Source organism: Sturnira hondurensis, unplaced genomic scaffold (assembly GCF_014824575.4).
Source record: "Sturnira hondurensis isolate 20B ecotype Veracruz unplaced genomic scaffold, ASM1482457v3 Scaffold0000648, whole genome shotgun sequence".
Lineage (NCBI taxonomy): Eukaryota > Metazoa > Chordata > Mammalia > Chiroptera > Phyllostomidae > Sturnira > Sturnira hondurensis.
In genome coordinates, this window is record NW_028073279.1 from 7,178,201 (window position 1) to 7,286,425 (window position 108,225).

At 37.7% G+C, this 108,225-nt stretch overlaps 1 protein-coding gene, 1 long non-coding RNA gene and 1 pseudogene across 2 annotated transcripts; 1 reads left to right on the forward strand and 2 right to left on the reverse strand.

Moving 5' to 3' along the window:
- Window positions 1-8,085: 8,085 nt before the first annotated feature.
- Window positions 8,086-74,768, reverse strand: IL23R (interleukin 23 receptor). The gene is made up of 11 exons (XM_037044273.1): window positions 74,700-74,768; window positions 73,505-73,607; window positions 71,225-71,521; window positions 63,372-63,495; window positions 50,589-50,749; window positions 45,146-45,291; window positions 39,073-39,229; window positions 20,437-20,526; window positions 16,886-16,991; window positions 12,396-12,486; window positions 8,086-9,027 (listed from the first exon to the last, which is right to left on the reverse strand). The coding sequence occupies exons 2-11, from the start codon at window positions 73,572-73,574 to the stop codon at window positions 8,386-8,388; spliced, it is 1,884 nt and encodes a 627-aa protein (XP_036900168.1). The 5' UTR covers window positions 73,575-73,607; window positions 74,700-74,768; the 3' UTR covers window positions 8,086-8,385.
- An 8,634-nt stretch (window positions 74,769-83,402) lies between these two features.
- Window positions 83,403-84,465, reverse strand: LOC118985601 (galactose mutarotase-like; annotated as a pseudogene).
- Window positions 84,466-88,573: 4,108 nt separating this feature from the next.
- LOC118985607 (uncharacterized) lies at window positions 88,574-101,180 on the forward strand. The gene is made up of 4 exons (XR_005066151.1): window positions 88,574-88,623; window positions 96,850-97,073; window positions 98,231-98,298; window positions 101,068-101,180. It is a non-coding gene; the product is annotated as an uncharacterized LOC118985607 (long non-coding RNA).
- The last annotated feature ends 7,045 nt before the right edge of the window (window positions 101,181-108,225 follow it).

Here is a 108,225-nt window from a genome sequence, read left to right on the forward strand (position 1 = left end):
ATGACATCCAGGTATGAAAAGCAGCAAGGTTTTTCTCTACCAGAGAGAGATGGCTAGAGGTGCAGAGAGCCTCTTAAAGAGCCAATGCACAAAATTTTCTTTGCAGCCATGTACCCTGAGCTCTGGTAGAGGGAGGGGAGAGTGGACTAAAGACACTTGAGGAGAGTTTGGGGCTGGTGGCTCTGGGGAGCAAACTGAAAGAACAGCTACCCTGTGCTGAGTCATTCCCCAAACTACATGAGCCATCTCTCTCAGGCAGAGAGCTCCTCTCCAAGTGGCATCAGCCTGAGGGGAAGCAATAGCCCTGCCCACAGGAATTTCTCTCCCCCACCCTGTGGAGCTTAAGCAAAGCTGCTGATTACAGCTTGATCAGTTTAACAGCTAAGGTAGAAATTACAACGAAGCTGCCAAAATGGGAAGACAAAGACCCCAAATGAAAGAACAAGAGAATTCCCCAGAAGAAGAATGAGATGAAATGTAAGCAAGCAATTTATCTTATAGAGTTTAGAGTAATGAGTATAAAGGTTCTGAACAGCATGAAAAAGACATAGAAACCATAGAAAAGAACCAGAAAGAAATAAAGAATACAATAATTAAAATAAAGAATATACTGGAAGGAATAAACAGTAGGTTAGATAAGCAGAGAATTGAATCAATGATTTGGAAGATGAGGTAGAAAAAAAGCCACCCAGGCAGAGCAGCAAAAAGAAAAAAAAATTTAAATGAAGAAAGCTCAAGAAATATTTTGGACAACATGGAGCATGACAGCATCCGCATCATGGGAATACCAGAAGGAGAAGAGAGTGAACAAGGGATCTAGAAACTGTGTGAAGAAATAATGACCAAAAACTTTCCTAATCTGGTGAAGGAAAAAGACACACAAGTCCAGGAAGCTCAGAGAATCCCAAACAAGTTGGGCCAAAAGAGACGTACACTGAGACACATCATAATTAAAATGACAGGCTTAAAGACAAGGAGAAAATCCTAGAAGCCACAAGAGAAAAGCAGGCAGTTACCTACAAGAGAGCACCAATTAGACTGTCATCTGATTACTCAACAGAGACATTTCAGGCCAGAAAAGAGTGGTATGAAGTGTTCAAGGTTATAAAAAGCAAGGACTTACAACCAAAGTTACTTAGCTCAGTAGGGCTATCATTTAAAATCAAAGGAAAAATAAGGAGCTTCCTAGTCTAAAAAAAGCTAAAGGCTTTTGTTTGCACCAAACCAATACTGCAACAGATGTTAAAGGGCTTGCTTTAAGAAGAAGGAGAAAAAGAGATAGAAAAAAATAGAGGAAAATAGTCTAACAATAAAATAGCACTACATACACATATATCAATCATCACCTTAAATGTAAATGGCTTAAAGCACCAACCAAAAGACATAAGGTAGCTGAATGGATGAGAAAACAAGACCCTTATAAATCCTGCCTCCAAAAGACCCATCTCAAAGCCCTGGCTGGTGTAGCTCAGTGAATTGAGCGCAGGCCTGCGAACCAGAGGATTGTGGTTCGATTCCCAGTCAGGGCACATGCCTGGGTTGCAGGCCGACTCCCAGCAGGGGACACACGAAAGGCAACCATACATTCATGTTTCTCTCCCTCTCTCCTTCCCCTCTAAAGATAAGTAAATAAATAAAATTTAAAAAAAAAGACCCATCTCAGATAGAAAGATACAGACAGACTAAAAGTATAGTGATGGAAAAATATTTCATGCATATGAAAAGGAAAAAATAAGCTGGGTTAGCAGTACTTGTATCTGAAAAAATAGACTTTAAAACCAAGGCCATACATAGTAAGAGACAATGAAGGACATACATAATGATAGAGGGAACAATCCAACAAGAGGATATAATCCTAGTAAATAGTTATGCAGCCAACATAGGAGCACCTAAATATGTGAAGCAAATCTTGACAGACATCATAGGAAAGAGTGACAGAAATACAGGCATAGCTGGGAATTTTAACATGCCATTGAATTCAATGGATAGATCTGCCAGACAGAAAACCAACAAGAAGACAGAGGCCTTAAATGACACACTAGATCAGATGAATTTAATTGATATCTTCAGAGCATTTCACCCCAGAGCAATAGAATATATACATACTTTTCAAGTGCACCTATTAAGACACAAAACCAATCTCAATAAATTTAAGAAGATTGAAATCATATCAAGCATCTTCTCAGGCCACAATGCTATGAAACTAGAAATCACAAGAACACTGAAAGACACACAGACTTGGAAGTTGAATAACACATTATTAAACAATAAATGGGTCAACAAAGAGATTAAAGAAGAAATCAAAAGATACCTTGAAACAAATGAAAATGATGACACAAAAGTCCAAAATCTGTGGGATCCTGGGAAAATAATCCTAAAACGAAATTCATAGCATTATAGGCTTATCTCAGAACAAGAAAAAGCTCAAGTAAATACTCTAACTTTACACTTAAAGGAACTTAAAAAAGAACAATAAACAAAGCCCAAAGTGAGTAGAAGGAAGAAAATAATAAAAATCAGAGCAGAAATAAATGAAATAGAATCTAAAAGAAATACAAAACATCAATGAATTCAAGAGCTTGTTCTTTGAAAAGATAAACAAGATTGACAAACTTTAACCAGACTCAACAAGAAAAAAAAAGAGAAAGGACCCAAATAGATAAAATCAGAAAGGAAAGAGGAGAAATAACAACTGAGACCAAAGAAATACAAAGGATTGTAAGAAAATGTTATGAACGACTATATGCCAACAAACTGGACAGCCCTGACAAGATGGATAAATTCCTAGAAACATACAATATTCCAAAACTAAATAAGGAAGAAACAAAGAATATAAATAGACATATTACACCTAGTGAAATTGAAGCAGTAATTTTGAAAAACTCCCAACAAACAAAAGCCCTGGACTGGATGGCCTCATGAGTGAATTTTACCAAACATTCTGAGAAAAACTAACACCTCTCCTTCTCAAACTATTTCATAAAATTCAAGAGGAGGGAAGGCTCCCAAACTTATTTTATGAGGCTAGCAGTATCCTAATTCCAAAGCCAGATAAAGACACTACAAAGAAAGAAAATTATAGGCCTATATTCCTGCTGAACATAGATGCTAAAACCCTCAACAAAATATTAACAAACCTAGTACAGCAATGCATCAAGAAGATCATACACCATGATCAAGTGGGATTTATTCCAGGAATACAAGGTTGGTATAACATTTGCAAATCAATAAGTGTGATTCACCACATAAAAAAAGAAAGATAAAAACCACATGATCTTATCAATAGATTCAGAAAAAGCACTTGATAAAATCCAGCACCAATTTATGATGAAAGCTTACAGCAAAATGTGAATAGACAGAACATACCTAAACATAATAATGGTCATATGTGACAGACCCACTGCCAGCATCATACTCAATGGGCAAAAACTACAAGTATTTCCTTTAAGATTGGGAATAAGACTTTTCACCTCTCTTATTCAACATAGTAGTGGAAGTCCTAGCCACAGCAATCAGATAAGAAGAAGAAATAAAAGGCATTCAAATTGGAAAGGAAATAGTAAAACTGTCTTTGTTTTCAGATGACATGATACTGTACACAGAGAACCCCAAAGAGTCCACCAAGAAACTAGAACTGCTAAATGAATTTAGCAAAGTAGCAGGATACAAACTTAATATCCAGATATCAGTTGCATTTTTATATGCCAATAATGAACAAACAGAAAGGGAAATTAAGAAAACAATCCCATTTACAATTGCTCCAAAAAGAATAAAATACCAAGGAATAAACCTAACCAAGGATGTAAAAGACTTGTATGCAAAAAGTTATAAGATACTGAAGAAAGAAATTGGGGCAGATACAAATAAGTTGATGGGAAGAATTTACATCGTAAAAATGTCCATACTACTCAAGGCAATCTATAGATTCAGTGCGATTCCTGTCAAAATTCCAATGAGCTATTTCACAGAACTAGAACAAATAGTTCAAATATTTATATGGAACCACAAAAGGCCCTGCATATTGACAGTGATCCTGAGAAAGAAAAAGAAAATTGGAGGAATCATGCTACCTAATATCAAACTATACTATGAGGCCAAAGTAATAAAAACAGCCTGGTACTGACCTTAAAACAAACAGATCAATGGAACAGAACAGAGAGCCCAGAAATAAACCCATACCTTTATGATCAATTAATATTTGACAAAGGAAGTGAGCACATACAATGAGCTAAAGATAGTTTATTCAATAAATGGTGTTGGGAAAATTAGACAGATATATGCAGGAAAATGACACTAGACCACCTCCTTATACTGCACACAAGACTAAATTCAAAATGGATCAAAGACTTAAATGTAAGACCCCAAACCATAAAAATTCTAGAAGAAAACATAAGCAGCAAATCTCAGACACTGATTGTAGCAATTTTATCAGGTTTATCTCCCCTAGGCGAGGGAAACAAAAGCAAGTAAAGAAGGGGACTATATTAAACTAAAATTTTTTGCACAGCAAAGGAAATAATCAAAATAAAAAGAATGTAGAGAATGGGAGAACATATTTGCCAGCATATGTGATAAGGGATTAACACCCAAAATTTATAAACAATTTATAAAATTCAATACCAAAAAACAGCACAATTAAAAAGTGGGCAAAGGACCTGAACAGACACTTTTCCAAGGAGGACATACATATGGCAAATAGACATATGAAAAGATGCTCAATATGTCTAATCATCAGAGAAATGCAAATTAAAACCACAATGAAATAGTATCTCACAGCCACCAAATGGCTATCATCAATAAATCCAAAAGCAACAAGTACTGGAGGGGATGTGGAGAAAGGGAAACCCTTTGCACTGTTGGTGGGAATGCAGACTGGTGCAGCCATTGTGGAAAGTGATATAGAGATACCTCAAAAATTAAAAATAAATCTGCCTTTTGACCCAGCGATCCCATTGCTGGGAATATGTCTGAAGGAACCCAAAATACTAATTTGAAAGAATATAAGCACCACTATGTTCATTGCAGTATTATTTACAATCACCATGATATGGAAGCAGCCCAGGTGTCCATCAGTAGATGAGTGGACAAAACAACTGTGGTACATTTACACAATGGAATACTACTTGGCTGTAAAAAAGAAGAACATTTTACCCTTTGCAACAGCATAGATGGACCTAAAGGACATTTTGCTAAGTGAAATAAGCCATTCAGAGAAAGACACATACCATATGACTTCACTCATAGGTGGAATCTAATGAACAAACTGGGCCAACAAGAAAAATGGGGACAGACTCATAGATGGAAAGCAGGATGACAGCTAAAGAGGGTAGGTTTTGGGTGGAGATATTGTGCCAAAAGGTAAAAAGGACTCATGGACGTGGACAACAGTGTGGTGAATGCTGGGGTGAGGCAGGTATAAGGGGACTAAATGGTAATAGAAGAAAAATTTTAAAAATTTTTAAAGAAGGGCAATTACTTTGTCTCATGGATTGTGTATTTCTTCCCTGTGGGATATAAGCCACGAGGTGCATGGACTTGGCTGGTTTTGTAAACATCCATATTGTTCAGAGTGCTTAGCACATAGTATGGACATCTAGTACTTCAGTGAATACTTGAATGAAAGAGTCTTAGGAAGAAAACCTTTGCCCATTTACCAAGACTGCATTGTGATGAAGCAGTTGAAATTTTCCCAGAGTCAGGGCACTGCCAGGTACATTGCCTCTGTTACAGGCATTGCTTCCATTTTTAGTCCATTGGGACCATGATGGCTAAAGGCAAGGACAGACCTAGAAGTGTCTCCTCTGTGCTAAATAGTGATGTGGGTGTGAGGAAGACACTATAAAAAGGGAAAGCTGCCCTCTTTCCACTCCAGAGAGCAAGTTGTATAGGAGGCACTCACTGTAACAGAAGCATATGTGGAAGATCAAGTAATGCCGCAATTCTTTTTTTTTTAACCTTAATCCTCACCTGAGAATTTGTTCACTAATTTTAGAGAAAGAGAAAGAAAGAGGGAGAGAGAGATACATCAGTTTGAGAGAGAAACATTGATTAGTTGCACCCCACACTCACTCAGACCAGGGATCAAACTGCAACCTAGGTATGGTCCCTGACTGGGAATCAAATGTGCAACTTTTTTTGGTCCAAGGGATGATGCTCCAACCAACTGAGCCACCCAACCAGGGCCAATGTTGCAATTGTTTAAGCTTGACAAAAGCTTTTATGATGTGTGCAGATTACAATTATATTAAAATACACTAAGGATGTATTCTTCACTTGTTAACAGATGTCATCATGTTGGTAAACATCAAAGATTCATGTCAGTCTTCTTTTATTTCTCTCTCAAATCCTACCTGCCTTTTTGCTTCATTATACATTATTCTCCCTTTGGAGAAGAACAAATCAAAGGCATATGATCATTTAGAAATCAAGATATTTAATGTTGGTATTTCATGAGTGATTAAAATATACTTTCAGAATATGTAAAGTACAACTAATACATACATAATTTAGGAAAAATAAAATAGAACTTCACAGCAGGGGTATGTATTTACATTCTGAATAGTAACTTTCCATTTTTTGGAACAAAATGTCTAGTAAATAATGGAAAGTAAAATAAAGAGGACTGTCAATGCAAATTATAAAAAAAGAGATGACTTGTGATAAACTACTTACATGCTGAACATTAAACAGTCTTCACAGATACAGTGACCGTATAATTTATCATCCAAATGAGATGCTTCTGAGAGTGAAAGGGTGCACTGCTCGTACTTGACACTGGGACAAAAAATAGGAAAACCAGGGTGTATGGTCATCTTCCTCGTGGGGACACTTAATGACCACAAAACTGCTTTTGGCTTCCTTTTTTATCCTCATCCAAGAATGTCCTTGTTGACTTGAGAGAGAAGGGAACAGAAGGACAGAAACATCGACGTGAAAGAGAAACATTGAATGGTTGCCTCTCATACAGGCCCCACCTGAGGGCTGTTCTTGTATGCACCCCAAATGGGGGTGAGTCCTTGATTTAGACATGTGACCTTTGGTTTACAGGATGACACTTCAAACCAATGAGCCACACTGGCCAGGGCTATCTTTTATTTATTTTATTTTTATTAAATGTCTCTTTTTTATTTAAAAAAAAGTCAAAATCAAAACAAAATGGCTTGCTCCTGTGCTAAACACATGGTAGGCAACTGGTCCTTCTTTTTAATTAACTTCTTGATTTGCTATAACAAAATTAAACTATTTAATCTGAATATAAATTATTATGGACAGCTATTAGAAGAGAAAGAGAAACTCAGTGGGGAAGCTACCCTGTTTCAAATTGTTCTGATCATTAAAAAATTGTTCCCATGGATTAAAGATATTAATCAGAAAAATTAATCAGAATTTCTTAGCTTAATATGTATGTCATATTTTTAAGATCACCCACCTTTCAGTATTTACCTGGTTGGCAGGTAGAGTTTCTCTCTAGTCTCAGCCGTTATTAATTGTGACCATCACAAATGCCGTGTCAAGATGATTGATTCTGAGGCCACCTTTGGGCTCAGCAGAGAGGCCTGTGGTGACCACTTAGTGATGTCTGCAGGAGACATGGGGTGTTGAACAACGGGAGGGGTGGCGAGTATTACTCTCCCAAATTTGGACATATGTCCACTTTAACAGTAATTTTCTGACATGTATCTAGTACATAGTTAATTTTAAAAAATTATGCCTTGCTGATCCTGCATCTGCTACCTCATTAATTCTGCCATAGTGTAATTAATATACCATATATGCCACAGGAGAAAAACGCCATCACTCTTAACTTGAATGACGATAGCAATCTCATAATTAGCACACATCACTGTTTTGTACATTTCTTAGTCCATAATCAAAATAAGGAAAGATCAAATCCCTAAGAACTGAATAGAAAACAGTAGAAAAAATTATGTGGCAAACATGCTAACCAATTGCTCCTCTGTTTCTGTTCTTATTTTGTTGTTGGGGACTATTTTTTATAATCTACTTAAGAAAATGTTAGCAATAAAATGAAAATTAAAACTTAATTCTCCCCTTGCAAGCTAATATTAATGTCTTGTTTTTAAATAACTATTTCCAGTATTTACTTCACTATCATGTATTTTATATTATTTATCCTTCATACAACAGAGAGATTTGTGCTTTGTACTGAGGGAAAATGAAAAGAATATAGCTCCTTTTTTCTAAATGCAGGAGGCATTCCTAATATTCCTGCTGCTCTTGTGACCATGAAGTATGTTCTACCTTTGGATCTTAATTCTCTAATTTTAAGAATAGGGCAGAATTAAATTTAGGTCGAGGGGAAAATTCAGCTTCAGATTGCAAGGCAGCTTTCTCACGCTGACTTTGACTACACTTTTCCGAGAATTAAATCCCGTTGAAGTGGCTTTCCAAAATACTTTGTGGAAAATAAGAATTGATAGATGGCAACTCCTCATTCATGATACCCAAACAGGAGACGAATTCATCAGGCAGCAGCGTCTGTTCTGGAATAGTTTCACTGGGTGCAGCATTTTCCAAAAGCATGGTGGTTTCCCCCTCTATCGAGTTTTGAATGTCCGAGGCACTGCATTCTCCTTGATTTAAAAGGAGGCTTAATTTTTCGAGAAATAGTGTATTGTTTAGCGAATTCATACTTGAGACAGAAAGAGCAAAATTAGGATATTTTTTAAACTGAGCATTTTTCCCCAGGTCTGAGGACTCAGCAGTTGTTGGTTTGGGAGCTGAGGAAGGTGTTTCATCATCATTGCTGGGATGGTTTTCCTCAGTGAGAAAATTTGAAGTCTGGGGTTTATACCCAGTGTTGAGATCAGGAATATACACAACTGTAGTACTGGTGAGCAGTGACTTTTGCAGGCAGTCTCTCATCTCCAGGAGTCCCGTCTTCTTTTTCTTCTTGTAGTCCATAGGCTTGTGTTCTTCTGGGAGAAAGACTTCTATCTCTGTAATCACTGGATCGACATACAGAACCTCTTCGCTGGAATTATTATTCATAAATTCACTCTTTTCCTGGGAAGAAAAAATATTGTTTCATTTTACAAAAAGCATTAAATGTGTCAGCTGCATAACTGAATAAGGACTGGAATTCTAATTTCCCTCAACTTTCCTTTCTCTCTTCTTTTTCTCATATTGTTTATCTTCTCATATGATTTCCTCTGTTTTTCTGCTCGGGTTCAAATCCTTATTAAATTCTCCCATGAGGGGACTGAAGGAAAGAAATAATACAAATAATGTATGTCTCAAGCATATCTCTTGGATTAAAAATTTTAAAGGGAAAGAAGCATTTTTACATATTAACTTGCATATTATTTCAGGGCCTTTTAAAATTTGGATTTTGAAATATGTTGGAGTACTTGTTGATATTATAGAGACTTACTACAAGAGAATATGTGGTTGCTTAAATGAAAAAGAAAAGGGGAGGGGGAGAATCCTATTTTGCTTCCATTTGAGACTAAGGTTGTAAGAAGTGCCTTGAGTTGAGGTTCTGAAGGCTGCTCACAGTTCAGACATGTCTGTGATGGTCAGGAGGTTGGGTGAAGAAGATTTTCATTTGTATAAAAGCCTGATGATTATTCTAGGTAAGAAAAGGTATCAAGGCTTTCCAGCTGGTGGCTGGCTCCCACCCAGCACAATTATAAAATTACAGCTGCCTGCTGTGGACTGAATGTTTGTGTCTCTTCAAAATTCATATGTTGAGTCCTAAACCCAATATAATGGTATTAGGAAGTGGGGTGTTTGGAGATGGAGTCATCTTTGCGTGGAGTCCTCAGGAATGGGCTTAGTTTCTGGACAAGCAAAACGTGACTCCTCCCTCTGCTGTGTGAGGATGCGACAAGAAGGAAGCTGTCTGCAAGAGAGCTCTCACTAGGAACCAAACCTTCCAGCATCTTGATCTTGGACTTCCCAGCCTCCAGAAATGTGAAATACAAATATTTGCTGTTTAAACCACTCAGCCCATGGTATTCTGTTGTAGCAGCTTGAGCTAACTAGAACAAAACCTTATTTGAAGGAAACCCTAAGATTAACTTCTAATTTCAAGACCCCAGAATGTGAAGGAAGTTTGATAAAAAGGAAGACCTTGAATAAAGCAGCATGAACTGTTCAAATTTTCTTCAGGCTCAGCCTCCCTACAGAACTTAGAAGGTTTGGATGGGATGGAGAGACGTGTCTAGTAGTCCTCTTTCTCCACAGGGAATATGTTCCAACCCCCTCCACCAGTGGATGCCTGGAACCAAGATAGTGCCTATCCCTATGTAGTCATGCGCCATGAAATGTTTCAGTCAAAGGGAGAACATATATATGGTAGTAGTATCATAAGATTATAATAGAACTGAAAAGTTCCTATTACCTAGTGATACCATAACCATCACGATGCCACAGTGCAACACATCACTATTTGTGGTGATTGCTGGTGTAAACAAACCTACTGCATCGCCAGTCATGTAAAAGTATGGCACATACAATTATGGAGGACCCAAAAATGGAATTATCTTCAGAAAGGCAGGCCCTTTGTGGTAGACGCTTCCCCCCTACTAGGTGAATGTTTTAGGAACCCATCTGTAGCAGTGTACCAGCTGGCACTATGAGAGGCTGTATTCGGTTTCAGTGATTTTTTTTGAAGGCTCTTTCAATGAGTTTGCCCATTTCATGATGGGTGATTTACAAACTCACTTGTCCACACTGTGTTGAGTGTTCAACAGTTTTGACCAAAACCAGCATGACCCCTGTGCCCCACCCACTCCCTATTCACCCAATCTCCCCCTTAGCAATCTTTTTGTTTTTTGCTTTCCCAGATGAAAAAAATTCTCAAGGGGAAACTTTTGCCAATATGGAAGAGGTGAACAAAAAATGGCAGAAGCACTAAAAGGCATCAAAATCAATGAATTTTTTAGAGGGTCTCCATTCGCTTCTCAATTAAGCCTCTGGACCAGGACTTGCTCCTTGTCACATTCCATGGATTAATTTCACTCCTTATGGTATAGATCCTCTACAATTACTCACCACTGTGAATCCTTGTTTCTCAACATTTCATTCATACCTCACCATGCTCATTTCTCTGGCATTCCTAAATCTGCCTCTTTCTAAGGATCATGTCTATTCCAATAAGAAACCCCTCACTGGCTTCTCATTGTCTTCAGCAGTAGTTTGCAACTCCTTATCAGTGTTCTCAACATTGTCTTTGAGTGGAATCACTTGGGAAACCTTGGAAAATGCTGCTGTCTGGGTCTCCCCAGGCCCACCATCCCCCCTAGGTCCTAGAATGGGCCTGGGCATCAGGATTCTAATATGCAACTATATTATGTCTAGAGATTTCTTTGAAGTATGGGAAGGAGTTGACTAAAGGGCTTGCCAAAACTCCAAACAGAGGTCCTAGACTAAAAATACAGATTTTTTTTTTAAATTTGAGAGGTATTGGTTAACAGAATGAAGTTCCATAGCATTAAGACCTTTTGTGATCTCTTGCCACTCACAATTCCAGCATTTTTCCAGCTACTCTTCATATAAAGCTCTTCAATAAAGCAATACCCAACGTGGTCCTCTCACCTCTTTGCTTTTGCTCATGTTGTCCTTCCTGTTTCAAATATTCCCTGTTTCTTCAACTCCTATTCATCTTTCAGTGTTTCCTCTACATTCCTGTGATGTTTGGTCTCATTTCTGTCACTGCACTTACATCACTGCATTGCAATGCTTGGATAATGTGGCTGTCCCATTGACTGCATTTTGGGCCTCTTGTTAACCAGGCCAGAGTGCTGGAAAGTAGGAGGAGCACACATGGCAGATTCCTTCCCCTCTTTCATAATCATCAGCAGTTCCTCCTTAACTAGCAAAGTCCCATATATTCTCAGGGTCTTCCTGGCTCACCCTTCTTTTTTTTTGCTGAAGTAGAAACCTGGCCCACCCCTGGTGATATCACCTCCACAGTCCTCTCACATTTACTCTCCTGAATTCCATTGGGTCTCTGGAGTGGTGTGTCCTCCTTGGGCTCTACCTGCTTCTCTAATCTTATGTAAAATGTAACCCTCTTTTGTGTCTTTGAGGCTTAATCAATTGAGCTTTTCTGTCCTCTTCCTTTGGTCCCTTGAAGACATATACCAATTGCATGGCGCCAAGTGACCCTGGCACCTAGCCCACAATCTTCCACTTCACATTTCTTTTTTGAGTAGGATTGTTTCTTTCTTTTACCTCTTTCTTTCCCTAGCTCCTTTCTCTCACCTCATAAGTACAATTTGAAATACATATAATTTTGTGTCTATTTATTTTATATAGTTATGCTAATATGCACATACATTTATTTATCAGAATGGGAATTCTACACTATTAAACTGTACTCTTGGTCACAGCTGCCATTTATCTTTTATTTGACACTGTTTGGTTACCTGTAGCATTTTCACAACATTACTGTTTTCCATATTAGGAATGTCTTCATGAAGCCATTTTGGTATGAGCAAGAAGATTCTTCTTTTAATTCTGAAAAACAAAAATAGAATATTCAAAGAAGCATTTTACTTTAGGATTGGTTCAGGCAATCATATGAGTGGTTAGAAAATCAACTATATAAAATGGAATGCATAATAAAAATGAAACTTTCTGAAGCAGGGGCTAAGATTTCTATCTCTTACTTCAAATGGTTAAGTGGGAAGTTGACTCGGTATCTGTCAGATTTTTCTCTTCTCTCTACTGCTCTGCTTCTGTCTACTGAGCTGGAACATTTCAAACATGCACATTAGATTCAAGATAAGTGAGAGAACTACGCTGAAGGTGAAAAACTATACATATGTTAGATATGGCAAAGCATGATGAGCAGGAGACCTCATTGTGGAAAAGTTTGGAAAACTTAAGGGATATTTTGTATAACTTTCCAAGGTGACCATACCACAGAAAAATATTAAAGGAGAAAATGTTATATAATAAAGTTGTATAATTCCAGCTTCTCTAATTCTGAATTTGTTATGATTTCAAATAGGGTTTAGATGATAGTAGTGACTCCAAACATTTTTCATGTGGGACAGGGCAATTGTTTTCCAGTACTGCGGCACAGTGAGAACACCATGTTTTATTTAGGCTATGTGCTTGTTCAGGATCACTGAGGTAGGGTGATGGGAAGAAGAGCGAGAAGTTGGGTTTGACCCACTTCTTTCCCAAAGCTACCCCTTGGCACTGTCATTGCATTGAAAGCACTTTCTGCATTTACAGTAAATATTGATTTGAGCAAAGAGGTTGTATCAGGAACTTAAAAGAGACTAAACTGATCTCTGGCACATTTTTCCAAGTAAACAGTGCATCTGTGAAAATCATATCAGATGTGTTTATCTGTTCAAGCAGCGTCTCTGTGGACTTTTACTAAGTAACAACCAGAATGGCTGAAATGTACTTTGCTAGCCCAATTTTAGCTTGCACTATAGGGCCAATATAATTTCCTTACATGTATTTATGCAATGTTTTATGATTCAGCTCTTTTTGTAAATTAGAAATTACTAATTAACACTCTCTTTCTATGCCTAAAATTAGACCAAATTAGTAGGTTCATGCTGTTGTGGAAAAGTTTTTATATAGCTGCTACAGTGAGAATATATATACATTTACTTTATATATTTTTTCTTTTGGTTTCATTATTTAAAATGTTTTTCCCTTTGTTTTCCAGTCCTATATATGAAATAAGGCTTATATAAATAATGTATAGTTATAGTAAATAATAGTATCTTCATATGTATAGTAGTTATATTGGAATCATCTCTTGTTCTTTTATATTTTTTAAAAAGAATACTTATTTAAATAATTAAATTAGCAAAGAATTGTCCTATTTTCTTATTTGTCATTATCAATAGGAAGTGAATCTTTAATTATTCTTAGTAACAAATCTAATATTACTTAAAATTTCACACTAACTGAGACTTCTTTGCATAACAACACAAATATTAATATTTTACATGTATAAGTTGAAACATTAAAATATTTCAAAGAGCTTTATAATCAAGTATATTTTAATACAGCCTAAAATGAAGTTCCATATTCATTTGCCCACCTATCAAGGGTGCCAGGGATATGTTTACCAATGTGTAATTAAATACTTAAGTTCTGAGGAAAAAGTCTACATAAATTTCTAAAATCACTACTTTATTTAGAATAGCTCATTCTAAATTTTTCTACCTTACTTTGAGGTAGAAAGATTATAAACTTAAAACAAACAAAGATTATCTCATGAAGCAAGTGATGTCAAGAAAGAGAAACTATTTCTCAGTGCCAATTAGGCAAAGAACATTTATATGTATTAAAATTTGACAGTCATTGGATAGAACAGGAGGTTGCCACATAAAACAGTACACTAGAAATAGGTATTCTGGGCTTCTGACCAAGATGGAGGCATAGGTACGTATGCTTTGCTTCTTTACACAACCAAAAGAAGGATAGCAACCAATTTAAAAACAAGAACAACCAGAACTGCCAGAAAATCAAATCTGTACGAAAGACTGATAACCAAGGAGTTAAAGAAGAAACATTCATCCAGACTGGTAGGAGGGGTGGATATGGGAAGCTGAGGTAGCAAGGATGCCCTGCAAGGAAACAGCTGGGTGAGGTGGTAGCTGGCAGACTGGGCTATCCCACATTCATGTGTGATTAAGCCAGGAGGAACAACTGGGGAGTGAGACAGATTGTGCAACCCAACGTTCCAGTGTGGGAAAATAAAGTCTCAAAACCTCTGGCTATAAAAACCTATAGGGGCTGCGGCAGTGGGAGAGACTCCCAGCCTCACAGGAGAGTTCATTGGAGGGGCCCACAGGATCCTAGAATGTACACAAGCCCACCCACCCATGAATCAGCCCCTGAAAGGGGACAATTTGCTTGTGGGAAGCAAGGGAAGTGACTGAAAGTAGGGCAGGAGCCAAGCAAGTGCCACTGTGCCCCTCTGACCCCTCTGCCACATATAGTACCACAACATAGTGAAGTGAGTTGTTCCACCTTGGTGAATACCTAAGGCTCTGACCCTTACAACATAACAAGTGTGCTGAGACAAAGAAATATGACCCAAATGAAAGAACAGATCAAAGCTCTAGAAAAGAACTAAGTGACAAGGAAATAGCCAACCTATTAGATGCAGAGTTCAAAACACTGGCAATCAGTATGCTCACAGAAATTTGGAGTATGGATGCAAAATAGAGGAAGAAGAGAAGGTTATGCAAAGTGAAATAAAGCAAAACACACAGGGAACCAACAGTGATGGGAGGAAAACCAGGATTCAAATAAACAATTTGGAACAGAAGGAAGAAAGAAACACCCAACCAGAAAATGAAGAAACAAGAATTCAAAAAAAAATGAGGAGAGGCTTAGGAACCTCTGGAACAACTTTAAATGTTCCAACATCTGAATCATAGGGGTGCCAGAAGGAGAAGAAGAAAAGCAAAAAATTGAAAACTTATTCAAAAAGATAATGAAGGAGAACTTCTTTAATCTGGCAAAGGAAATAGACTTTCAGGAAGTCCAGGAAGCTCAGAGAGTCCCAAAGAAGTTGGACCCAAGAAGGAACACACCAAGGCACATCATAATTACATTAGCCAAGATTAAAGATAAGGAGAGAATCTTAAAAGCACCAAAAGAAAAGGAGACAGTTACCTACAAAAGAGTTCCCAGCTGATAAGACTATCAGATGACTTCTCAAAAGAAACCTTGCAGGCAAGAGGAGGCTGGAAAGAAGTATCTGAAGTCATAAAAAACCTTGACTTGCCACCTAGATTTCTCTATCCAGCAAAGCTATCATCTAGAATGGAAGGACAAATAAAGTGCTTCCCAGATAAGGTTAAAGGAGTTCATCATCACCAAGCCCTTATGATATAAAATATTAAAAGGATTTATCTAACAAAAAGAAAATCAAAACTATGAACAGTAAAATAACAGTAAACTCACAACTATGAACAACTGAACCTCAAAACAAAAACAAAAACAAACTGTGCAAACAACTAGAACAGCAACAGAATCACAGAAATGGAGATCACACGGAGGGTTATCAGTGGGGAGGAGGTAGGGAGAGAATGGGGGGAAAGGTACAGGGAATAAGTAGCATAAATGATAGGTAGAAAATAGACAGGGGGAGGTTAAGAATAGTATGGGAAATGGAGAAGCCAAAGAACTTATATGTATGGCCAATGAACATGAACTAAAGGAGGGGAGGAGCATTGTCCCCCCAAATGGGACAACTGTAATGGCAAAATCAATAAAATATACTTTAAAAAGAAAGATATTTGTATTCACTACATCTAGTAAAATTTAGGTAATCAAAGGCTTTATTTTTCTCAAAGTCTCATTTTCTGAATAACTAGGCATAGACCTTTACTATTTCCATATTGGGGAAAAATGATGGAAGAAGGCCAGGTAGAAGGGGCCTTGGGGTTGCATGCTAAAACACTGGCATGACTGATGTCAAAGTGATGAATTCAGAGGGTGTCCCACTTCTCTCCACACTGATTCATGGGGTCTATTTGGGTAGAATTCAAGGCAGGTTATGACTTAACCACTCTAGAGAATCCAGGCACTGAAGATAAACTTGAGGGGCACAGTGAGAAAGCTGTGTAGCGAAGAGTGCATGGGCTATGAGCTCAACCAGGTCTGGACTCCTGGTTAGTGCTTAGTGACCTCTGGCTGATCATTTAACCTCTGTAAGCTTTATGTAAATTAGACCATAGAGCTTTTCTGGCAGGGTCATTGTGAGGGTTAAATAAATGACATTTGTAAACAGTTTGACATAAGTAGGTATTTTTCCTTTCTCTGAATAAAAATGTTGATGGAGTTTTTGGTAATAACTTAATTGACTACATTTTGGTGGTACACATATATGGTCAAAAATCAGAAAACAGAAATTCTGCAAAAAACCTACCTAGTTCGGAGCGATTTGTTAAATATCACAATCAAAGAAAGAATTGACAACACAACAGCAAAGGAGACCATGCCCGATAAAAGTCCAATGTTCTGTTGCCTGTTGTCTGAGAGGAAAGAAAAAATAATTTTAGCTAAGCTTTAGTGACCACGTGATGTCAGAATCATTGTTCTCTCTACTATGCTCAAAGCAAAGATCACTGATGTCAAAGGAAAAGAGAAAGAGGGAAACAAAATTAACAAGCTATAAAGTGACTGCTCTCCAAAACTGCACGACAATTCTTTTTGTTTGAGAAAATCAGGTTGCAGGTTGCATGAATCTCATGTCAGTGGGTTTCTAGAAGTGCATCTCTAGCAAATGTGGTTAGCATTAGACATTTTTATGAGCTTGTGCACGCATATTTTATATAAAAAGTTTTAGTGATGAACCTCATTTGGCTTTTCTGACACAAGTGCAAATTCTAATTGTTTGTAATAGAGCAGGCCACAATCATGACTGAGGTTTTTCGTTTTTAGTTGTTTTTTTTTTAATCTTTGGTGTGAGACAGAAGTTATATACAACTTGTTACCATTCTTCAAAATTTATTGTTCATCAATTTTTTTCCACTGACAAAGGAGATTCACTCTACTTAGAATATATGTTATATGTTATAAAATTTTAACTTACATATCTTGCACTCATATTTTATTTGGAAAACGATGCATTGTAGGGGGGAGGGGGTGGGGGGACATGGAAGAGGATAGGATATAGGGCAGATAAATGGTAATGGAAAAATACAATAAAAATAATGTAAAAAAACAACAAATAGAACACTGTCTAAAAAATGCTAACAATCTTTGCTTACATTTTGAAATTGAATTAATCCCCTGAAATTGTTAAATAATGAATATAATGTATTCAACATGTGTTACCTCCAGGATCATCATATTTTCTTTTTAGTATACATGTAAAACCCTGTTTTCTTTTTTAAAAACATTTTATTTATTTATTTTTAGAGAGAGAGGAAAGGAGGGAGAAAGAGAAGGAGAGAAACATCAATGTGTGGTTGCCTCTCACGTGGCCCCGACGGGGGAGGGACCTGGCCTGCAATCCAGGCATGTGCCCCGACCGGGAATTGAACCGGCTACCCTTTGCTTCATAGGCCCATGCTCTATCCACTGAGCTACACCAGCCAGGCCTGTTTTCTATTTTCAAATATAGACTGTAATTGAGAAATGATTGATCACACTGGAGTTTGTTCTGAGCTGTGCTGGGTATTAACATCCATTCTATCCCCCCTCTTCCTCCCTTTGGCAAATGTTTATCATATACTTGTCATGTGGCAGACACTGTATTAGCCCTTCCCTAGTTATTTCCAAGCTGCACCTGCAATACATTTGGGGTCTCCAGAGTCTCCAGTCCCTCTCCAAAAGCCAATTGGTGGTCAGGGGTTTAGATTACTCCAAAGGCCCAGTGGATAGGAAATTAGCGTTTTTCTAGGACTAATTAATGAATTACTAAAGATTTCATGCAACCAATGGAAGGTACTGACTGCCACATACATGTGGCCACTAGCACATGGAGGAGGACAGAGAATCGCCCTGTTAACAGAGCACCGGGCAAAGGGAACCAAGGATAGGGCGGTGACCTGAGAGACCTGGGTTTGAAATGGACTCTGCCACTTACCAGCTCTGTAACCTCAGGGCGCAATTATAAACTTGCCGAAACTCAAGTTTCCTCTTCTGTGAAATAGAGATAATAACACCTGTCTAACAGAGCCGCCTTGAGTTCCTAGCCTCCACAATTCCCACAGAAATATGAAGGTGCAGGCCTGTGTAGGCATCTGTAATTAGGGATCTGTACTAAACTTAAGCACTTGGCTTCTAATTGATTCATGTGTACAGATTCAGAGTGCTCATACCTTTTTTTTATGACATTTAGTACTACTTGACCTTATTCTTCTTGTTTTATTTATTGTTTTCTCACCTCTCCCCCATCTATTAGCCCCATGAAGCAGAGGCTTTGTTCATTTTTCTCACTGCCGATTCCCATGCACCCAGAACAGCGCCTAGCACACAGTAATTGCTTAATGAATATTTGTTAAATAAATAAGCAAAAGTCCAAAGAATGGCCATATAACCTGCAAAAATTCTTATATTACTCCTGCCAGATTTCTATGCAAGGAGGTAAGTGATATGCAAATGGTCAGTAGTGAAATAGTCATGAATAAAGTTTTTCAATTTGAAATTTCTGTTTAGAGTTGTATTTGCCATTATACAACCTGATCTAATATCCTTTTATGCCTAAAATATTTAAGAATATTAATCAATGGAAGATTGAGTCATACTGACAAGTAAAATAGGATCTTGATCACATGAGAGACGTGCAAAAACTTCAGAATTTGAAAAACAGGATTTGAATTTTAGTCTATCACTTAGGGTGAACTTGGACAAGTTCCTCAACCCCTCTGAGCTTCAGGTTTCCCATCTATAAAATAGACACATAACACTTATCTCACCAGGTTGTTTTGAAGATAGAAAAAAGTTGATGTATATCACCCTGGCTGGTAGCTTAGTTGGTTAGAGCATTGTCCTGATACACCAAGGTTGTGGGTTTGATCCCCGGTCAGAGCACATACAAGAATCAACCAATAAATGCATTATTATAAGTGGAAGAAGAAATTGATCTCTCTTTCTCTAAATCAATAAACAATTTTGAAAAAGAAAAAGATGATATATATATATATATATATATATATATATACCATTGATATCTCTCTCTATATATATATATAGAGAGAGAGAGAGAAAGAGAGAGAGACATATATATATGTGAGAGAGAGAAAGAGAGAGTTATATATATAACTTCTGGTATATGGTAGACACTGAAATAATAGAAATTTTTTAGAAAGAAATTTTGGGGTCTTGAGTCCCAGCATTAATTGAAATGAAAATGTATCTGACCCAGAGCAAAAGCTGGCAAAGTCCACCTATACCACTCCTTAAATTCAATTTTAAGCAGATCTTTGTTGATTATTTCCCTATAGAAAGCATATGAAAAATCTTCTTATCAAGAAATTTATACCTGACACAGAATTTTTTCAGTGTGGAGAGTTCAAATAAATGACTAGTAAANTATACCATTGATATCTCTCTCTATATATATATAGAGAGAGAGAGAGAAAGAGAGAGAGAGAGAAGTTATATATATAACTTCTGGTATATGGTAGACACTGAAATAATAGAAATTTTTTAGAAAGAAATTTTGGGGTCTTGAGTCCCAGCACTAATTGAAATGAAAATGTATCTGACCCAGAGCAAAAGCTGGCAAAGTCCACCTATACCACTCCTTAAATTCAATTTTAAGCAGATCTTTGTTGATTATTTCCCTATAGAAAGCATATGAAAAATCTTCTTATCAAGAAATTTATACCTGACACAGAATTTTTTCAGTGTGGAGAGTTCAAGTAAATGACTAGTAAAGACTACTAGAAAATCTACTAACGAAAGTTGTATTTTCTTTCTCTTTTTTTTGCAGCTTATTTTATTTTATCAAAAGTTGTATTTTCTTACCAGAAGTAAGTTGTCCTTTAAAGATGGAAGCAATGAGAAGCCCAGAATTCTGAGTAGCATGTTGGAATGATTTCAGCATGACCAGGGGAACTTAAATAAAAAGAAAATAGCTTTAGCTTCTTATATTTTGCACTCAAGTCACCCAATTTCCTAAGAGAGTTTCTTTACTTATTTAGAGATGATTAAAATAAACCAGTAACTTTAATAGGCTTGAAAGATGGAATAAAAAGCAAAGGCTTTAGATTATGTGTCTTTTCTTCTTGTTATCTAATTGGGTAAGCCCCAAAAGAGAACACACTGGGGAAAAAAAACAATAAAAACTACTACAGGTTTATAAAACTTCAAGGTGTGCCCACTAATTTCATGAGTCTTCTAGGCAACAAATACCAAGGAGCTTTATTTCACTCACTGATGCAGACAAAATGCACAATAATTGGCCTCTCCTTGATTCCTCCCAATAAATGGTACAATATAGTTTAGGTTTTTTTAGGAGCCTCCAGCACGTGTCACTTGCTTTGCACAGTCTTTGAGATGCTATTAGTGAACCACACCTTGACACCACGTAAGCGCCATTTTGATTAAGCAGGCACTCTGAGGCTGTAACACGGGTAGAATGCCATTAATGACTTCCCCCTGCTCCTTTCCTGCTGACAGAGATGCTGGCCAGCCTGGTCTAGTCACAAGGTTGTCAGGACACGCTAATGAAAGCTTCTGACCAGGAAGGGGTAAGCAGCCGTGGCTGCCAACTCGCTTTCAGTCTGGACTCAAAAGAGTCCTGGAGCTTCCTTACCCCTCTCTTCCCTCCTGATAATTAAAAGCTGCCAGGGGTGACTTCAAGGGCACGATTCTCCCAGCTGATAAAAGACATTCCTGAAAATGGTTCCAAGCCCTGGATTCCCAAGAGTGCCTCAAGCCCTATTATGCAGTCGTTCTGATTTCAGTGTTCAAATTCTTCTCTTAAAAAAGTTACTTTGGGGGCCAGGAGGAAGTCGCAACTTGAGGTGTCCTTAGCTGCCATTGAGGTAGCACTCATCTGTTTAACAAGCCATGTAGCCCAGACAACTCTCTTTGAGAAAAATACACAGTTTCAATAAAAAGGTTCCTGTGGGTCTTTGGAAATTTTTGAAAAAGGCTGATCTGAGCGCCAAGACAAGCTCAAATGAAGAGTAGTTTTGTAAGAACAATGGGTAGGGAACTTTAGAAGATGAAAACATCAGAAAAGCCAAAAGTTCTTTCCTGTGCTTTTATGCTGGCTTCTCCACAGAGAGAAGGAAATGTGTCACTGTGGATTGTGACAAATCAGAAATCCCTTTTGGTTTCTCAGTGCTTCGCTGGCTTTTGTTTCAAGTATCTGGTTCCATCGTATTCTGAGGGTGCAAGGTTATGCCCCATGGCCTACAGCCAGGTTTATTCATCTAAATTGTATTTTATAAGCTCATGTTCATTCTCAGGGAACACACACAAGAGTCTGCATCTACATTAGTTTGAAATTTTAAGAGAAATAAGACATTAAAGTGTGACACCATTTTTAATTTGGCAAAACCATGGGTTTATAGCATATGTCACTAGGTTATTTTTTTACACTTTCGTTACTTTAAAATTAGCATTTTAATTTAAGAATATATATGGCTGTTGGCTTTTAATACAAATTAATGTAATTCTTTTGTATGAAGTACAGATGGTTATTTAGGAATGAAACTTTAGTTATTAATTTGCATTATGTAAAAGTAATTTTCATATCTGACTGGGGCTTTATTAGCCCTAATAGAGACTAAGTACGATCTTCCTTCAGGCTCTTCTGTCATCATAGTTTCAAATCAACCAGGTGTGTTAATTTAATTAGACTAAAGTCATTTAAAAGAGAAGCCTAATTGTCAGAGAGTGATTTCACAAAGAATTAGATATCCAAAGTAAAACAATTTATGAACAAGATTGTTATGGAGGAAATCAGGACAATAGCAAAATTCCTGAGCATAGGACTGATATGAAACCATATAGATGATATTCTTCATAGCATACTGCCACCAAGTGGTTAAGTCATTTCTTCTTAAACCATACTTAACATTTTTCATTATAAAAGCAGTAACTATAATAAAAGAATTTTAACAGGAAAAGTAAAAGCAATAGGGAAAGAACCATCTCTAATGCCATCCCCATAATCTACCTGCTATTGGTAATTTATGGTATTTTTATGTATTTTCACATGCAAAAGCATTCACAAACACAGAATGATGTACACACATCACTTTTGTGACTGAAAAACTGTAACAGCTATCATCATCAGTGTGTTGTCTAATGTGCTAGAAAAATCCCATGGAATGTTTATTATTTATTTAATGTCTGTAGTGTTATACTCATAATGAGAATTCTGTCCCCGGAGCAGAATATTAAATTATGCCGTTACACTCCCAGCACATACTTTCGTATACTCAGAAAGCCCAAATCATCTCGACTTAGGTAAAAACTTTTATACACCTTATACAAACTGACATTGTTTGTTAGAGTTAGTCTCATAGAAGACAATGTTTTCATAGGGAATTTAGAGTGGTTTGAAACAAAAAATGTAGTATCTTATACTTGGCCCAAACTAGAAGCATAACGTAACTACATTTTTTTTTTGGCCCACCAAACACCAGCATAATGTAATCAAATCTGCTCAGGAGGACTTGGTTTTGGCAGTAATGTATTCCACCTGTTTCTTAGGGACGATGTCAAATCAGTCTCCTCAGCCCTTCCCTTTATGCCCACCATGGGGCAGAGTGTGGTTTGTTCTTTCTAAGTGGCCATTTACTGAGTACTAATTATGTTGCAGGTAATGGACTAGACTTGACATACTTACTCTTATTTAATCCTCACAACAACTTAAACAGAGAGATAATCCTATTGTCTCTATTTTATGGATGAGGAAACAAAGATGTAAAAAGGATAAATGACTCGGCCAAAGTCACAAAGGTAGAAATCACAGAGTAAAAATTTCCATCCTGTTCTGACACATAGTTTTGTGGGTCACTGGCCCCATTAATTAACAGCCTGACTTCTGCAGCAGGGTGGCTCAGGACGCGGAAGCTCCTTCAGCCCTACAAGCAGTGTCTCCCACGCTGAGACTTAGCCAAAGCTCCTCTGGGCACTGGCCAGTGTGCTGGAGCTGCCTGGCCTTGCAGGGCCCTGAACACTACCACAGTGGGTTATGGTTGGGCTAATCCATTAGCACTGATTCTTAGCATCTTCCAGCCTAGAGTTATTTTCTGCTGAAAACTGTTTTCCTTGATTTTACAAGCAATACATACTACTTGTAGGCTGCTTAAAAGGTATAAGAGCATGGAAAAGAAAATACAATTTTATATTCATTCACAAACTGGAAACAAGTATTTTTATATTTATTAACAATCTTTTATGTATATCTGTACCCTAAATGGAGCTCATGCTCTTTACTAATGCTGTTCTATTTTTCTTTTTCATTAAATATTATATCATGAATATTTCTTCATTTTATTAAAAATTGTCATACTAACGACAATTTAATATTTCATCATGTTTGTACTGTAGTTGTTTAGTCATTCCCCTATGGAGAAAGGTACAGCTTGACACTTTCAGACACCAGCGTTAGACTCAGACAAAACTATAGTTCAAGTTCTGGCTCCACTACTTGGAGTTGTGTGGCCCTGGGTAAGTTGCTTACCCTCTCTGTGACTCAGTTTCTTCATTTGTAAAATTGGGTAATAACAGCACTTCACTCATGAGGTTTGCTGAGATAATTCATTAAAATCACTTAGTACCTGTCTTACACATATTAAAAGCTTAGTAAGTGTTAGCTATTGTTATTATTGGCCTTTCAGATTATATTCCAAATTCTTACTATTATTACTAATTTTTAGATAATTGTTATTGTACATGAACCTTCTTTCCACATCTCTGTTTATTGCCTAAGACTAGAGTTTGGTGAGTGGAATTACTGGGCCAAAATGTGTGGACATTTCTAAGGCTCCTTTATTTGCTTTTTCCTTTGCCAGTCTTCTGTCAAAGACATACTAACTATGTCTGTGTCATAATGGGTTTGACCAGAGCTGACACAAGGGAACTTCCAGATCTTTCAGAAGGTTCTAGATATTCAAGAAAGAAGAGTTATATTAAAAGAGAAAAAGGTGTGCTTTTCAAATTATTTGACCTTTTCCAATCCTATTTTTCTTTCTGTGTGTGTGGGTTGGGAGGAGGGGGTTGCCTCTCTTGCACCCCCTACTGGGGACCTGGCCCTCAATCCAGGCATGTTCCTTGAGAATTGAACCTTTGGTTCACAGGCCACCACTTAGTCCACTGAGCTAGCTACTCCAGGCAGGTCTATGTCCTGCCTTTAAAAAAATTAACATATTACATATACTTTACTTTGTCAGTAATTTTTAAAAATGTATATTTTATTATGCTATTACAGTTGTCCCATTTTTCCTCCTTTATTCCCCTTTACCCTGCACACCCACTCCCACCCACATTTCTTCTGTCCCCTTAGTTCAAGTCCATGGGTCATACATATATGTTCTTTGGCTTCTCCATTTCCTATACTACACCAGCATAATGTAAACCTCTTAACCTCTGCCTGTCTATTTTGTTCCTACCACTTATGCTTCTTATTCCCTGGACATTTTCCTCCCATTCTCCCCCCACCCCATCCTTCCTGATAACCCTCCATGTGATCTCCATTTCTGTGATTCTGTTGCTGTTCTAGTTGTTTGGTTAGTTTGTTTTTGGTTTTTTTTAGGTTTGGTTGTTGATAGTTGTGAGTTTGTTGTCATTTTACTGTCCATATTGTTGATCTTCTTTTTCTTAGATAAGTTCCTTTAACATTTCATATAATAAGGGCTTGGTGATGATGAACTCCTTTAACTTGACCTTATCTGAGAAGCACTTTATCTGCCCTTCCATTCTAAATGAAAGCTTTGCTGGATAGAGCAATCTTGGATGTAGGTCCTTGCCTTTCATGACTTGAAATACTTCTGTCCAGCCCCGTCTTGCCTGCAAGGCTCCTTCTGAGAAATCAGCTGACAGTCTTATGGGAACTCCTTTGTAGGTAACTGTCTCCTTTTCTTTTGGTGCTTTTAAGATTCTCTCCTTCATTTTAATCTTGGGTAATGTAATTATGATGTGCCTTCATGTCTTCCTCCTTGGGTCTAATGTCTTTGGGACTCTCTGAGCTTCTTGGACTTCCTGCAAGTCTATTTCCTTTGACATATTGAGGAAGTTCTCCTTCATTATTTGTTCAAATAAGCCTTTGATTTCTTGCTTTTCCTCTTCTCCTTCTGGCATCCCCATGATTCAGGTGTTGAAATGTTTGAAGATGTCTTGGAAGTTCTAAGCCTCTCCTCAATATTTTGGATTCTTGTTTCTTCATTCTGTTCTGGTTGAATGTTTCTTTCTTCCTTATTCTCTGAACCATTGATTCCCGGTTTCCTTCCCATCCCTGTTGGTTCCCTGTATGTTTTGCTTTATTTCACTTTGTGTAGCCTTCATTTGTTCCTTCATGTTGCGACCAAGCTCAATCAGTTCTGTGAACATCCTAATTACCAGTGTTTTGAAGTGTGCATCTGATACGTTGGCTATCTCTTGGTCACTAAGTTGTATTTTTTTCTGGAGCTTTGATCTGCTCTTTCATTTGGGCCATTTTTTTTTCTCCCAGTGCACTCATTATGCATATCCCAATCCTATTTTTCTTAAAACAGAAATATCTCCTTTTGGTTTCTTTCTAATCTCCCTCTTCTGATAAGCTCAGCTGTTTAAGTGTTATCTCCCCAGTCCAGTTTAGTTCTATGGTTGGAGTTCAACATTATTGGACCAAGCTTAAAGATTTCACTTGAGTTCATACCAGCAGCAAAGCAAAAGGCAATGACCAGACATATCAACAGCACTAGATGCCTGGGGCAAAGAAAAGGACCTGTCAGAACTAACTCATTACCACACCTTGAAAAACAAGTCTAACAATGAATCATTTCATGGGTTACAGTGTCATCCTTGAATCTTAAGGATAGGAGGGTATGCCTATCCTTATTCAAGAGATTAAGGATATGCCTATCCTTATTCAAGATATTCAAGAGATTATCTGTATGCCTAATTCCTAGGCTAGATGTACTTGGTACAAAGAAGGAGAAGAAAGTAAGGATTATAGGTATGGCAATCATATTGTTAAAGGAAAAAGCAAGAAGAGGAAAAGGTAAAAAAAGCAACAGCCACCCAGGAAATTTTCCAAAGTGACATAGACCATACAGAGTCGAGGGTCAGATGCAAAAGTGTAGCAAAACTTTATATGCAGGAATGAGCAACCTCCAAGTTTTACCTGGTGGTTTAAGATTCTTCAAAAGTGCAGCTTTGCTCTCAAGCATAGCATGTACCAATTGTTTTTTTGATATCAGAGAGAGAGAAAGGGAGAGAGAGAGAATCATCAGTTTGTTGTTCCACTTATTTATGCATTTGTTGGTTGATTCTTATATGTGTCCTGACTGGGAATCAAACCTGCAACATTGGCATGTGGAAAAATGTTCTAACCAACCGAGCTACCTGGCCAAGGCATGTACCTGTACTGGAGTCTGAAGAGTCTATTTACATTTGTCATGTTTTTAGTTGTCCAGCACTATGACATTCTTTTTTGTGGGCATCCTAAAATATGTAAGAGGCAGAAGGGCCTCCCACCGTGGATACTTCAAGGGTGCAGAGGCTCCCTCTCCCTGTAGCCATTAAGTAACTACAAGCAGACGACCTAAGTCCAGATCATCACATGCCCTCCTCCCACCACTTGCACAGGATACACTGCTCCAGGAAGCCACTAAGAGTCCAATATGAGTGCAACAGCTACCTCCAGCGTCTGCCAACTCTAGGACTCTGCTAGAACAGGGGTATCCAGGGCACAGGGCAGGCAGTGACACTGGCCACAGTGCCAACTGTAGGTTCTTGCCGGATTCTTCCTAGGCTGCAATTTTGGCTGTGGTTCTGGCTTCTAATGTCCCTTGGATTCTGTTTGTGACCATTTTGACAGCCTTTCCCCTGATTTCTGCCTGTCTCCCCAATAATTCTCTCTCTGCTCAAGAAAACCCAATTGGATTTCTTTTGCTTGCACCACATCACAATGAATAGTAGAAACTGCAATAGTAGGTAGTGGGTGGGTAAGTGAGAAGAAGTGGCTGAACAAATAATGATCACCCAAAGAGGTCTGTGTCCTAATGTCCAGAACGTTTCAGGAGATTACCTTACATGGTCAAAGGAATTTGAGATGGGGAGGTTATTTTAGATTATAGGGTTGGGTACAGTGAAATCACAAGGTCTTTTAGAAAGAAGAAAGGAGAGTCAGAGAAAGAGATTGAAGATGCTGTGCATCTGGCCTTAAGATGATACCACAAGCCAAGAAATGCAGGCAGCCTCTAGAACCTGGAGAAGACAATGAAACAGATTCTCTCTTAAAGCCTCCAGAAGTTACATAGCCTACTAATATCTTGTTTATAGCCCAATGATACTGATTTTGGAATTGTCACCTCCAGAATGATAAGATAATAAATTTGTACTGTTTTGAAGCTACTAAGTTTGTAATAGCTTGTTATGTGAGCAACAGGATACTAATACAGGAGATTATTACTTTCTCATGGAAAAGCATAATCTTTAGTCTCTATCAATGGATTGCAAACTTCTGAGAGACTGTGAAGTTCTTTTGAGTTTTTCTTTAATTCTACAGAACTCTGGTGGTTTATTAGAGGCAGGAACCCCCAAAAGAAGAAATAGGTGCAGAAGAAGAGTCTAAAATGATTAGTATGTTGAGGGACATTGTATATCTATTTTACCCAGTTTAGTAACCATAAATCTACAGGTTTATAAACCACTTCAATATTAATGAAAAAGAAATCCCTAATTACAAACAGCAGAATTTTTGAAAAGTATATTCTGTGTGCTACCCTCTAAATTCATTACATTTAATATCACTTATACTTAGTTGCATTGATACAACTTTTTTCTTTTAGTCACTAAAAGCCCTAAAAAATGAATAAGAATCTTTACAGGCTCATTGTTAATGCAATAACCAGCAGTTTTGTGAGAACAAAATACAGTGTGGTTTAATATCTTGCTCATACTTGCCTTCCTTTGGAGAACTGTCAAAAAGAAGAAGATGAAGAAGATGACGATTTCTCTGGGAAACTTTTCTACTGCAAGTAGCGACTCAAGCAAGTTAATTAGTCATTATGAAATATGACTGCCCTTCCCTCAGGCCTCTGACTTGTCATTAAAGAGATTACAGAGCCCACACCTTCTCTTCTTCACAAAGGGACCTGTATTACAGTGCAGAACTGACAACACTCCTGCCTCGAAGTGTCCCTTTCACCTTTTCTTCACCTTGGTAGTGGTGACTTTAAGGAATTGACTTTCACATTTTCAACACTGGTTTTCTATGCTGACAAATTATCTTTCCCTCTTGGGGGCTCTTTCTGTACTGCTTAAAGACCCCAGAAGTTTTTACTTGGTGGTCTAGAAGCTCCAACTTCAGCAGCCCTTAGTGGTTCTTAGAGCCTCAGTTGAAACCTCACATCCAGAGGCAGGGCAGGGGCCAGACAGAGGAGTACTGTGCAGTGTGATGGTTCACTGGGACAATGGTCTCCCATCCCATGTGTCTGGGGTCTCCCAGGCTTCTGAAGTGGGCTGGGATGGTGAGTGATTCAGGGAGCAGTGGGCAGGAGAAAGAGGAATCAGAGAGGTGACCAGATAGTACAAGAGATAATAGCCTGAGGTTCTCACATGCCAACTTTTCTCTGGCCCCTCCCCTCAAAACCACTAATAATACTGATTCTTCCGATCCAAGAACATGGAATATCTTTTCATTTATTTGCATCTTCTTCAATTTCTTTCATCAGTGTCTTACAGTTTTCAGTGGATAGATCTTTTACCTTGGTTAAATTAATCTTAAGTATTTTGTTGTTTTTGGTGCTATTATAAATGACATTGTTTTCTTAATTTCTCTTTCTGATAGTTCCTTGTCAGTATATAGAAGTGCAACTTATTTTTGTATATAGATTTTTTTAACCTGAAACTTTACTGAATTTGTTTTGGTTTATTTTTTAATTTGTTTATTAGTTCTAATAGTTTTTTCTTGGTGGAGACTTTAGGGTTTTTATGTGTATAAGATTATGTCATTTGCAAAAACCAGAGTTTTACTTTTTTAATCAATTTATATATTTTTAATTTCTTTTTCTTGCCTAATTGCTCTGGTTTGGATTTACAGTGCTGCATTAGTAGAAGTGGTGAGAGTGGGCATCCTTGTCTTGTGCCTGATCTTCAAGAGGAATCTTTTAGTGTTTTACGATTATGTTGTAAATGGCCTTTATTAGGTTGAGGTACATTCCTTCTATACCTAGTTTGTTGAGTACTTTTACCATGAAAGGCTGTTGAATTTTGTCAAAGGCTTTTCTGCATCTATTGACATGATCATATCACTTTTATCCTTTGTTTTGTTAATGTGGTGTATCACATTTATTGATTTGCATACGTTGAACCATTCTCACATGCCAGGGATAAACAAACCCTACTTGGTTGTGGTGTATGGTCTTTTTAATGTGCTCCTTAATTCTGTTCAGTTCTTTCTGCATATCCTGCCCACTCCCAAGATTATTGGCACTTGTCCCTCTTAAAAGGTATGTCTAACCTTTTGATACAGTGGTTCTTATACTTTATTGCAGAAGTATCACTTGACTAGAGGCTGAGGAATCTGATTTTAAACTAATTTCCAAGCATTCATAATGGGGATGGTCCACACGTCCAACTCTGGGAAGCACTGCTTTCTGGACACTTGACTGAACAGGACCAGCTGGGAAAACACGTGAATTGCCCTATGGTGCTCCTGTCTTGGCCAAGGCCACCTTGCCCTCATCTCTGACTGCCCTATCCCAAGGTTCCTGGAGCCCTGTGGTTTCATTCTCAGCACCTTAACCCAAATCTGCTTCTACATCTTGTATTCATGCCAAAGTAGAAATAATTGATAGTATCTTATGGTTCATTCTTTTATCATGTGTTTTCACTTGCATAAGAAAGACTACATTAAAATGAAGTACTGTTGGAATAGTTTTATTATTAGCTAATGTGTAGAGGAGAATTTGGCTAGGTGGCTGAGGGGTGCTGACCCAGGGCCCTCCTAGGTCTCTCGGGAAGAAAATAGCACAGCTAGTGGAGTGCAGGTGCTAGAATATCAGCCTGAGTTATGCCCTGCCTCTACTATTTTACCGTTTGTTAGCTTCGTACCATTTGGCAAAACTGCATAATCTCCCTGTGTCTCACATCTCTTTCCTCTACACAATTGGAATGATACACTCCTGCAGTGATGAGTAAGGGGCAATTTATATGTAAAATGGTTATCACACTGCCCAACACAGAGAGCATGCAATGAATGTTAGCTGCTATTATTAATTGTCCTGGAGTCACTCTGCATCCAGTCACTTAATTAAACTTTTCCTATTATACCAGCATAGAAAAATACGAGTTCCCAACCCAGAGAAATTTTTGTGTTTGTGAAAGCCTAATATTATATTCTGAGATTGATTTCTTTCTTTTTTTAATTATAAGGTTTTGTTTTCCAGTAAAGTTTAAGCACTCTGAGGAAGGAAAAGAGAATGATAAGTCATCTAACCATTGCTGTGAATGAGTTTGTTTGGTTTCTTTAAGAGATCAAGTTTTTAAAGGCCAAGGAAAGGCACTATCCAGAGGGAAAATGATACAGAAGAATAGTAGGAGCTGTACCTACTTCATGATTTGCCCTGCAGTGCCATCTGGGCATAATTGTGAAAAATCATTGGTGGGTGAGTGTATGTGTGTTTGAGAATTTTCATAACAGTTTATTTGAGCCAAGCTGACAACATATACCAAGAGCAAGATCTCAAATGCTCCTGAGAATAAGAGCCTTGCAAGTTTTTTATGCATTTAAAATTAAGAAAGGAATGTGCATGGAGGTGGGAGAAGGCCAGGCAGGGATTGGATTACAGGATAGGTAACAAGATTATGTGCTCTCTGGAGGGTTAATACCCACTTCAAGGGGTATTACATCTGATATTTCAAAGGTGTGTTAACCTGAATGCACAAGAACAACATACAGGGCTGGCTTAAAACCTTTCACTTATAAAGTTACAGGCCTGGGGAAAACACATTGTTTTGAGATGAATGAATTCAGCTATACACACATAACGGTTTCAGAGAACAAAACAGGAAATTCCTGCATAGAGGGACATTACTGTCTGGGCTGTGTTTCTTCATGAATAAATAAACCTTTATTACTGGGAAAGTTTGGCTGTGCAAAAAACCCCATATCAAACAAGTTGGTTAACTAGAAGTATTACAGAAATTATTTTATTTTTTCAATTGTGAAATAATTCAAACTTCTGTTATGAGGTTTTATTCTTACTGCTTTTATTTATATCTTTATTATAGTGCTATCTAATTTATTTTTTATTAAGCTTTTTTTACTGTCTGTCTTCTCTAGAATTAAGGGATTATTGTCTCTGCTTACTGAAGTTCCAAGTTCCTGGTGCTGGGAAAAGTCTAAATGAACATGAATGACTAAATGAATATCTCTCCATGGATACTTTTTTAAAAAGCAACTGGTATTAAAGATTTACTAATGAGTGATTTGACAATTTGCCTCAAGCATCTTAAATTTTGCTTAACTCTTGAGCCAATGACACCTAAAGACAAAAGGAGAGTTTATACACAAACCTATTCAAAGAAATTTATTGATAAGGGATAAAATGCAATAACCTAGATACTGTTAAAATAGGGAAATGATTAAATAAATTATTGTACGTCCATACATTGGAATGCAGTACAGACATTAAGTAGTTTTTAAAAATTTAACAAGGTAGATTAAGTATAAAAATCAGGATTTAAACAGTATGTATGTGACAGCATTTATCATTAACAAATATACACATAGGAAAAATTAATGTTAGATCCATTTAATTGTAAACAATAGTGATTCCTAGGTTGTATTTTATAATATACTTGCCAGCTTTTACAAATAGAAAAAAAAGAGATATATTTTCAAAAAGATTTAATCTTATCACTTTCCCTAACACTCACTGCTTCTCATTGAATGTATCTTAGAAAGGAATTTGTACCAAAAGAAGTTCATTTCCTCTTAGCTAACATGTTAAACTTGTATAGACATAAGTTTTCAGGGATGTTTAATTTTAACTGGCATTTTTGCCTTAGGTGATTTTTCCTCAGTAAACCAATACTTTAAATTTAGGCTTCTTACAAGGTAGCTGTGTGTTCCTATTCCTGCAATGTAAGGTTTAAGACCTTTACTTTTAAAGCAAATTTGTGGCCTTATGCTTAACTTACCAGTAAACTGTTCCTCCACTTTGATGTAATTGGTTAAAGAAACTGATGAGATTGCTGAGGGCTATAGAAGAAACCTGTGTTCTGGTTTAGGTGCTATTACCCACTAGCAATGTATGATTTAGAAAATCATGCCTCACTTTTCTCATTTGTAAAATGGTGCCAATTATACTACCAAATATGGCTGATGTAAAAGCCAAACAAGATTGTACAGAGTAGTACTTTCTAAGTGGCAAGTAAATGTTAGTTATTAATTTGGACAATCTTGTAAGACAATTCTGCATTTTATTTTTTTAAAGATTGTGCTTATTTATTTTTAGAGAGAGGGAAAGGGAGGAGAGAGGGAGAGAAATATTGATCAGTTGCCTCTCACATGCCCCCAACTGTGGACACCACCTGCAACCTAGGCATGTACCCTGACCGGGAATTGAACCGGTAACCTTTCAGTTCTCAGGCTGGTGGGCAATCCACTGAGCCACACCAGCCAGGGGTCTGCATTTCTTTTAAAAATAATTCAGCTATCGTCTACATGATTATAAAGGGCATCTAAAGTCCTAAGAATTTTAACAATATCAATTTTAGAGAACATTTTCAATTAAAAACTAACTTTTAAAAAAGACTTGGTATTACAAATGATTCCCTTAATAATGTGTTTCTACATCAAAATTATAACTTAACTACAGAACAACCATCATTCATAACTGCCTGAAATCTGGTTGAATGGAAGTCCTACAACTAGGGATTTAAAAAAATAAGCCATATCAAGACTGGTAGGAGGGACAGGGACATGGAATGGGCTTTTTCCATACCCACATGTGTTGGATAAAAATTTGGAGGGGTATCTCAGGGGCAGAGGTACCCCTTGAGGAGTGAGGGCTCCCAGCCTCATACCAAGCCCCTCTGTTCAGGGTTCCAGTGCCAGGAAGAGATGTCTCTATAACTTCCTGCTGTAAAAACCAGTGGTGATTGAAATTGAGGGAAATGAAGGGCTTCTAGAATCCCAGGCAGTTCCCCATAAAGGGTCTGCCCACTAACATGCTTGGACTCACTCCCTCTCAACTGCAGAGTCAGGGCAGCAGCTTGAAAGGCACCAGAGACACATGAAGAAGAACTGAATTGTCTGGCATCAGGAGGAGTAATGGGGGGGGGGGGTGGAAGGGGCAGCCTTCTTCCAGATAGAAGTGCTGGCAGAGACCACTGTTTTTTGGGGTTTTTTTATGATTTGCTCCTCTGACACAGCTGGCAGAGGGGTGCCACCTCTGAAACTCCATTAACCTGGCTCACAATGTTTCCCTGCCCTGTTAATTTCCTGAGGCATGGCCCCACCCAACTTACAAACCCACCCAAGCTGTTTCCAGTGGCTTTTTCATACAAATGGTCTATCTTAGCTCATGCTTCAGATTTTCCAAAAATGTGTCAAACAATTAGCATCTGGCCTTAGCATGCCACATACCCCTTGCTAAGTGGCCCCAGACCCAGCACTAGCAACAGTCAGCTATGGTTCACAGCTTGACCTGGCCTGGGCATCTCTAAGCCAAGCACAAGTAGCCATTTGCAGATCACTTTGTAGCTGATGCTGGGTGGCTCTGGGCAGAACACAGGCAGCAGTTGACTTTCACCTGCTCCTCCTGGGAGGCCCCCAGAGCCAGCACACCCAATAGACTACATCAAAGCACCACCCAGCCACCTCCACAAGCAACGTGGGCCCCTGAGCAGCTGACCCTCCACAAGGTTGGTGGTCATAGCCAGTCCTTGCAGCTAATTGACTTGGGTAAATCCCTCCCAGTGACATGCCAACAGCAATCAAGGCTCAACTACAAGAGGAGGACTGTACTCAGCCCACATGGGAGGCACACCTTGAGGGCCATGCTGGACTAATAAGGGAAGCGGATCCATTGGACCCTATAGGGGACACCTACTACATTAGGCCACACTGCCAAGATTCAGAGCCAAAGTAGCTCTACCTAATATATAGAAACAAACATGGGGAGGATGGCAAAATGACAAGAAAAAGAAACTTCCCAAATGAAAGAACAGATAAAAACTCCAGAAAAAGAACTAAATAAAATGAAGACTAGATGTCTACTAGATGCAGGTTCAAAACACTGGTTATAAGGATGCTCAATGACCTCAGTGAGAACCTTAACAGCATAAAAAAATGATCAATCATAAGGGAAGGATAGAAATGAAGAATAATTTACAGGAAATTAACAGTAGAGAAGGTGAAGTTAAGAATTAAATCAGTGATTTGGAATATAAGGAAGCAAAAAACACTCAATCAAAAGAGCAAAAAAAATCCAAAAAAATGAACATAGTGTAAGGAGCCTCTGGGACAACTTCAAGTGTACCAACATTTGCATAATGGGGGTGTCAGAAGAAGAGTGAGAACAAGAAATTGAAAGCCTATTTTAAAAAATGACAGAAAACTTCCCCAACTTGGTAAAGAAAACAGGCATACAAGTCCAGGAAGTGTAGGGAGTCTCAAACAAGATGACTGCAAAGAGACCTACACCAAGACACGTAATAATAAAAATGAATAAGGTTAAAAACAAAGAGAGAATCTTAAATGCAGCAAGAGAAAAGCAGTTAGTTACCTACAGGGGAGTTCCCATAAGACTGTCAGTTGATTTCTCCACAGAAACTTCTCAAGCCAGAAGGGATTGGCAAGAAATATTCAAATAATGAAAAGCAAGGACCTATAACCAAGAATACTTTACCCCACAAAAGTATATTTAGAATTGAAGGACAGATAAAGAGCTTCTGAGACAAGAAAAAGCTAAAGGACACCACAAACCAGTATTATATGAAATGTTAAGGGGTCTTCTTTCAGAATAAAAAGGGGGAAAGATCAAAATAATGAACAACTAAATGGCAGTAAATACATATTTATCAGCAATTGAATCTCAACAAACAAATAAATGAACAGGCAAAACAGAAACAGAATCATACACAGACAGAACATTTTGATGGTTGCCATATGGGAGAATGCTTAAGGGGATTGGTGAAAAAGTAAAGGAATTAAGAAATACAAATTTGTTATTACAGAATAGTCATGGGAATATAAAGTGCAGTATAGGGAATATAATTGATAATCTAATAATTATGTATGGTATCATGTGGGTGAGAGATTTATCAGGATGATCACTTAGTAAGTTATTCAATGTTTAATCACTGGGGTGTATACATGAAACTAATATAATTAATGTATATCTACTGTAATTGAAAAATAAAAAAATAATAGTGTTTTTCTCATATTTGGGCTTTAGGGGGTACCAAAAGAACTTTTAAGCCAGTCTTTGGTTCTTGGCTTTCTCTAGATGCTAACAATCACCAATATTTATAATTTACATTAAAGTGCTTGGAAAAACATCAGAAACAATTACAAGATGTTATAATACAGATAATATTAACAACAGTGTGATTATAATTAAGTTCTTCAGTTTTGAAAAGAAAAAATAAATCTAGTGTACAAGCTACCTACAGTAGGAAGACATCTTAAGGAAAATGAAGCCATTATGGAATATTACGTCAATTACAATGATTTATTTTATTGTTTGCTTCCCACTAAAGTCTATTTGATGAGTTGTGTGAGGACTTCCTGTCTAGATGGCAGTGTCAGTAGACAAGGCTTGCATCCTCCAACAACTACATCAAAATTACAAAATATAGAACAACCATCACTCAGAACTGTCAAAAATTGAGTTCAGTGGAAATCTGACAACTATGGAATTAAAGAAACCACATCCATCCAGACTGGTAGGAGGGTGGAGATGTGGAATGGGTTGATGTCACATCCATGTGCCGTGGATAAACACTGAGGAGGGATGTCTTGGGAGTGAGGAGTCCTATACCAACCCCAGGCCCCACAGCCCTGGGTTCCGGGGCCAGGAAGGTAAGTCCCCTCAACTTCTGGCTGCAAAAAACCCAGCAGGGATTGAGTTGGTGGAAGAAACTTCTGGAGATTCAATCAGTTCCTCTTAAAGAACCCCCACACAGGCTCACCTACTCAGACTCACTCCCTCTGAGCTCTAGCATCAGAGTAGCAGCTTGAAAGGCACCAGTGGCACACAGGGAGGAATTGAAGTACCTGGCATCAAGGTGAGCAGAGGCCATTGTCCTTTTGCTGAACCCTCCCACCACAGAGCTGGCAAGCTGGTGCCAGATCTGAGACTCCATCAACCTGGCTAATAGTGTTCGCCCTGCACTGGAGACCTAATGAGACTCTGTCCCCACCAATTTATGGGCCCACCCAACCTGCTTTTCCATATAAATGGCTGATCTTTGCTCCTGATTCACAACTTCCTAAGTCCTCTCAAACAAACAACAGCTGGCCTCAGTGAGCTCCAGGCCCAGAACTAGCAGCAGCCAGTCTAGATTCTCAGATTGGCCTCATCAGGTAATCTCCAAGCCCAGCACAAGTAGCAGCCATCTCAGATTGCTTTACAGTTTAGGCAGGGTGGTGACAGGCAAAACACAGCTTGGGGCCAGCCTTGCCCTGCACCACCTAGGAAATCTCAGAGCCTACACACCCAGTGGACAGCTACAGACCACACTGGAGCACCACCATCCTGCCCCTGCACAGCTGATCCCCCATTTCGGGCAAACGAAGGTGGTCATTGGTCACAGCCAGTCCTTGCAGCTGACTGGCCTGGGTAAATCCCTCCCATTGACCTGCCAAAAGCAATCAAGTTTCAACTACAAGATGAGAGGGTACTCAGCCCACATGAAGGGTGCACCTTGAGTACCCAGCTTGTGTGACAGGAGAGGTCATGCCACTGGACCCTACGGGATACCTACTACATTAGGCCACACTACCAAGACATGGAGTCAAAGCAGTTCTACCTCAAACACAAAAATAAACACGAGGAGGCTGCCAAAACAAGGAGACAAAGAAACGTGGCCCAAATGAAAGAGCAGATCAAGACTCCAGAAAAAGAGCTAAATGAAATGTAGATTAAGCAATCTATCAGATGCAGAGTTCAAAATAATTATTTAAGAAAAAGATCAAAACTGAACAGTAAAATAGCAAAAATACATATTTATGAACAACTAAATCTAAAAATCAAACTCAGCAAACAAGAAGAACAGAGACAGAATCATGGAGATGGAGAGTGTTTTGATGGATGCCCAATGGGAGGGGATTTGGGTGAGTGGGTGGAGGTGAGGGGATTAAGAAGTACAAATAGGTGTTCTGTGACTGGACAGTCACAGAATAGCCATGGAGATGCAAAGTACAGTGTAGGAAATGGAGTGGCCAAAGAATTTACAGGCATGACCAATGGATGTGACCAATGGTGGGGGATTACCTGAGGGAGTGGGGGTGCACTGGATGGAGAGGGAAAAGAGGGAAAAATCAGGACAGCTGTAATAGCATAATCAATAAACTATAATTAAAAAATAAAAACAATTGCGTGCACAGAAAATAAGCCTACTTGGCTAAGATTTCATTGAATTGGATGTGTAAATAACTGGAATATTAAACCAATAATACTAAAAGCAGAGGAATATCTTAAGGTAAACAACAGCTCATCCAGATTTTATTGAGAAAAAATTTAATAATCCCATACTTGAGTGCTTTGACTCTTTCTAATTGTTTTGTATAGTAGATTACAAGTATTTATTGATATGATTTTATTTGTTTCTCTTTTAGGAGAATATATTTATCAGAGTGACCTAAACCGTTGAATGTAACTCTCAGTACTGTTTTGTTTTGTTTTTCAAAGCAAGGTCTTAGGTTATTATATGCCTACAATCACCCAGGATGTTTGTAAGAAATGCTAGCGCTTGAGCAAACTCCCACTCCCACTACCTGAGACCTGTGAAGGAGGGATGGTGAACATGCATACCAGGTGTTTTTTTTTAAAAGACCATACTTATTTATTTTTAGAGAGAGGGGAAGGGAGAGAGAAAGGGAAGGAGAGAAACATCAATGTGGGGTTGTCTCTCATGCATCCCCCTACTGGGGACCTAGACCACAATCCAGGCATGTGCCCTGAGTGGGAATCGAACTTGTGACCCTTTCATTTGCAGGCCAGAGCTCAGTCCACTGAGCCACACCAGCAAGGGCCCAGGTGGTTTTTATTGTTTTTTATGCCCAGGAATATTTGAGAACCGTTACATAAGTTGTAGTCAGCCTAACAAAATCAAAGCAATATGACAATTTAAGTGTTACCACCTGCCCTAGAACAGTGTTGTCAATGTTGATAGAAATCAAGAAGAAAAAATATATATAATTAGAAGAAAGATAGAGGTCAAAAGGAAAGCCTAAGAGATTAAATATATAAATACACTCACCTCTTTCAGGTGTTTTGTGAAAAAAGGGTGAACTCCAGGACTGCCAGTAGTTTTTACCTGCTTCTCGACACCTCACTTGAAATACATATTCAGTGTTTGGCTCCAGATAGAATGTTGACAGTGGCGCATGTGTGAAATTGGTGTCAAATTCCTTAACCTGAGATGGATGAATAATAATAATGAAATGATACAATGTGTTTTTAAAACAATTATTTCATTTAGCAAAAATGCATGGAGCACCTGATATGTTTCAGGCACTTTTCTAGAGCCCAAGAAAACAAAAAGGAACAGGTTATTTTATGTGAACCATGGCCATAAGTAATTAAATACATGTTATTTAATATTAAAAATGGAGTACACATTGTATCAGACAACTCTCTCAAGATTTTATTATTTTTTAAAGATTTTATTTATTTATTTTCAGAGAGAGGACAAGGGAGGGAGAAGGAGAGGGAGAGAAACATCAGTGCATGATGGGCTGCCTCTTACATGCCTCCAACTGGGGACCTGGCCCCACTACCCAGGCATGTGCCCTGACTGGGAATGGAACTGGTGACCTTTTGGTTCACAGGCCAGTGCTCAAACCACTGAGCCACACCAGCCATGGCTCAAGATATTAAATTTCAAGAAAGTCAAAATATAATATATCCTTAATTTTGAGATAGCTGATTATAATGGGTTAGAAGAAACAGGGGACCTGTTAGCAGAATTTTTTTTACTTCAGTCTCTCATTTCTGCTCTCTCTCTGTTCTCTCTGCAGTGGGATATATAGATCAATAACTGTTCATGAATAATGAAATAATTTCACTTGCTAATGATGACTTTCAGAAAAAATTACTCATAAGCTAAGTTGGTAAATTGGTCCTTATTGCAGATTTATGCAAATTCTACAAAACCTATTATGTTTATGTATGTATAAGAGAGAAAATAAAACATTGAAGAAAGTTGAACTGTAAAAATCCAATGGAAGAGAAGTAAGAAAATAGCTGAGGTGTAAACTTACAAATCATTTTCTGGGTCATTGCAACCTGTTCTAAAACATAATAAAAAATGACCCCATGCTGTTTCAGATAGGAGAGAGAAACCAGGCATTTATACAGCACCTCCAGTGTGTTGTGGTAAATGGGTTTAGTGAAGAAAGCGAAGCATGATTGAAAGGAATGCATAAAATACGTCTAGAAATGCATTTATGCAGCAACTGGCAGAAAACAGTTATTACACACTCATGGAAGAGAAAGTTAAAACTAATGAGATTATTTTAAAGTAAGATATCAACCACATTTAGGGATTGTTGTTAAAAACCCATCTTAAAAAAAAGAACAATCTTAACATAAATCTTGAAAACTTGCAATACATTGAAAATATAAAACTCAGGAAAGTATCTGTATTGGGGATGTCATGCTCCCTGAAAGATACCATTCAGGGTTTCTATAAGCCATATCTCTACCCATGGCCCTTGGGATTTTCTGCTACGTAAATGCGACTGGTCACCCCTGGAGTTGCCTGGAATCCAGGAGAGATTTTACTTGTGCCAAAAGTTTGACTTTCAAATGCATTCTGCTTCATATTAGCTGATCTTAGAAGGGAATTATTATTCTCCAATATGTTTCTTGCCATTACATTTATAGATACTGTAAGTCCTCTTAAAGAAGTGCCCTGAAGTACAACCAGAATTCTAAACGAGAAAGAAGAATTTTTCAGAACTGTTAACAGTTTTTTTCTATCGCAAGGCAAACCAGGTGACTGCTTAGGGCCTTGTAACCACAAGATGACACCCCTAGATGACATTTTCAGAGCCCCAGATGAACATCGAGAGCTAGACCTGAGTGCCTGTGGGAAGGATAGGATCTCAAGTACAAGAAACAAAACTTTGTTTTTGTATAGCCCTTAATTTCTAGTTAGGCCCTCAGTTCTGAAGGTGAGGGTGTGGAAACGAAATCTCCATCAGTGTGAAGTACCTCTTGTTTTAGGGTTACATCTAAGTTTCTGGGAGCATCCTTGGGTGGAGGGAAGGAGAATCTAAAACCTGTTCAGAGTTCCGTGATCCTGACTTCCTCCCTCTCCAAAGTTGCCTGTGGCTCAGAGCAAACAGCTCCTTCTCAGTGACTCACCAGTGTCTTAACTCTTTGGGTTCCTCCCTCTTGCCCCTGGCCCTGGCCAGTTTGCACTCTTAGGCTCCGGTAATGTTTATGTAGTGTTTGGTGGAGGAGGAAAGGGGCATGATTATTGGAGAACTTAGTCATGACTACTCACATGTTCTTCCAAGTCTTCTGTCCTTTCGCCAGCATTTACACTTTTGAAATTTGAAGGCCAAGGATTTGACCCTCTGCTATCTGGGCACTGTTTTATTTGCTTTTCCAGGAAGGGAATGAATGCTTGGTTTTGTGTAAAACATAAGCTAAGAATGGTTTTTACAGTTTTTACATGGTTGGAAGGAAAAACTAAAAGAAGCCTATTTTATGGTACACAAAAATTATATAAAAGTCAAATTTTAGTGTCTAAAAACAAAATTTTACTGGAATGCAACAATGTCTACTCACTTACTGTCCTTAGCTATTTCCATGCTGCATGGCCAAGTGCAGTAGTTGAGACAGAGATCTTACAGGCTGCAGAGCCAAACTGTTTACTGTTTGGCCCCTGAATAAAAAGTTTGCCAGTGCCCTGGTCTTGTACAATTAGAAAAATGAGTAACCACTAATGCATTCACTCAAACTTACAGGGAAGATTTCCCTAAATTACCGCCTCTTCTGTTGGGACTCATAAAGGCAAATAATACTACTACTAATAGCTACTGTTTCAAAATTATGTGAACTAAACATTACAAGGATCAATGTAGGTACAAAAATGATTATGGAACAGCCTTGCCTTCCAGGGGCTCACAGTTAAAGGATGGAGAAATATGCTTGTAAACAGTTAAGTATATACAATGTGGCAAATGGTCCTGAGAGAGGATCCACAGCAGTGGGCAAGGATTGCTGCTGATGACTGTGAGCTCAATTTCTGACACACGTTTGATACGCCAGGGAGGCAGCCCAGGAAGATAATCAAGTAGGTCAATATTTTCCCCACGGTATCAGCCTGTTGGGATTGCCTGAAGGGCTGGCTGACACCTCACAGTCTACATGCAGCTTAGCTGAAAGCGGCTGAAAAGCATTCTCAATGCATTGATCTTGATTTTCAGGTACTTCTGCTGCCCTACTAAGGTGGCTGCATGGCTCCCCTGGAGATTAAGATGAAGAGTAAGAGTAGCTGCCCCAGTGTACTAGATTAACTCTGTTCCAGGCTCTGGGCTATCTTCATACAGCACTTGATCGTCCCCATGACCTTATGAGGTAGGTGCTTATCTTGTTCCTATTTTAGCTATGAGAATAATGAGGCACAGAGGAGATAAGGAGCTTGCCCAAGCTTGTACGACTAGAGAGGCAGAGCCAGGCTTTGAACTCTAGAGCCTGTGTGCTTAGTCACCAGGCCTTCCTGGTAGCCGCTTGCCATTTGAAATAAAGAACCTTCCTCTATCAGCATCTGCTGGAGGCAAAGCCAAGGTTGAAGAGCAAACCTGTAGTCCTTTGTGTCCTCCCACTGTTCTGGACTCTAACTTCCTGTCTCTCTACATGGGGGCAAAGACAACAGTTTATGCATGATCCAGACAAAATTGATGGGGTAGTGAATGTAAAGCACAAAACTTCCTTTTGGTTATTACTGACTGGGCTGAGGTCATAATAATTCACCTTTTCCTGTGTGAGTAGTTACATTTGGAAGAATCATGGTAGAAGGGATAAGGATATGGATTTTGGATCAAAATCTGTTTTTTCATTTTCCAAATATTTGGGGGGTATCCAAAGTGATGTAAGTTTGTTGAAAGGCACTTAGTTCCTAACAGTGTAAAGTTTGGAGAACCCGGCTTAAACTCCTCTGAGCCCGTTCTGTGTGGAGGTAATAGTGCCCATCACAGAAAATTGTCATGAAGGTTAAATGGGATAATAAATCCCCTTTCAGCTCCTTCATTTGCCTGCTGCTGGTTGAAGAGAAGGTTTTGAAGAGTGAGCACAAATTCACAGGTTACCCAGTCCCACAATGAATGGCCCTTGTAGCTCCACCAGGGGGAGCAGAGAACGAAAGTTTCCACCAAAAAACAGTTGGTTTCTGAAACCCTGTTCAGAGATACTGATGATATAATTCCTTTATATTTCCTAAACACTCTTACAGCAGCCTATTGCCTCCTCCTACTATGCCAAATAAGGGAGTTTTCATATTTTCAGCATTGACTTATGACTGTGACATTACGCAAGGGTCCCGAGTGTCCTATGGAGCAAGACTCTGTTAATTCAAAATTCAAGACTCAAGAATTTCATTTAGGTTGTTTTCGAATTTATCTAAATTCCACAGAGGCAAAAGACTGTCTGTGGATTTTTGTTCATTGTTTACCTCACTTGTCCCAGGTTGAAGTCTGGGGTTGCTGCGTGCAACCCAGATGCTGTAATTATCTAGTCAAGGAGTCCAGCAGGATCTCCACTTGGTTATTCACCAAATGACACAGCACATGGACTTGCACCTAAGTGTAATCTAAACGACTTTGAAGTTCACATTTCTGGTGTAAATGAGCAAAGGTAAATAAACAACTTGAGATCAGTAATTTATTTTTAAAGAGCTATGTTTAAAGGATGTTAGGAAGTCAGTATAGTTTGACCCTCATCTTCTTCACACTCTTTAAGCACCCTGTTCTAAGCAAAACTGATGCTCAGAATGATCGGGCTGAAGCAGAAGAAGGCTTTGGAGTCACGCTAATCACCAAAGATTAGCGTTAAATACATATCATTTTCACCCCTGAAAACTGGTGAATTCATACCTAAACTTATTTTGAGAGGGGATTATTTTATTTTATTTGGATGAGTGTTTAATCCACCATCTTCACCCAGAACTTTCTTTTTTTCTTTCCTTCTTTCCTTCCTCCCACCCTCCCTTCCCTTCTCTTCCCCCCTCTCTTTCTGTCTCTCTCTCTCTTTCATTTTTTCTTCTTTTCCATTCCCACTTTCTTCTTTGCCAATCACCAGCTTGTTCTCTATATCTATGGGTCTGTTTCTGTTTTGTTTTCTGTCTTTCTTTGTTTTGTATTTTTTAGAGTTCACGTATATGTAAAATCATATTATTTGTTTTTCTCTGTCTGACTTATTTCACTTAGCATAATACCCTCTAGGTCAGTCCATGTAGTCACAAATGGCAAGATTTCATTCTTTTTAATTGCTGAGTTAACATCAATATTTCATTGTATATATGCCACATCTTCTTTATCCATGTATCCATCATATATGATAAATAATTCTCAATTAAGCAAAGCCAGACAACTCCATTTCTTAATTACTTTGACTGAATGGTAGTTTATTGTAATTTTAAAATAACATTGCATTTCTTTTCAAATACCCCAAATTTGAACTTTTTTCTCAGACTAGTGTTACTCAATAGTTTAAATTAGTGAGTTTTTATTAATGTTCACAGGTGCTTTTATTAATGAGCCTATGCCACTCCAAAGACACTCAGTGACTTGCCATTGGTATCTAAGGATGATTATTTTGTTTGGATATTCACTTTTTAACCTTATGCATATCTAAGCCTGAGGCCTGTACTAGTTACAAATCTTACATTTTGAATTACATGGTTTTTTTTGTTTAAAAAAAGACATCTATAAATCTGAAGTTCTTTTTGAACAGTTTTTCTTCTTCTGGATGCCTGTTAAATTTCAGCATAGAATCCTTAAATTTTATATTCATGATCTCTGATATAAATTTCACCTTAGGACACTGAAGTACAAGGAACCAAGTAGATGGAAATCTCTTAGCTGGACATTTGTCTGTTTAGAAATTTACAAAAGGCAAGAGGACCCTTTCTGCTCAGAAAACATCTCTATGGAAGCACAGCATCATTATTAAAAGTAGAGTGGTTTGACTATCCCACAAAGAATCAGATAAAAACATGTAAATCAATAGATCATTGTAGTAAATTCACCATGGTTGTTGACTGTTGGTTGGCTATTTTTTCAATTCACTTACATGTTAAAGAACAGTGAAAGTTAGCTTACATTCCAAGTTTGGTTTGTTGTGACCTTGTATCTCATTTCACAGGAAACCTTTTCAATTGTTGATTGACTATTCCAATGAATTATGGTCTTGGGCACTGTAGTATTTATATCCTCCGCCCTGAAAATGGTGGGTGCAGAAGGTATCACTAGAAAAAAACAAAAACAAAACCCCAGCAACTTAAAACTTGCCTAGGGAAAAATGTGTAACTTTTCATCAATCTATAGACATGTTAAAATCAAAGTACTAAAAAAATTTTGTAATCTAATTAATGATTAATTTTTTTCTGGTTTTCTATTCTGTTATGTAGGAGAAAATTATGGCTGTTAAGTAAAATTTCATTTATTCAGCCCATTCTTCAGTTCTTTTAAAAGGAACTCTAACGTTCTTGTCTTTCCCCCCACCTCCCACACCCTTATAATCATAACTAATGAAATTCCAGAGCCTGGCCTTATTAACAGAGTGTAAAATAGAAATAAAGGAGGTAGCTCTTCTTTCTTGCTTCTGTTTAGGGAGAGATGACATTTTCATCTTAAATTTAGTTCAAAGATTGATTCGATAAATTATTAAGTTTAAACCTTTTACAATAATATTTTTATTTTACAGTGTTATATGGAAATTTGTATGAATCTTTACATTTATTGCTAACTTGTTTTATTCTTCATTAAAATAAACCTGTACTTGAAAGTAGATTTGAACAAAGCAAGTCTCACAATACTCTTTAAGACTTTACCAATTGTTGATTTGTTCTCTGATAATAACTTTCAAAATGGAACTGAAATTCTGGTTGGTTATCTTACTAGTACTTTTGTTTATTAGGAGTACTGGTATAACTGAAATATCTATATTTCTAAAATGTATAAATATTTACAAGTGTGTTCTGTCTGAACAGAATAGAATCATTGGCACTTTCCATTTCTCTTATATGCACACTTAGAACAATAAAAATCTATGACTTTGCTAGATGTATTATTTAACAAAGAACTCAGGAGTCTCTATGTATGTTTTTAAGGACCCTTCTTAGAGTTTAATGTCCTCTGTGAAATTTATTTTCTTTTCATATATTCTAAATTTATAAAGTACTCTTTGGGAAATTTTTTGTTTTATTATTAACTATCATCTAAAATTGTGTTCATAGGTATATAATTTATAGAGAAATACAAAAATTAAAAACTTGCTCTCTAGTAGCACAGTCTTAGAATGAAATCCTTGAGCTAAACCTAGCATAGGACGGAAATAGTAGTAGCATAATTAGTCTAATTAAAGAGCTACTGTACTGAAATTTTATCATCTGAATATCACACTTGATTTGCTTTTACTATTATAAGCTTCTTGTAAGAAGAATCAGTATTCAGAGATTTCTAGAGTCAGGGGAGTGGACCCCATCTGGGCATTCTGAGCAAGCTAACATTATGCAGGGACGTGGACCTCTTTGGGGGCTCTGGGACCAGTTGGGACCACTCAAGCACCCTCAGGGCTGCAAGTTTTTCACCTCTCCTGTCTCCCACCTCTAAGTTTGGCCTGCCACTGGTATAACAGCACAAGCATTCTTTTGCAGAAAGAAATAGTCTGGAAAAGAACCAAAATTCTCTTTAGTCCTATGAGACATGCAGGTTGTAGTAAGTCATATTTAAGATAGAGCCTTAGCACAAGGCATGTCAATGCAGTAGAGGTCTAACTTCAAGTTGGATGTTGGATGAGTTTATATTTTTTCAAATAAATGTATTATATAATATGCACTTGAACATATTGTTTGTTACAGAAGACTCAAATGTTAAATGTTTGCTATTGTTGCTTAGGTTTCAAGCATTCCTATAAGATTTTACATTTTTATTTTTTTTAATATTGTATTTATTTATTTTTAGACAGAAGGGAAAGGAGGGAAAGAGGGAGAGAAACATCAGTATGTGGTTGCCTCTCGCATGCGCCCAACTGGGGACCTAGTCCTCAACCCAAGCATGTATGCTGACTGGGAATCGAACCAGTGACTCTTTGGTTTGCAGGCTGGTGCTCAATGCACTGAGTCACACCTGCCAGGGCAAAGATTTTACATTTTGAAAAGAACTGTCAAATACAGACCCAAATGTAAAAGAGAATTTAGCATATGATAAAAGTATATAATAAAACCACAAAATAAAATATTTATAATAAAAAGTAAATGACAGACATGAAATAACTGACTGTCTATTTGGGAAATAAACTAAATTAGATCCTATGAAAGACACTCATTGGTGGTTGAACAACTATTCCCAAACCTCCTTTCCCTTTCCCACCAGAAGTAACATCTATCCTTAATTTTATGGTAATAATGCTATTCCTCTCATTTGTTACCTCATATATGTTTATGTACAAAACAATGTATTATTCAGCTTTGCCTGCTATGAAATATTTGTTTAAAAAACCAAAGATTTTTCCCCCAAATTGTCAGGTCATCATAGATACCACATTTGAAGTATCCACTTATATTAAAATAAAGAACCAGATTATAGTTCTTGGTATCTTTCCAAAGACATGTATTTATCCATAATTATTCACTGGGGGGATTAATATTCAAAATAGCAGCCAGAAGACACTGCCCTTCATGTGTTCAAATATATTTCTCTACAAGAGAAGTTTAATCATTCTGCTCACATGTCATTTTGGCACAATGTTACTGCATTATTAACTCAGCTCTGCCTTTCAACACAGCCTCTGTAACTTAATTAAAGCCCAGTCTCATAGCTGTTAGGTAGAAATTGCTCTCAGGAGAGTCTGCTGTCCTCAATTTCATAAAATGGTTCATTTATCTAGCTTGAAATATTTCATTCTTAAAGGGTCACAAGTGAAAATAGCTCATCTGTTAATATCCTGGTGGCTTTGTTGGGTAGAGCCGCCTACACCATTACATTTTGGGGATAATGAGAAAGGAGAAAGAAAGAGAAGAGGAAGAGGAGAAAGACAGGAGAAAGGAAGAGGAGGAGAAATAACAGCTCCAAACAAGAGGCTCCCTCGTTCACAGTGTGAGAAGTCAGATTTGCAGGTGGCAGCCAGATGAGATTTTCCTTTCATGGAAAGTGGGATGGTAATCGACTAGGGCAAGTCAACAAGTCTGGGATGAAATCTTGCTGTCCTTACTAGCTATGTGACCTTGAGCAAATTATTTCATCTCCTTCTTCTGTAAAATAGATACATACCATGTGTGATCATTTCCAGAATTTAATGTGATATGCTTGTTGTCTGGAACACAATTCAATGATATTAAGATCATAATAACATCACAGCGATGATAATAGTACTTCTACTAATAATTCAGTTACTAAAAATTATATTGCCAGAAAGATAGTAGCCATGATAGCCTTTAATCATCAGTAATCCATCAAGGTTAATCTGTTATAAGAAAAGGGCATATTATCTCATCCTACCTCAAAATGTAAATTTACAAAAATGTATACATCATGAGCAAGAGAAATGTAATTTCAAGAATATACACTGCAATGGAATTATTCTTCATCACCATAGTCAACAGTGTTTTTTTCAAATCCAATATTCAGAGCATCATGATAGACTTTTAGACCAATCCTGTTAGTTGAGATAGTCAAGTTTAGTCAAGACAGAAGTTGAGATACTAGTTCCAATCAGACCCTAGTGATCTTCCCAAAATACCTATGTTGTGCCCCAAAAGGAGGCGTCACATCCCCTAAATCATTAGACAGCAGGAAGGTTGTCAGACACATTGTAATGTGCATTTAAATAAAACTGAGGATAGGAGTTGAGGGTGTTGTAATTAGAAGCCCCCTAGCTCTGCAATCTCAAATTTCCGAATGCAGCTTGACCTCAGTTTGCTCATGTATACATGCATATAATCTCTTCTACAAAATAAGGCTGTTGTGAGGGTTAAATAAGATAACGTATGTAATAGCAATTAGCACTGAAGAAAGTACTGCATGAATGCTAGCTTGCTGAAATTATCCTTCGTACAGTCCCCCCTTATCTGCGGCAGATAGTTTCTGAGACCCCCAGTGGATGCCTGAAACCAGAGATAGTACTGAGCCCAATTATACTATGTGTTTTCCTGTACATACACACTTGTGATAAAGTTTAATTTATAATCCAGCACAAGAAGAGATTGATAACAATAACTAATAGTAAAGTAGAACAATAATAGTACACTATAACGAAAATTATGTGAATGTGTGCTCTCTCTCTCTCTCTTTCATACTACCTTTTTGTACTATACTCAACTTTTTACTCTAAGGAGTAAAAAGCACTTTACAGCTTCTCCTTGACACATCTGGATTGCCAGCATCATTACTTTTGCACTTTGGGGCCATCATTAAGTAAATTAAGGGACACTTGAACACAAACACGGACACCGTGACAGCAGCCAAGATGGCTACTAAATGACTAACAGGCGGGTGGCAGATTCCTAGTGGGTGGAAGTGCTGGACAGAAGGATGATTCTCAACCTGGCAGAATGTGAGAGAATGGCTCAAGATTCCATCACACTGCTCAGAATCACACACCATTTAAAACTCATTAATTGTTGATTTCTGAAATTTTTCATGTAATACTTTTGCGCCACAGTCGACCCAGCATAACTGAAATGACATAAAGTGAAACCACAGATAAGGGTAGACGAGTGCGATAAAAACAGGAATAATTGGCACTGGGATCCTCACATAGTGGGCGATTCACACCTGGTGCTCCTGGCTGAACTCTGCCTTTAGGGCTGGGATGTAGTGGTGAAAGGCCCAGTTACTTTCTGGAATTATCTTAAAGAGAAAGCCAACTATAAGCAAAACTTCAGCCAAAAGGTTGTTTATGGTGGTAGTTTATAATGGTGAAAATTAGAAAACAGTCTAAATCCCCAACAGTAAGTGACTGTTGAAGACATTTATTAAAAATACTATTGTAGATTAAAGTAAGAAATATTTATTCTTTATTGTAAGTTTAAAAGGTAAAGTCTAAAAATAGATGAAGCAAAAATTTTAATATTTGTTAAACTTGATTGATAGAGATGTCAACATAATTCTCCACAATTTTCTATGTAATTTGTAAAACTTTTCAAAATAAAAAATAAAAATATAACTTTCACAGTAGGGCACACAGAAGACTTTTTTATAATACTGTGCTTCTCACAACCTAAGACTTGTAACACTTTATTCTAATTCTTATTTCTTTCCATCTTCTCTGGTTGACGGTAAGATACTTAGGGCAACAGACACCTTGTCCATCTTATTCCCTCTAGCCCTTAGAACCATGCTTGAAGATAGAAAGTTGTCAATAAACATTTTTTAAAACACATATGCCCACATAGAAATTATAGGTACTGTTAATTCTTGTTTTCTTTGCCATGACCTACGGGAACTTTCAGGGAGGTCCTTTCAGATCTAGACTTCACTTAACCAGGTCAGCGCAAACCAGTTGCTTATTTGGAAAGACATGGTAGAATTTCTCATTCTTTACCTATATCGTCCAGGTGCACTTGCAGTTGTTTTGACTTCTCTGTGCCAAGTACATTTGCAGCTTGGACCCAAACCAAATACTTCTTGCCTCCTTGTAATGAATCAGTGGAGATGTTAATGTAACTTGATGTGAGATAGTGTTGTTCTTCTTCTGTTTCTAAACTTTAAAAGAAAAGGTTATAATTACCAATTACATTTGGCTTGAATTAATTATTCCTCATTTTTTTGATGCTACCTTTTCAGCCCACATTTAGAATTCAACATTTACTGAAAAATGGTTTACTGATTTTATTTTGAAAATTTAAAACAAGAAATTTAAGACCATCTAGGGCCACAGTGTGACTTTCATGGGCCCTAAACAACTTTGCCTTCATGGACTCCTTCCATTAAGAAAAATATGGTATAAGTGGACCCTGGATGTAGCTTGAAATAAAGGAACACCCTCTGGAAAGGAGCAGTGTGTAGGGGTTCGGTGCAAGGGCTTTGAGTTGACGTTTCCACCAGATGCAGGATAAGGACCTGAGTGGGATGAGGGGAGCTGATAGGGGGAGAGATCTGGTGGGGTATGGGATGACTAGCCTTCCAGATAGAAAAAAAAACCCCAGCACATTCTGAAACAAATAAATGAAATCACATGCCATTTTTGAGAAAGTACAACAAGTTGAGTCCTCTGGAGTGTGAAAGCATAGGAAATAAAGTGGGGCAGACCAGGTCAAAAAGGCTTCCTATAAACTTTGAAAGCAAAAAAAATGACTGGAACTGGTGGCTGGTTGGGTGAGAGAAAAGGAAGTCCTTGGCTGCAGAAGAGGATGGAGAAGTTAGAGGAGAGCGAGGGGTAGAGAGCTGTTAAATCATCGCTTCAAAGTATATTTATCTAAGGTTTTGTCATTGAATAATTGAGGATCTCTAGCCCACCAATTAAACTTGGTAAAATTTCAAGTGTTATTTATGAAGGCTAAAACTTAAAATTTTCTTAACTGACATTCATTAGCTTTGAACAAAAAGTTTGATCCTCTTTTCAAAAAATGTCTGTTCTGCCCTGGCTGGCGTAGCTCAGTGGATTGAGCACGGGCCTTCGAACCAGACGATCGAGGTTCGATTCCCAGTCAGGGCACATGCCTGGGTTGCAGGCCGGTTCCTTGCAGGCTAACTACCAGCAGGGGGCGCACAAAAGGCAACCATACATTGATGTTTCGCTCCCTCTCTCCTTCCCCTCTAAAGATAAATAAATAAATAAAATCTTTAAGAAAAAAAAATGTCTGTTCTATAATATTTTAAGGGGGTAGGGGGTGGGAGTAGTGGAGAGGAGGGTACTGGACAGCGCTTCTTCCCTCATTTTCTGGTTTCGGTAAGGAGAGACTGGCATTAAACCCCCCAGCCTCTTGTCCTGCCCCTTGCTTTCGCTTCCCTTTTTGAAAGTGAAGGTGCCTCTACTTGAGAAAAACTGGGTGTGTGCACCTCGGCCCCCCCTTCTTTCTTCTACCCACAGGAGTCAGAAGACCAGAAAGGTAGGTCACTGTTTTAGTCCACCCCTCCAATATACTGTAAGGTTTGGAGGAGCGAGTCTCCCACTTGGGGGCCCGCAGCTGTCCAGTGCTGGCTATGACCAGGGGTGACAACAACAAACCTGTTTATTCTGAGAGGATCAGGATTAGAAAGTTCACGGTTGCCGCATACCAAAACCATACACTCCATGATCAAGCTTCATCGGTAGTAAACATTACAAATTATTTAAATATTTAAATAAATGTTTTTTATATTTTGATTTTCACCAGCCGACTCTGTGGTTCCTCTCATTGTTCAGAGCTCAGGGAGATCTGCAGGGGTCAGCATCGGGCCCCCCAGACGCTTACACACCTCACCTATGATCAGTCCATTCATAACATGAATATGGTTTTACTAGACTTCACTGAGTTTCCATTTCTTGAACCCTTTGCACTGCCAACTCCTTCTATTCCCCTTTTTTGAGTTTCTCAGTCAGATTTCCTGTGTCCTGGGTTACTGCATCCGAGTTACCATTTCTAAAACTAGTCTTCTAAAATCCATTCCAAGGTGAAGGCTTCCGAATCCTCTTTTTAGCAACTGTCCCTCTTAGGTACTTAAAATTCTTAGTTCCCTTGGCTACTGGACCCTCTCCTAGCTTCTGAGTGAGAGCTCCTATATCTATTTTTCACGCCTGCTTGGTGACATCGTCCCTGCTCCAACCTTCCACCTGGGTTCCCCTCCCTCCTTCGCTTACTGCACTGAGGGTCAGCCTTTGGTGTTCGCCTTTGCCCTCAGCTCTTTCCTTCAACTCAGTCACCATCTTGGCTTCAGCTGCTACTCCATCTGCATGGCTACCACATGTCTATGCTTTCACTGTGAGCTGCATTTGAATGTCTAAGACCAGAACTATAGCAGATTTCCAACTAAATGATCTTTTTGTGACAACCAGCATTTCTTGCCAGTTACTCCATTATTGTTAACAGCATGCTGCCTGATATCCTCACTTTGCCATTTTTAATAATTTTCTCTCCGTCACCCTTAAGAGACAACCAAAGAAGGTGCAGCATTTAAAAATATATTGTTTTCTTATATTTCCTTCCTGTTTTGGTAGCTGTGGGCCATGGTCTAGTTCTATCTGTATATTCATTGTCTGTTTCGTACATTACTTGTAGATTCTTAACTTAATTGTATTGCATATTGAAAGGAACTTGATACTCTAAAACAGAAGGGATATAACCTTGGAATTTGAGCAATGGTAAAAAGACAAGTACCCTACATTCTTATATTCAATGAATAGATTCGCAAATTTGTACGTCATCTTTCTTCAGGGGTCATGTCCATCTTCTCTGCATTGTTCCAAGCAATGGCTTGATTTCTTTATCTAATACCATCAACTACTCTCTGTCCTGGGGAACCGACCCAATAGGCTTTGTGAAAAACAAACAGTTACAAAATCACTGGCCTCTCATCTCTAGGGTTCCACTTCAGGTCCTATTACTATTATGTGTCTATACAGCAGCTCCCAGATTTCTCCAGGCCCACTGTCTCCTGGCCAGGATTATAACTTGCCAGCCACTTAGATTTATTGGAATCCAGAGCGCTACGCTTGCTAAGATGCAAAACTCCAGGGAGGAAAGGAGAAACCAGCCTTGCACTACCAAATAATACATGCATGTATAAATCAAAATACTACATAAATTATATTTCTGTTTTTTAAAGTTATTGTCACTACCAGAGCAGGACAACCTCAGCAGGCAATTGAGAAATGTCTCTAAGGCTGACAGAGGCAGGAGAGTAGGTAAAGGGCATATATAGTATGAAGGTGTCAGCAGCTACTCTGTCTAGTTCACCTGAGGTTTTAACTCTCAGGGCATATTTTCCGGTGGTGCCTTTTTCCTCTCACCAGCAAGATCACCACGAGCACCATGAGAGGGCAAGAAGGACCTATCATCATGGTGTTGAAAAGCACAGGGCTTGGATTTTAGACACAGACTTCGGTTCAGATTTCAGCTCTGCCCCTTGATAAATTGTGAGACTTAAAGCCAGTTATTTAATCTCTATGTACATCTGTAAAAACAGAAATAATAACAGTGTTTTTATCATGAGTAAGTGACATTAATGAGTAAATGAAATAAGAAAGCACGGAGCAGTCATCTTCACACATAATAAGGGGGCTTATTGGAATACAATTATTATTATGAGTTAAATGGTACTTATGACATGTGAGTTTTACACATTTAAAAAAATAAAAATGAAATTTAAAAATTGCCATATTTCAACAAGTGATATTTTATAGTGCTTGTATCTGAGGTCAAATCTTGCCATTAAATTCAAGTGTTTAGATGGCCAATAAACATATGAAAAGATGTTCAATGGCACTAATCATCAGAGAAATGCAAATTAAAATCTCAATGACATAGCATTTCACACCTGTCAGAATGGCTGTCATCAATAAATCAACAAAGAAGTGATGGTGAAGATGTGAAGAAAGGGGAACCCTTTGCACTATTGGTGCAGCCACTATGGAAATCAGTATGGAGATATCTCAAAAAATTAAAAATGAATCTGTGATCCCACTACTGGGAATATATCCAAAGGAATCTAAAACACTAATATGAAAGAACATAAGCATCCCTCTGTTCATTGCAGCATTATTTACAAACTCTAAGATATGGGAGCAGCCCAAGTGTCCATCAGTAGATGAGTGGATAAAACAACTATGGGACATGAACACAATGGAATATTACTCTACTGTAAAAAAGAAAAGACAGCTTTACCCTTTGCAACAGTATGAATGGGCCTGGAGAACATTGTACTAAGTGAAATAAGCCAGTCAGAGAAAGACAAATACCATATGATTTCACTCATATGTGAAACTTAATGAACAAACTGGACTTCAAGTAAAATGGAGACAGACTCATAGATGGAGAACATATGACAACTAAAGTGGGGGAGAGATAAGAAGTAGAGGGACTGAGCAAAAAAGGAGAAAGGACTCATGAACACAGACAACAGTGAGGTGATTGCTGGGGGCAGAGGAGTATAGGGGACTAAATGGTAATGGAAAAAATACAATAAAAATCATTTAAAAAATGAGCTACAAATTAAATTTTTGTGGCATTATTCGAAAGCCAAAATAAATAAACAAATAAATTCAAATGTTTGAATAGTTGCCTTATAGTCTTTCTAAAATAAGGTGGAACATAAATAAATTAGCAGAGACTTTGTTATAAGGTGCGCTAACCTCATACTAAGAAAGATTTAAAATGTGAAAATAAGAAAATGGCAACTATGTGTAAGTAGTAAGTAGGGCATCTTTGAGTATTTTCCAGTTAGAGAAAACCACATGCATATTTTTAATTGGCTTGTGGCTAATTTTTTTACCACACATTTGAAGACTGTAAGTCACAATGAAAATGTATTCTTAAACCGACATTAACCATGGTTACTAGGTAATTTAATTTTCCTTTTAAAGCCTACTCTCATATTGACACCTAGACTACAAAGCACTATTTTAGATGAAGATTTCAGTAATAATGATGATTGACTGTATTTTAGGACTATTTTTATATAAAAGTATACAATACAAAGTTTTTGAATTTCTTATTTCTATTTCTTTTCTTTGCTTGCTAATTAATGCATGACAGATTATTTGTTAAAGACAGTCAGCATGATTTATGTACTTCTGAAGTTTTCTGTGCACCTAACTCTAGTGCTAGTTAACAGATTTTTCAATAAACACTGCCAATTTATGGTGATAGAAGTGAATAGTGTCTTTTGTTTATCTAATTGCTCATTGAACAATATTTATTTAATACTCAAACTATGTTCCAATCACTACTTAGACAAAACTCCAAGGAGGAAAAGAGAAACCAGCCATACACCACCAAGTAATAAAAGAATTTCTAAATTAAAATACTATATAAATGAGCAACAATGAATGACACAAATAAATTCCAAACATTCTGGTAGAAACAAATAAATATATGGTATGTCCTGTGGTGATATATATTCAGAAGAAAAATAAAGCAAAAAGGGGTTAGGAAGTGTCAGAAATAAAGGGTGGGGGATTTTTTTGTTTTATTTTGTTTTAAGGAGATGGGAAAGGTATATCTGAGAAGGTGACATTAGAACAGTAAATGATATAGTCTTGTGGCTCTTTTTAGGAAGAACATTCTAAGCAATATGCAAAGGCCCTGAGTCAGGACCTTGCTTGTCTGGTTCAAAGAAACAGTAAGGAGGTCAAGGAGGCTTGGTAGAGTGAGGGAGATGGAAACGGGTTAGAGAAGAGATCAGAGAGTTATGGAGAAGGGGGAGATTTAGAAGGCACTGTAAGGTCACACAGGGCATTGAAGGGCCCTGGTTTTGATCTCTGAGTGAAATGGGAAATTTTGAGCAGAGGAGTGACAGAGCTGACCTGCATCTGAAATGGATTGTACTGGTTACTTGTGAATAACTAGTGAGCTATAGGAGACCCCTAGCTAGGGCACTGGATAGGATGTTCTTGTATGAACTCAGATGAGAGGTGCTGTGGCTTGGACCAGGATTGCTGTGTAGTAAAAAGAGGTCAGATATTAAAGATAGATCCAATACATTTTGCAAAAAAGACCAAGTATGTGTGTACAGATGTCAATGTGTCAGCAGGTAAGGGAGGTTGTAGTATTTCTCATTGCTCCTATTTTCTCAGAGAAATAGGAAACAGGTCATCAATAGAGAATGAAAGATGTTGGAGATCAGAGATGAGAGAAAACATAACGAAGTAATCATTTGGCTTAGTAGGGAAGTGACTTGGCCAGTGAGACATTAGTGGGATTGCTGGCTGGCTCTCTGGGCCCAGCTGAGGTTAGTAGTCATGAGAACAAAGTAGTACCAGTCAAAAAGTTTGTGTTTGTCTCCAGCCAGAGTTAGCTTTCTGAGTACAGGTGCGGAATTGGTGAGGAAAGGGATTTAAAAATGTAAGCTGTCCATCCTGTTCTAAAAGAATTACTGGAACATAACATCAGAGTTTTAAAAATATTTGGAATCGTGTCTTAAGGACTCCTACTGGTTGTTAGGAATATCCATGTGATAAAGAAAATGTGGCCGAAAACAAGCAGATCATATGAATTGTCAGAATAAATGATTTTAGGACATCTGAAAGTATACATGGGGGGACCCCCCCAAAATTGACATTTATTTATAAAAATTTGTGTATTTATTCTTACATGTTTAAACTTCAGTCACCCTTCAAGTACTCTTGCAATACATGTATCGAGACATTTTTTTCATCCAGGGAAACAAAAAAAAGTCATTCAAGATGAGATCCAGTGAATAGGGAGAGTGGGAAATGGGGGTCATGGCATTTTTGCTCAAAAACTATTGAACACTCAGCACAGTGCGAGTAGGTGTGCTCCTAAATCACCCATCATGAAATGGGCAAACTCACTGAGTCTTAAAAAAAAATTTCACTGAAGCTGAACGCAGCCTCTCACAACAAAGCCAACTGGTACACTGATACAGATGGGTTTCTAGAACACTCACTTGGCAGGAGAAGACTGTACTACGAAAGCCCACCCCCTAGAAGATTACCCTGGTTTTTTGGTAGTCCCCCTCATAAATCATCTAAAAATAATAGCACTATTTGTTTTTCATGGCACCTGAAAATCCTACCATTAGTTACTCTAAAAAGTTTGTGAGCTTTTCATGCTCAGAGACAGTGTCTATTTTTTTAGTCTCTAGAGTTGAACATAATGCGAAGAAGACAAAAAACAATAAATAAATATTTGCTAAGTTGACTTTAATGGAATGGAATGAAGGACCACCATCATTCATTAATTTTCATTCAACAAGTATTTATGAATAGAATGCATGGTACCAGATATTACAAAAGCTTCTAAGATAAGGAAAAAACATATTTACATGAACCCATTGTAGGTATTGGGACAACAGTAGGTAGTCGCCGATTAACAGAGGCTCATTTTTTTTCTTTCACTACCTATTGATGCATAGCAAAATGTAGGCGACCATGTGAATGGCCATGCAGCTCTGCTGATGGGGTCACTATAAAGGTACTGTGGAGAAAGAAAGTTCTTTAGGTAATACAGACACAATTCCTCTACTTTATAACTTCAACCCAACACCAGAAGGAAGCCATTAGGGAAATGCCACTTTTCTGCCACTGGTAAAACAAGTGAGTGGGCTGAGATGAAATGCCTGTCAGCATATGTGATTTTACTGGAAAATAGAACCACACGGGTTGGAAGTGAAACCTTGCAAATGCTGATTTCTACCTATCTGCCAAACTGGGAAATCCACTAAGAACATAGGATCAAGAAAAGCCTTGTTAAATCTGATTCTTACTACTTCAACCACAAAATTCATTATAAGTCAGCTTTTTTTCTGGGAGGTAAGGCCTTTTTGCTAGTTAGAAAAATTGACTTTCTCTTCTCTAATTTTTTTCAACTCATGGGCGCATTTTTAATCATAAGGTAAGCAGATGTTTAGCTGTGCTTACAGAGGTCATCCTTTGAATTTGCTAGAGAACATTCCTGTTTATGCTAATCTCTCATGTCCTTTTAAAAGTATAATAAAATATCATTAATCTGGACTCCATTAATTCTGATTTTTGGTTAAGCTAATCTGATTTGGGCTGTAATTTACTTTTTTATTTCAGGAAAGACAATGAAAACAATTATTAATATGTATGACCTTTTATTATTATTCTTTGACTAGACTGTGAAGGGAAAACATAAGAAATGTCTATTTCTAGTTATCAGTTAGAATAGTCACTCAACAGATATTTATTGAGCACTTACTATATGCTAGACTCAAGTAACACAGCAGTGAACAAAACAGACAAAAATTATTGCCCAAATTGAGTCTGTATTCTAGTTTGAATGAATGAGTGAATTTACTGTTGACCTACGTACTGCAGCCAGAAAAGTAGTCTTAGTTATGAGAGCATATTTAATATCTCTTTCTAATAATCTTTCCAAGATTGCTGTTACTTAGAAAGAATGTAAATAACACTATTGTTTATAATAATATCCTATAAATGATCATTTTTTAAGTGGCTTTTCATTAAACTCCTCTCCCAAACTGGGTTTTGACGTAAGACCAAATTAAACAAGCTTAAGAGGTCTGCCTTGAATGTCACTGTAATACCTTAAAATCACCTTTTTGTTGTTAATGTCTTCAGCATTTCCTATTTGCAAACCATTTCCTATCATTTCCTTCCTTATAAGTTTTATCACAACCCCGTATGGTATTACTTATCCTCATTTCACAGGAGGCAGTGGCTCAACAAAGCTAAATAACTTTCCGAGACTGCACAGCCACCCACTGTGGAGAATGATGCTAGATGACAGTACTAAGCCCCACGGATGGTGCACTTGGGTGAGAAGCCTGGAGGTCCAGCACCTGAGGGGTAAGGCCAGTGCACAAGATCGCAGAGGAGAAAGGTAGAAAGAGCCTGGGTCCTTGGGGTGTCACTGAACTATTATGCCAACTCCATAACACCTTCAATCTTATAAATAAAGCCCATCTGTTCAAGCCACAGCATTTGGGTTTTCTGGTATTTGCATCATTAAAGTCAGCTGACCGGTAAGTCTCAAAACTGGAAATCAAATGTAAAACCCTGAAACCCTTGCTCTTCCTGAAGGAACAGTCTCAGTACTCATAACTCACTACAGGCATGCTTTACTTTGTAAAAGAGTGAAAAAGCCACATGTAAATAACTTAAACATATATGATTTTGAATGCACTAGTGGATTTTAAAAGAAATCAGTAATAAATAATCTTATCAACTATTTGGAGAATATTTTTATGACATTAAGTAGGAAATTAAGTAGTGGTTGGCACGTGCTTACTAACATATATTTTTTCAAATTGTGTTATATTTGTTCGAAATGTATAAAGCAGTTTCATTGCCAAACACCTGGAAGGCAGGTTAAGTGGGACCTGACAGGATTAACCCACACAAAGATGGTAGTGACCAACAAGATATGAACAAGTGTTGGCAAGAATGTGAAGAAACTGGAACCTTCACACGGTTCTGGTGGGAATGCGAGATGGTACAGCTGCTTTAGAAAACAGGGTGGCAGCTTCTCAACAGAGGAGTCACCATAGGACACAGCAGTTCTATTTCCAGCTATACAGCCAAGAGAAATGAAATCATATGTCTATATAAAACATTGAGTGAAAATGTTAATAGAAGTATTATGCATTATGCATAATAGCCAAAAAGTGAAAACAGTCTAAATCTCATCAGTGAAAACAGTCTAAATCTCATCAGTTAATGAGTAGATAAAGTAAGATATATCCATACAATGGAACATTATTCAGCTGTAACAAGAAATGAAGTATTGATACATGGATGAACCTTGAAAACATGACTAGTGAAAGAAGCCAATGACAAAGGACTATGTAATATATGATCCTTTTCTGTGAAGTTTCCAGACCAGGCAAATCTACAGAGAATGCCCAGGGCTGGGAGAGTTGAGAAAAGGTGAGTGATGGCCAGTAGATACAGGCTTTCTTTCCGGCATGTTGAAAATGCTCTAAAATGGATTGTGGTGAGAGTTGCACAACTCTGTGGATACACTGAAATCATGGAGTGATTTATATAATTCACATAAGGTGAAGTGTATGGTATGTTGTTGACTTATACTCAACAAAGCTGTTATATTTAAAAAATTAATCCACAAACCACGATCAGCCCAGAGATAGTGAAAGGGTCCAGGAAATAGCAAAAATCCTCAAGGCTCTAGCCTCTTTCAATCTGGCACTTTTGAGTTTTTCTGTGAGCTTGAACTGTGGGGTTTATTCCTACAACACCCTCAATTTTACACTCCTAAAGTGGATTGAGCAATGAGATTCTAGTTTTCTTATTCTCACGGTCTTTTTTTTTATCTCATGGAAACTATTTTACCTCAAAGGCAAGAGGTAGAAGTTAAATCTCAGACCCTTGTTAGAATCCTGGCTCCTTATGTGTTAGCCAAGTGACTTTGGAGAGACAATATGAGCTCACCAAGCCATCTACAAAATGGGAACAATAATAATAGTTGCCTCACAAGGCTGAGTTGAGGACTGAAGACGTAATGCGTGTGAACTACACACAGAGCACATTGCTTAGAATATTGTATATTATTCACCAGTGCAACCCATTACTAATATCCATGTTACCTTCATCCCTTTAAGACCTGACCACACCTTTGTCTAACCCCTGCTCAGAATGAAAGGTATGAGCTCCTTGCCCATGGCACACAGCTAGTAACACCTGGCTTAGTAATGTGTTCATAAAAATGTTTAGTTTTTCACCCAGAATTTATTGAATGAAAAGGTGTTACCTTTGAGGTTTCATTTAATCAAAACCATTCCATGGATCTAACAGGTGGAGAAGAGCAAATTTAGAAGGTTATTTTCAACTAGATTAGGAATAAGGCAGTCAAGCCAGCCCTCTCTGTAGCTCTGTGGCCCTGGACACATTGCCTAACCTCGCTAAGCCTTAGTAGCTTTGCTTAAGAAGATCAGATAAAACAATCTTACCTCACAGAGTTGTAGAGGGGATCAAATGAGGCAGCACATAGAAAACTTTTGGCTCAGTGCTTAACAAACAGTAAGGGTCTGATAAATTATTTTAAGATTAATAGTTTGTGAAATTATTTGAGAGAAAAAAGTCTATTTCAAATAAACTACTGAAGATATTCTTCTCAAAAATAAACAAGAAACAATAGCTAAGAGCTAGAAACAGTAAATGAGTGGATCAAAAAGCTGTGGTACATTTACGCAATGGACTACTACACAGCAGAAGGAAAGAAGGAGCTCCTATCCTTTGTGACAGCATGGATGGAACTGGAGATCATTATGCTAAGTGAAGTAAGACAGGCAGTGAAAGACAAATACCATATGATCTCTCTTATAAGCAGAATCTAATGAACAAAACAAATAAGCAAGTAAAATAGAACCAGAGACATGGAAATAAAGAACAAACAGTAACTGGGGGGCTCATCAAGAAACATGTATAAAGGATCCATGGACAAAGATAATGGGGAGGGGGAGGATTGAATGTGGGAGATGGGGGTAGCTAAGGCAGAGGAGAGTAATGTGGGGGATTGGGACAACTGTAACTGAACAACAACAAAAAGAAAACAAGAAACGTGAACAGGGTGACTTATCCTAGTGTGCCTACATTTTCAAATTCATGGTTTTATTTACATCTTTAACACTAGCAGAGGAGTCCAAACAGACTGACACATGGGGGTATAGTTTAAATGTAATTTAGAAATATTTGAACTGTGTACACTGAGGAACAGAAAGGGATTTCCATGTCAACCATTTCCTATTTTGCAGTTTCTGAATAGTAGAAACTAAACATACGTTTTTCCCAATTTAGTTTAGTATGAAGTAGTGTAACTTTTATGATCAACCATCTGTCTTTAAACATAAACGTAAGAGATTTTGGCTGCACGGTCATCTTGGCCCCTGCAGTCTGCGTATTGTTAGGACACAATAGAAGAGCATTTCTACGATGCCCTCCTCACCTCCATCTAGAAAATTACTACTTTCATTCAATTATTCCTTTCAGTTTCAAAACTGAAAGTTCTGTGTCCTGGGAACCTTCTTAATAATAATAATAATAATAATAATTATTATTATTATTATTATTATTATTACTCTAATTATTTACATGGAATTTGGCTTTTAAAGTACATATCACAGTGCCAGGTTCATAGCTTGCACTAAATTCATGAAGGCTATTTTATTAATAATGATCCCTCTAACTTAAACTTGGTGTCTATATAGGCTAAGCAACATTTATGGTTTTCCTTAGCCTTCATGAATTTAGTGCAAACTATGAACCTGGCACTGTGATATGTACTCTAAAAGCCAAATTCCATGTAAATAATTAGAGTAATCCTTTGCAATAAGTTCTATTTTGGGCTCATTTCAAAGATAAAGATAAGGCAATTTGAAGAAATTGAGTCAGTTGCCTAAACCTTAGAAGGAGAACAGCTCTGGGATCTTTCAGGAAAGGTTCTTCTGTAACTGTCAGGCTCTGTCACCATTAGGACCCTGCCCCCAGCTTCCTACCGGTGAATGAAAAGTTTAGGAAGATGGTAGAAAAACTTTCCCCCCAGAGGAAAATATTAATGGCCTGGAAAAGGTTTTGGTCACTTCAATGATCATAATTCGTGACTTGGTGATAAGCAGAATGTACATTTAATGCTCAAGGCTCATTTCTTGGATCCCAGCTGGAGGTAAAGCCCTGGCTGATCCGAGGTGGAGTTGCTCAGGTTAAAATGTTGAGAAAGGAACCTACCTCTTCACATACACCACATACTTTGTGTCTATGTAGGTGGGCTTCCCAGTATTCCAGGTACAAGTCATGTTGCCTGAATATTCATAAATGACACAGGTTACCTTGTCAGGGACATCTGGTGGATCTGCAACAAAATATACCACTTAGGAACTACCACAGAAACATAAAGTTCTTTATGTTCTAAAGTTCTGTACTTGATAAACTTTTCATTTTATTTGGGAAAACAGGTCAATCCCCATTCAGCACTTCTCTTATTCATTCCCTACCACCTCACCTTGCAACACACTGCATCACACATTGCTCTTTTCCTTTGTTTATTTTTCTATATTCTCCACTCCTTTGGGGATATTAATGTGATCAAATTCCTCCCACCAAAAAAAATCCATCCTTCTAATTTCTCTCCTCTTAACTACTACTGTGTATTTCTCCTTTTCTTAACAGCTAACCTTTAAAATAAACCATTACACTGGTCTTTCTCTTCATCTTAAACACTTAACAACGAAGATTTGGTCCCAATTCGACCGTACCACTGCTGCTGAGGTCTCTAATGACTTTCTAACTAACAAATCCCATGCCTCTGTTTGCAATTCTTATCGACCCTGGCTTCTACAGCATTTAGTGTTTTGGTTACACCGTCTTGAAATCTCTGTGCCTTTTGGCTCCTGTGAAATCACTCTCCAGAGTGTTTTTCTGTTACTCTGGCAGACTTTTTTCTCCTCTCATTCCACTTTAAAAGTTTAGTGTTCTTTGCACCATTGGTGGGAATGCAGCAGAGTAGTGTAGCCACTGTGGAAAGCAGTTTGGAGATACTTCAAAACATTAAAAATGTATCTGCCTTTTGACCCAAGTGATTCCATTTCTGGGAATATATCTGAAAGAACTCCAAACCCTAATTCAAAAGAACATAAACACTCCTATATTCATGGCAGCATTATTTGTAATAACTAAAATATGGAAGAAGCCTTGATGTCCATTAGTTGATGAGTGGATGAAACTACTATGGGACATTTATACAATGGAATACTACTTGGCCATAGAAAAGAAGAAAAGTTTACCCTTTGTGACAGTTTGGATGGACCTGGAGAACATTATGCTAAGTGAAATAAACCAGTCAGAGAAAGACAAATACCATATGATTTCACTCATATGTGGAATCTAATGAACTAACTGCACTAACAAGGGGAATGGAGACAGACTCATAGATGGAGAACAGGATGACAGCTGGTGGGGGAGGGAAGGTTAAGGGATGGAGAGATGGAAAAAAAGAAAAAGGACTCATGGACGTGGACAACAGTGTGGTGATTGCTGCAGGGAATGTCACCTAATAATAGGTCGCCTAATAATAAATTACCAAGAGCAGGGCATAAGGGGACTAAATGATAATGGAAAAATGCAATAAAGATTAAATTAAAAAATAAATAAGTAAAAGTTTATCGTTCATACCTACAACAGAATTATGATGCCTTAAAAGGAAAGGGAATTCTGACATATGCTACAACACAAAGTCAGACTCAGAAGGACAAATGCTGTATGATTTCACTTGCATGAGGTACCTAGAATAATCAGTAATAGAGATAGATAGTGGAATGGTGGTTGCCCGAGCTGGAGGTGGGAAGGAACGGGATGTTGATGTTCAGTGGATACCGAGTTTCAGTTTTGCGAGATGAGAAGAGTTGTGGAGATGGGTGGTGGCGGTGGCTGCACAACAGTGTACTTCACACCACAGAACTGTGTCTTCAGAATGGTTAAAGTGGCATGTTCTATGCTGTGTCTGTTTTACCATAGTAAACAACAAATTTGTACAAAATTTACCCTGGCTGGTATAGCTCAGTGGATTGAGCACGGGCCTGCAAAACAAAGGACCCCAGTTTGAGTTCCCAGCCAGGGCACATGCCTGGGTTGCAGGCCAATTCCCAGCAGGGGACTCACAAGAAGCAACCATACACTGATATTTCTCTCCTCCTCTCCTTCCTTTCCTCTCTAAAAATAAATAAATAAATAGATAAATAAATAAATAAATAAATAAATCTTTTAAAAACTTTAGCAATCACAGAATATTATTTCAAGGTTCTGTTTTTCTCCCTTCCCCCACCCCTTCTCAGCACTTTCTCGGAATGGCCATGTTATAGAGAACATTGTTGGTTTGTGGCTGCTAGCATTTGTCCCTTTTCAGAACTGACATCTCCCTCACTCCTCACCTCATCCCCTCTCTACCCCAAGGGCTGTCAGTCACTAGGCTCCACAGAGAAGAGTGCCCTTCACTTAGATTAATCAAATACAAATTTCTGCTGGGACTGAACACATGACTCAAGATGAGCCAATCAGCTTTCTCCAAGGGACTCTTTCAGGAGCCATTGTAAAAGAAGCACTTTCTTTCCTCCTGAAATTGCTGTCTCTTGAGTAACTGTGGGTTGCTGGTGACCATCTTGCTGTCATAGTGAAACTGTTTAAGAATGAGGCTAATGCAGGGGAAAACAAAACCCAAGAGATGGGAAAAGATCAGAGAATTCGGATGACGCTGTTTGAGTCCTTAGGGCCTCTAGAGCTGATGAAACCCCAACAGCTATGGAACGGCACTTGAAATTTTCAGTTATGTCATCTAATAATAAATTACCAAGAAAAAGATTTAAAAAAAGAAGTGCAGAAATATTGAGTGCTAATTATATACTCACTCTTCAGGTGTGGCTCTTTCAGCTTGTGCCTACCTGTGCAATCCTGCTTGGGGAACTACCCAGAGAACAAGCAGACAGCAGAATAGGGGCTCATAAAGAAAAAAAATGACAGACTTTGATGCATCTGAAGTCATACCTAAAGATTTATGTTACATCTAAATACACCCTGTACTTCACCTGCAAATGACATACCAAGAATGACTTATAAAATAAGAAATAAATATATGAAAATTTTATCTTCATTGCAGATTGAAATGATGATAGATATCATTTACATCTATCAAAACAGCAATGATTTTGAAAAATGGTAATCCCCAGTGTTGGAATGAATTCAGGAAAATCCTCTAACACATTTGTGCAAATTGCTACAGCCTTATGGAGAGCACTTTACACATCACAATCTTTAAAAGCTGGAGCAATATTTTGCAACACAGCAATTTTACATCTAGTATTGCGTCCTTAATGAAATGCTTATAGAGATACAAAATATTTGGCTAAAAATGTACCTCTTAAATTATTGTTTATAATAATGAAAACACTAGAAACAACCTTACTATCCCAAAATAAGATTAAACTTTAATATACTGCTAAAATACATCCTAGAACAATATAGAGTATAAATTAAGTATGTATTTAATTAGTTTAATAAGTAAGTCATGGCCATATGATAAAGTGAAAAAAGCAGATTATAAAATAGTATAGTATAGTGGTCTCATTTGAGAGGCGGAAAGGGGGGAGAGAGAAACTTGAAAGACATTCTAAATTATTAAAGAGGAATTTTGTTAGTGGTGAGATAATGGGATTATAGAAATTGTGGGTATTTCTTTTGGCTGGTCTAAAATTTTTTAAACTTTATACATTGACTGTAATTCAATTTTATAATTAAAATTATTTTCAAACAGTAGAAATGCACTAACACACTTTATAACATTTTGGCAAGTTGTAGCACTGAGTATAATGGGGAGAAATAGGACATGAAATAGAATAAAGAAATCTTTAAATTTTATACATGCCTTAAAGGAAGTAGCTATGGAAACAGATATTAAGTGATTCTGAATATTTATTGAGTTATGGTCCCTCAATGATTACAGTGATTTGTGCTGAAGTTATTTTTATTCTCTGGTTTCAGATTCAGGGTATCATTGATTTAGTAATCATGAAAGACAGCTGTCAATCTTTGGGATATGACAGCTGGGATATGTTATTTATTCCATAGTATTCGCTATGAAGTGAATGCTCGGGGTTGTAAATGCCTGGTGGTTAATCACCTTTGCAGAAGATCAAATAGACTATATGTACACATGCTAATAAACACAATATTTGTAACATTAGTGTGAAGCTATATAAAGATGAGAATGTGAATATGGTAATGAGGCTAAGACTAAATTGTTGTTAGATCTCATTGTCAGGTTATTCAATGTTCAGGAATAAAAACCTGCTCTATAGCCAGATACTAGCGAATACCCAGAAATATACACGGGTGAGGCTTAAGGTTTTGCTCTTTCCTGTGAAGGCCATCCCTCCCCTATTATTGGGGCACTCATTAATCAGAGGTCAGGTTTCTTATTAATTCAGAGTCTAGCCAAGGATCACTTTTTACTGAGAGCTTCTTGAAGGCAGAGTCTGTGATTCTCTCTTCTTTGAATTTCTACCATTTAACACATTTTGGGGGCATAGCAAACTCTCAGTGAAGTGGGTTTCATGAGTTGATTGGCTTGATTCACAAAATGATAATAATAAGAAGATTTAAAATGAAGAGAGATGCTATGCTTCTGGCAAAGATCACTCTTCCAAGGAGAGCACAGATCAGCCTAATTGTGCCAGTAATGATACTTAAGGATGTATGTTAAAGATGAATATTCCAGGCTTTTATTGGATAACAAGTCGGCTTTCATCAAAATAAGTAGAGATCAAAGATGATTAAAATTTAAGTCAAAGATGTTTAAACATTTAAATCAACGATTAAGTGACAATGTGATTATTCTATGTATGGTTTATTTTAATTTGGTGTTTTTAAATGCATACAGACATCTGCTTGATTTCATAATTGGTGCTATTGTGATAGAACAAACTTCCCATAATAAGCATGCATTTAATCACTGATAAAAATCTAAGAAGTGCTTAAAATTTTGACTAAAAATGAAAATTGTGATAATAATAGTTTGTGTTTCACAAAATACACATTAAAGGAAAGGCCACTTTAAATATGTATGGATAACTTTTCAGGGAAAGCAATGACTCATTGATCTTCTCTCTTTTATGACTTGTCTCCAGTTTAAAAATATACATGTAATCACTTTGTTTAAAATGGTAACAATAAATTGACATAGTGAAGCTCACAGGACGAATATCCTGTGATCAAAGTGATCCAATGAAAGCAATGTCATTTCTAGAGTACCACAAAAACCCTCAAAAATCTTTTTGTGGCCTACTTAAGTAGGAAGCTTTGTTTACTAAGAATGCAGAACCCAAGAACACAGGGGTTCTTGAATCCAGGGGTTTGAGTAAGTTTTTACCTGGCAGTTACAATCTCACACTCATAACCACAGGTCTATGTGAGAACTCACCAAGTAAATAGATGGAAAAAGTGATGCTCTTTCTAAGCAGCCATTTGCAGAAAATAAGTGCTTCTATTATGTTGTCCTAGAAGGAGAGCAAAGGCTATACCCTGACCTTAAATGTCACCCAATTTTGGGGGGGTGGGAGGGTTGCAGGGAGGCAGGGCCCCGCAGGCAACACTGGGAGAACTACTGGTAGGAATCTATCACCCAGACTGCGGCGCAGGGGAGGAGACCATGCTTCTTCTGCCTCCTTTCTTTCTCTGGGTTAAATTAAAAGCTAACCTTTTCTCATAACTGTGGAAGTTGCTTATTTGCCCTCTGAAAAATTTATATAGTATTTCAACACCACCATCGTCACTCCAAAGATAAATATAGTTAAGTAAGCATCAAGGGCTTATTTATATTTCCTGAGGATGTGGACAAGGTAAGGAGTCCTCATATATCAGATAAGACTTCTGCCTGTGGTTTCAATTCCCACAATTTAGGACAAAGTTTCATGTTTTTCTCAGTTTAAGTCATACATTTGCCAACCTTATTCTTTGACTCCAAAACTTCTACTTCCTTTTCTACTACTTACATGTCTTCCTCAGTTTACCTCCACCACCTCCCCTATTTCTTCTCTCTTCTGAAAATCTTGCAAGATCAGGTAACCAGAGTTGAGTAGGACTATGGCCTTTTTTTAAAACAAGGAAGCTTCCTGCTTTTCTGTTATTCACTATAGGGACCGAGTGGCTTGGCCCTTATCAGACAAGGTCTGGAGGTGAGGAAATAAGAACTCAGATGTGGCCCTGGCTGGTGTAGCTCAGTGGATTGAGTGTGGACCTGCGAACCACGGGATCATGGTTCGATTCCCAGTCAGGGCACATGCCTGGGTTGCAGGCCAGTTCCCAGGAGGGGACTCACGAGAGGCAACCATACATTGATACTTCTCTCCTTCCCTTCCTCTCTAAAGATAAATAAATAAAATCTTTAAAAAAAAGAACATCAAATGTGATTTGTTATAAGTATGGAGGAAAGAATGTGGCAAAGATCCATAGCCCTCTATCTTTACTGAGAATGGGTCTAGATGCTTAAGGGAATGAATATCTGGGTTAAAACAGTGCTGCACTTACTGATCTCTCCTTCATAATAGGAGAACCAAGAATTAAGTATATAATTAGCTAAATCAGCCCATGTTACTCTAATAATTTAAACATCTTTATAATACTGTGAACACAAATTGAATGTAGCAAATATTTAAAAAATAAACTTGATCATTTTATTTCTTAATAATTAAAGTAATAAACAAAATGATTCACAATTAGGGCAGTAGGGTCAGAAGCAGGGAACTATATCAGAAGCCAATGGGTGTATTTTTAAGGGTCTGGGCACATTGGCATTGTACTTTACAGTGTAAAATATACTTTAAAATAAATTATTAAAATGCTTACCACAGTCAGTACAATTTGCCTCATTTTACAGATATAGAATTGAGGCTTAGATTAGTTAGGTCACACAGCTGGTAGGGAGTACAGCAGGAGGACACAGCTAGTTTTGCAACTGTTTCTTCTCCCTAAATCTTAACCTTAAAATTTCACAGTGGTATCTGCCCCAAGGTTGATGATATTAGTTTAGAAAAATAAAAACAAAAAAATAAGCAAAAAAACAAATGAAAAGAACATTTAAAACCCGAGGTTGCTGTCTCTCAGGTATGCTGTGTCTGGCTAAGCAAGTGTTGGAAAATTGTCTGTTTGAATGCATTTGTAATATTGTAGAATTTGTAGAGTTTACATTAAAAATTTGTATTTCTGTTTTCTATGGGAAAGTCAAAAATCTAAGAATGTTGAGCCCTCACAAGTACAGGATCTGGGCCGTGGTTGTCTGCAGTAGACCAGATATGTGCCTTCCTCTGTGCACGGACCCCACCAGCTTTTGTAACTAGTATTTTTCACCCGTCTGGCCCCTGGAGACATTTAAGCTTGTAACTCCTGTATTAAACTAATATAAGAAGTAAACTGGAAGGGCAGATAAAGTGCTTCTCAGATAAGGTCAAATTCACGGAGTTCTTCATCACCAAGCCCTTATTATATGAAATGTTAAAGGGACTTATCTAAGAAAAAGAAGATAAAAAATATGAACAGTGAAAGGACAGCAAACACACAGTTATTAACAACTACACCTAAAACAAAAGCAAACTAAGAGGAGAGCTAGATCAGGAGTGGAACCATAGAAATGGAGATCACATGGAGGGTTAGCAACAGGGGAGTGGGAGGAGGAGAAGGGGGAGAAGGTACAGAGAATAAGTAGCATAGACAGTAGGTAGAAAATAGACAGGGGGGAGGGCAGGAATACTTTGGGAAATACAGAATCTAAAGAACTTGCGACATATGGACATGAATGAAAGTGGGGGAATGGTGGGGGAGGGGTGTGCAGGGTGGAGGGAAGTGAAGGGGGGAATGGGACAACTGTAATGGCATAATCAATAAAATATATTTAAAATAAAATAAAAAGAATTATTACATGGAGAGAAAAAAAGAAGTAAACTATATCAAATTGCCTCTATTTTTAGACAAGTTGGTGATTACCAGTTAATTGTTAGACCAGCTTTCATTCGGACCTTGAATGCGCCCCCAACACTTACATCCCGAAGAAATGTCTTTTCCACATATCAGTGTCTCTTGAAAATATCCGGGACATTCAGCACTGCAGTGCATAGATGCGCGTGGTTCCAGAAAGTTGTTATACTGAAGCCGAGCTGTTGTTTTATTAATCCTTGTGGTTTTAAATCTTTCTTTGATGCCATTTTTATAAAAATAAAGTTTGCTCGGTTGGCAGTTCTTAATTGCTGCTTGGCAGTATATAGAGATATTCATACCCATCTTAAAAATTGTGGCTGGTTCTACCCAGATGTGGCCAGAGCATTTTATATTTGTAATTCCTAGAAATAAGTAGATCAAAGTAATAAATTTCATGTAAAATATTAAAACAATACATTTAACAGAATAAGTTATTATGTTTAAAATTTATTTTTTCTATGAATTAAATGATTTCCATTGGGCAAAAAAGGTTTAGGACTAAGTGTATCTTTAAATCGATTAGTTTATTATCATGTATTTTTACTATGCTTCTGCTAAGGTTCAGCAGCATGATGTGAGGCTGGTGTCAGCCTTTAAGCTTCTCTGTCTAAAGAGCAAATATAATTAGCTGTCTTATTTTATAGCAGAGAACTGAGGCATTATAAGGCTACACCTTTTTGAAAGGTAAGATTAGATACAACACTTGACACTATATAATCCAAAACCCATTCTTTAGCTATCAGTCAATCTTTCATTATTTTGTAGGTAAAAGCTACTTTTACCAGAACATTCTGAGCTTAAAGAAAAAAACTATACTTTTACTTAGGGCAAAAATCTACTACTTGGTAACAACTCAAGACTCATCCTTAATTTAATAACATGGGGTTTGTTCAGAAGTTAAAATTTGCAAAACAACATATTTAATGTGTTAGAAATAAATAGGTGGATTAATTAAAGAGAAATACACTTATCTTACAATTGATTTAGTAAGTCAGTAATTTTTTGGTACATAGAAAAGATCATTAATCAGAAGGAGTCCACATGGATTACATAAGAATAAGTCATATTTCTATACATTAATTTCTCTTTTTAATAGAGTTCTTAGATTGATCAGAGGAATGTTAAACATGGTAATATATATATATATGTATATATATATGTTATTTCAAGAAAGCTATTGAAAGGGAGTAACAATATTCTAGTAGAAAACTTGGAAAAGGTAGTCTGGATGATATTAACTTTTTCATAGGATATTGAACAAAAAATATATAAAATGATTTGTAATGGACAGCTGAAAGATCTCTAATGCCATATCACTTATAGTTTTCAAGAAACCAGCAAAAGTTACTGGTGACTTAGTTCCCCTAAAGCTTAGATAGTGTTGGTCTGACTCTGGAAGTATCCAACATCTAGCTGGTATCCAATATCTATTTACAGGTTGTGTCCCAACCTGTAGAACACAGTTTTGCACTTGTCACTACTCTGAGTAACTTGCATCATCTGCAAAGTTTTTTTGAAGCATCGACTCGGAATACCATTGCCTGCAACAGAAACTCCTAAGTGCGCCCTGGCTGGTGTGGCTCAGTGGATTGAGTGGCTGCCTCAGTGGATTGCCGTCCTGCACACCAAAGGGTTGCCGGTTTGATTCCCAGTCAGGGCACACCCCTGAATTGCAGGCCAGTACTCAGTAGAGGACGCGTGAGAGGCAACCACACATTGATGCTTCTCTTCGTCTCTTTCTCCCTCCCTTCCCCTCTCTCTAAAAATAAATAAATAAAATATTTTAAAAAGAAGTGAAAAAACTACCAAATGCAAATGGCTGTCCTGTCTGAAGATCCCTTTCCTGGAGTTCTCAAAACTGCTCATGTCTGTCATAGTGGCAGATATTTGTACATTTGTATAAATTATAAGGTAGGAATAATAATGACACATAATACTACTGCACAAAGTCATGAGGAATAAAAGGCTTAGTGCAGTACCTGACACAGAATAACCATTAACAAATGATTTGTGGAATTGAATTAAATTGCAAATGTTTGATGGATTATCATAAAACGGTTACAATAGTTCAGAGATAGACCATGCCATCTCAAAGTAGTATATACTCCCTCATGGAAATGTTTTTATATTTCACATTCTGTCCGTTAGGGATACTTGAGAAAGGAACCCTGCATTAAGAGGGAGATTGGGCTTCTTTATTTGATTCTACATAATTTTTGTGTGCATATATTTTTCCCAATGTAACAACTGTTGATTCTTCAGAGATCCTAGCATAATACCTCGAAAACATTAGACGCTCTATTTCATTTGAATAAAAGATAACAGTAGGCATTCAAATACTGTACCTCCATGACACCAGTTGAAGAATATGTAAAGAGCTATTACCACATCCCATTGAATTGTGATCTGATTCATGACTGAAAGAAGGACAAAACTCCTTGTTCCCCTCTAGGAATAATATGAAAAATGTTTACATTATAATATTTTAGTAAAATAATAAACGGCATTACAATTTGTAACAGTTGTCATCTTTAATGAGAAACTTCGATTAAGAAGCAAGGAAGGAAGGGAGAAGGGGAGGAAGGAAGAAAGGAAAGAAGGAGAAAAACAGCAAAAAGTCACTGGTGTGTGAGGAGGAATAATATAGGTTGAGGAGTAAAGCAGAAGAATGGTATTTTAAACCCTTCAAAAATCGCTATGAATTACCTCAGTATGACCTTTTGACCCTTGATATAATTTCTCCTACCTAATCTGTCTCATCAGAAATATCTTTCTGCCTAATTCCTAATGATGAATTTTCCTCTGACCAGATCATGCACCTATTGAGCTCCAGAAATATCAGAATTTGATGAGTACAATTTTAGAAAAATCAGAAATTTCAGGGTCTCCAGAGAAAAGGCATTTACAATGAAGAAAGATGAAGTAAGACAATTGTGTAGTCTCACTTAATTGTGTCATCACCAGTTAAACTTACAAAAAGCTCTCTCATCTATAAAGAATATAAAACAAACACATTATACAAATTGCCATGAGTGTACAACTGGAGTTACACTACTCAGTTAATTGGTTTCTTACATTATTAATAATTCAGTTATTCAATAATCAACATTATTTACTTACTTTACATGTTTAATAAAACTTGAGCCTTCCATAGAAAAGAACAAAACAAAATTCATGTCTCATCAAATAGCATAAAGTATCCAATAACATTTTTAAAAACTAGTATTCTCATGACTTGTGAATATAGGGATCCCTTTCATAAGTTGTTAACAACAGTAGGTTTCCTCTTTATAAATAATAGGCAAAACACACCCTAAAATGTTTCTAGTCAAAAGTTAACTACTCACCAAATAGAACATACACAATAATCATTATGTAAGGTGATGTGATATCAGATAATATTATAGATTCAACTTTCATCAGTAACCACTGTATAAAATGTCACAAAAACTTATATGAGAAAATAACTTTGCCCATATAGCTTCAAAAACATACACAGCTGCTTTTAAGTATTTGGATACTTAAAAGCCTTCTCTTTACCTTTCAATCTGTTTGAAGCACAAAATTCCACTTCAGAGCCTGGCACATCATGTCTAAGTCTTCTCTCCCCACTGCCTGCCTGTCAATGATCACTTTAGATTTTCAGCTCTGAGGCAAATGGAAATGTCAGCAAAGCCCTGACCTACATTTCAGATTCTTGAAGAGGAACTCAAACTGTCCAATTCAAAATGACTGGTTCTTCTGTCACTATTTGGGAAAACCCAGATTACTGAAAGCGAACTGCTTTGTCAATACTTTTTTTTCCCTCAGCTTCATTTAAAATTACCTTTCTTGTTCAAGAAGTAGAACACATATACATGCTTGGCCAAAATCTTTGACACAAGACTATGATGCTTAGTTTAAATTTGCAGCCAATATTGATGTTAATCATAAATGCATTTCCTAAGAAAAGAAAGTTTAAATGCTACTGTTGACCATTAATCTATTTAACATTTATTTTTGAGTACTATGTGCAGGTATTGTTCTGGGCATTAAGGGTATAATGGTGATTGATTACAGATCAACTCTTTGTTGTATTGTGTACATCGATTAAACTATAGATTAGTTGCTTTGACCTATCATGCATGGTTTAGCAGGATTCTACTAACAAATAGAAAAATTTACCAAATATTTGGTTGGTTTATAGTAGGCATCTCCAGGGGGTGCCTACTCACTTATCTTTCCTTCCTGCTTCCTCTCTTTGTTATACATGGATATCTTTTCACTACTCGCACTCCTTCCTATTGTAAATGACAATTAACTTACTTGTTTTCTCTACAGCAAACTTCTTGAAGTCATAAAATCCACACTCTTTAACTTTTTATCTTTAGTACTTCACATATTAGAATACTCTGAAGGAATACTTGAAACATTCCTACACTTAGATTCATTCTAGACAATGAAGTTAGAGTTACTGTGGGTGGAAGCTGGGCGTCGATATTTTTTAAAAGTACCCCCTACAGGTGATGTAATGAGCAGGCAGAGTTGAGAGCCACTGAAATACACAAATAAGATTGTTTTTGAAGATCACATAGAAGAAATGACTATCAACTGGATTTTAATGACTGGTAACAATTTTCTAACCTGTGAAGGAGAGGGCATGGGAAAACATTTCACATACCAAGAACAAAATGTGCGAGTCATCTTGATGTGTTGTGACTGGCAAGTGTTTCTCCAGGTTGAGAGGAATAAGATTTGAGCTGGAAAACTAGGTCAATGGCAGAATGCAATGGGCTTTGTATTCCTGCTAAGTAGTTTAACCTTTATCTTGATGTCAGTCAAGAGATAGCAAAGATTGTTAAACAGAAATAGCATAATCAGATTGGATCTTAAAAATATAATTTTAATGATAGCATAGAGAATTGACTGGAGATGAAGAACACAGTTAGGAGGACCTAAAGCAAAGCAAGGCAGCAAGAACTGAAAGGAGAAAATAGATCTGAGAGCTTTGTGGAGGCAGGTTGGACAAGCAACCGTGACCAATAAGGAAATGGTGAGTTCTGAAGTGCGCAGTCAACAGCGTGTGTGGAACATTAAGAATTCAGGACAGGAAGAATGACTCTAGTGATTAGTTTTGCTGACCCAGTAGACAGTGGCATTAATTGAACACACAGAAGGAGGCATGATGATGGGGAAGTGATGAGTTTGGGTTCTGGGTATGTTGCCTGGGGGGTGCTTATCACATGCTTAGAGAGACCTATCTGATAAGCTGATGTAGGCAGTGGTAACCTTGGGAGAAAAGTTTGAGCTAGACATCTAAATCCATGATTTAGAGATGATTTCAGCATGTCAATAATATTGAACTAAGTTTAGAATATGAGGACTCAGAGAGAACACTCAGAGCAATAAGGGAAGGGAATGGGTGGCCAGAACCAGAAAATGTTGACCCAAAAGATAAAAAGAGATATAAGTAGTGTGTGGCCAGTGTTGAATAGTCAGAGATTAAATACAAGGACTAAAAGGGGGTGTTGGATTTGACAACTGTCAGTCTTCCCTGAGGACAGTTTCAGGAAAGAAATGGAGGTAGAAACGAGATGGCAGTGAATCAGAATAGAAAATAAATGAGAGGGCATTGGGTAATCTTTCAGGAACTTGGACAGTGGAGATGAGATTGATAGAGAGTTCAATGCAAATCAGGATTTATGTACTTATTTTAATGGAAGCTGGTGGTGGTTCTTAACCACCTTTTCATGTGTTTATTTGCTGTATGTATTTTTTTAGTAAACAATATATTCAAATCTTTTGCCCATTTTTATTAGTTATTTTTCTTAGTATTGCAGTTTGAAAGTGACTTATGTATTTTGAAAAACCAACCCTTTATCAGATATGTGTTCTGCAACTATTTTATCTTAGTCTGTGGCTTATTTTTTCATTTTCTTAATGATGTCTTTTGAGAGCAGGAGTTTTTGATTTAAGCTCAACTCATTAAATGTTTTAGTGATTAATATTTTTTGTACTGCAAATTTATGCTCACATTTTCATCTATATACCAATACATAATCTTGTTTTATGTGTGTGTCTGTTTAAAGACACCTTACTTAATCCATATTGTTGATTAATTGACATTAGACTTAGGGCCAACAGTACTGTCATTCATGCTTGAATGAAGCTTATCTAACATACATATTTTCTTGGTAATATACATTGCAGCCTTCTTGCACATAGGACTCCAGGACTCCATTTTAAACAGCTAAATCACCAACAAAAAGCATAAAATGTAAAAAACATGAAACTAAATTGCCTGAAAACTTACAGTACGAGAGCTGAAACAACTCTTTTGCACTCTCCAGTATACTGTAGACAGTAGGTGCAATTGAAGCGAAGAGTTGTTTTGATGACTCACAGTGCCATCCTGCCATTCTGTTGTTATTGGGCCTAATAGAGGGCTGCCTGTTCTTTTTGTGCCTTCTCTGTGTCAGCACACCCTGTCCAGGGGCTGTAACTACAGAGGAGGGTGTTAATGGCTTTTGAGGATCCTGAAGTGGCAAAGAAGAGAGTATTTAAAAAGTACAACGAGAGAGAATAAAATGCTAAAGAAAAGATACAAGAACAGTTGTATGCCGAGAGGAATACACAGCAGCCTCAGGTCCACACTTTTGTAAGCGTTAGCCCTGAGTGCCAACTCCCGGAGAGGAAAGCTTACCTGATCTGGGTCAATGACTCAGATTTTGTTTCTTGCCTGTTCCCTCTACTTTGATCTCCCACTTGTCACTCTAAACTAGATTTTGTGGTACCAGCAGGACCCTCGTTCAACAGCCTCTCCTGCTACCTCTGTGTCCTCCACACCGTATCCACTTCACCAGCACTGCCCAGTTTACTGTCTGGCCCTGCCCTACTTTTCAACATTTACAATTCTGATTAACTGCAAAAAGTACAATTTCAGTCCTATAGTGCTTATTTAAGAAAATATTACTCATTTAAGAAAACTTATTAAAAATGTTGAACTAATTTTTTAACTTCATGGCTTACTCTTGAAGTTATAATCTTTAATTATGTTAAGGACAATGTTACTTGGAAGAACACATTCTTCAAATAAGCCAGATAAATGAGGTGATGCTTTATTTTATTAATTTTCTCAACCACTGAATTAATAACCCCATTATTCGTAAAGACTTGTGTAGAGTCTAAGAAGAGAAATAAGTAACCATAAACCTTTTGACTCATCCAAAGATGGTACCTACAGCAGCTGCTTGATGCTTCTCAGCAATAAACACCTTTCCGCTCGTTCAGCTCTGTTGGAAGAACAGGTGCTACAGGCTGACTCATCACCATTTCCTGTGAGGTATGCATTAAAGGTCAATGTTGTCTTCTTTCCTAGAGTTTGTTAGAGATTAAGAACTCTAAGGTGTGGGGATGAATTCAAAACCTTCAAGGTACAACTCTAGCTTTTGAAGACTGCGTGTATACTTCCAAGGAGGTCAATTTCCAGACTCTGAACTTCTGCATGTGTTTTTTCCTAAATTCGATTTCTGTGAGAATAATCCTGGGTTCCCAGTCATCTTTCTCTCACCTCATACATAATGATATCCTTCATCCTTAATCTCAGTATTGTGCATTACCTACGCTATAAGTAACTCCAGGGTACCAAACACACAGATAAATGGAATTAATTTTAAGGAGGCCTCCTTGGATAATTAATCAAGGTGCTTTAGACTCATAAGTATTTTCTTTCCCCAACATATACATTGTTTAGAAAAGTGAAGCTTACTAAAATACTTGTGTTTCAGTCCATTTTGAGATAGTATGAATTTTAGCTAATTTGGGGATATTTGGAACCACTTGGGATAGTTTGAAACTTGGGATCAGAAGCAATACGAGGGACTTATGGTTATTCTTTTAAGTGTAAATGAGATTTTTTTGATAGACTATCACACTTTTTCTAGATACATTGAGTAAAATTCATGTGAAAATTTTACTTGATTTCTTACAGATTTTCTGTACTCTAGTCAATAAGATAGTTAAAGGCATATTTGTTCCTCTTACAGCCTAGTCCTTTCATTTATTTCATCTTATAAAATGTTCAATAAACTTATTTGACTTATGTTTAATATTTTATATGTCAGTTAAAATATGCAAGGGTGTGCATAATTTTAAAAGCTCCTTTTAAGGTTCTTAAAAAAAACATTTAGATGACTCCAATAGATAAAGCTTGACTATATATGCCAAACAAAAAAAACTGTAAAAAAATACACCAAAATGTCAATAGTAATTTCTTTGGATTATGGAATTATGGTTATTTTGTCTTCATTTTGCTTTTGTTGTAACTTTCTAGTTTTTAGGATGAGTATATGTAATAATTTAAAAACATTTAAAAATAATAAATGCATTAAATAACAAGAAAAACTTTAAAGGAAGAAATATAAAGGGAAAGTTCCTTTCTAGTCAATTCTAAAATATGATGCAACTGGAAAGAATTACTGATATGTCTACTGCTGTGCACATTTTATTTATTTAAATTTAACTATGAGTAGAGGGGGAGAGAGGGTTTTTGTTTCATTAAATTCTCCTTCATTCTTCTCCTATCCCCCTCAAAATAGACCTCGAGTCTTTTTTCTTTTATTATTTTTTAAGCATTTTCCATTTAATTATTGTTCAAGTACAGTTTTCTGTCTTTTACTCCCATCGAAGCCTACCCCCCATGCTCCCCCCCTCCCTCCCATTTCCACCCCCCTTAGTTTTTGTCCATGTGTCCTTTATACTTATTCCTGTGAATCCTTCCCCTTTTCCCCTGAAATCCTCTCCCCTCTCCCCTATGGTCACTGTCAGCCTGTTCTGTATTTCAGTGTCTTTGGGTATATTTTGCTTGCTTGCTTGTTTCGTTGTTTAGCTTCCTATTAAAGGTGAGATCATATGGTATTTGTCCTTCAACACCTGGCTTATTTCACTCAGCATAATGCTTTCCAGTTTCATCCATGCTGTTGAAAGGGTAGGAGCTCCTTCTTTCTTTTTGCTGCATAGAATTCCATTGTGTAAATGTACCATAGTTTTTTGATCCATTCATTTACTGAATGTGCACCTAGGTTGCTTCCAACTCTTGGCTATTGTAAATTGTGCTGATATGAACATTGGGGTGCATGGGTTCTTTGGGATTGGTGTTTCAGGGAGACCTTGAATCTTTAATAACTCAAAAAAGCCATATCAGGAATGTAATATGATTTTTAAAATTGAGGTATAACTGACAAAGTTGTATATATTTAAAATGTATAACATAATGATTTTGTATATACATATACATATGTGAAATTATTACCACAATACCACAATCCAACTAATTAACACAACCATCATCTCACACAGTTACCTTTACTTATTTAATAGTAAGAACACTTCAGATTTACCGTCTCAGGAAATTTCAAGTATAAAATACAATATTACTAACGATAGCCACCATGCTATACATTAGATCCTCAGAACTTGGTTCATCTTACAACTAAAATTTGTATCTTCTGCCCTGGCTGGTATAGCTCAGTGGATTGAGTATGGGCCTGCGAATCACACGATCGTGGTCTGATTCCCAGTCAGGGCACATGCTTGGGTTGCAGTCCAGTTCCCAGCAGGGGACTCACAAGAGGCAACCATACATTGATACTTCTCTCCTTCTCTTCCGCTCTAAATATAAATAAATAAAATCTTTTAATAAATAAATAAAATTTGTATCTTCTCACCAACATTTCCCCATATGCCTCACCTCCTAGCCCTACTTAGCATAATACCCCCTACATTCTTCCCTGTTATTACAAATGGCAGAATTTCCTTTTAGTGGCTGAATAATATTCCATGTGTCTGTTGACAGATACTAGCTCAGGTCCATGTGCTGACTGTTGTGACTCATGCTACAGTGGACATGGGAGTACAAATTTATCTGTGGAATACTGCTTTTGCTTCCTTTGAATATATTCCCAGAAGTGGGATTCCTGGATTATATGGTAGTTCTATTTTCAACTTTTTGAGAAACCTCCATAGAGTGGTTTTTCAGAGTGTACCAATTTACATCCCCATTAACAGTGTACAGCGTTGTTGTTTTTTTCACATCCTCACCAATACTCGCTATCTTTTGTCTTTTTGATAATAACTATCCTAACAAGTGAGAGGTGATATCCCATTGTGGTTTTGATGTGCATTTTTCCAATGACTAGTGATGTTGAGCATTCTTCCATGTACCTGTTCACCATTTGTATATCTTTTTTAGGGAAAAGATGTCTATTCAGGTTGTTTGCTCACTTTAAAATCAGATTATTTGGGTATTTTGCTTTTGAGTTATATAAGTTTCTTAGGTATTTTAGATATTAACCCCTCGTCAGATGTATGGTTTGCAAATCTCTCTCATTCCATTGGATGACTTATCATTTTGTTGATCGTTTTCTTTGCTGTGCAAAAATTTTTTACTTTGATGTAGTCCCACTTGCTTAATTTTGCTTCTGTTGCCTGTGCTTTTGGTGCCATATCTAAAAAATGATTGCCAAGACCAATGTCAAGGTGCTTTTTCCCTTTGATTTTCTCCAGGAGCTTTATAGTTCCAGGCCTCAATTTAAGTCCTTAATCCATTTTGAGTTAATTTTTGTGAGTGGTGTAAGAAAGGGGTCTAATTTCATTCTTTTGCATGTGGTTATCTAGTTTTCCCAGCACCATTTATTAAGACACTATCCGTTTCCCAGTATGACCATATACGAGTTCTTTGTGCCTTTGCCATAGATTAGTCGATTGTATAAGCCTGGGTTTATTTCTTGGCTTTATTCTGTTCCACTGGTCCATCTGTTTGTTTTTATGTTTATGCCAATACTGTATTATTTTACCTACTATAGCTTTGTGATGTAGTTTGAAATCAGCATGTGTAACACCTCCAGCTTTGTTCTTTTCTCAGCATTGTCTTGGCTACTCTGGGTTTTTGTTTTTGTTTGTTTGTTTTTTAGGTGTATGTTTCCATACAAATTTTAGGACTGATTTATTTATTTATGTGAAAATTTTGTAGGGATTGCATTAACTACATATATTGCTTTGAGTAGTATGAAAATTTAACAATACTATTCGTCCAATCTCAGAATATATAATAGATCTTTTCATTTGTTTGTGTCTTCTTCAATTTTTTTCTTTATTTTACTTCTTACTTTTCTTTTTCCCATCACATTTCTTCTTACATTTTCAGTGTACAGATCTTTCATATCCTTAGTTAAATTAATAGTAAGTATTTTATTGTTTTTGATGCTATTGTAAATGAGGCTGTTTTCTTAATTTCTCTTTCAAATAGTTTGTTAGTGTGTAGAAATTCAACTGAATTTTTTGTAGGTTGATTTTTATCTTAAAATATTACTCAATTTATTAGTTTTAATAGTTTTTTTCTGAACTCTTTAGGGTTTTCTATGTACAAGATCATGTCATCTGCAAAAAGAGACAGCTTTCCAATTTTTCACTTGGCTTTCACTTATAATTCTAATGGAAGTTCTTTTTTTTTTTTGAAGATGCAAGTTTTTTGTTTTTTTAAATTTCAACTGATACTAGTATATAAAAAACACATTTCTTTAGAAACCACCAATCTATACCTGTCACTGATAATTCAACTCTTCAGGAAAAGAGGGAGCCCCAGCCTCATCTATGTAACAACATCTGTTCCAGGTGCTATGTGCAATCCTCAGGTAGGCCCTGACCTCACACTGACACAGCTCCTGTCTCCAATGGCTTCCTTTCTTCTGTACCTCGGCTGGGCTGGGCTTCCTCAGTTAACTTCAAAGGCAGAGAATCAAAATGATAGATCCTTTCTTATACTTTAAGTCACACCACTCCTAAGGCTCAGAGACAGTTAATCAAACTCAGGCCAATGCTCTTTATAAAAAGGAAGAAAAAGAAAAGGAATGAGAAGGGAGGCTCAAAGAGGAGTGAAAAGTAGAAAAGAAAGAGGCAGGGTGGAGAGATGGAGCCCTTGGAGCATGGGGGTCTGGGTGCCATTTCTGGGCTAGAGTTAGAGCTTGGATGCTGATTGGCAGCTGGGTCCTCTGAACTACACAGAGAATAGAGCTGGTCATTAGACCTGGCCTAGAGCCAGTCATTGGGAAGGAAATCAGTATTCAGACTGGTTATCATGACAGTGGCCATTTGTAAGATTTTAAATCACTGGATCATTTTTAAAGCCTCTTAATCTTCATCTAATTTCTAAGTAGCAGACAGGCTATTGAAGGGGCTCCCAGCCTGGCCCTGGAGTGGCTCTATCTTTGCACTTCCTTAAGCCACAGAAAACTTGAACCAAGTGGTGTGGTCATACTCCTCACCAGGCCTCAGCAGTGGGGGAGTAGGGCTGATTGACTGACTGCATCAGGCCAGTTCTGGGTCTCAAGGCAGAAATTGGAGTGCTTCGGATAGGTGGGTCCACTCTTGCCCTCAGGGTGCTGTCCAGGAAGTTGCCCATGTAGAACTGAACCCCAGGCTGGGTGGTGCACACTTCCACTCCCCGCCCACTTCCAGCATTGTGGACCCGTGCACAAAACTGCTTTTCTTTAGGTCACTTCAGGCAGAAATTGTGATCGAAATCATTGATGTGGAACTCCTGCAGGTGTTTTCCAAGATCCACTGGCTTCCTCAGGTCAAATGCAGCTACTTGCATGGGAGCAACCTCTCCTATAGGAATCAGGGTTTCATCCACAGGCAAAAAAGCATCAGCTTCTATAGCGACTTCCTAATCATGGATATTCAGGGAACCTTGGCCCATCAGGTTGAAATAAGGGTGGTTGGTCAGGTTGACTGGTGTGGTCTGACTGGCTTGAGCTCGATAGTTATCCACGAGCTCTCCACCATCCAGCACGTATGTTACCCTTTTAACTCCCCAGAGTAACCTTTCTCGCCATCTGGACTGACCCATGAGAACTGGATGCCATTTGACAGAACCTGTGGGGTCCAGAGGACCTTATCAAACCCTCTGATGCCTCCATGCAGACGGCTGGGCCCGTTGTTAATGACCGGCTTATACTCCTTCGTGTCTAATGTGAATGTTTCCTTGGCAATTTAGATGGCCACCCTGCCAACCACTGCTCCAAAGTAGGGCTGCTGTTGGAGGTAGGCTTCCAACCTGGCAAAGCTGAGCACCACATCACAGGCTCTGCCCTGCCTGTCTTTGACCTCCAGGGTCATGATGGTGCAGCCTCAGGAAATGATGTCCACTCTCAGCAGATATGACTGCAGCCAGAACTTCTCCACTGTTCCTGCCCCTAGAGGTGGCTCCCCAAACACGGATCTGGTCACCAAAACCATGGGGAAAGCTCAGGGTGTGCAGCTACTCCAAGCGCTTTGAAATCCTGCCTCTGAACTGGTAGTGACTAATGGAGGTTCTAATTACAAGGGTGATTTTAGGCTTTTCAAATCAACAGATACCAGTAAGATATTCAAATTCAAAATCTATTTATGCAAACAATTTTGAATATTGAAGATCTCTTCCAGAAAGATTTAGAGTTCCAGACACTCAAATTTACACAGTTAATTATTTTTCCAATAATAAATAAATGAATTTCCTGGTAACTTTCTTAAGTCACCAGAAAATTTGCCTTGGTTTATTTTTCCTGATATCTTTACGAAGGCATGTTCTGGGCTCAGTCCTAGGACTTCCCTTTTCTATTTCTACTTTACATCTACTTTCTTGGTAAGGAGCGAGGACCTGTTTGCATGGAAGCTAATGATCTTTGATGGTTTTCATTGCCTTTGCTCATCTCAAAAAATGTCTGAGATTTAAGAGTTAATACAACTGAAAATTGGAAAAGCATAATTTAAATACTACCCTTTAATTGACCTGTGTGTTCAGGTTTTGGTTTTTGTTGATGCACACAACAGCCTACTACACATCTAGGCTATGCCATCTAGGATTGTGTAAGTGCACTTAGTGATGTTGGCCCGATGATGAAATTGCCTAATAACACATTTCTCAGAGAATATCCTCATTGTTAAGTGGTGCATGACTGTATGTATATTTTTAAATAACTGAATGAGAGTTTTTTTTCAAATTAAGATATACCATGGGATTTCCTTGTCTTTCTAGAAACATGCACTAAGAGGCACAACTCAAGTGAAAGGAAAACTATTCTTTACCATTTTGTTTTCTCCATATTTATTCTGACCTTTTGTACTTACGGGGGAATTCATTTATGCAGGAACTATTTACTGAGCATTTGCTATGTTCCAGTAACTATTTCAGCACTCAGAATAAAGGAGTAAACAAATCAGACAAAAATCTAGTCCTCATAGAGCTTACATTTTAGTGAGAGGAGAGAGTAAGTGAAACCAATAAGTAAAATAGTTTCACAAGGTGCAGAATTTGGAGAGAAATAAAGCGGAAAAGGCAGATAGAATTCAGTGTGCTGGAAATAGTTCTTGCTGGAATGTGACATTTGAGCAGAGATCAGAAAAAGAAGCCCTGGGGTGCATGAGAGGCCGAGTAGGGAAGGCACTGTGGGATAAGCAGGGAAAGGAGGGGGAAAATAGTAAGAATTAAATCAAAATAAAATAAGTTCCAAGAAAACTGCAGTGAGGGTGGTGAGCAATAGTGTAAGGCTCTGGAAGGCCTTCAGCTCTTCTGATAATTGAGTGAAGCCACTGGAGAGTTTTAAGTGGAGACCGTGCAAATGATTTGACTCCAAGGATTCTGGCCTAAACAACTAGAAAGATTGGATAAAGCAGCCATTGATTGAGATGTGACAAAACCTAAAGAGGAAAATGCTTTACTGAGGAATGGAGAAGGGACTTAGGAATTTGTGTTGAGACACTTTAAGTTTAGAATGCCTTTGAAGACAGAGATGTTGAATAGGCTGTTGATCGTATCAATCTAGAATACAGAGAAGAGATACAGGCAGGATACAAAAATTTGAGTTTCAGCTACACATAGATGAAATTTAAAGTTATAGAAACAGATGAGATTACCAAGAAAGTAGATGTAAAGTATAAATAGAAAAGGGAAGTCTTAGGACTGAGCCCAGAACATGCCTTTGTAAAAATATCAGGAAAAATAAACCGAGGCAAATTTTCTGATAACTTAAGAAAGTTACCAAGAAACTCATTTATTTATTATTGGAAAAATAGTTAACTGTGTAAATCACAAAACTAAAGAAATTTGAAGCTAAAAGTAGACTTTAACCTAAGGGATGATCAAATTCAGCCTGCTGGCCTTTTGGCAGCAAATACTCTGACCTTTAAAAAAGTAACTAACTGAGTCATACATCTGATTTTAGTTTAAAGTTTTAATTTCAGTCAAATTATGGACAGTGATTAAAATATGAACCTTTAGTGTAAAGTAAGAAGATTAGCATAAGTATGCTCAGACAAAGGAAGAATCTAGTTTTAACTCAGGGGTTAAGTGGGGGACCGCTCAATTCACAAATACTTATTGAATGTAAAACTCTTGATGGAATAATTTAAGAAATATGAAACATGAATATTAAGAAATATGAATAAGACACTGTTTTTTCTTCAGAAAGAGTGCAACAGGAATTGGAGAATAAATAAAACGTGATAAGAGCCATAGAAAGGCGGAAAGATATTATATGGAGGGTCGAGCTAAAGAAACTTAGTTTTCATTGGGAATCTCTTAGAAGGCTCCATAGAGAACAAGACATTTAAAATAGCCCCTAAAAAGGGTAGGATGGGCGGTGGACAGGTAGAAGGTAAAGGCCATGCAGTGGGAGTTTGTTTCACTCATGGGTGTTCATGTCCCAAAACCATTGTTATTGTCATCCATACTGTTTTTCTTTCATTGTTCTATCTCAAACTGAAGTAGGGTGTGCATAAATAATTATTAGTTTAAATTCATCAAGAAAATATGCACATAGCAGCACAATTTACAATAGCCAAGAGCTGGAAGCAACCTAGGTGCACATTCAGTAAATGAATGGATCAAAAAACTATGGTACATTTACACAATGGAAGTCTATGCAGCAGAAAGAAAGAAGGAGCTCCTACCCTTTGCAATATCATGGATGGAACTGGAAAGCATTATGCTGAGTGAAATAAGCCAGGCAGTGAAAGACAAATACCATATGATCTCACCTTTAATAGGAACCTAAACAACAAAACAAACAAGCAAGCAAAATATAACCAAAGAAACTGAAAAAGAGAACAGGCTGACAGGAACCAGAGGGGAGGGAATTTCAGGGGGAAAGGGGAAGGATTCACAGGAATAAGTATGAAGGACACATGGACAAAAACTAAGGGGGGTGGAAATGGGAGGGAGGTGCGGAGCACTGGGGGGGGGTGGGCTGGGATGGAAGTAAAAGATAGAAAACTGTACTTGAACAATAATTTAAAAAATAGTTTGAGATTAAAAAATAAAGAAAATATGAACATAGCCCTGGATAGTGTGTCTCAGTGGACTGAGTGCCAGCCTGAGAACTGGGGTGGGTGGGTGGGGGGGTGGGTGGTGGGTCACTGGTTCAATTCCCAGCCAGGGCACATGCCTGGGTTGCAGGCCAGGTCCCCAGTGTGGGGTGCATGAGAGGCAACGATGCTTTGATGTTTCTTTCCTTCTCTTTCTTCCTCCCATCCCTTCTGTCTAAACATAAAAAGAAGAAGTAAATTAAAAAATATGTGTATATATTTATACACCTATGTTTATAGCAGCATTATTCACAATAACCAAAAGATGGAAGCAATCTAACTAAATGACCATCATTGGATGAACCCTTATAAAAAAGTGATACATACATATGATGCACCTTCTAAAAAGAGGGAAATCCAGTCACATATTATAACATTGATAAACCCTGAGGACATTATGCTAAGTGTAATATCTGGTCACAAAAAAGACAAACTCTGTGTGATTGCACTTATATATGATATCTAAAATAGTCAAACTCATTCAAATAGAAAGTGAAATGGTACTTGCCAGGGGTAGGGAGGAAGAGAAAGAGAGGACTTGTTATCTAATGGATGTAGCATTTTAGTTTTGCAAAGGGAAATTTTCTAGAGATCTGTTGCCCAGCAATGTGCACACAGTTAATACTACTGCATCACACATTCAAAAACAGCTTATGGAAAATTTTGTTAGTTTTTTCACAATAGAAAAAGAAAAGTGATCAATTGGAAGTGACTAAATCGAACCAGAATAGCTCAGTCAAACAAAGGGAAACTTTGGGATTCAGAGAACCTAACAGTAAGAATGCAGCGGGGCCTTAGGGATAACTGCGGAAGGGATTCTAGAAACCCCCTAGGTGTCGCCCCCTGTCTCCTGACTCTACTTTCTCACCATGGATCTGCTTCCTCCGGAGTACCCAACACAGCTGATGAAAACTCCGGGTTTTACATGTAGACTTTCTGCCACAGAAAGAGAGCCTCATGTTCTCCCTCCGGGTTCAAAATATTGAGAAGAGCTCTAAGTGGTCCAGCAGGTCTCTGGAAAAACAGATGATAGGATCTTGTAAAAAGATCTTAACAAAGAGGCAGGTCTTATAAGAAGAACCTGGTAAATCCTATGGGAACCATATGATTGGGAATGGGATGGGATAGGAGGTATATCCATTAACTATTATCACTTTAATGCTGTATAACAATGTACCCCCAACTAGTGGTTGAAAACAATTGTCATTTCAGATCTGCATATTGGTGGGAGAAGCCACACTTCAGACTTTGGTGACCAGGGTGGCTGTGTTCCACACATAGGTCATCCTCCTTCTGGGAGCAGTCAGCTTGCTAGGGCACATGGGAGACCCCTGACGTTTAGGCTCAGAACCATCCTAACACATGCCATTGATGGAAGCAAGTCACAAGGCTAAACCCCAGGTCAAGGGGCAGAGACACACTTTCTGCCCACAGTGAAGCTTTAGTTAGAGTGGGATGCTGGGGATAGAATAGGGTGGGAGTAAATAATTTAATTCACCACAGGGTGGATGTGTAAAACAATTCCCAGAGGAAGACTGGATGTTGGGCAAACAAGACAATAGGTGTGTACTATAGTATTATTACATAGATACAAACACAGTAAAAGCTGAAGTAGTAGATTTTATTAATCCCCCACTGTTCACCTAGAGAGAGATGAGAAGAGAACTAGTTACCCCTTATAATGGAACAAGCTCTCTACTAGGAATTTGATAGCCATCATTTCAAAAACAAATCAATATAATTTTCCCATAAACTCTTTTAGCTATGTTTCAGGGGGAATCTTTGAGGATTCCAAGTTTGTGTCTCTTTTTTTCAATTGTTGCTGCTTTAAGACTAGGCCATACCACAAACTTTCTAATCTTTATATCTGGGAGACAAAGCCACCAGCATGGAACAATAGGAAAGAGAAATGATCTGGACCCAGGGAGACCCAAGTTTGAATTCAAACTTGGCCATATACTAGTTGAATGACTTCAGACAAGTTACAAACCCATTTTAGCATCAGTTTTCTTCCCTGAAAAATGTGGGTAAGACATATATATCCTAGGTTTTAGGGAAGGATGAAATGATAGTATGTCTATCAAATGTACATCACAGTGCCTGGCACAAGTGTTTAATAAATAAATGTTAGCTTCTTGGTTATGGGAGTAACAGATGAAATAAAGCAAAGGTCCTACCTTGAGTTCAATGCTTTGCTCCTTTCCACACTAAAAATCAAATACCATTACAAAATGAAGATAAATCCCAAATGAAATGAAGCACAAGTTTACATTGAAAAAAAAAAGAGTAAAATGCTGAAATCATTTGCACTATACTTAAAACCAAAATTTTATGGGGGAAAAAGCAGTTGTTTGTTTTCTCAACTATTTCTCTTAGTAGGATCTCTGACGACCTAATTGTGAGCATTTCCATTTTATGTTTCATTCAGTAGTGGAGCTCATGTAGTTTATTTTTAAATGCCATTAGGGTACAGTGGCTTGAACTCGGAGGAACTAACACCTTTCACTGTTCACAATCTGCAAGCATGATTCAACTACTTTGACTCAGGAGAACGATAAACCTGATAGTCAGTAGCTAACTGACTTTCTTTTTCAGGATGTTTCTTCTTGGTGCCTCATTCGTACAAAGGCAATTTATAGTATAAATTAGGTTGTCAAATTTTCTACTTTCTCATTTGACAGAGTAAATCTTGGATCATAAATTTAATCAGTTGTCTTCTTTAGACACTTTTATACTTTACACATTTCAAAAGTGGTCCTTGTTATGGTCTCATTTATATGAACCGTTATATTTTGCTGTGATTTTCTTCTTAGGTTAATACTAATGTTGTTAGTAAAAGAATGATTCAATGTTAGAGTTAAATCTTTGTTCATGGTTTACTCTAAAAACCAATAGAAAACTTTATTACATCCAGAGCACTGTAGCGTTCAATAGTAAATAACTCTCCAAGAATTTTATTGCTATCATTTATTTATTTATTTATCTACCTATCTATTTATTTATTTATTTATTTTAACCTTTATTTTTATTGTTGACACTTTACGGATGTCTCCCCTCCCCCTCACTTTGCCCCCTTCCATCCAGCTCCCAACCCCTTTCCCTCTGGCCATCACCACACTTTTGTTTCTATCTATGGGTTATGTGTAAATGTTCTGTGGCTAATCCTTTCACCTTTTTCCAAAAAGTATATTTGATTGATTATGCTATTATAGTTTTTCCAATTTTTCTGCCTTTGCTCCCTCTGTCCAGTACCTCCTTTCCTCCACAATTCCCCATCCCCCTAATTCGTGTCCATAGATCATACATATGAGTTCTTTGGCTACTCTGTTTTCTATACTACTCTTAACCTCCCCCTGTCTATTCTGTACCTACCATTTATGCTTCTTATTCCCTGTACCTTCCTCCCCCATTCTCACTCTTCCACCTCCCAGCTGGTAACCCTCCAAATGATCTCCATATCTATGATTCTGTTCCTGTTCTCCTTGTTTGCTTAGTTTTTTAGAATCAACTGTTGATAGTTGTGAATTTGTTGCCATTTTAATGTTCAGAGTTTTGATCTTCTTTTTTTTTAAATAGGTCCCTTTAATATTTCATATAATAATGACTTGGTGATGATGAACTTCTTTAGCTTTACCTAATCTGGGAAGCACTATATCTGCCCTTCCATTCTAAACAATAGCTTTGCTGGATAGAGTAATCTAGGTTGTAGGTCCTTGCTTTTCATGACTTGGAATACTTCTTTCCAGCCCCTTCTTGCCTGTAAGGTCTCTTTTGAGAAATCAGCTGACAGTCTTATGGAAACTCTTTTGAAGATAACTATCTGCTTTTCTCTTGATGCTTTTAAGATTCTCTCTTCATCTTTAATCATTGGCATTTGAATTATGATGTGTCTTGGTGTGGTCCTCTTTGTGTCCATCTCGCTTGGGATTTTCTGTGCTTCCTGGACTTGCATGTCTATTTCCTTCATCAAATTAGGGAAATTTTATTTCATTATTTTTTCAAATGAATGTTCAATTTCTTGCTCTTTCTCTTCTCCTTCTGTCACCCCTATAAATTGGATGTTGATATGTTTGGAGATGTCCCAGAGGCTCCTTACACTATCCTTGTTTTTAAAATTTTTTTTCTTCTTGCTATTCTGACCTAATGCTCATTTCTTCCTTATGTTCCAAATATTTGGTTTGAATCTTGACTTTATCCTCTTCACTGTTGGTTCCCTGTAGCTTTTGCTTTATTTCACTTTACATAGCCTTCATTTCTTTCTGTTTTTTTTTTAATGCTATTGCCATACTCAATGAGTTCTTCGAGCATCTGATACAGTGTTTAGAACTCTGTATCTGATAGGTTGGTTATCACCATTTTGCTTAGTTATTTTTCTGGGGTTTTGCTCTGTTCTTTCATTTGGGCCCTATTTCTTTGTCTTCTAAATTTGGCAGCTTCCCTGTATATGTTCCTGTGTATTAGGTAGAGTTGCTTTAACTCCCTGTCTTAGTAGGGTAGCCTATTGTAGATTATGTGGAATGGAGCTTTTAGTAATTGCCAGGGCAGGGGAATCCACTTCATCACTTTGTGGCTTTGGATGGAGGGCTCAGAGAGGAGACAGTGCTGCTGCCTGGGTTCTAGAGGATTGCCTGGCACTCACCCTGTTTCCAGTTACTTCATTTCTTTCCATATAGGACTGGTACTCTCCCAGCTGTTTCCCTGGTGTTGAATCCCAGAGCAGGTGGGTCTGCGTGAGTTCTACTTGAGTGCAGGCCCTCTAAGAAGAGTCTCCTGAAAATTTGGCAGTTTCTTCTGCTGCCCCAATCACTACTGGTTTTTACAGCCAGAAGTCATGGGGATTTATCTTCCTGGCACTGGAACCCGGGATTGTGTGGTCTGGCTTGAGGCTGGGATCCCTTGCTCCCTCCCAAATTTCATTCACCATATGTGAGTGTGGCACAACCAGTTCTGCCATGTGTTTATGGCACACACATCTCCGTGCCTCTCTGCTGGTCTCCATATCTGCCACTCCTACCTGTCTGAATAAATGTGGCTTCTTTAAATCCTTGGTTGTCAGACTTCTATACAGCTTGATTTTCTGATGGTCCTGGATGATATATGTTTGGTGGTCTAGTTGTAATTTTTTTCTATAGTCATCTGAAGAGGTAAGGCATGTTTACCTATGCCTCCATCTTGACCAGAAGTCTATTACTTCAGATTGTATCATTATTTTTTCTTTTGTGGATGGCAAAATTATAGACACTGTATATTCATTTTTAATCAAAAAATTCCAAATTAGTGCTGCAAAAGAAATTTAGTAAAGCTGAGATAACTTTTAGAATTGTCAATTTACCCCAACAAAACATATATTTCGTACATTTTTTCCTTTATAGAACACTCTGAAATCAAATTTCCTTTTCTTGAATAATTTGTTAGCATCATTAGATCATAGTACATAACTGCAAGTTATATATAGAACATTGACTTCTTACAAGATAAGTCTTTAAATATACTGCAACTTCAGCTGTTTTTTAGTTTGTCATTTTTCTGTTATGAATATGAATGACTTGTAGGTAACTGAACAATAAGAAAATATATTTTCACAATTTTATTGTGCTGTATTTGCAATCATCAGCATTTTTATTGTAATTGACAAAAATCCAACTCAAACTAGCTAAGTAAAAATTGAAAATTAATGGGAAACACGGGGCCTCTTATAGAGCTGATTGAATTTCTGTGGAGAGCAAGTGCCATCATGTATCTCAGGGGGAGAAATTTCAGACTTGGCACAACCAGAACTCACTGTCCTTTGCACCATTCATCTGTCATCTGCTTAATTTTTCTGGACTTCACGATCTCCTCCGAGCATTTTCCACTTGGAGCCCAAGATTACAACCTTCTTATTCTATTCTTCAGGAAGGAAGGAGTCTCTTTCTGGGGGAGGAAAAAGCCTCTGAGGAGAACTCTCATTGCCCTATCCTGGGGCCTGTACCTGTCCTCTAGAGCAGTCTCTTTTCCTAAAGAGAAGAAATACCTAATGGGATTGATCAAAACAAGGTTGTGTTCCCATTACTATGGGCCAAGATGTAGTGATACAGTGTAATTGACAGCCCAATCACAACTAATTGGAAGGAGGGAAGGGTAATTTCCCCAAGGAAAAGTGTAGGTGTTAGCAGATGAGTGTGGGGATAGAAGAGGTATTCTACACTAATTAAAAATAAGTAAATAAATATCCCTTTCTTAATTCACTAGCATTTGAGCATGTTAAACATATCGGTTTCAGGCTTCCCTGGGCAAGTCTGAAGGTCTGGTGGAATTCATATCCAAGGATCTCTTTACATCAAGGACTTGGCACCTCTATGAAAAGATTTTAAAGGAAGGGAATGTCATGGCATAGAAGTGTTGCTTAAGGACAATGGGCCAGGAAAAAGAAAATGATCATGAATACATTACTTCTGTCATCCTATAACTCAGACTATTTATTGGATCAGCCCCATGGATTCATGCCTGAGTCCCAAAGTGAAAAGCAGTACAATAAAAATGTGAGTAAATCTGAAAGGCTGTTTCACAATGATCTCTGTGGAATACTGAAGCACAAGAGCTCAGCCGTGTTGATGGCAATAACTTTGGTAGTGACTTGAGACCACACCCCAGTACAGACATCTGCATTCTCAATATCAAGTGCTAGAGCATTGGCAATGACACTGGTAGGCACTGGTAACTGTGGCTGTAGCACAGGAACCCTAAACAAGGCAGCTGCTTAATTGTTCATGATATTCTGGGGGAAAAAATCCCACCCAGTGGACTAGCCAATGTGGGCACCCTGTTTATTACTCACATTACAGAGGAGTGCACTGGTGGCAGTGGGTTGGTGCCAGAGGGACCACACCTCCTCCAAACTGAGGTTTGTTATAAGCAGTCCCAGACAAAGGAGGCTTGTGTCCCGTGCTTGACTCTAAACTGCATTATCTCAGTGTGTACATGCAGAAAGAAAAGGTCAAGAAGCAGTCACAGGACAAGAAGCTGCTCCCCAAATGAGATAAAGGGCAGTTACAATCCATTCCCAAAACAATACACATCCCTTCTGGCCTAGGACACTCTGGCCAACCTTCTTTATGAGGGGTGGGAGAGCCATGTATTGACCCGACAGTGGCAAGGCCTTTGGAAGACAGCAAACTTGTCACTCCTGTCATTGCATGCTCAGGAAATAATAGTAAAGCTGAGACAACTTTGTAAATTGTCATTCTACCCCAACAAAACCTATATTTTTTTAACAGGATCACATGAAGTCAGAATAGGAGAGAAGGAGTTGACTGGGCTATGCTCGGAGGTTCTTGTCCCACAGAATGTTAACTGGAGCTGCAGTCATCTGTGTCTCAGCTGGTCTGGAATATCCAAGATGGAGCATTCCTGTGGGGGACAACTGGCTAGCATCTAAGACATCAGATGGGATTGTTTTGTTTTTTTTTAAGATTTTATTTATTTATCTTTAGAGGGGAAGGGAAGGAGAGAAATATCAATGTATGGTTGCCTCTGCCAGGGACACACAATGTATCGTGTGTCCCCTGCCGGGAACTGGCCTGCAACCCAGGCATGTGCCCTGACTGGGAATCGAACTGCGATCCTCTGGTTCACAGGCCTGTGCTCAATCCACTGAGCTACACCAGCCAGGGCCAGATGGGATTGTTGACCAGGGGCTTCTGTGATGGTTTCTAAAAGGGAATTTTTCAAGCAAAGAAATTGGAAGTTTCAGATATTTTAAGCCCAAACTTAGAAGTTATACAATGTCACTTTTGCCCCTTTCTATTGGTTGAAACTGATCCCAGGGCAAGCCCAAATCCAATGTGAAAATGGTTTATGTGAAAATGTGAATACTGAAAGGCAGGTTCATTAGGGGCCATCTTTATAAACCAGCTACCACACCCAGAGTACACAGTTTTGTGACTATTTTAATGATAGTGTTTTCCCTATAGGCTATCTAGGAAACACCTGATAGCCTAAAATATCATTCATTCATTCATGTATTTCTTAATTCATTCAACAAATATTTAATTTCCTAATATGTACTATTCACTATGCACGGTAGTAAAGACATTAATATATTGGGCTGGCCAAAACGTTTGTCCAGTTTTTTCTGTGTGTGTAAGATGACTCTAGTAGCACTTAGTTGTCTTTAAATTCATTTGAAACAATTTCGTTAGATTGTATTGCGACAGCTGTCATATCAGTGTGCATTTTTTTAAACATATCAAATTTGGTGACTTTTGTGTAGCCAATTTAATTTTGAAGATGCAAGAAAATGTGCAACATTTTTGGCATATTATGCTTTATTCTTTCAAGTAAGATAAAAACACAACTGAAATGAAAAAAAAAAGATTTGTGCAGAATATGGAGAAGGTGCTGTGACTGAGTGATCGAACATGTCAAAAGTGGTTTGCGAAGTTTTGTGCCGGAGAGTTCTCACTGAACGATGCTCCCCAGTCAGGTAGACCAGTTGAAGTTGATAGTGATCAAATGGAGACATTAATTAAGAACAATCAATATTATACTACGTGGGAGATAGCTGACATACTCAAAATACCCAAATCAATAAAGTTATTGGTGAGAGTGAAACAATGTGTCTTTTATGGAAAAAACATATGGACTTTTTTGGTCAACACAATCGATATGGTGGGTGATGCAGTAAAAATGAACACAGAGGTGCAATGGTATAACGGATAGAAAAGAGGAGGGGAGCAAGGGCCATGGGAGACAGAAAAAAGGAGATGGAATAACGTGTCAGGAAAAATTTTTTCTTCCAAGGCAACAGCCTAGCTGAGTATCAAAAGATGCATAGGAGAGGAATTCTCAGAAGGAGTAATATACTAGAAAGTAGAATAATGTGTATCTAGGGTCAGTGAGGCAGGTGTTACAAAGCTGTGAATGACCTTGTAGCCTATGCTGAAAAGTTTGGATATTATCTGGTGGAGAATGGAAAGCCATTTAAAAATTTTAAGTAAGAACAGGGCATCGACACAGTATTATTTTAGAAGGGTCACACTAGCCACAGTGTGTAGTATGGAGGGAGGATGGAGGTAACAAGTTGTTTAGAAGGTTTTGGTAATTGTCCCAATTAGGGAACTAGTGAGGGCTTAACCTAAGACACTGTGAGAAGGACACAGAAGAAGAAGAATTAAGGAGAAATGAGAAGGTTTGGTAGTTGATTGGGTGTGGACAGTGAAGAAGAGGGAGGGATTTTTTTGGCATATCACTTGTATTAGTCAGGAGAGGCCAGGATGTGCTGTGATAACAACACCCTGTAATCTCTGGGTCTTTTTTCTTTCTCATGCAGTGTCTCCTCCAACTTGTAGCTCTGCTGTCTTCCATGATTCCTGGCCTCTAAATTCGTGACAACTGAGAGAAAAAAGAGATTGAGAGCAGAATGCCATTTCTCAAGTGCCTTAAAGATGGAGAAAAATGCCATATCTTAAGTTCCTTAGCCTGGAAGAGACATACAGTGCTTCCATTTCCATGGGCCAGAACCACGTAGATGACCCCAACCTAATCACAAAGGAGGTGAGAGAATGCTTAGAAACATGGATTTTTGGTGCTATTACTATTAACAATGTTAGCTTAGCAGTACGGACTCTGAAAATACACTGCTTGAGTTTAAGTCAGTTCCTCTACTTACTAGTCATTTAGTTGTGGGAAAGTTTCTGTTTTCTAATTTGTAAGATGATATTAATAATAGTGCTTACCTTGTTTTAAACATTGAATAACATAATGCACATAAAAGACAGTGCCTGAGGCACTCAATTAATGATTGTAATAATATTCAATTTAAAACAATTCCAAGATTTTCTTCTGAATGACCAGGTGAAAGGGATGAAGGGGGTGGGATGGAACAAGTCCAGGAAAGGATATAAATTAATTGGTAGACATGTTGAATTTGCAGTGGAGATGTTTAGAAGGCAATCACAAATGAAACTGGAGCTTCAGAGAGAAATGGGGCTGACAATACAAACCTAGGAAGCATCAATAAGTGGGAGATAACTTAAAGTTTGTGTGTGGGTGAGATTGCTGGGGGAAGTGACTGCAGGTAGCTTGAAGAAAAATGGAAGTCTGAAGGCAGAGCCCTGAATGGTACCAATATTTAAGAAGAGGACACAGAAGAGACCACATCAGAATAATCAAATCGGTAGGAGAAAACCAAAAGGAAGTAAAAGAGGAGTTTGAGATAGTATCAATCCTTTTAGAATTAATAATAATTTATCAATATTTACTTTTTAAAATTTTTTCAAGTTTTTAAAATTTATTTTTAGAGAGGGAAAAGGAGGGAGAAAGACAGGGAGAGAAACATCAATGTGTGGTTGCCTCTCACATGCCCCTACTGGGGACCTGGCCTGCAACCCAGGCATGTGCCCTGATTGGGAATAGAACCAACGACCCTTTGGTTTGCAGGCCAGCACCAAACCACACCAGTTAGGGCTCAATATTTACTTTTACATTTACTTCAAAGATAATGGTATTTGATACAAACTTTAATTTAATAAATAGGGCTTTAAGTAAATGTTACAAGTAGCTTAAGAGGAAATGTTTATCATGTTTATAATAGAAGAAGTGAATACATAAGAATGGTTATAGTTATCAGCATATAACAATTTTTTGACAGCATTTTGGTTAGGAACACAACTCCTGTCTTGCTAAAAAGAAATAACTTTCTGTTTCTATAGAGAATGCTAACGCAAAAAAAGAAACAAATCAGGCTTCAGTGGCTGCAAAAACTAAAGAGACACACAAAGTAAGAAAGTGGCTTAAGTATTAATTCAATAGTTTCGCTGCATTGTAATAGCAATTTCATGAATCTATAACAGATGTAAAGATGGGCAGGGACTGTGGGACAAGGAAAGCATTAGGGAAAGAATCTTTCCGAAAACTTCCGATATAGTAACAGCAGTGTAATCTCCAACTAGAAAATAACACATTTTTGGGAGATTGCTTTACAGCCATTATCATGGAATATTTGTTGTCATTTCAGGTCATCATTACTTGCATTACCCCATTTCAACCACCTAAACTTTGACATACTGCCACCAAGTGGTCAGAAGTTTATAAAAGATATTTTTTTCTCTGCATTTTATTCTTTTGAAACCGCAGTACTTTTCTTCTGAAATTTTATTTTATTCTACTGAAGTTACACACACACACACACACACACACACTCGAGATTATTTATTGGTCCCTATTGATGTACTGCCTGTATCCCCTTGATCAACTCTTGAGGTCACTTGCAGCTTCATGAATTCTCCACTTTGAGGTCTGTCCAGAGGGTATCCAGCCATGTAATATGAAAAGTAGAGACATTTATTGGAGAAGATACAAGAAACATTGTACACAGGGCAATGACACCTTTGTCTCTTTCAAAGTAGGCACCTTGGGACCTTACACAGTTCTCCCAATCACCATCTGCTGCCCCCTCAGATTTTCTTGAATCTCATCGACGGTCTGAAACCTCTCCCCTTTCAAAGGTGATTTTAGTTCTGGGAAAAGCCAGAAGTCGCAGGGTGTTAAGTCTGGGCCATAGGGGGCTGAGTCCCCTGGGTGATTTGATGTTTCGCCACAAAACTCTGTATAAGATGTGATGCCTGAGCAGGTGCATTGTCGTGATGAAGCTGCCAATCACCAGATGCCTGTAGCTGTGCCCTTCTGAATCATCTGAATAGTTTCCAAGGAGAAATGTTCAAGCTTAATGCAAAATTTGATGCAGATTTATTGTTCTACTTGCTCAGTCATGTTGAATGGGACAGCCACACAGCACACATGTTCACTCAACGGGTGTACTGCCCCCACTGACTACTAGTACAGTGAAGTCAATGTTTACACATGCACATTCCAGTCCACTTTCCTTGGCTGCCAGGTTACATTGATGTCGTGCAAACCATTCTCGTTATATTAACATTGGCTGGAATTTTTCAGGATAGGCCATATGCCAAGGCCATCTTACCTCGAGCACCTGTGTCTCTCTGCCCAGAGACCGTCTCTGGTCTCAGGAGTGTGCTTAGCCCATTTGTGGGGCAGGGTTTTAATGGCCCAGGATAGCCAAATAAATAAGGGATGAGAGCTGTGGATATATATCCTAGCTTCCTCACCCATTGAAGCGACACTTCCATAGTGAGTTCTAATCAATTCTATGAATTCTCAGAGCTACCTAGGGGAATTGAGTCCAGCTGTCCACAGCAGTAGTCCACTCATTAATGCACCGATTTTTCTTTTTCCCTTGCTTCCATTCACCACTCTTCCTGGGATCACCTACTAGTTAAACTCCTTGTACCAAACTCCTTGCTTTTGCTCGTTCTGCTTTGGGAGAACCCAGATAAGATAGCAGAACCCTTTGTAATGGTCTTTATATTTTCCTGATCAATTCACTTTTAATTTTATTTTAAAGAAAAATTCCTTCTCAGCACTGTCTTCTAGGTCATGCTATTCATTTCCAAATAATCTAAAGATTATCTCTTAGCAGACTGTAAAATTTCTTTTAGTCACAAACAGGATATTCACTCTGCCTAGATTTTTGCCTGTGAAGCACATGTTTGATTTTGTTATCCTGTGAGGAGTAAACTAGATCCTGACTTTGAAAGGAAAAAATATTAACCTCTCACTACATAAGTTACTTTGTCAAGGAACTTAACCTTCTACTGTCAATTTCCTCATTTATAACAGGAGGACAATAATGCCTACCTCTTAAGCCTGTGAGAACAATTAAATGAGGTTATGACATGAACACAAGGTCTAATTAAAAGTGGTTCATTCTGTAATGAAATACTATAGATAAAAATCTAGCAAAATACCTCACATGTATCTTAGATATTTTCTTCCCATCCTCTTTCTCCTTAAGTTTTACCTTCCTTCTCTAAATAAGACCAAACAAAATAACAAAATAACATATTCTTATTTGTACTCTAAAACCCTTCATAACCATGTTTCCCTAATTTATAAGTAACTTACTTATTTGCTCTTTAATACCCTCTCAAACCTATTCAATTTGTTTTTATTTCTGTCTTCTCTTCCTCCTATCTTCCCAGAAACACTCTTCCACCAAACTTTTGCTGTTTTTCACTAGTCTTCTCTGACAATATTATTTTTCTAATTTTATTTGAGAGTTTTTCTGAACAGTTTAAAGTAATAAGACAGATTTCTTAGAACTTTTCTTTAAGGTAACAGAATCCCTTGCAAGCTATTTTGTACAAAAGTACATATATTTTAAAAACACGTTAAACTGGTTTTCTTTAGTGGTTGTAGAGAAGTTGACAAAAGGAATTTGGAATTATAATATTTCTAACTCTAAGTTAATCTAGACAGGAATTCTATGTTCAGCTCAGCATTAGAGATTCTGTTTTCATTCATTTGGAAGTATCATCACTAATTTTGAGCAATAAAAATGTGTAGATCTGATTTTGTGTGTCATAAGCACAACTATTCCACTCTATTATTACTCTATTATTTATATTGTGAGATATGATCTATATTTAGGAGTCTTGAAGTCTGAGTTAATATTTCTTGCTCATTTCAGATTTTCCCTGCCTTAGAATGAAAACAGATTGCTGTACTGTATTTGTAAAATATCTTCAACAGCAGGTGAGTGGGACAGGCTGCCACTTGTATAGAGAAGTGTCTTGGTCCTTAATTCAGGTACCACCCCCTGGAACAGAAGCATTTTAGAATTATCAACAATGTTCTTTTGTCTCCTCTTAGTTTTTCTATTTGTATTAGTCTACCCTTTACTTTTGAAATCATGAAATTAATTTTTTAATCTTTAGATTTCTGGATGAAAAGGGGGTTCTACAGAAAGTAACCTCAGAGGGTGACCTGATCATAAATTCTGAGCCAGGCAGGTTACATCCCAGGCATATAACTTCTTTAGTAAAAGTTCATGCTTGCCCTGGCTGGGTGGCTCAGTTGGTCAGAGCACTGTCCCAAAACACCAAGATTGCAGTTCGATCTCTGGTCAGGACACATACAAAAATCAACCAATGAATGCATAAATAAGTGGAACAACAAATTGATGTTTCTCTCTTTCTCCCCCCTCCTTCCTTCTTCTCTAAAATCAATTTGAAATAAAAAAGTTGATCTTTGCCTTCAACAAGTCCTGTTCAGTGTTTCTGTTAACACACCTTCAAAATGTCTCCTTTCAGACCCCTCAGAAGAGAAACCACCCTCAAGAGAGCACATAATCTTGTTAACTATCTCACCATCCAAACCCCACCTATCTACTCCCACCTTCAGGTAACCTTCCTTACAGTCCCTCCTTAATTCCAAATGCATAAAAGAAGCAGCAAACTACCATTTTAAGAAGCATTTGTATCATTGTATTGAGATCTTGCTTCCAAGTGTATCCTCTTTTTGGCTCCAAATAAATTTTTATAAAAACTCTCTATAGATTTGGACATTCTTAAGCTCACCACCTTGTATATTTTCGTAAAAACTTTTTTGAATGCTAAATGAAAACACATTTCAAACTTTTTTGAAAGAGGCTTTTCACTTTTCAGATCTCATAAGAAGAAAAAATGCTAATGCTTTTGGCTATATTGAAGTACTTTAATAACTTGGCAACAAAAATAATACACATTCATATATACTCCCTACTATGCATTAGTCTTTGTGAATTTAAAAAATACAAGTGAACAGAGTCGTAAAGAATTTCAAAAGTATAATTTTACCACCGTCAGAGAATCATCTTTTAACAGTGCTTTATTGCAGGTCTTTTCTGTGAATGGAGACCCATCCTTTTTTCTTTTGTAAATCATTCTGGCCCTGGCTGGTGTGGCTCAGTGGATTGAGTGCAGGCCTATAGACCAAGGTATCACTTGTTTGATTCCCAATCAAGGCACACGCCTGGGTTGCAGGCCAGGTCCCCTGTGGAGAGCATGTGAGAGGCAACCACACATTGATGTTTCTCTTTCTTTCTTTCTCCCTCCCTTCCCCTCTCTAAAAATAAATAAATAAAATCTTTAAAAAGTAAAAAAATCATTCTGTGTAATAAAATCTTATCTGATTTTTTGTTAACACAATGTCATAAACATTTTCCTTTATCTTTTAAGTATACTTTTATATCACTTTAAATAGCTGCATCACACATAACATCTTATGACTAGACAAAAAAAGACAAGAAAGTCTAAAACTGTAGATAGGTTTTTGAAAGAAATAAAACTAAATTTAAATGCTGCCATCTACTTCTTACTAGCTTTATGATTATGGTCAGCATGCTTAATGTCTCAGAGTCCAATTTTTAATCTATAAAATGAAAAATAAATGAGTTGACATATGTGAAATTCAATATAGTATTTGACACAAAATAAATGTAATAAGTGGGAACTTAACAAATAAATAATAGATAGATGCTATTATACTATTTTTAATTTATTGCACCATTATAAAGAATGTTACATTAACATCATTGTTCCTAATTCTTTGTGAGTTTCTATGATTAAATTCTAAATATAAATTTTTAAAAGTAAAAATGCTGGGCCAAACATTACATATATTTTTTAAAGTTTTATATGAATTATAAATCACTATCCTAACAATTTATACTTCTACCAGCAGAGAATACATGCACATGTTTCTCAATTCCTTCCCCCAACTTAACAATCTAAGAGGGAACTTATATTTTGTTATTTTAATGCATATAACTGAATTTTTTATTGCTATTAAAAATATAATACTCTGGTTTTTCTTCAGATCGTAGAAATCTTTTGCTTTTTAAAAATATAATTCATGGTCATTCATATGTATTCTTTTATGAATGGATTCTTTATAGTTAACATGCATTTTTTTATTGTGTTTATCCTTTTAATAATTTGTAAGATTTTTAAAAAGATTTTATTTACTTATTTTTACAGGGAGAGGAGAAAGGAGGGAAAAGAGAGGGAGAGAAATATTAATGTGCAAGAGATAAATTCCTCAGTTGTCTCTCACACACTCTCACCTGGGGACCTGGCCTGCAAACTAGGCATGTGCCCTGACAGGGAATTGAACTGGCGACTTTTCAGTTCGCAGGACAGCACTCAGTCCATGGAGCCATACCAGCCAGAGCACAATTTGTAAGATTTTTAAGATGCCCCATTTACACATGTTGAACAGTCTTCTAAGTTTAACATGTTTGAAATTTTTGTTACTGGTTATTTTGTTTTAATTTAATTTTGTTTTTCATTTAAATTTATTGGGATGACATTGGTTAATAAGATTATATACTTTTAAGTGTACATTACATTGTGTACCCACAACCCAAAGTCAAATCATCTTCCATCATCATACATTTGGCCTAATTCACTCTTGACTACTCCCCACCTTGCTTCCTTCTGGCAACTACCGTACTATTGTCTGAGTTTTTGAGTGTCGGTTTTATTTCCCACATACGAATGAAATAATATGGTTCTTAGCTTTCTGTGACTAACTTGTTTCACTTAGCATAAGATTCTCAAGGTCCATCCATGTTGACACAAATGGCAGTGTTTCATCTTTTCTTATGGTTGAGTAGTATTGCATTGCATATATGTACCACATCTTCTTCTTTACCCAATCCTCTATCAAAGAACACTTTGGTTGTTTCCATATCTTGGCCACCATAAATAATACTGCATTGAACAGAGGAGTGCATATATCATTGCAAATGAATGTTTACAATTTTGGGGGGTAGTTACATAGAAAAGAGATTGCTGGATCATATGGTAATTTTATTCCAATTTTTTTGAGGAAACTTCATACTGTTTTCCACACTGGCTGTACCAGTTTACATTACCACCAGTAGTCAATGAGGGTTCCTTTTTTTCCACAACCTCTCCAACATTTGTTATTAATTGTCTTGTTGATAATACCCATTCTAAGAGGTGTGAGGTGGTATCTCTTTGTAATTTTGAATTGCACTTCCCTAATAGCTAATGAAGTTGAACATATTTTCATATATCTCTTGACCATTTGTATGTCTTGAGAGAAGTATCTGTTCAGATTCTCTTCCCATTTTTTAACTGGATTTTTTAGTGCTGAGTTGTATGACTTTTTAATATTTTATGGACAGTAATCTCTTATCAGAGCTGTTGTTTGCAAATATCTTCTCCCACTTGGTTGCCTTTTTATTTTGGTGTTAATTTCTTTTGCAATGCATAAGCTTTTTAGTTTGATATAGTCCCATTTATTTATTTTTGCCTTTGTTTCCCTTGCCTTTGGGGTCTAATTCATAAAATATTTTCTAAGACTAAGGTCCATAAGTTTAGTACCTAAGTTTCCTATGTTTACTTCTATGTAATTTATTGTGCCAAGTCTTATATATAGGTAATTGATCCATTTTGAATTAATATTTGTACATAGGAACAAACTATAGTCTAGTCTTTTGCATGTGGCTTTCCAATTTTCCCAGCATCATTTATTGAAGAGGCTTTCTTTTCTCTGTTGTATATTTTTTACTTTTTTGTCAAAAATTATGTGTCCACATACAACTAAATGGCCCGGAGTAGCATCCTGGACCAAAAAACAAAACCCAACCATGTGCTGCCTTCAAGAGGTACATCTAAGCTGCAAAAAGAGATCCAAAGTGAAAGAATGAAAAATGATTCTGCAAGCAAATAGCATCCTCAGAAAAGCAGGTGCAGCCATACTTATATCTGACAAAATAGATTTTGAGATAACAATGTTAACAGGAAACAAAATGGACATTGTATAATGTTAAAGGGGACTCTCCATCAAAAAGACCTAACACTTCTCAATATATGTATATATATATATACCCAGTCAGGGAGCACCAAAATATGTAAAGCAACTACTAACAGAACTCAAGTCAGAAACTGACGAAAACACAGTCATAGTAGGGGACCTAAACACTCCATTGACAGCTCTCTAGGCAGATCATCCAAACAGAAAATCAGTAAAGAAATATTAGCTTTACATGACACATTAGACTAAATGGGCATAATTGACATTGACAGAACCCTTCATCTGAGAACATCTGAATATGCCTTCTTCTTCAGTGCAAATGGAACGTTCTCAAGGACAGTCCATATGTCGGGTCACAAAACCAGCCTCAACAAATTTAGAAAGATTGAAGTCATACCAAGCATATTCTCTGACCACAGTGATTTGAAATTAGAAATCAACTGCAGAAAGGAAGTTGAAAAACCCACAAACATGAGGAGGTTAAATAGCATACTTCTCAAAAGTGACTGTGTCGAAGAATAAATAAAAGGTGAGCTCCAAAGGTATGCAGAGGCAAATGAGAATGACAATATGACATATCAAGACTTCTGAGATGCGGTGCAAGCGGTAAGAAGAGGGAAGTTTATATCATTACAGGCCTATCTCAGGAAACGAGAAAAACTTTAAATAAACAACGTAATATTACTTCTTTTTAAAATATATACTGTATTAATTGTGCTATTACAGTCATTCCAATTTTTCCCCTTTGCTCCCCTCCACCTGGTGCCACTCTTCCCTACAGAAATCTGCCCCCTTAGTTCATGTCCATGGGTCATGCATATAAGTTCTTTGGCTTCTTCATTTTCTATACTGTTCTTAACATCACCCTAGCTATTTTGTATCTACCAATTTGTGCTTAATTCCTGCACCTTCCCCCCCCACCCATTTCCCCAATCCCCCTTCCAACTGATAACCCTCCGTGTGATCTCCTTATCTATGATTCTGTTCTGTCCTGCTTGTTTGCTTAGTTTGTTTTTTTGCAGTCAATTATTGATAGTTGTGAATTTATTGCCATTTTTAACATTCATAGTTTTGATCTTCTTTTTCTTTTATAATTACCTTTAGCACTTCATATAATAATGACTTGTTGATGATAGACTCCTTTAGCTTTACCTTGTCTGGGAGACACTTTATCTGCCCTTCCATTTTAAATGATAGCTTTGCTGGATAGAATAATCTAGGTTGTAGGTTCTTGCTTTTCATGACTTTGAATACTTCTTGCCAGTCCCTTCTAGACTGCAAAGTTTATTTTGAGAAATCAGCTGATAGTCTTATGGGAACTCCTTTATAGGTAACTCTGCTTTTCTCTTGCTGCTTTTAAGATTCTTTCTATCTCTAACCACTGGCATTTTAATTATGATGTGTCTTGGTGTGGTCCTCTTGGTGTCCATCTTGTTTGGGATTCTCTGTGTTTATTGGACTTGCATGTCTATTTCCTTTACCAAATTAGGGAATTTTTCTTTCATTATTTTTTAAAATAAGTTTTTTTTAAAGATTTTGTTTATTTATTTATCTTTAGAGGGTAAGGAAAGAGGGTTGGGGCAACCATCAATGTATGGTTGCCTTTCATGGGTCCCCTGCTGGAGGCTCGCCTGCAGGGAACCAGCCTGTAACCCAGGCATGTGCCTTGACTGGGAATCGAACCTCGATCCTCTGGCTCGCAGGCCTGTGCTCAATCCACTGAGCTACACCAGCCAGGGCTTTTTAAAATAAGTTTTGAATCCCTATCTCTTTCTTCCCACCTTCTGGTGCCCCTGTGATTCAGATGTTGGTATGTTTAAAGATGTCCCAGAAGTTTCTAAGCTTATCCTTTTTGTTGTTGTTGTTTATTTGTTTCATTTTTCATTCTGCTCTTCTGGTTGAATGTTTTTTCCTTTCTTGTGTTCCAAATCATTGGTTTGATTCTTGGATTCATCTCCTCCACTGTTGGATTCCTGTAGATTTAACTTTATTTTACTTAATGCAGTCTTCTTTTCTGCCTGGGTCTTTTTTATGCCATTGAAGTACCCAATGAGTTCCTGGAGCATCCTCACAACCAGTGTTTCGAACTGCACATCTGATAGGTTGCTTACCTACATTTTATTTAGTTTTATTTTTCTGGAGTTTTGTTCTATTGTTTCATTTGGGCCATAATTCTTTGTCTCCTCAATTTGGCAGCCTTCCTGGGTTTGTCTCTGTGTATTAGCTAAAGCTGCTTTGACTCCCTATACTAGTAGTGTGGCCTATTGTATGTAGTAAAGCACACCTGTTAAGTTGTATGGGGAGGAGCCTTAGGTAATCACCAGGGTGAAGAAACCTGTGTCCCTGCTCTGTTGCTCTGTGCCTGGGAGGGCTTGCCAAGGGGGCAATGCCACTGCCTGGCCTTTGGAGTTTTGCCCTGGGCAAAACTTCCTCTCTTGGAAGTTTTTCCTCCTCCTGGAGGAAGCATTCTCTTGGCACTCACACTTCACTTTCTCCCCATATGCCACTGGCACCCTTCTGGCTGTTTCCCTAGTGCTGAATCCCAGAGGGAGTGAATCTGTGTAAGTCCTAAGTCTGTTCTGGGTTCTTTAAAAGGAGTCTCCTGAGAATCCTGAAGTTTCTTCTGCTGCCCCAACCCCCACTGGATTTACAGCAGAAGTTAGGGAGACTTATCTTCCTGGTGCTGGAACCTTGGCCTGGGTGGTCTGGACTGGGGCTGGGACCCTTTGTTCCTGAGGTATCCCTCCCATATTTTGACTACCACGTGTGGATGTGAGACCACTTGTTCTCATCTCCGTGCCTCCCTGTTCCTTTTCATGACCCTCCACCTCTCTGTGCCTCTCTGGGTCCCCACCCCTCCTAGCCACCTGGATGAATGAGGTTTCTTTGAATCCTTGGTTGTTGGACTTCCACACAGCTCAATTTTCTGACAATCCCGAGTGATATTTGTTTTGTAGTCTAGTTGTACTTTTTCCTGTAGTTGTGCACAGAGGCCAGGCATGATTATCTACACCTCTATCTT

Excerpts from the sequence above, each read along its gene's own strand:
- IL23R (XM_037044273.1), bottom strand. The coding sequence starts at position 73,574 with ATGAATCAGATCACAATTCAATGGGATGTGGTAATAGCTCTTTACATA. Across the intron at positions 45,292-50,588 it reads AGTGCACCTGGACGATATAG|TGATACCTTCTGCACCCACC; the intron begins GTAAAGAATGAG and ends GTTTTTTTCTAG. Across the intron at positions 39,230-45,145 it reads CAACAAACCAAACTTGGAAT|GTTAAGGAATTTGACACCAA; the intron begins GTAAGCTAACTT and ends CATCCATCTCAG.